General features: G+C 44.8%; 1 protein-coding gene across 1 annotated transcript; it reads right to left on the bottom strand.

The window, feature by feature from the left end:
* Positions 1–1,791: 1,791 nt before the first annotated feature.
* On the bottom strand, positions 1,792–51,701 carry LOC135878502 (USP6 N-terminal-like protein). The gene is made up of 13 exons (XM_065404188.1): positions 51,634–51,701; positions 50,746–50,831; positions 49,716–49,755; positions 47,836–47,916; positions 31,434–31,541; positions 19,265–19,374; positions 17,992–18,040; positions 15,368–15,488; positions 13,959–14,053; positions 10,442–10,507; positions 8,038–8,137; positions 5,519–5,671; positions 1,792–3,476 (listed from the first exon to the last, which is right to left on the bottom strand). Exons 1-13 carry the CDS (start codon positions 51,697–51,699, stop codon positions 1,792–1,794), a joined length of 2,760 nt encoding a protein of 919 aa, XP_065260260.1. The 5' UTR covers positions 51,700–51,701.
* Between the last annotated feature and the right edge of the window lie 70,195 nt (positions 51,702–121,896).

Raw genomic sequence — 121,896 nt, 5'->3', positions numbered from 1 at the left:
TATATAGGCCTGCTTCAAGTATGATTTCAAAGCATCCTCAGCTGTTGAAGGAGGCATCACGTATAGTTAATTCTACAGAATCAAGTGGAATCAGGTTCCCCATTACAAAGCATGGATGTAATAACCATGCCTAGAGCTCTATATGTTGTACTTACAGTAATTCAGGCTCCTGAACTAGAAAACAGGACTGGCATTTCCCCATAATTACAGAATCTTTCCCCATTAGCGGTCAGGTTGCTTTTAAAGAAATCTTCATTCTCTAAGGGCAAGACATTTGCATTTCTGGACCACAGGCTTTAAGCTTTACAGGAAAGATGACTTCTTCGGAATCTTTGTGCCAAGATTCTCTCTCTTGGCAGCTTCTTAGTCTGTTGATTTACAGCCAGACTATTTCAAGGAGGAGCTGAGCCAAGGTTTTCAGAACTTTGCCCACCTTCCTTTCTAACTCCCGTGTGGTTTCCACACTGACACTTCAATTGCTCAAAGCAGGGACCAGTGTAGGTTTTGGAATTTTGATGAGAAGCGATCAAATCCTATTACGCTCTCGTGGCTTGCTAGCTAAAGCAAAAGACCAGCCAGGGCACTGCCTCCATTGCTCAAATAAGAATACATCCTGTGTTTATTAGCATCGCTACACACTGATTGGTCATTTACCAAGGCAGTGGCCTCCTTTTCCTTTCAGTCAGTCCTAAGGCAGAGAGCCCGCTCACTGTCCTGGCTTCACGGAGAAAAGGACAAGATCAGACAGACAGGTTGGAAAACTGATCGTAGCTCTGCTTCGACCTTCCATCCCTGTCACATGAAGAACTCAAGGAATCCAAACAAACATTTAGTGGATCAGCACAAACCTTCTGGAGGCTGGTGGTGAAGCATGGCACACGCATCTTTCCCACCTTGCCTTCTGCTTGCATCAGAAGTTAACTTTGCTTTCTGATAAATCCTAGCTACAGCCCAGAACAAACCCACCGAGAACAGAAGAGCGCTTCGGCACACAACATTCAGCTTCCCTTCAGGAAACCTCCCACTGCAAATGGAAAAGAGCTAGAGAACTAAGAATGGGCATACGACACTGCCCCATTGCACTCAAGGTGAAAAGATGCACAGTCTTTCCCCCGGGACGTGAGCCGTGCTCACCGGGATTTCTGGAATAAAGCTGGATGTTGCATAGACTTTATGGAAAGCTGGCTTTCCTGGTAAGAATACTCAATAGCCTTGTTTGACGGACTGCTGGCTATTAGGACTTCGGAAAAATCTATTGCTGCAAAGGCCATTGGAAAAATGCTACTGGCCACATGGACCAAGTGCTCATTTGTAAAGAAGGCCCCTCTGTCTCCCCAAAGCTTCTCTATCTGTTTGTAAGAACGGCTCAAAACCCTCTGCATCATATCTATTCCCACTTTAATAGAAACTAAACTCTGGTTTATGAGACCAAGCTCTTGTGTTTATAAAAATGGGAGAAAAACAGTCAAAATATTTAGCACGTTAACCAGCTTTGCCTCTCTCTGCATGTGAGCAGGGGTGAAAGCACTTTGTGATTTGTCCACGGAAACCCCCCCCCCACGGACTTTTTAACTACCTCCTGGCACCAATACGTTGTCTATTGGCCACAGTACCAACTCCTGCATGCCTCCCCAAGCATTCGTACCAAACACAGCTCAGCACAGGATCATTTCCCGTCATCTCTATCCTGGGCTGTGTTGCCTTTTAGTTGCAAACCTTTATAAGGATGTCTCATGAATAGACAGGCAATGTAATTATATTGTTTGTTTCCCCTCCTTGCCCCTACCCCTGCTAAAATGTCACTGACTTGGACATTTGCATTGTGGAAGGGCAGCCTGGATAGAAACTGTTCTCTGAATGGGCTTTGGCAACCTTGGGTGGTATTTTTGGCTTTGGGGGTAGACAGGGACGTGGCTCTCTCAATGCATTTAATGACTTCTGCGCACACTGGTTGGCAGCCACAACCTCAAGTTCTGCCCCTCCGTCAGCTGCCGTCAAGGCTGCACCTACATGACGACTGCCCTCTTGCAAAGGCAATGCCATTTTTTTTTGGTTCAAGAAGTCCTGCTCGGTAGCATGAGCCACGTGAAGTGGGGTGGTGGTTTTAACTATTTTATAGGGGGTGGACTGCCCCTGTAAAGCCGGGGATGACAGGTGTCGGTCGTGCAGACCCTCTGCCAGCTGAACTGCCCCAGAGTCAAGCATAGATAAGATTGGCACACTGCCGCTGCCACCAGACAGCCTCTGACGAGGAAGTGAGTTGAAGGCTGGGTGGCCCAGTCCTACTGTCTGCTGTGCTGAGTCTATGCTCCCTTCTGAGTGCATCCCCAGATCTGCAATCTCACCCACAGATGCAGACTTGGGTACCGAGGATTTTAAATCTGGTTTGTTCTGTGGCACTGCACCGCTAAGTTTCTCGATACTGGGCACCTGCCCAGAAGAGTTATCCTCACTGTACTCCAACTCGGATATGTTGTCATACTGAGATACGTTAGAAGGCCGTCTACCATCCTGCAGAGGGAGAGAGAGAGTATCAAGGGCTTTCTCCATACACAAGACAGGCACTTGTACTTTCTCTGACAAGTCGCAAGGAGAAGCAAGGTTTTGTTCTGGTGCTGAGCGCGAGTCTGTACTGGGAGGCTGGTGCTGCTGCTCTGTCAGTAAATCCACCGGGAAGATGGTAGCACTCGTGTCTTCAGGACTCGAGACGTTTTGCACAGAAGTGTCTGAGGGTCTTTGTTCGGCAAGGGAAGGAAGAGACGGTGTTTGGTTTGGCAACTCCTGACCTGCTAATATATTATTGTGATTGACAGGCAGGTCTACTTGGGGGTTGTGGCTCTGGGTGGCAATGTCCCCTGCAGAGTTGTCCATGGCTGACCCTTCGGGTTGTGCTTGCTGAGGTGCCTGCAGCTGAGCTGTGTGGAGAATGGCCTGGTTTGTGTTGCCTACAGCAGGGGAGGGGCTATGTTCCTGCAGTTCCTCTTTACCACTTCCTGCACTGAGAGTCTGAGGACTCTCTTGTGAGACAGCCTCCCTGCTCACTGGTGGTGCATCCTGGCTCTCCGGGAGGGCCTGAACCTCATTCTCCTCTGGAGGAGACAGCTCCTGTGATGGGGTTTCACCAGCAACTTTCTTTGGTGACTCCACCTGATTTTCTTCTCCATGCTGGTTTTCCTCTTGGCATTGCTGGTGGCCTTTAAATGGATGCTGATGCACATCTGTTGCTGCTGCCGGCAAGGGAGGCCCATCCTGCAGCAGAGGAGGGAGCCTCTCGTTTATTGCCATGTTCGCGTTACCAATAGTTTCATTCAGATGAGCAGGGCTCTTGTTTGGAGAGGACAGCTTTGTAGCTCGGTCAGGGTCGAGGTCAGTGGCAGCCTTATTCTGGCCATTCGCTGCAATGCTGGGTTTCAGTGCCACGAGATTTAGAGAAAGCTCCAGCCCCAATGGTTTCTTAGGGAATTCTTCAGGTTTTGCTATAAGGAAAAAAAAAAAAAACCACATATTAAGCTCTCTTTCAAGGTGTGCTTTAACAAGGCCAGCAAGACAGGCCATTGGGAGGGATCTGAATCATGTCGAACAAACATCCGCCCTTCAAACGGAAAACAGAGGGGAACTGAGTGGCCCAAGGTCACAGAGCCGGTCAGTGGCAGAGTGGTAACAGAACACAGGTCTCCAGTGCCCTATCAGTCTGACCACCACAGTGCTTCCCCAGGAGTGAAAAGCCTGAGCGGTTGAGAGAAGAGATCTGAGCCAGAGGATTTCCACACCTCCAGGCTGATGGGTTTATTTTATTGTTATTGTTAGCACCTATTTTAACTTCAGTGATGAACCAGCTGGATAAAGGAGGCCTTTGTTAAAGATTCACATCTCCTTCCCCTTCACCTACAGTGGCAGAGCTCACAAAAGACACCCCCTGAGGTCTCCCAGAGGTCAGCCCCCAAAAGCAGGATGCACCAGACTTGACATTTCTGATACTGTTATGGTATAAACAAGCAAAGCAAAGCAGGTGGGCACTGGGAGTCAGGACTCCTGGGTTTTATTCATTGTGCAGCTCTGGGTAAGTCACTTAACCTCTTTGTCTCTGTTTAGCTGTAAAATGGACATACTTCGCTGTTCACAACTTTGTTGTGAGACTTCAGGCAAGACTGAATCTTTACACAGGGCAAGATGCATGGGTCAGCATGCATCTGCACCCGTCCAGAGGCAGCCAGGCAAAGGAATGGTGACCCATCACGGTGCCTTTCTTGGGTCTCCCTGTATTCCACAGAGAAATTCATGTGTGCTAGTTTCTTGTCAGGTGCTGCTACCTCCTCCCCCTGCCTACCTCTGTGTGTGTGTGGGGGGGGGGGGGGGGGAGGGAGAGAGAGCTCATCCCCTCCTCTATGCACACACCAGCAACCTGGGTAGCCTGTAAAGCAGAGCAGAGGGGAAGCTATCATATTCTCTTATTCCCCTGCACAAGCATGTATGGCAAGTGACAATCTCAACCTTAAGTTTTGCAATCTTTTCTCGGAGGAGCTCAAAGTTCTTTACTGATATCAATCAATGATCATGTTCAATAATTAATTCCCTCTTACCATATAAGAAAAGCATTTCCATGTGTGTTTTGTGTTGTCAGCTGATCAGGGTTTATTAGTCTGATTATACACAGTCCCAAACGGGAGTTCTGATAAAAGTTCAACTGGCTCCAAACCACCCTGATTTGAGGTTGCAGAACCTGGTTCCCCTTAGCCAATCTCTAGTTACAGCCTGACACAAGAGTTCCTCAAAACAGACTTAGAGAGAACTGCAGACTCTCAGTTCAGTGCAGTTATGCTGTATTCATGTACTTACCCAGGTGGGGTTTTGTAGGTTTCTAATGAGCGTTTCATTTATTTTTCAATAAGTGTTTCTACAGCAGGAGCCACAGCCAACTGAGGTTCCATCTCATGCATGATGAAGGATTTATGCTAAGGGGGCTCTATCTACCCACTCACCTGGAATACAATGCTACAACATAAAGAGGGCAATTACCATGGCAACGCCTGCACTATGTGAAACACAACATTGCCCCTCCCTGCCCTGTGAAGTGCCAGTGGCTGGGAAGTTCACACACCCAGAAAATCTGTGTAACCAAAACAACGCACGCAGACCACAGCTGCAACATCTGGCTCAATTCAAACGTGCAAAGACTCTGCAAATCAGAACAACAACAGAATACCCAGGAGGAGCAGAGTGATACAACTTGGGGTTAAAAAAAAAAATCACATTAATGACAAACGGCACATAGGGCCAGATTTTCAAAAGAGCTCAGCATGCCTGGTGCTGAGTTTTGCCGAAAAAATCCACGTATCTCCCTAGGAGCTGTTGGCCCAGAAGCTGTCTGGTCCCAGATTAAAATCCTGAAAAAATTGCATTGCTCTGGCCTTGAAAGATATGGTTAGTGCTGGCACCAAGGAGTTAATTTCAACTGCTTGGCCTACCCTGGGCTGCAGTAGAAAAATTGAAATTAATGCTGCTTTCATGCTCTGCCTACCTGGGGGCGGAAGGTCAAATTTCATTTTGCGCAATTCAGTCATGGACGTTTGCAATTGTTCAATAATAATATCATCTTCATAATGCAGAGAAGCAGAAATTCTCTCCTGCAGGAATTCCCGTAAGTCCTCCAGGGACATCTTCAGTAAGCGTTCTAGTGGACAGCAGAAAACACAGCAAAATGTGAGAACAACATGGTATCTCAATTAGAGAGAGAGAGAGAGAGAGAGTGTGTGTGTGCGCGCGTGTGCGAGAGAGAGAGAGAGAGATATCCAGACAGTGTTTCTACTGGATCAGCAGTTTTAACTCTATCAGTACAGGACATTTGTTTTACATTTAAGTTACAATGTGGGGCAGAAGAAACAATGCATGGCTTCCTTTTTCCATGTGTTTTTCTGCCTGGTATTTATGGTTCTCTCAAGTCGATCTCTAGTCCCAATCCTGCAAACATTTATGTTTGCATGTAACTTTACTCAGGTGAGTAGTTCTCATGGACTTCAATGGGATCACTGAATGAGTAAGATTATGCAGGTGCATAAAATGTTTCCAGGTTCAGGGCCTTGGTTCAGTGACAGAATGTGTCTGACTGTTCCTGAATGTTTCTTTTACACCTCTAGGGGGAGTAAAGCTGCATGTTACAGACACAACAGATTAATGGTGGATAGTGCAACCTGAGGTTGCTCAGCACAGACATTCAGAATTGGTGCTTCACACTCTTCCCGTATCTAATATATGATTTCACAGCCATCTGTGATGGAGAGCAGCCACTGCCATTAGCCACCTGTCCCACTGCATTGTTCATCAAGGCTTAATTTGTCCAGTCTTCCTCTCTTTTTCTTTACATACATTACTTCACATGCACAAACCAGTCCACATGGAGACTTAGTGCACAGCAAGCGGAGCTGTAAATCTACCCTGCGTGCCTGCCATGCACTAGCTGGCTGAGCGGACCCTGCTACTGCACACTAAAAAGTTCCACAGTGCACTTGGATCTACCGCTAAGATTTCTTTCTTGGTAAGACTTTTAAACAATTATAGGAAGTTTAGGATGGATGGAGATAAATAACACTCACCCACTTATAAATGCACCTATCCTGCTAATGTACTAATGGTATCCATGTGATGGATGGATGCATGGTTACCATGCACTTTTGACCATTACACCTGCACTCCGTCCACTAATCCATCTCTTCAGGCTTTATTCAAACATTCCAAACCTCAGAGCAGCTTCAAACCCCTGCATTTGTCCTGTTCCCTCTAAAAAAGATGCACTGGCCAAAGCCTTCAATGAGCAATATTCACTACTGCCCAGTGACAGGTTTAGGAGCTGACCTCTCTGTCCTGTGACTGGTATGGCTACAAAGGAGAGCCTTGTACCACTGGAAAGAGGAGATGCTGAGTTTTCCAATAAGACCAGCAGGGCCCCGAAGTCCTGAAATATCTAACTGTAAGGCAGTGACATTTTTATGTAAATAAAAGCAATTTCAGGTCATTTTTAGAAGTATTTTTACAAATACATTATTGTATTGCTCTCTCCTCTGAGCCTTGTTTAGTTGGACTAAGGAACATTACTTTGCAGAAGAAGAGATGCAAATAAAACAAAATAGTCCCACTAACATTTTTAAATGTGCTCTAAAACACTCTTAAAATAGTTTTTCTGTAAAGCATGTTATACATGTATACAATACAGTACATGGCGTCAGAAAGCGCATTTTGCAATGTTTACAGTTCTGTAGATTGGGCCCAGGATTGCAGCCTGGTGGGGGACTTTTTTTTTTTTTTTTTTTTTTAAGACTTTGGATGTTTCAGTGCAGGAACTGTGCCTTCTTTGGTGTATATACAGCACCTAACGCTAACAGAACCAAGCAATCAACCACAAAGCATTCATCTCCACTGCCAATGTGCGCTGAGCAAGGCAGGGCTCCTATAGGACATACTGCCCTGGTCCACTGAGGGGAATTTCCCAGTGGCTGATGGAAGTCCTGCAGCAGAGGATGCCCTGAGTAATCTCTCTTCTCTCCCTCAGTATACTGAGCAGGTGGGATTTGGCCCTTGGGGAGTAGATGTGAAAAGGCCAATGTGCGTTTTTTGAGGGCAAAGGCATAGTTCCCCTCTGGCGTTAAAGAGTCAAACATGGGACTGTGTGTAGTAATTTGCTTTCTCTGAAATCCGGGTGAGGCCTGAAACGGCACCAGTCTGTAATGCCCAGTAGGGGTTGCATGATATCACACATGTGTAAATGAAACGATACAGAGAAAAAAGCCAAACAGCCAACTGTGGGGCACCATCAGGCTAACTTCAGTCATGGTGTAAATGGACACAGCTTCAGGAGATGCATCCATTTTGGTCAGATCTGTATCATGGTCCAATTAAAGTAAAAGAAAAACTTTCAAACCAATGCTGGGCTTGTCTCTCCCTAAGCCCTTCCTGACTAAGGAGGTTAAATCTAAACCCCAGGCTCTAATGATAGGATCATCCCGGCTGAATGGGGAAGTCGAGCAAGTCTGCTGAGCTGCTTACTTTTGTGCAGCTTCAGGATGGTGTACGCCATAGCTGTCAGAACCCGTTCTCCTTCCAGGATGTAGATATCCCACAACCGCAAGGTGAGCGTGAAGGGAGTCTGTTTACAAAAAGAAGCAGGTTAGATGATGTGATGATTTGGGGAATCTGCCTGTAAAACGTATGGATTCTGGGTGAGATTATGAACCCTTTCCCTGTAAGTATCTATACTAATCTGCCAATTTCCTCTGAGGCTTGTTGGCTTCTCTCTGGGCTTTTGCCTTTATGCTGGATCGAAATTCTAAAGGCGGGTGACAAAAGGACTAACAAAAGAGGGTCACTGACTTAACATTACTTGACATGGAACAGCACTAAACAACAGACTGCCTCCCGACCAGGAGAAGGGATTTATCAGGGGAGAGCTCACCTAGCAACAAAGTTACTCATAACACACTGTGGTCCCCTATTGAGGCTGACCAGGGAGTCACCTGATGTAGGAGACAGGAAGGTGATAAAGGGCAGAAGCTGGTCTATTTGCTTGCTCTCTTTAGCCATTTTTCACCAGCTGAAGATGAGTGAAGTTGCTTTGGGGAGCTGGGTGAGGCAAAGCAGGGGAGATCCCACCTACATGAACACACAGTGTGAGCTAGAGCGAGAGGAAATGCATGTAGGATGTATTATTTTTGTATGGATCTGTGTATTTCTCATGCAATTTAGTAAAGAGCAACAGCACTGTAGAACTCTGTGCAGTGTGTGTTATATGCTACAACTACCATGGGGCCTGTGAGTTAAATTGTATCTCTGAAGGCTCACCCCTTCGGTGGGATTCTGGGAGCGGTTGCGTTTAAATGACAGGGGCAGTCTGAGGAGTCAGCACTGGTTCCGAGGGTTAGGCAGCGGGGCTGCCTGGTTGAAGCTCTCAGGGTTGTGTGGTGCTAGGCAGAGGGTCTGCACTCAAAGAGCATCAAGGGACCCCAAGACTGGGGCAGTGCTTGGAATCTGTTCAGACTTGAGGCTTAAAACACCAGGGGATCCAGATGCTGGATTCCCGTCCCAGCACTGTGGTGGTCTGCCAGCAAGGGGAATCGGACACGATCTGTAACAGATGGCATGGGTATTTTGCCCCAGGGCTATTCTAGCTGGATTGATCTGCTCAGGAACGAGTGTGCATAGAATGTGCCATAAACCTTCCCATTAACACCCCAACGTAGCACAGAGAGATGCTTTGTTTTCAGGACCGATTTAGGGTTATGCGTGTATTATGAGCTACAATTCTGGTTTTAAAACAATTGTTCACATGCTTGGCTGGCCAGAGAGTTGCAGTTAAGACAGATACAATGTTCCTTCTTTGGGACCGTAAGGTGAAAAAAAATCAATCTAAGCCAACTTGAAAATGGATTCCCTACCTTGAAAAAAGTCGTTACTATATTTAGTTTTGCAAGTATGTGAAAGCTTTGCTAGTTTCGAGGCTGGTCATGAGAATCAGCAGAACAGACCGTGGCCTGTTTAACTGGATGATCCTGGGCCTGTCTGTCTAGTACATTACGGCAGCTTTGCACTGCTTTGGTGGCACAAAGCTGCCCTCAAGCCAGCAGTGTGGGAATTCCACCAGTGTAGGGGAATCCTTTGTGGCACAGTCACTGAAGTGGCTCCTTTGCTGCTCCCTGCGGCTATGACCATAGAAGTGTGGTTGGAGAAAAGAAGTGGAGCAGGCTCCCTTGCACTCATTTGATTCCTGCCTGCTGGAATATCCTGTAGGGGCCATTGGCAGCTGCTCTATGCCAGCAGCCAGCCCAATTTAAACAGAAGTGGCTTGACTGTCAGAGGTGTTGAGCAACCTCATTTCCCAGTGAAGTCAGTGAGAACTGCAGGTGGCTTAACAACTTAGACAATTGGGCCATTTCTGTTGTGATATCTAATTATGGACTCATGAGCCTACATTTATTTGCTGAAGTTTAAAAATTTTGGCCACAGCAGTTAATTTAATTCAGAGTACATGAACTTTACATGACTATACTATACTGCCTTCAATCCAAAGATCTCAAAGTCCTTTACAAGTGTAATGAACTCACCCTACTGAGGTAGGTATTATCCTCTTTATAAAGCTGGGGAAACAGATGCTCAGTGAGGGTAAGTGATTTAGCAGATTTGTTGCAGAGCCAAGGAAAATAAAAATCTGACTCCCATGCCTATACTTTTGCCCTAAAACCATCTTTCCATCTATTATTCATGGTGTGACCGTCTGAGTGGCATGCAGTTATTTTAAGCCTATCTCCTGCCGGGTATATGCTTTATGAAAATATGCAAAATATCTTGGCCTCTAAAATATTCATAGAATCTTATTAGAAAAATATGTAAAAATTCCCAGATGCACTAGAGAAAATCAACTCTGGATCCAGATTGCTCTCCCAGGAACAGCCCTCACCCGGTCAATGAAGCACTGCAGGAACCACTTGGTTGTGTAAATCCCTGTTGTCATCTGCTCCTTGTCCTAGAATGAGACAGCAAGCAAAGAGATGTTTACTTCACTGGACCGGCTGCTGGAGCCTTGTGTAAATCTCATGTTTTTTTAATACTGATTTCTGGCCGAGGTCCTGGAAATGGTTTGTCAGGCTCTGGATGGGTCTATGAAGCGTCATCTCATCTGAAATGTGTCTCCTGTCCCTACTTAAATGACAGTAAGACCAACACAAACCCTTGCCTGAACCTGAGCCTCACTGTAGTTACATTTGTACCCCTGGTTTCAGCTGCTCCAGATATGCTTAGCCCCATACATGTGCCAACATGCCACAGAAAAGACATTTGTGCTAGAGGGTTTTCTGGCCCAATTTCCAGATAAGAGAGGTCTGCAAAAAAAAAGTTCAGGCAACAGAAACACAAGAGTCCGATTAATAACATTGTTTTTACACCTCTTCCATTCAAGGATCTCAAAGTGCTATGAGCAAAGGCTGAAGGAACTGGGTATGTTTAGTTTGGAAAAGAGAAGAGGGGGAACATGATAGCGGTCTTCTGATACTTGAAAGGCTGCCATTAAAAAAAAAAAAAAAATGTAGAAAAGTTGTTCTCTTTTGCCGCAGAGGGCAGGACAAGAGGCAATGGGTTCAAACTACAGCATAGCAGATTTAGATTAAATCTCCAGAAAAACTTCCTAACTGTAAGAACAGCAGGGCAATGGAACAGACGCCTTGGGAGGTTGTGGAAGCTCCTTCACTGGTGGTTTTCAAAAGGAGGCTGGATAGCCACCTGTCTTGGATGGTTTAGACACAACAAACCCTGCAGCTTGGCAGGGGGTTAGACTAGCTGACCCTTGAGGCCCCTTCTAAGCCTGTGGTTCTGTGATTCAAACAATCAAGCCTCACGATGCTCACCTGACATAGGCAAGAAGAGAAGCATCCTATAATAATTCTAGACATGCTTACAGACAAAATTGTTTGCTACACCACATTCACATAACAAGCTCCAAACAAGCCTTTACTTGCTGAGCTAAAGGAGACACTTAACTAGTTGTACTGGTGTCTGCAGGCACTAGGAGACAAGTTCCCACATGCTTGAGCAGGTTGGACACTATCTAGTAGAGGGCAATGGCACACAGACAGGTGTGTTCATGGCTATGTGAATTTTTGGATCCTTCTCTAAATGGGCCTTTTGGACATTTGCTATCACTAATTTCAAGCCTGCTCTCCTTCTGCTTCCCCCTCACTCTGGTGCTAGGTGAAAAATTGCAGTGTGCGCCTCACTGGAGGGATGATGTGCAACACATGCACCTGTATGAAAACAACAGGAGCACTGCTGTGGTATCAGAAAAGAGAAACTGAGGGAGGAGCACCAGAAACAAGGGGGGGGAGGGGGAACACCTCTAGAACTACCCCCCGTCAGCTGCACTCACCACCAGTCCAGCTGGGATTCTAGGGGTGCCAGCTACCGTCTCTTTTCCAGCAAACTCCTTTTTTGCCAAGCAAGAAACTCCCTGTATCCCTCCAGAGTCTCTTCAGCTTCCACCTCCACTCTGTTACCTTCACTTTCCAAACGGTTAGATATTATTTAACTGGACAGATCAGCCAGAAACAAGGATATAAATCTTACTACAGGGGGTACGTCTACACTTACCGGAGGGTCCGGCGGCAGGCAATCGATGTTCTGGGATCGATCCCGGAAGTGCTCGCCGTCAACGCCGGTACTCCAGCTCGGCGAGAGGAGTACGCGGCATCGACGGGGGAGCCTGCCTCCCGCGGTAAGTTCGGACTAAGGTACTTCGAATTCAGCTACGTTATTAACGTAGCTGAATTTGCGTACCTTAGTCCGAAGTGGGGGCTTAGTGGGGACCAGGCCTAAGGGTATGTCTACACTACCCGCTGGATTGATGGGTAGTGATCGATTTATTGGGGATCGATGTATCGCGTCTCGTCTAGATGCGATACATCGATCCCCGAATGCACTCCCCGTCAACTCCGGAACTCCACCAGGGCGAGAGGCGGAAGCGGAGTCGACGGGGGACCGGCGGCCGTCAATCCCACGCCGCGAGGACGCGAAGTAAGTCAATGTCAGTCGATCTAAGATACGCAACTTCAGCTACAAGAATAGCGTAGCTGAAGTTACATATCTTAGATCGATCCCCCCCCCCCCAAGTGTAGACCAGGCCTAAGTGCTCAAACATGAATTAGCTCAAGAAAGTTTATTAACAATAGCACCTGGTATGATCACATTAAGCAGGGGGGTGTATTGTCAAAGCACAGACATGGGCCCCTCTTCTAACAGCAAAGGACTGTACTTTTCCATACCCCATTTTGCAGAGGCATAGCATGCTCTCCATTCAGGAAAATATGGTTACTAGCTCGTGGAGTCACTCAAATGCAGGTATTTTTGTTCCTATTGGCTGGAATGCAGCGTTCCTTCTCCCGCCACCATCTCTCTCACAACAGCAGTAATTAAGTGAAAAACTAGCCCTACTCTGTTACATTTCTACCGCAGGGGTGGGCTCATCTGCAACACCAAGCAAAAGCTATTTCAGATGACGACAATATAAACAGCTTTTCCTGGAGATATTGCCACCATGCCCCGCTAGGAATGCAGGGGTTAAGCAAACCCAACTTATGCAAATCCGCACTTATGGAAAAAGTTAACTGTCCTCCACTGGCAGATGGAGACAGTTGTTTTTGTTTTTGGCGTAATGGTCAGGCATACTTTTCCAACTTATGCAAAATTCGAGTTACGCAAGGCGTTCCAGAACGGAACGCTTGTGTAAGTCGGGGAGCGTCTGTACCCAAAATATGAAACACATGCAGAAAAGGAGGAGTGAGTGTCACAAAATAGATGGCTAGTTGCTAGGTCTCAGTCCCATACTGCAGATGCTATTCCAGCCAACAAATGGCGTTGTACCATCTGCTGGAGACACAAACAGTTGGAGATGCTGAGCCAGCAAACTGAATAACACTGCATCAGTTCTAATGTGTCCCTTTGCTGGGAGGAAGGAAACGTCCCCATACAGCAGGACTGGCGTGGGAGAATGTTAAATGAAAACAAACGTGCAGCATGGAGCCAAACTGTAAGGGGAAAGCTCTGGGCTTTCCAGCATCTGTAATGCAAGAAGATGATAATACCCTCCAGGTTTTATGGCCAGCATGACATAGCAATGCCCGGTTAGTGCATGAAATAACTCCGTTCACACATGCCCTGGATAAATTTTCCTGCCTTTTCTAGGAAAGTCTCCAGATTTTAAAATCTCTCGCACAAATGCTGGTTGCCAGACACAAAACCTGAACTGTTCACTTCAGAAATATTTAGGAGACAAATGAGGCAGGTATTTAGCTAACTCTTCAGTGGCGGAAGCAGTTGTATGATTAGCTGTACATTAGGGTAGAGGTGTATTTAACAGAACAAGTTAACATTAAAGCAATTAATGTAAACATGACATGAGTATGGGAAGATGGTTGACAAAAAGATACCATGTGCTTCTTCAGCTTCGGAAATAGTTTGCTTAAAATCTGCTCATGATGGGCCTGAAATCTCTGCAGCTTTGGGAACCCGGGAATGAAAAACCCTTGAAAAGAAAAATACACAGAAGCAATTAGAGACAAACCTAAAAGTAATGACAGATGTAGACTGGGGGGCTGATTTTCCAAGATGCTGAACATCCACATCCCCCATTGACTTCAAGTGGAGCTGAGGATGCTCTACAAATCAGGCCTTAATGGCCTTTTGTCTTGCATGGCCTAGGTTCTACCCCTTTTATTTGGGCTGCGTCTAAAACTCTGCAACATACCCTACTCTGGCGTTCAATGCTGGTTCTTCTGAAACTGCTCCTCCACAGCAGACCAGTCAAACCTTAAGCACTCCATTACAATCTGGGCCTGATCCAGAGCCCACTGAAGCCAATGTAAAGGCTGCCATGGACTTTGGATCAGGTCCTTTATTTGCATGACAAGGTATGCTCAGCAGTACATCACCTCTCTGGGTCTAGAACAGACTTCAACAGTAGTAAACAGGTGCCATACAATGGGAGCACAACACGAGCTTATAATCACTATAATTTAGTGGCAGACACATTTTAACCCAGATGTTGAAGAAAACTATAATAAAGTTAGAGGGTAGTTCTATCTTCCGTGCATGCCCTCTGCTTCTTATATGCCAAGAACCTTTTTTTTTTTTTTAAGCAAAATATGTGGTGGTTTTATGACAGTATAAATAAAAGCAAGAAGCATCTGAGCAACACCTTTCAACGCTCCCTCACTATGATCTTCTGTAGCTATTAAATTACACAAACCACCCTTCTAATTAAAAAAAATCTCTGCACAGAGACTTAAAAAAACCCCACTTCTTCAGTTTAAAAATCAGAATAAAATGAAAGGAGCTTTACTGTGGTTGGTGTAAAATAGTACACCACATTTCCCAGAACACGTCTGGACAAATGCATTAGGGAATGTATTCTATAGTGTGTTTAAAGCAGCCCACTATGTATGGTTCCTACGGGTAAGTCTACACTAGACATTATTTTTAAACCTAGAGTTAACTGATTGTCATGAAATGTTTGTATGCTGGAACACACTAGCTTTTACAAATGTGTTAATTACCTTGCATCAAGAAAGTCCAGTGCAGATAAACCCCAAGTTTTTCAATTATAAACTAGTCAGCATGCAAGGGCCAAATCTGGCTCCATACTTCGATCATTTTATACATAATAAAGCCTTTAAACATGTTTCAGACAATCAGGGGACAAGAGCAGGAAGTGGGTGGAGTACACATCTGACTGCTGATTTCCTCTTGCTGACCAAAGAAGCAGCAGCATGAAGACTAATCAACCACCATGTGACGTCTACAGGAATGGTTGCAGTTCTGCTTTTCTGCTAAGGCTTACCATGCATTGCATGTCTCTGATTGGTCAGTAGTTGTGCCAGTGCCCAAAAGGCATCCTCTTCATTTAAATACATCAGCAGGATGGCAGCAATCTGACTCATCCCTTGGCAGTAGCTCACTTCCTGGAAGGGACAAGCAGCACATACATGTTTACATGACACTAATTCTTAAACATATTGGGCTGTGCACAGGTACACGTGACTTCCACCGTTTTCATTAGGCGAGTGCACAGCTTTGTTTAAAAACATCCAGATGTCAGTACTTTCAACAGGTAAGGATACCTGTCTCTCTAAAGATACACTCTCGGGCAGTGGTTTTCAATCTTTTTTCATTTGCAGATCCCTAAAAATTTTCAAATGGAGGTGAGGACCCCTTTGGAAATTCAACCTGTGGTTTGCAAACCCCTGCCATAGAAGTCTTAGACTGAAAACTAAGTGAACAGAATTCAACTATAAATGTTGCACATGCTTGGCACAGCATTTGATGCAGCGTGAGAAAGGGCGCTAAACTGTGGGCTTCTATGGGAACGACAACACTTCTGGGTTTTGACCTGCAGGTGGGAGTATTCACATATGTTTGTTTGACCAGACAAACGGAATGCCTTTTCTGGCATCTGAAACTTTATTTTCACAAGTCACCTTTTGCGGACTCCTTTAGACACCATATGCGGATCCCCAGGACTACAGGTTGAAAGCCACTGCTCTAGGGATAGGATTTTCAAAAGCAACCTGAGTGATCCAGGAGAACAAATCCCACTGACTTTCAATGGGGCTTGTGCACCTCAGTCACTTAGATGCTTCTGAAAATCCCACCTGTGCATTCCCTTCCCACTGTTCAAGGGCTGTTTTTACTCTGTTTATTCTCAGATTCACAGCTCCCAGAGGATACTGCATTATGCTTCTACTGTTCAACTAAGCCAGCCCCATGGACTTGAACATCAGCTGCTATTCAGTCTCTGGCTCTGTCCATACTGTGGTTAAACTCATGATTGCAGCAGCTACATCTAAGAATGACTGGGAAGAGGCCAAGGACTAACAGCCAGTGACTTTCAATAGGACTTAGATGCCTAACTGCTACTTGGGCCTTTGAAAAAATCTCTCCCTCAAGTCTATCATTTAATTGCTAGATAGCTCCTTGTGAACTTCTACGCCAGATCTCTATTAGATCAAACAGTCAATCATTTAGGACACCACTTGATATCAGTGGATTCTGCACCAAGTCCTTAGTGTCAGCTTAACATCTATGGAGACTGAAATCCCCTATTCATCCATAGCCCAGGTTCCACAGCAAGTAAAGCAGCAGCAGTTTCCCCATGCCTCCTCTAGCTTAGACCTGGAAAGTCTACCTTGAGAGGTGAGAGGGTAGATCAGGCTCCATGGTATCTTTGCTGAGAAAACTATCCAGGCTGCCAATTATGTGTGGGAGAGAGATGGACACTTGCCTTTGGGAACTGAACGGAGAGAGTGCTAAGTTCATTTCACATAGGCCTCTGCACATCATCAAATGTTACAACTTCCAGTCACTAGCTGCCTGAATTGGCACCAGTGACCTAGAGATGAAAGAAAGTTTAGTTGGGATGAATTTGATGCATTTTAGTGTCCAAGGACAATCCATGTTGTCACTACAGAAATTCCCACTACATAAGTAGGCTTATACTTGGTTTACAAAACTCTGCTTTGCTATCCCAGGGCTGGTCCCAGAAAATGAAAACCCTACTGTACTCTACTGTATCTTTATGAGCAGAGAGTGCTCTTTGTGCCAAATTGCCTGATGGGTCTGTAACACGGGGATATACCCACTAGTTCAATGCCTCGAATCTCATTTTTTATGCTGTGGGAGCTAAGGAAACGTGAACCTGAACTACAAAAATTCAGTCACAAATAATGTTACAGCTATTTCAGGAAATACTGTATAGGATGATAAACAGTGTATTGCTCAGATGCTATTTGGGGTTCCCTTCAACATGCTAGTCCTAAAAATACAAAGGGAAATTCAGCAGTCCCCTAAGTATGCTTGGGGTAGGGGAATGACATATTGTTTTTTGTCTACAAGTCCACTATGCCAATCTAGATCTTCTGGGTTAACTGTCCTCCACTGGCAGATGGAGACAGTTAATTTCTGTAGTTCATTTACACATACTGTCCTCTAAACCCGTCAGCTGAAAATGATTAACACACTGTAAGAAGTTACGGTCTTCAACCATGAGGATACCACTAAACACAGGGATAGAAATCACGAGAAAAAACAGATAGATACTCTCTTTGGACAGTAGGCCAGACTTCCAGGATAATTGTTCAGGGGAAGAAAAAAAAAAAAAGATTTCGGTAAAGGGCAGTTTATCTTCCTGTTTTAAGCTCCATCCCAAGCAAACCTTCAGGATATCACAGGCAGTTGGAATTATGCATGGGAATAAAACAGCTGTTTGAAGAACCCACGACCTACTGTATATGTGGCTTCTGAAGATAACTAACTTGGTTTTCCTCCATGTTTACTGTCAAAGATGCACCATTGGAGCTCTGTATACAATCATCTGGTCTTCCAATTAAACACTTGATGGAAGATGAACTGTGCAAGTCAAGAAAGAGGTCAACTCAGGAGTGCTCACTTTTAGCTGGATCTACTTACTGTGTTGTAAACAGAGTATGCTGAAAGGACATGGAACAACGCTTGCTGCCTAGGTAGAAAGAGAGGACATTAAGATTTGATAGTCTGAGGAGCTAATCTTGCACTTCAACAAGTATTTCACAAAAAGCAAAGGTGCATTTTACCGTAGCTTCTGCAAGTTCCTCTGCTGAAACAATGCAAAACTCAGAGAATTACACCAGGTACACATTACACCTCTTATGGTAACAGGGCTTGCCTCTCTTTCCCCAATGGAGGAATACCACCAGAACAACGAAACAGGGCTAAACTATGCCATCAAACCAACAGCTCTATTAAGAAGACATGCACAAATATATAGTCTTCAGCACCCTCCTATCCATTTTTTTAAGCAGTCCAGTTAGGCTATAAAACTCAGAAAAATACTACCATCTTGATTTATTATGAGATATTTCCTCTCACACCTTCAGTGTTGGCTAAAGAAGAACTAGGGTATAAATATACAGTGCAACTAGTAGAGGCTTAGCAATATGACTCCCATCAACACTAGTGGGTGCTCTACAGCTAAAATCCCTTCACTCCCAGCCTCACCCAAATGTGTGGAAAATGTCACTCCTTAATGTTGTCAGTGTTCCTGCATAACTGCCTCAGAAACAGCACAAATATTATTCTGTACAACCAGGCAGGAATGTGTATGTGTGTCAATAAGTAGATTATTCAGTATTGTAGCTGGGTCAGTCCCAGGATATTAGAGAGACCAGGTGGGTGAGGTAACTCACCCAGTTTAAGCTTAATAAGTAGCGGACAGATATGTAAAATGCCAGTGCATCAGTTGCTGTGTAGCAACTTCAGCGACTGCACCTACCAAAGGTTTATATTTTCCTTCCATGAATGCAGCTATTTCTTTTCCCCTTTGGGAGGCAGGGGAGCCCTGTATCCTTGCTGGAGCCCTGAAGAAGTATCCATTTCCCCCCCCCACTTTAACTCCCTGGTTTCTTTAGGTTCTGCATTGCAGCCTGGAGCCTCCTAGCTAAGGACTAGCAGTCACAGAAGAAGAGGGACTGACTGGGCATGGAGACCAAGCAGCCCTCTCACCACTAGACATGGCCCGTCCAAGTCAGAGGTGTGCTGATGGAGGGACAATGCTGCTGAACGTGTGGTACCTGTTAGGAAGCCTGCACTTCAGCCCCTGGGGCTATCAAACTGATACCTTTGTGATGGTCAGTCAAGAGATCGGACAGAGAATAAAACAGATTCCCCATTATGGACAGTTTGGAACCATGTATCCAATACTCACTTAACTCCATAGCGATCCCGGAACATGATGTGGTTTCGAAAGGTGCGGTTGACATCTAAGTCTATCTGCTTGATTTCTGATGAGAAGCTCTTGGCTTGTTCTTTCATTTTCTGGATGGAAGTAAGGGACAGAGAAAGGAAAACCATTAAACAGCCACATATATCACCTCTAGATATAGAACATTTCAAGAGAAGAGACCTCTTCATTCCAGAGAGGGAGCTCAGAACCATCAGCCAGCCTGTAACTCTTCGGTATTTAACGATAACAAAGCAACAACAGAATGAGAGAAATACATGCAGACTTGGAGAGTGAGCACAAAAATGCAGCCTGTCTATGGATTACTAGTCTCGCTTCCTCCCTAGCATTTTTATGAGGCTGGGAGAAAGGGAAAACACCCTCAGGAACATTTCCATATGTCTTTCTCAATGATACTTCACTCGTAACTGTCTGAAATGAATGAACCTGAAATGCTGCCTAAGTGAAATCAAGAAGCTGAGATTTTAACAAGGTCTGGTCCCTCCATTTCTGATTCCGTTATTATGGAAAAAGTGTGGAAGTGGGAATGTGGACCTGTCTAGCAGACATGGACGAGAGACATCTTCTGCCTGTTAGTTTGCCATTGAGAGCAATGAGTCTGAAGCCACTTAACCCTCTCAGTGCCGTCATATGTGCCAGGTACATGCAGACACTGTTCTCATTTCTGTTCAGGAGCACACCAGAAACATAGAAAATGTGCTAATTTGTGCAGAGGGACACAATCAGGTACACCCTGAAGTGTTGTTCATAGGAATTTCTATTAAATAAATCCCACCACCGAGACCTAATGTGCACAGGCAGTGCAGCGAGGCTTGTGCACTACTTTCCTTTAAAGGTTTCTTTATTATTGAATTATCCCAGAGAAAAGATTAAGCGGCACACTCATCACTGAAATCTAGAATAAAGCCCCTACCACTACCACCAATGCCAAATCTGAGCTCCTGAACATTAAAGATTTCTATTGTGAAAGTAGAATGAATTATATTGTAAAAATAGAATGGAATAAAGAAATGCTGTATGTACCTTTAAGCAGAAATAAGGAATGTTGAAATACAGGTGTCAGGAAAAGAAACATTAAGGCATAAAACAATGAGTCCACTTAAGCTAATGGTGGAACATTAAGCAGAGATCTGTAAAAGTTAGTAAGGAAATTGAATATGTATGTCTAGCCTCAGGTAAACTTGTCAGTTCTGCTTTCTTTGTCCTCTTGTTAAGTTTTCGCCCTTTTTATGTGTATAAAATAAGGTAGTGTGGGTCTTGCATGGTGCTCACTTTATCTGAGTGTATTAGCAGAGCGCTGTGCTAATAAACAGAGTGGTCTAACAAATTGTGAGTCCTGAATCTAACTTTGACACTATCAAGGGATTACGTCAGTAGGTTTTTAGAATGGATTGTTTCTACTCTGATCTCTGACGCGTACACCATGATCCAGTGGATCGATGGTTGCCTATGAAGCTCTTCAGGGCAGAGATCGTGTTATATTTTGTCTCGTAAAGCACCGAGATGGCTGTTCGTGCTTAGAAAAATAATACATATTAATACATAGCTCATAGACCAATAGCAGAAACCCCTAGGTATTCTTAGCCTAGATGCTGTGCAATGCAAATTCTTATGGTTTGATTGCTAATTACAATTTCCCTCCTCCCCAGAGAAACAAAACCATCTTAAGCCTATTAACCCCTCCTGGGGCTTTTTTTGAGTAGAGATTACACTGAGCCTTGAAGAGGGGTTCTGGCTTGTCCACTAGGGATGGGGCCAAGACTAGTAAACTGGTACAGTTAGGAATAAAAGTTAAATACATAGCAAGAGTCCCTCTATGCAAAGAGATTTGCTGGCTTATTCTCTAAGCCACATTCACTGAAAAGAAAGATGGCATTGACTAAAAGGATTGATGCCTGCTAATGCTCAGGGCCCATCGTATTTGAAGGAAATCAAACCACTACTATATGCTCACCTCACCCTAATACAGGATCCTTGCTCAAGGCAAAAACCCCTTCGGCCCTTAACAAACATGCCCCACGGAAGAATTACTTACCAGCCCCAAAGGTGGCACTCAGTTTAAGTGTGTGCATGCAAGTAAGAATCACCATGCTGTAGATAAGCATCTGAACTCATTTATATCCCTTAGATACCACTGGCAACCACATAATTGTCCTTTTGTTCTTTAAGCCCCTGAGACTATTTAGTGAATGAAATGTTCTGCCACCGAGTTTTGGAGCAGCCTGAGATGTAACTGCAGGTTAGAGTGCACACGACTGAACAATGATGCCACACTGGAGCCCAGCACGAGGCTCCTCGTTAACCTACAGGCGGGAAGCCTCGAGTATCAGTAACAGATACACAGACGGATGGTAGGGAACCACTGCTTTAAAGATGTTTGTGGATCCAATTTATAGTATCCGTAGGTTGCCATTTCCCCTAAACCTGCCACATCAATTTGAGTTTTGGCTAGAAGAGCCCATCACACCCAGAGCCGGCTTCAGATTCATAACTGACTAGCAGCCCTGATTTGCCTAACAGCAACTCAGGCACTGGCTGAATAGCATGTGGGTTTTCCATCCTCCGCAGAAAATGCTCAGAGGCGATTGTGACCTTTACATATTGGGGCTTGTAGCAGTCGCATTAACTCTGAACTTGTCACTGGGTTTGTGAAGGAGACACTGAAACTAGGGCCCATACAAAGTTATTGCCTGTACAAGCTAAGGGAGAATGAAGGGAAGGGAGCAGTAAAATGTGACGCTTAGGAGTAGTTTAGTTTTCTAGCATTAATACTACAAATATCCTTTCTTGCACCCTATGGCTTCTTACATGTTACAAGGAAGCAGGGTACATGAGGCACCCTTACTACGTACACTAGGGCACTTTGGTTCAAGTTTATTAACCTCCTGCAGGTAGCTCACTCACTAAAGGAACAAAGTAACTCCAATGTAATCAATGTTTCCTATTAGCACAAAAAAACATTTCAATCTCCACTGACTGGGGAGTCCCTTAAGAGGCCACAAAAGGAACTAAGAGCTGACTCCAGAGCCACCCTTAGCAATGATTCTGACCTGCTAAAACAAACCCTCTTTCACACCCACTCATGTATAATTACGAGCTGAATGCACTTGCCCAGAGACGGCACCTGTTCTAAGGAGCACCCTGTGCTCAGTGAACAGCGCCGCCCATGGTACAGTATTTAGTACGCGAAGCAATCCTAAAGTCAAGAACAACAAAGCCACTAGCATGTAAAAGAACAAAGTCACATCATCTTGGGATTTGAATGGCAGATACACCTCTACACTGATATAACGCTGTCCTTGGAAGCCAAAACATCTTACCGCATTATATCGAACTTGCTTTGATCCGCCGGAGTGCGCAGCCCCGTCCCCCCGGATCACTGCTTTACCGTGTTATAACTGAATTTGTGTTATATCGGGTCATAGGTGTACCTTGCATGAGGCCCTGAGCTACTGTTTCAATCATGAAGGTTGAATCATAGAATATCAGGGTTGGAAGGGACCTCAAGAGGTCATCTAGTCCAAGCCGCTGCTCAAAGCAGGACCAATCCCCAGACAGATTTTTGCCCCAAATGGCACCCTCAAGGATTGAACTCACAACCCTGGGTTTATCAGGCCAATGCTCAAACCACTGAGCTATCTTTCCCCCCAGTAGCTCTACAGACTACAAGCAATGGGACTAGATTTTCATTTTCAAGTAATTTGTGGACTTCTGAAGCTGGCTTGTTCTGCTCAGCTGCACTCTGTTGGTTGAGCCCTGCGGTTTAAGCAGACAGAAGAATAGATGCCACTAGCTAGAAGTACCGACTGTAAAACCAACTTGACTAGTCCCATTTCATAAAGCTTTTAAAAACAACTGGCAAAAGTTGACAGATCTGCACTGCTTTCCTCTGGCAAACTCCCACTTTTCCTCCCCTCCTGCAGCTTTAAAGCCATCCTATTGGGGGATAGAAACTTGATGGCAAAAGATGCATGGGAGCACAGGAGGCAGGTAGAATAGGTCAGAGGAGGCTCTGCCTCCCCTGGCACTGCCACTGCCTCCAGACACCTGGTTGCGAGTTTGGCGGGGGATGTTTTTGCTTTATTATGCCCCATGCAGGTTCCGGGGCAACTGAGGAGGCAGTTTGTGCTATTCAGCTTCCTGGGTTCATCAGTAATCTCCCTGGACTTCAGGGAGATCACTGATGAACCCAGGAAGCGGAGTAGCAAATACCGCCTCCTCAGACACCCCGGAACCCGCATGTGGCATATCAAAAGCTCAGGTTCTTCTTTGGGAAGAGACACTGTCACACTGTGGCTTTTCCTAGGCATCTTGGGGCCGGGGGAGAGAAAGGGACAGCGCAGCTGGCCTGGGGCTCTTCTGGGAAAGTAGGGAGGGGCTTGGCCGGGGATCTTCCGTACAGATGTGGGGGGCGGGGGGGGAGTCCTCGACCTCCAAAGCTTCGGCCAGCCCGGGGCTTCTCCGGCCGAGGGGGGGAAATGACACTCAGGGCTCCTCCGGTTGGGGATGGGGGCTCATTGTTTCAGCCGCAGGGATGGGGGGGAGCTTGGGGGCCAGGCAGAAGGGGTAGATCTGGGGGCTGGCCTCCCCAAAGGGAGGCTCCACCCACTTCCCATGTATGAGAGATCAAGTTCCACCTATGAGTCATATTCCTCTCGTGCTCCAACTCCCTCACTAGTGGCAAACAGAAAGAAACTTAATATAAACATCCAGGTTGGTGCAGTAGCTTCAAAGGCACTACACCCAAATCCAAGGCCATCATTACAGATGGCATTCAGCCCTGTGCCTCACGATCACAGCAGATAGTCCTGGTGCCACATTGGGAAGTGTGGTAGTGGCAACACAGGACCATGGAAAATTGGCAAGAGATATTGATGTCCCCAACAATAACCAACAAGTATTAATCTGCATGGAAGAAGATAGGGAAGGCATATCTAAAGGTGACTCAATGCTATCTTGACAAAAATCTGGGCTATTACCTCGACCATTTGGGGGCCAACGTGAACAAGGACAGTGAGGTATCAAAACTTACCAAGAAAGAGTATCTTGAAAGATAATATCTTGGCTAAAAGGAGGTTAGAGAGACTTAGCCCTTGTCTACATTATAGGGTTAGGTCGAATTTAGCCGCGTTAGGTCGATTTTAAAATGAATGCGTCTACACAACCAACCCCGTTCCGTCGACTTAAAAGGCTCTTAAAATCGACTTCTGTACTCCTCCCTGGCGAGGGGAGTAGCACTAAAATCGACCCTGCTGGGTCGAATTTGGGGTAGTCCAGACGCAATTCGACGGTATTGGCCTCCGGGAGCTATCCCAGAGTGCTCCAATGTGACCGCTCTGGACAGCACTTTGAACTCCGATGCACTAGCCAGGAACACAGGAAAAGCCCCGGGAACATTTGAATTTCATTTCCTGTTTGGTCAGAGTGGTGAGCTCAGCAGCACAGGCGACCATGCAGTCCCCCCAGAATCACAAACGAGCTCCAGCATAGACCGAATGGGAGACACTGGATTTGATTGCTGCATGGGGAGAAGAATCTGTGCAGGCCGAACTCCTATCAAAAAGAAGAAATGCTAATATATATATGCCAAAAATCGCACAGGGCATGGTGGACAGAGGCTACAACAGGGACACACAGCAGTGCCACGTGAAAGTTAAGGCGCTCAGGCAAGCCTACCAAAAGACAAAGGAGGCAAATGGTTGCTCCAGGTGAGAGCCTCATATATGCTGCTTCTATGATCAGCTGCATGACATTCGGGGCGGGGGGGAGGCACCCTACCATTAGCCCACCACTGTCCGTGGACACCTGCAAGGGGGGAGTCTCACGCAATAGGGAGGAGGATTTTGTGGATGAGGAGGAGGAGAATGCACAGCAGGCAAGCTGTGAATCCGTTCTCCCCAGCAGCCAGGACCTTTTCATCACCCTGGAGCCAATACCCTACCAAGGTGGGATCCCTGACCCTGAAGCCGGAGAAGGCACCTCTGGTGAGTGCACATTTGTAACTACAGTACAGGGTTTAAAAGCAACAGTGTTTAATGTTTGATTTGCCTGAAGACTTGGGATGCATTCACAGCCAGTACTGCTACTGGAAAAGTCTGTTAACGTGTCTGGGGATGGAGCGGGAATCCTCCAGGGACATCTCCATGAAGCTCTCCTGGAGGTACTCTGAAAGCCTTTGCAGAAGATTTCTGGGGAGGGCTGCCTTATTTCGTCCTCCACGGTAGGACACTTTACCATGCCAAGCCAGTAGCAAGTAGTCTGGAATCACTGCAGCACAAAGCATGGTAGCAAATGGTCCTGGGTTTTGGTCGCATTCAAGCAACATTCGGTCTATATCTTTCTGTGTTAGCCTCAGGAGAGTGATATCATTCATGGTCACCTGGTTGAAATAGGGGAATTTTTGTAAGGGAACATTAAAAGGACCCCATTCATGCTGGGCTGTTTGCGCTTGGCTAAAAGGGATCATACCGGAGAATAGCCACGCGGTGTGGGGAGGGGTGATGGGATCATCCCAGAGAATAGCCACGCGGTGGGGTGGGAGGCGGTGTGTGCTGCACATCCACCCAAAAACTGCAGCCCCTCCTTTTAAATGTGAAACCCAACTGGCATTGCTTGCTATGGGAAAAGAGGGCGCTGCAGTTTGAAACCATTCCCACGTTATGAAGACGTAAGAAGCCAACCCTGCATACCCATTGGCTTACCATGGCTACCTGGAAACCGAATTCTGTTGCCCAGCCATGTGTGATGTGTCACCATACCGGCAGGCGCTCAATATAAAAGGCAAAATGCGACCTTGTACCTAAAGCACATGTGCTGTCTGCTGTGAATTGCTTGCTTCACTGTGAAAGAGTCTCCCTTTTGTTCTCAGAAATGTATATCTTAAATTTTACTCTCCCTTTTTATCCCCCCACAGGTGCAAATGTTTCTATGGTCCCATCATCTCCGTCCCCGAGGTTATTGCAGATTAGAAGGCGAAAAAAACCGCACTCGCGATGACATGTTTTCTGAGCTCATGCAGTACTCCCGCACTGATAGGGCACAGCTTAATGCATGGAGGCATTCGGTGGCAGAGGCCAGGAAAGCATTAAGTGAGCGCGATAAGCAGAGGCAGGAGGTAATGCTGAGGCTAATGGGGGAGCAAATGGACATGATGAAGCGTCTGGTGGAGCTGCAGGAAAGCCAACAAGAGCACAGACACACACCCCTGCATCCACTGTATAACCGCCTGCCCTCCTCCCCAAGTTCCATATCCTCCTCACCCAGACACCCAAGAATGTGGGGGGGGAGGAAGAGGGGGAAAGGCTCCAGGCACCCAGCCACTCCACTCCAGAGGATGGCCCAAGCAACAGAAGGCAGTCATTCAAACAGTTTTGATTTATAGTGTGGCTACAATAAGCAATGTGGCCTTGTCCTTCCCTCCCTCCCCCACCCGGGCTACCTTGTCAGTTATCTCACTTTTTTTTAAAAATTAATAAAGAAAGAATGCATGGTTTCAAAACTTTATTTCTTTTGTCAGCTGTGATCAAAGGGGGGAGGGTGGTTGGCTTACAGAGAATTAAAATCAACAAAGGGGGCAGGTTTGCATCAAGGAGAAACACACAACTGTCACACCGAAGCCTGGCCAGTCATGAACTGGTTTTCAAAGCCTCTCTGATGTGCACTGCGCCTAGCTGTGCTCTTCTAATCGCCCTGGTGTCTGGCTGCTCAAAATCGGACGCCAGGCTATTTGCCTCAACCTCCCACCCCACCATAAACATCTCCCCCTTACTCTCAAAGATATTATGGAGCACACAGCAAGCAGCAATAACAATGGGAATGTTGGTTGCGCCGAGGTCTAATCTAGTCAGCAAACAGCGCCAGTGCGCTTTTAAAAGTCCAAAGACACATTCTACCACCATTCTGCACTTGCTCAGCCTATAGTTGAACTGCTCCTTACTACTGTCCAGGGTGCCTGTGTATGGCTTCATGAGCCATGGGAGCAAGGGATAGGCTGGATCTCCAAGGATAACTATTGGCATTTCAACATCCCCAACGGTAATTTTCTGGTCTAGGAAGTAAGTCCCTTCTTGCAGCTGCTCGAACAGCCCGGAGTTCCTAAAGATGCGAGCGTCATGCACCTTTCCCGGCCATCCCATGTTGATGTCGGTGAAACGTCCCTTGTGATCCACCAGTGCTTGCAGCACCATTGAGAAGTACTCCTTGCGGTTTATGTACTGGTTGGCAAGGTGGTCCGGTGCCAAGATAGGGATACGTTCTGTCTATCGCCCCACCAGAGTTAGGGAACCCCATTACAGCAAAGCCATCCAGTATGACCTGCACATTTCCCAGAGTCACTACCCTTGATAACAGAACATCAGTGATTGCATTGGCTACTTGGATCACAGCAGTCCCCACAGTAGATTTGCCCAGTCCAAATTGATTCCCAACTGACCGGTAGCAGTCAGGCATTGCAAGCTTCCACAGGGCTATCGCCACTCGCTTCTCAACTGTCAGGGCAGCTCTCATCTTGGTATTCCTCCGCTTCAGGGTGGGGGAAAGCAACTCACAAAGTTCATGGAAAGTGGCCTTACGCATGTGAAAGTTTCGCAGTCACTGTGAATCATCCCATACCTGCAACACTATGCGGTCCGACCAGCCTGTGCTTGTTTGCCGGGCCCAGAATCGGTGTTCCACTGTATCAACCAGCCCCACTGCCTCCATAATGTCCCAATTGCCACAGCCCGTGCTTTCAGGATTGTCTGTGTCCATGTCCTCCTCACAATCGTCCTCGTGCGGGCGTCTCTTAGCCAGGTTCTGCACATACTGCAGGATAATGCACGAGGTGTTTACAATGCTCACAAGAGCAACGGTGAGCTGAGCGGGCTCCATGCTTGCCGTGCTATGGTGTCTGCATGGGTAACCCAGGAAAAAAGGCATGAAACGATTGTCTGCCATTGCTTTCATGGAGGGAGGGAGGGGAGACTGACGACATGTACCCAAAACCACCCGCGACAATGTTTTTGCCCCATCAGGCATTGGGAGCTTAACCCAGAATTCCAATGGGCAGCGGAGACTGCAGGAACTGTGGGATAGCTACCCACAGTGCACCAGTCCGTGAGTCGATGCTAGCCACGGTATTGAGGACGCACTCCGCCATCTTAATGCACTTAGTGGGGCGTACACAATCAACTGTATAAAATCGATTTCAAAAGATCGACTTCTATAAAATCGACCTAATTTCGTAGTGTAGACATACCTTTAGGAACCAGGTGAAGCCATAAAACCTGCCGTTGTTGGGGATCCCAGATAAAAAACGACTGACCTGTTGAGCTCCATAGAGAAGTGTTGGTTTAATCCTGCAGGATGCTGAATGCCCTGCTGAGAGGTGCTGGGAACCCCCAGCTCCCACTGACATGAGGGTATCAACACCTCTCAAGAGCTCAGCACCTTGTATGTCCTAGCCCTGTATCCAGAAGCTCCTCCAGCTGGATATGCAAGGAGATCCTCGTTACGTATAGATCCCTATGGGTAAATGTGGGAAGAACGAGGACACTACGATGGCCCTGCCTGATGTTAGGGAGAGGGAGAATCCTGGAAACAGCATGAGCAGCTCTGTGTAAAGGAATTTCAAGACAGCTCAGTATCAGCCTTGCTCCACACCCAGGACTCCACGTTGGCCTCAGTAGGAGCAGCGAGAGGCCAATGCTGAGCACTTATGAAAATCCAACACAAAATATTTTTTCCTCCTGATGTAAACTCCCTGGCAGAGGCAAGGAGGAGAGAGAGAGAAAGCGAGACTTTGGGCCCGCTTAGAGCAAACATTATAGAGGAAAGAGTCAAGGCAGCTATTTTGTTCCCTACACAAAAATCCATGGTTTCTGAGAACTGGACTCTAAACCTCTTCTGGGTGAAATTAAAATGAGAACTAATTGCTGGCCTCAGGTGGCACTGAGGCCGAGGAAGATTAAGAAGAGCTGCTTTCAGGGATTTGTGTCATGCAAAGCCTCTTACACTGTGTGGTTCCGGTTTATTGCAGACCCCTCAGGAGTTTATCGTTAAACTACTTGTAACTTTCATTTATTCATATTGTTTTACTTACTGTGCGGCGTGGCCTGCTGGGGCTCTTCTGTACCCTCGCCAATGATGGTTGGAGAGAAAAAATGCCAGAGAAACCTCACTAACCCTGCTCATTAGGATGATCTTGGTTCCATGTTCTTGTATGTCTTACAAGATTATATATACCAGCAAGATTTTGCGATTAATATCTATGCTTGACTAACTGTAATAGGCAGAGTTATTAGACATACTTTTGTCTATTGGATGAGACACTTGACTCTCTTACCCTCGGTCTCTGAAGTGTAACCACTGGGCTATGCTGCGTTTGCTTTACAGTATTGTTCTTATTGCCAAAAATAATACAAAGAAAGTTCAAAAGACCCCTGTGTTGTGAATACCTTTTCTCTGGCATGCAGCTCCCTCCTGTGCCTGCTAGCACCACTCAGCTGGCCAGAGGAAGCTCCAAACAGCAATGGGAGGTACTCTTTCCCCCCCCACCCCTCCGGCCCTGCATGCTGCTTCTATAATGCTTCTATCCTCTGTTGGGCTTGGGGAGCAAAAGACCAAGCGATCCTTTGCCAACAGTTCCGCATGCTCTGCAGAAATGCTATTCGCCTGATGTCTGAAACCCAGGAATATTTAGGCTGATGGTAGACAACAGATCAGGAAAGAGTGGAAACCACTAATGGTTGACCAATGATGGATAGTGGGACAATCATGGAAGTGCTATGAGGGTTGTGAGGGGTGGTTAGGAAGCAAGAACAATTATTGATCTAGTGATCCCATGAACCGCATGCAGAAAAGGATGCTGGAAAGTAGCCAATAGGTTTCTTGTTAAAATATTTTTATTACAATCAAACTCAGTAAGCCCTCTTGTTCAATTTCTTGTTTAACACACACAGACATTGTTTATTTCATGCCAAAAAATCCTCAAAAGGTCTAGCTTTGTAAAGAGATTTAATGGGAGGCAACGGAAACAAGACTTTTCTCCTATTTATAAAGGAAATCCTGTAAATTGAATAATATTTAATAGACTATTTCAATAGGATGTTTCTATATAAAAGGGCCGAGGGTCGGAAAATAAAAGACACCCGTCATTTCAACCTGAGCTGTTATGATGCTGCCAGCAAAACCAAATTTCAGTGAAATGGGGAGGGGGGGGGGGGTGATGTTTTGTAATCAGAACTCTTAAATACACAAATCCTTAAATGAATTCTCAGCTATGTGATTTCCCCTGGACTTTAATTGGGTCATGCTGCTAAAATCCTTTTCCATGTTGGTTTGAAAATTCATCCATCAAACTCAGCTGTGCAATGAAAATATAACAGCAAAAACTGTAGTGAAGAGAGATTTTGGTTGTGTCAGTTTTTGGGGACTTGGGACACTTTAAAAAAAGGAGCCAGAAAATGCTGAGCACCTACTCTTTAAGTTGTCTCAAGTTCGACGCCCCACGTCCCCCCCAAAAAACCCAACACACCCAAAAACTTTTGGTCACTTTTGAAAATGTTGGCCACTATCTTCAGTGACCAGTTTCAATCAGATACAGCAACATCTAAAACTTCGGTTGGCAGAGTCTCAGTAGCACAGTTTGAAGCAACCAATATGCCAGAAAGAGCTTCTGGATTTAGGGTCCCTTTGACATAGTGGGGTGGAGGGTACAAATGGATAAAAAGAGTCAATCCTCTTTTTATTTTCAGTCTGTACTCTTACTTGTAGCAGCTGTGAATGTAGAGGAAGAAAGGCTTATGGGACAGAAACTTGACTGTCTCCCAGATCAGTGGTGATAAAGCGACACAGAACACAGTGAAAGGAGCAGTGATTCACTCCTTCACCTATTTCACTAGTGGGAACCAAAAGTTAACATCCGCTGCATGGTATTCACTACACCACTGCCTACTGGAGACAGATGGTATTCTGTCTTCCTCTCCAAAACCCCTCCATCAAGAGATCACACATCCATCCATCATTGCCCACCTTCTGATGGCTCAGGCTTCAAGAGTGCAGGTCTAACTTATGATGTACCGGAATACCAGCAGACCGGCCACAGGTTTATCCACACACACATCCCCTTGTGATCGCTGCTATGAAGGCACCATACCTCATACTTTCCTTCATTCTCAGTCTTTATCTTCTCGATATCCAGCAGGAGTGACCAGACCTGGCCTCGCACCTGCAGGGGGATCCCTTTGTAAACCCTGCGGAACATCTGCAGATTAAACGGAAAACAGGACAATGTTAATGCGACAAGCCTCCAAGACAGATGTATTTCAAGCACAGAAGGCCCCTAAGTAGAGCATCTCGAGGAGACCATAGACATGGCAGTGAATGATTTGGTAATTAAATGACCCCCCTCTTACATTCTCAGCCATTGTTAATTCCCTCTATGAGGCCAATTCAATCCAAGACAGGGCAGGAACACTCACATGCTGTAAAAGTGTGAGGATCTTCACTGGAACTCTCCTCTGCAGACAGAGATACTGTCCTTCCAGAGGCAGCATGGTATATATGGAAGGGGCCAGACCCCAACATCCATACATGCATCTTCCCCATTCTGCATGGAAGAGAGCTTGGGCACTTAGCAGCAGTACCCCATCCCTCCCTGTCAACTCCGCAGGGAGCTGTCTGCACAGGGCAGACTGGGCACAATGAACACTGGGCTCCCGCTGGGGAGCTTCTCGGAGTGCATCTGCATTGGAGCTATGCTGTCAGGGAGGAGGTGGTGCTGCAGGAGAAGGAGGAAGGTTGAGGGGCTCAGCACAAATGGCCCACAGCATGAGAGATACTCCCCAGGGATTCCCAGGGTTGTGAAGCACCTCACCACACCTGCCCCTAGCGTGAAGCAGTCTGCTCTGTGCCTGCCGTGGCTGAAACCACATTATCACTGCCTCCCAGGTCTGCACAGATGTCGCCCTCTCTTGTGCTGGCTAGCGATAGGCACACGCCAAGCCCCGAGTCCTCGGAGCACTCCCTGCAGTATCCAGCTCCTGTCGCTGGACTCTCAGGGTAGATCTACACTGGAATAAAAGAGCTGTTCGCTTGGGTCAGCTGACTCAGTCTGCGGGGCTACTGCTGCGTAGACGTTTGGGCTCAGGCTGGAACCCAGGCTCTGGGAACCTCCTCCCCTCGCAGGATCCCAGAGCTCAGGCTCCAGCCCGAGCCCAAAGGTCCACAAAGAAATTTTACCACCTTGCAGCCCACGCACCACGAGCCCAAGTCAGCTGACCCAGGCCAACCACGGGTGTTTAATTGTTGTGTAGATGTACCCTCATAGTAATCACCAAATTCACTGTTCCCAAGGGAACAGCATACACACAGCTTGACTGGCACAACTCAGGATCAGGTCCTTTATAACATCACAACACGGAGATACACTTATAACTGTTTCACTATAAATGTATGATCAAAAATTAAGATTCAAGAGATAGTGAGTAAGGATAATGGAAACAGAAATGGTTACATATAAAATAAAAAGTATAGCACACTTCTTAGAGTCTAAACTTAATTTTAACAGGCTAAAATCCTTGTCTTAAGCAGTTTCCCAACTAAAGCAATCTTCCAGCATCACCAACCTACATGAGATCCACCATTCACGGATGCAAAAAGGGCTGTCCTTTGTGTCCCTGGATGACAGCGCACCTCTAGATAAAAGCTCTTTTCCCACCACTGTTCTTCTCTTCCTGTTGACTCCCCCCCACCCCCGTTGACTCATGTAAATAAGGTAAAACAGATTTATTTGGGGTTTGGACCACATTGGGAGCTGGGCATCTGAGTGTTGGAGACAGGAACACTTCTTAAGCTGTTTTCAGTTAAGCCTGCAGCTTTTGGGTGGACGTGGTTCAGACTTGGGTCTGGGTTTGTAGTAGGCTAGCGGGTCTGGCTCAAACCAGGCAGGGCACTGAACCCACAAGCTGGCAGGGAAAGTGGGCTTGGGGTAGTCTCAGCACATCAGTTGGCAGTTCCCAAGGGGTTTTATGTGATCCAACCCATCACAGCAAGATCATATCTTTCGTATGTAAATACTGAACAAGAACTAAAAACAACAGTAGGAGCTGCACAGGTGTAGTCAGATCTCCATCCCATTTGAAATGTAGTAGGTGGCCCTGATTTTAAGCAAGATGTCATTACTTTATCCAGCTCCAGGTTTAATCATGGGCTGTTATTTTCGAGCAGGCTAATTATCTTCCACTCTGGGAAATGTTAGGGTGAAAAGGGACACCTTATGGCCTGTTGGGTGGCTAGAGGAGCATGCTGATCTCTTTTGGAGAGTGTTCCAGAGTCTCAGTCCAACTGAAGGCTCTGTTACCTGGTCTCTGGAGCAGCTGGCTGCAGAACATGGAGACCCAAACCTATTTCATGTTTGGATCTAGTTGCACTGGAATGTAACTGACTTAAAACAACATGAAAGAGAACGGAGGGGAGGGGGGCGGAAATCAGTGTGTGAGACAGGAAGAGGAAGAGAAATCAAGCCATAGAGATGTTGATGAAGAACCAATGAAAGCCTTGCTCCAGACAGGAGTCTGGATGACTTTAGCACAAAGGAGGAAATGAGAGCCAGGAACCTCATATTGAATCAGTTAAAATTCCCTCCTGATCAATTTATTTCCAAACAATTAGAGAGATCGAGGCTAGCAATGACATTTTCCTGAGGTATAATAAGCAGCTCAGCTCTGCAGGGAGGAAACATTTGGCTTTGAATTTGAATGTTCAGCAAATGTTATTGCTGAACTTTAATGAATTCACCAGTATTCAGTAAACAGCTTTCAACACCCCATTGGGAGTGTAACAGGTAGCAAGGGCGTAACAAACCAAGCTAAGATTGTATTTAACAAACTGCCTCTGGGTTATTTACTTGATGGCTCCTTTCCTCCCACCACCCCCAAAAATGAAAGTGGTAAAACCTCAAAACCCTGGGAAAAAGAGCAATTTCCCTTCATGATAAACCCCAAAAGAAAATGAAGACATTGTAGGACACAATGACAATCTAAACCAGGGGATGAGATGACTGGGCATAATGGGTGCAGTCGGTTATTCTTAACCTCTTCTAGCTGCTTCCTGTTTCAGAGGGGAAAGGATTTTTTTGTTTAAACATCTGCTATTTTGCTGTATATCTTTGCAAAGGTTAGAAGTCCAAGCCTTTGGGCAACAATAGGGAAGCAAAGAAGCAGCTGCCTCCCATACCTAATGTTAAAGGTAGAGTGACCAGATGTCCCGATTTTATAGCGACAGTCAGGGATTTTTTTCATATAGGCACTTATTACCCCCCACCCCGTCCCGATTTTTCACACTTGCTACCTGGTCACCCTAGTTAAAGGAGACCTAAAGAGTAAAGAATAAAAGGGCTCATACCTTCTTTTTAGTATCTCTAGGACACTAACACCTAAACAGTCCCAACTAAAATCAGGCCCCACTGCCGTAGGTACTATCCAGACAGACAATCCCTCCCCTGAAAAGCTTACAAGATACAAGACAAAGGGTTGGAGAAAGAAATGTCATCCCCAGCTGGGAATTGAAGTATGGCGAGATTAAGGGTTTGTCTACATGGAGCAGCAATGCATCCTAGAGGGAGTGACACTTCTAAAACACAGTAACATGTTATGCTTTAATTGGTCCGAGAAGACCCAGGTGGTGTGCACAGAAGGTTCCCTAGTGCACAATACTACATTAATGCACACTTGGGAACCTTTAGTGAACACCAGCAGCATCTACACATACTAATTAATGCACTATATACACCTCTACCTCGATATAACGCTGTCCTCGGGAGCCAAAAAATCTTACCGCGTTATAGGTGAAACCGCGTTATATTGAACTTGCTTTGATCCACCGGAGTTCGCAGCCCCGCCCTCCCGGAGCACTGCTTTACCGCGTTATATCCGAATTCATGTTATATCAGGTCGCGTTATATCAAGGTAGAGGTGTATTAGTGCACTTTAGAGTACTATAGGGCACATTACCCCATCATGTAGACAAGCCCTAAGTGACATGGTCAAGGTCACACAGGAAGAGTGTAGCAAAGCCAGGAACTGAACCCGTTTCCTGAAGTTCAGTCCAGCATTTTAACTACAGGATCATCCTTCCTTTCTAGGCTTCATGATGGATAAAGCTCTGCAACTGCTCATCACAAGTTTTTTTTCCAATCACAGAAATATCAGATCAAGCCTAAGTTCCCCACCCTTCTGCCCCTCGTTTTGCTATGGTCTCCCTTGAAAAGCACCCAGCATTATGAAGGAAGAGTGCCATCAGCCTTTATAAAAGGGTGGGGTGCTGAATCTCTAACCAAAAGGCTTTTCTTCCAGCTGTAAAGCATTTTTGTTAAACAGATGTCAACAAAAAACAAACTAAAAATCTCTTGCCCGCTCAACCAACTTTCATTTTGTCGCTATCCATCATAAACCCATTAATTTGGCAGGCAAAGACAGGGTGAATAAGACATGGATTTCTAACACCTGCAAAAATATATAATTTTTTTTCTTTTTAAAACTCCATCATTGATCATAAGTTAGCAACCACCTTTACCAGGTCAGCTCCTCTTCTCGGTACAATTAATGACCCATCTATGAAGGAAACATGCTCCCCCTCCTTTGTGATTATTTACTAACCTCGGCTCTGACAGCAGGAGCTGAGCTCCAAAGACCTTTGGGATCAGGGATGAAAAAAGCTTCCCATTACGAACCCCAGGAAAGAAAACTTGTTCAATTCCTCTTCGCACCATAAAGCTGGTTGTTTGATGATCTGACAGTCATTTAAAACCTGAACTGTCATGTGCAGTATATTTTGATGGATACAGGTTGTTTCTGAGTTGGTCTGACAGCAAGCAGACTAAGGGCCTGTCTACACTTACAGCACTGCCGCGGTGCAAGCTGCATGGGTGTAGATGTGCCGCTGTAGGTCTTAGCAAAGACGCTACTTCCCCTGATGGGAGACCTTCTCCCATCGGCATAGATTCTCCACCTCCCCGAGAGGTAGTAGCCACGTGGACGGGAGAAGCCCTCCCGTTAACATAGCGCTGTCTACACCAGGGGCTGGGTCACTACAACTGCGTCACTCAGGGGCACGGATTTTCCACACCCCTGAGCGACGTAGTTCTACTGCCATCAGGCTGTAGTGTAAACCCAGCCTAACTACTTGCAAGGAGCAATCAACGGAGGCAGTTTAAGAGCTGGAACCTGAAGAATAGTTACAATCCCAGAGGCTACAGCCTCAGATCCAGTCCAACTGCCACTCCTCTAAAGTGTCCAGGGTTAATTGAAATGAGTGGCACTGGCTCTAGAGTAGGCTTTCAGAGCACAATGCAAGTTAGCCACTCACATGAGCCCCACAGATAAAGCCCCACGTGTAGCATTAACAATTTCTCATTTGCTGCAGAGAGAGAAAAGCAGTAAAGAAAGAGTCACTTTCTTTTTTAAATGATGTACAGAGGAGGGCAGAAAGGTTTCCCCTCCACCCAAAAAAAATAAAATAAAGAAGGGGACTCTGCTGTTCACACACACACACACACACACACACACACACACACACACACACACACACACACTTCTCTGTATTGCTGGAGAACACTGTGGACAGCTGGAGAACTCGGGGGATGATGACTCATCAGTTAAGAGCTGAGAAAGGTTCCGAGCCAGTTCTCCAGTCCTGGAAAAAAAGCCCTCCAGCAAAATCAGGTATGATGAAACTTAACAGTCCTGCTATTTCAAAATCAAAGGGGAAAAAAATGAAATCACTTTCAGGCCTCCATTGTATAGTACAAAGAATAATAAACATGGTGCGATGTTTTTCTTCTGCAAGTCTTATTTAAAAACTTTGCCAGGTTTGCTATATTTGTGAAGGAGACCCCCTGCTGGAGAGGCAGTGCCTGCTACCAGTTGCTTCTTGGCAAGTGATGCAGCAGGCCTGCAGGGCAGAGGGACATGAGATAGATGTTACCACACACTAGCAGAGGTCAAAACGGTGTAAAAAAAAAACCTGCACATCGCACAAAACTCTTTTACTGTTTTATAAGGGAGATCTGGGCATAACAGGAATAGCCAGCACTGCTTCCACAGCCACCCCACTCTTCACTACATTTTATAGTGCCCACAAGCATGCTAAGTGCTACACAGAAAACATATCCCTGCCCCAAGGAGCTTACAATCCAAGTCCCCACTCCTGCCAATACCAATGCATATGCTTAGATTTATGCATATGAGTAATCTAATCAAGTGGTTATGGTGCTAGCCGGGGACTTAGGAGGCTGAGGTTCAGTTCCCTGGACTTCCTGTAACTCAGTATCAGGATGTCTCACATCTGTAAAATGGGGAGATAATGTTCTCTCCCCCACATCCTCCTGACAGGAGTCTTGTGAGGATGTTAGGTACTGAGAAACACTCCAATACTATTGTAATGAGGCTCACATAAGTACCTGAGATAGAGGACTTAAATGGCTCTGCTCACATGTGCACATTGTTTCAGGATCAAGTCCTAAATGATGAACAGACAAGTGGTAAAGTAGCATCCAGCACAGAGGGGGAAGAGCAAAAAAGGACTCAAGTTGCAGAACTAAGGGCTTGTCTACACTGGCACTTTACATCGCTGCAACTTTCTCGCTCAGGGGTGTGAAAAAACACACCCCTGAGCGCTGCAAGTTTCAGCGCTGTAAAGCGTCAGTGTAGATGGTGCCCCTGCGCTGGTAGCCACGCTCCCAGTGCTAGTAGCTACGCCCCTCGTGGAGGTGGTTTGTTTAGAGCGCTGAGAGAGCTCTTTCCCAGCGCTCTGCCGTGACTACACAAGCCATGTTAAAGCACTGCCACGGCAGCACTTCAGCGTTGCCAGTGTAGACTAGCCCTGAGACACTGGTACTCAGCCTAGGTGTGCACACTGATATGGACAGCCTGGGGGTTCACAATTATTTTTATTCAAGTTGCTACTGGTGTTGCTGCAGGAATGAGGGGGCCTGATTTCACCAACTGTCGGCAGAATAATCCTGCAACAACCGTCTCTCTGCCAGCCCTTCCCTCCCCTCTGCTCCCACCAGGATTGACAGATTATTCACTCTGGGGGGTCTCGGTCAGACACTAAAGAGCATTTGAGCATTTTGGCTGGTTCATCCTGAGCAGCTTTGTCAGCCTTCGTTTTATTAAGCAGCAGTCACTGCACAGACCCATCACCAGGATCAGAGAAACAGGGAGGCGAGGCTTTTCTTTTCTGTAATGCTGATACAGACTCTGCCTAAAAACAGACCATCTGTTGGCTGAGAATGCTTCCAAGGGAGTCCCCTCCCAGATAATCTGTGCCACACCCACAGCAGCTAGAGGGAGTTATGGAACAACCACACAGGGTGTTCTCCCTTCCCTACTCCCCCAGGGCCAAATCACAGTGGGTCAAAATTTATTCCTGGCATAACGCCATTTATTTTAATGGCCAGAAACTAATTATTCCACTAACTCTGTAGCACACGCAGGTTTGGGGCTCAGCCTTGCCTAAACTAGAAAGTTGTACTGCTTTAACTTTATTGGTATACTACAAGCCCCCTAGTGTTAGGGCGGAAACACTCTGGCGAGAGGAATGGATATTTATAATCCCTAACCAGACCCTCGTCGGCAACCCCACAATCTGCCTGCCAGTTTTTGACCTGCCCCGCCATCAACAGTCCCTGTTGAACAGGTTCCGGACTGGGCAAGGTCTCTGCGCAGCCAACCAGTATCGCCAGGGCCTTCGTGACAACCCTTTGTGCAGCTGCAGCGCAACACAGACGATGACACACACTGTTCGATGAATGCCTGCTGACTAGGTTCAGTGGTGGCCTGGAAGAACTGCATCACGCCACTGAAGATGCCATCGCTTGGCTAGATGACTATGCACATGCTAAATGAATAATAAATAGTATAGCTATTCTTATATGGCAAGGGGAATAAGCTATATTAGTATAAGTCACCTTTATATCAATCTAACAGCGTCCACACCACGGGTTATACCTGTGCAATTATTTTAGTAAAATAAAATCATACTGGGATGTTGCACTCCATATTCTTTATGGAAATATGCTTATGCTATGAATATGGCATAACTGAGATATACTTTAAGCAAGATGGCTCATGTAAGGTATCATTGGAAAGGTTATGATTTACTGAATGTGATTATCCAATTTGTATGCCCGTATCATTTCTGTAATCTGAAGCTAGGAATATTGACCATGTATAGGCATTTCAAATGTGCTACTTTGGGTGACAGCCACAACTAGCCCTTCAGGTGCAACAATGAAAAAAACAGACAGGGCTGATGACCCAACAGCAAAGATAATGGACTGTGAAAGAGCTTAGTCTTCCAGTGGACACTCCAGACAGCCTGGGAGTAATGGCTGCTACGACCCTGCCAAGACATGTGACTGAGCCACCTGGTACAGGACACCCCCACTTGGAATTTCAGTGTTTTTCCACTAGAAGACAAAGGGTTCCTGCCAGACACAAAAGCTATACAAGGCAGTGGAGTGACATCATCAGGGTTCTCCTCTGCCCAAAGAGACACTAGGAAACACCTGAAAAGAAGAACTGAACTGGAGGGAGAAGAGCTGAGCCCAGGCTGGAAGGCTGTCTAGCCTGTGAGTAATAATACCTGAAGTTTCAAGCTGCAGGCCAATGCAGCTGGCTTTCAAGACTCTCTGTAATCTGCTTGAAACAACTTTTACAGTGAGAAATTACTATTTGCAGCCAATTTCTTTAGTGAATCAAGCTTAGTTTGTGTGTTTTGTTTTATTTGCTTAGTAATCGGCTTTGTTCTGTTTGCTATCCCTTTAACCACTTAAAATCTGCCTTTTATAGTTAATACATTTGTTTGGTTTATTATTAAACACAGTTTGTGCAATTTCTAACTGGGGAGGCAAGAAGGTGTGCAGATCTCTCTTCACATTGAGAAAGAGGGTGAATTTTTTTGGGCTTGCGCTGTGCAGATTTTTCTATACGGCGCAAGATCTTTGGGTCTGCACCCCAAGGGAGGTGGGCACCTGAGTGCTGGGACAAATCCCTTAAGCAGAATCTCCCCAGAGCTGAGCTCAGTGTCTGTGTCTTTCTGCAGCTGGGTGTGGCCCTGCCTGTGTGTGTGCTAGAGGAGGCTTAAGAGAATGGTTCAGCAAGACAGGTTAAAGGGGGCCCAGGCTGGCGGAACAGGCAGGCTCAGTGGTGTCCCAGTACATCAGGTGGTACCTTGAAGGGGGCAACCTGTCACACATACCCTTACCTGTAACTGTTACAGGTACAAAATCTGTGCTTAAAGTAAGCCTGAAACTAGGTCTCATGTAGTAGTGACAATATGGAACCCCAAGGTTCTGCACTGAGCCGTTAACCTGAATGTGGCTTGCGGTTCTGTTTTGCTTTTAGTTTACGAGGATACCATACTTTTTGCCCAGGAAGAAAAGATTAAATACATTTGAATACTTTGCCTTCAAGTTCTTACAGATCAGCGTTAAATTAGGGAAGGTAAGCAAATACTCTGTTTCCTGGCCCTGCTTTGACACCACTAGAACTCGCAGATATCAAATAAAACCTTTCCCAATTTGTCCTCTCTACTAAGTGAGATAGGGTTCTTGAGAGGCTGTTATTCAGTACTAGCTAGTGCTGCTACATGATATTTCACACCACCACATTACTGAAGAAACTCATACAAAGGTGAGAATGTTGTAGGTTCCCTGATGGTGGTTGTTTGAAAGGGTAGTGCTCAAGACATCAAGATGTTTAGAAGCTTCAGTAAAGCATGCTGGCATGAGAGGAAACTTGATAATAGGAAACCTTTTACTGAGAACTTCTGGTGTTTCAGAGGAATCTACTGCTAGTTGAAGGATACTAACCTGTGCTATACTTTAAAAAGGCTTCTTTGCTTTGGTCCAGTATTAGCTTGAATGGGCTCCCATCAGAGTCTAGCGATAGATTGTTTTTAGTAATGAAGCTTTGCCTATTTCCCGTTTAGGCCGGGGCAATTCTCTAGCCTTGGAATGCACATTAATTTCCTCCCCCCTCCATTTTCACTCTTAAATTACTTCTTCTCTACAGGTTATTGCTTGTATCCCCCTCCCTTCTTTAGGCTATGGAGTAGACAGATTCTTGACTGAGTTTTGTCTGTTTCAGTAAGACAGTCTTCCCATTCTCTGGACTGAGGACCCTGTGGATAGTAGCAGCTGTCTGTTAGCTATGGCAAAGATGAAACAAAAAAATCACCGCACCCTGAAGGGAGTCTTATTTGCACACGGGCAGCTAGAAAGCCCAACAGACTATCCAGCAGAGGGATTAAATTAAAGGGTAAATACAGCCAATCCATATTTATTAAGGTACTTCCACATCTCAACTGACTACGAAAGCACTAGATTATGCATCTCTCCTCATGAAATGACATGTCCCTTAGTATTTTCAAGGTGTCGTAGTACCTAGGCATCAAGTGTTTTGGGATACACCTAAAGAATGGATGGCACTGTCAAAAACACTGCATTGTAGATCCATCTTGACATTTCCACACAGATCGATATTTACCATACAGTGATCCATGCCTTTGTCACCTCTAGAATGAACTGCAGTACACTCTACATGGAACAACACCTTAAAATACATTCCGAAGCTGACGCCGGTGCCGATTTCAACAACTGGCTTGTTAAACTGAGAATCTTGCTGGTAGAATATGAGAGCAGTACTCAGTGACCTTCCAGATGCACCACAAAGCTCATCTGGTTGAGCAGGCATCGTGGGAGAGAGGAGAGGAGGAACATGAAGGGTGGGAGATGCTTTAGGATATGTGCTGACTAGTGGTGGCTTTTTTTTTTTTCCTGAAGTGGTGTGGAATGGAGTGGAGTGGCTGAAATGTTCCTGGGGCCTCAGTTTCAGTGATGTGATTTTGGTACTATAATTTTTAGTTAGTTGATAGGATGCACCTGGAGTCCACATCCAAATAAATAACCGTATTCCATAATTCAAGTGGAACTTTTTGGTTCTTGTCAGATTTCAATATCAAGATTGTTCAGACCTGTGGAGGACTCCATTGTCTGCTTGGGGGCATTAGGCTGCCCAGGTTCAGGTTCTGTTCCCAGGACAATGGAGTTTTTAGCTGCCTCAGGTTCACAGGGCTCAGGGTTAAAAACTGCAGTGTAGATGGGGGTCTCAGAGCCCAGGTTGCAGCCCAAGCTTGAACATCTACAATGCAATTTTTAGCCCCATCGCCTGAGTCAGCAGACCTGGCTGAGACTCTGTGCCATGGGTTTTATATAGCAGTGCAGACATACCCTTAGACTGCTTGGTTAGGCTTGAAGTGAGCAGGAATTAATTATACAATTAGCAGACTGATGGATATCTCCAGCACTCAGCAGTTTATTCCCAAGGGAACTTGAATTACCCTCTACAACCCTGTCCAGCCCTAGAAATAGTTCAAGGAAATTTTATTTTGCTGTAGGAAGTTAAAAGCAGCCTGGCATTGAGCTAGGTAAACAACTAACTTATTATCCCCGATTGTGATAGCAAGAGAGCCCACTTCCTCCTGCCAGCCACAAACCGTTCTGTGCACTGGGATGAGTAGGATTGTGTGTGAAAAGCCAGAAGACACACCTCAGGACCAGAAAGGGCAACAGGGAATGGAAGCAGGTGGGTAGGGGGACTTTCAACAGCTGGCCACATATGCTGACAATGAAATCTCACAACCAGGATATTTACAACATGTTAGCAAATTCACAAGTCTCAAGCAGCTTAGCTGGATGCTAACACAAAGGTGAGTTTTGCTCTGTTAAAAATAAATTCCAAGGTATATTAGGCAAGGGATGAGAGCCTTCATAGGAAGGTGATGAATATAAAGAAAGGTAGAAAAATAATGTATACAGTAGGAAAGATTTGGAGGTAAAGTTACTTGTGGAGGATAGAGAAGTCTTCCAACGCTGCTTAAAATCAAATGGTTTATGCTACAAGGTTTTCTATTAGTTATTATAAAATCAGTCAGTCAGCATGACTGATTGATTTAGTTTAGCATTACTAATCTTATTGAAAAGAGAAGGTTGGCCTTTCCATTGGCAGTTTCCCTAACAAACTGTTCCATTCGCTGTACTACAGAGATCACTCAAGACAACAGGCTGCAGGGTGTCAGTGAAGTGAAGAGAACAAGAGAGCATTAAAAAAGCGCATACAGTATTATAACTGCAGTGGGGCTGGAGCAAAAATTATTGACTGCTTTTTACAATCAACTTAAGCAAGTGGATTTTACTTTTGTATTTTATTTATTTAGAAAAACTTTAGAGTTGATTTCATTCCAAGGCATCACATTCCCATACTGGAATAGTATTATTCAGTTTCATGGTTCTCTAAGGCCAGCAACTGAACTGCTCTCAGATATCCACCGACATCCACCGAGTCCAGCAGAGGGAATTTGTGCAACTTCTAAACTCACAATATAAATGCATGAGACCATTCAGCCCTCTGGGCCAGGCGATCTCAGCAATTTAATCTAAAAAGCAATGCAAATGTTGTACTATCAGTGAACGGAAATTACCGTGGATGAGGGAACATTCAGTTCAAAGACCCACACTGCTTCAGAAAGCAGAGCTGAGCTTTGGGTTGTATTCCCTGCAATTTTATATTTAATATCATACTGCATGACAGTGTCACTGTTCCGACATGCATATGAACTGGCAATACCGGCTGCACAGGTTTCCCCATGTATAGCATAAGGAATCTTTCCAAATCTCTGCCAATGGAAGCTTCTATTGGAATTGCTAGGGTGGAATGGGAGTGAAGTCAAAGATTCTTTATGTTTCTGTATGTCATCTGGCTTATCCTTTCCCCACCCCCTCACTGTTTAGCACTTAATGTTGCTCCTTCTCAAGTCAATGGGAGCAAAATGTCAGCTCTTTGGCACTGGGATAATGTCTTATCTGTCTGGAAGAATCACGAACCTTTGTGGTTCGTTATAAATAATAATTCCGTTCATTCTGATTACAAGAGCTCTATGCTTTTCAGTCACTGAAATAAAGGAATGAGAGCTCAATCTCTCATTAGGAGAGGGCCAGTTTGGACCCACATTTGCTCTAATCATACAGACCTGCTGTTAACCCAAGAAGTTATTGTAAATTGTTGACATCAGAAGTCATTAAACTGAGGTCACAGAAACATTTGTGTTAAGAAACTAATCAGGAACCATGTTAAGTTTCCTGCTCTATTATCATTTTGCCCTGTTGAAACATTTGGGCCCCATCCAGTTGTGAGGTACAAAAAGATACAATACCATCTTTGCATATGATAGAGATGCAGGAATAATTACTTAGGATAAAATACAGCATAAGCTAATGGTACAGTGGAGCAGCTGGCTACTGCGTCTCCATGAAGAACAGACATTCAAGTCAGATTCAGACTTGCTGGCACAGATGTGAAGGGTCTACCCACACAATCCAGTGTGACCGACAGATTGAAGCTGGATCCTATTTAGGTTTTTATATGGCCTCATTACTGTTGTTTAATTTAATTTAAGCAAGTGACCCCCTTGTATTATGCCCCAGGTTTCCTTTAACTTGACCATTTAAGTTGCTAACCTTTTTCTAGCCAGGCTGTTATTTTAAAATATAGCATTTTTCTCATTTGGATTTTTATTTACATGTAAAGGCCTATATTATCACACTTATAATTGTGGGTGCCCACCTTTAACTGCAGAAAGAGCCCGGATTATCCAAAGGTGCTCGGCATTTGAAAATCAGGCCCCATTAAGGTGTCTCAAATTGGGCATCAAAATCACTAGTGACTTTTGTAAATGTAGGCAGAAGTATATTGCATCAGCTCTTTCCCCCTTCAACTTTAAATTCACTATAAGAATTAATTTAAAACTGTATTGATAGGTTAATTAACTGATGGGTTAATTAATTTCAATTTACAAGTACAGATGTGAACTCCAATCCAGGGGTACTCAACCTTTCCTTTCTGAGGCCCCACCAACAGGCTATAAAAACTCCAGGTCCCCGCAGGGTGCTAGGGCTGGGGGCTTCAGGTTTCTGCCCCAGGCCCCAGTCAATCTAATGCTGGCCCTGCTTTGTGGATCCCCTGAAATCAGCTCACGGACCCCTGGTTGAAAACCGCTGCTCTAAACCAAACATTGCAGTCTTTACACAGGCAAAACTTCCATTTACGTCAGTAAGGTTTGCATTAAGAAGAACTAAGAGCGGAAGGACCTGGTTAAATCCTTCTAGAATAGAGGACACTTTATCCAATAAGCTACCAACCACTTAGGACTGATTTTTTAAGTTAGAGGGATTATTATGGCCACTGGAGGGCTCCCATATTTTTCCCTACTGAGGTTACCAAGTGATAGAGAATGACTAAAAGAACATTGAATTGAATACAGAAGGGCTATAAAATTCAAACAAAGTATGTCCCTGCCCCTTTCATACCCAGATTGGCATCAATGTAAAGTTTGAAAAATCTGTTTTGTTTCTTCAATAAAATTGAGAATGTTTATGTATCTTCACAACTGATTGCTCTAGAACTACAGCTCCTCTTAAAATCATGTTGAATGTGGGATCACGTGACTCTGTTCTGATGCTTGGTAATGTCAAGGTCATCATTGTCCCACAGTTCCCCATCTATTTAGATCCTGCAACTGGATTCAAGTCCCTACTAGGAGTCTCTACGAAGACTATAAAAATATACATTCTGCACGTTTCTATTGAATGAGGTCACTCAAGAGTGAACGGTTGTGTAATTTTTTGTATCTTCCACTGCAGAAATAGAAAAATATATCATTTTTATACTACCAAGTCTAGACAAGTAGGAAGCGAGACTGGTGCTGGGAATCAACTATATTCACAAAGTAACTATAAAAATACTTTATCTTGGCATTCCCTGTTAGGTCATAAACAAGGGTGTTGCCTGACCTCTGCTAATTAAAGTTGAGATCTGTGGACTACATGCCTGCCCACCTCTTCACTGGCATTGTGGCATCTCATCCTACTACTGCCTGGGAAATGCTGGAGAATTAAAACGTAAGTGCTGTTATATTTTACATTTTTTTTAAAAAATAGACAAAGCAATATGCTTTGTCTATTTCTAAACACCTTTCATCTGAAGATCTCAAAGCACGTTAGAAACATCAATGAAGCTTTCCAGGCGATCACAGAATCATAGAAATGTAGGGTGGGAAGGGACCTCAAGAGGTCATCTAGTCCAGCCTCCTGTGCTGAGGCAGGACCAAGTCTACAGGTGTACAAATACTGACAGATTGGGAAATGGAAGCACAGAGGGGTTAAATGACTCGTCCAAATTCTCAATAAATTCAGAAGCATAGCTAAACTATAGAACCCAGGAGTCCTGGCTCCCAGTCTTGTCCCCAAAATGTAGACTCTCTGCCTTGTGTTAAGTAATGTTATGTTGATACCAACTAGAATTACACACAAGCAGGAAGAATAGAACAGCTATGTCAACAGTCTGGACTTCCTGCTAGGAAGCAGCTGCAAAATGACAGCTGCCAGTGAGAACACCCACCACCATTCACACAGACGGAGACAGTGATGTGGTGACAGGTTTTTCCTTTTTTCATCTGAGAATTCAGTTAGAATACATGCATTTCTTTTAGTAAATATACTAATGACACAAAGAATCCAGAAGTGCCACATACACAGACCACCAATGAAATGCAACCATTTTTGAATTAGAGAGCAGTACAACAGTAGGGGGAGTGAAAAGGAGCAGCAGAGGGTATTTTTGCAAAGACATCTGGGAAAATTCCTACTTGTATGAGAAAAGTTATGGGATATTTAAGATCCCCACAGAGCACAAAGGACCTTGGGTTTTTGAATTCTTACCCAAGGTATGCCCACATCCTCTCAGAGTACTCTCACCAGTGCAGTTTTGGTTTCATGCTTCCCTCCTATTCCATCTACAGTCTAGAAGCTAAGTAAATGTGTTTGGATTCACACTGTGATTTTTAGATGACCTCTTAAAATAACTAGGTTTTTCATTGCTGTTCTGCATAGAGTTTATTTTAAGTCCTGTATTTTGGCATATTGGTGATGTTCGCACAATAGCCTCAGTTAGCAGCCAAATGGGTTCAGACAATCAAACCAGCATCAGGATACATAATATACAGGTAAATCCTAGGCAAATAAAAATATCCCCCATATTTATCTGTCAAGGAAACTGGCCTAGAAATCTAGGCTCTTACCCACATTTTCAAGGGGCCTCCTAAGTTGTACATGGACAGGAAGCTGCACATATGCATGCAGTGCCCAGTCAGGCTCACAAGCATGGTTGTTGTTTTTTTGCTTGCACAAATGGGCACAAGTGCCAAATTTGCAGGCAGAGTTTAGGAGGCCCTCTTAAAGTTTGGCCCTGTATGTCACAACAGTAAGCACTTCTATTCAGCCAACACACTATTAAACTTTAAAAGGCAGAATAAATAAGGCATTTTTCAAGGGTTTCCGGTTTCTTTATAAACCTTTGTAAAAAATGACAAGCACAAAGGGAACGATATCACCATCTCTCTCCCTATAGTACTACAAGTGTCTGTTTTTATCTCCTCACCTTGTCACTATTTCTGTATTTGCCCCATTTCTTCAGCATCTTCAGCCATTTGTCCACTCGTTCAATCTCCTGCAGCTTTTGCTAAAAGTGTCATTTCAAAACAAACATTATAGAAATGTTCCTTGTGAAAGCACAAAACTCATCATAAGGTTAAACTGAATGAGGATGATAATGACATTTCACATTCACCCCCCACCCTACCCTTTTGTATCTGCGACAGAGGACATAACTGAGGGAAAAGTACTTACAGGGATAGACAATTTCTACACACAGTAGTGAAAAAAAATCAGCACGATACACAGACAATTCTTTCACAGGAGAACTTCCTTGATAGGTAGCAGATACTTAGGAGTTCATCCAGCCACAAATTACCCTGTGTTGTGTCTATCTGGAAGTATACTACAGGGGAATTAAGCCCAGTCAGAGTCCTGATCTCAAAACTAGACATTCATGTTACCACAACCCAGAGTCAAATCAGCTCCCTTGAGGTCAAACGGCTGCAACTTTACCAGCTGAGCTCAGTCACCCCTTATCATTCGCAATCCAAGCATGTTATAGGGATTTCTGTTTTGAGGTGAACTTTAGTTTATTTCCAGTGGCAGTGTAGTTGATAAGAGGACGCCACTTAGAACCTTTAAGCTTTGTGATCTCAAAATAAAAAGTGTATTCATCTATTTTTTTTTATTTGGGGCTTTTGAACTTGTAGAGAAATATCCTCTAACTGCATAGGTCTAGCCCCTCCTAAAGTGACGGAATGGGATCTAGCATCTAGTCTCAGCTGAATCAGATGTTTAGAAATACTGCATCTCAGTCGAGCCCTCCTAAGCTTCATTAATGTTTCTAAACGTGGGTTCCCAACACTTCCTTGTGGAAGCTGATCCTGACCTCCCCCACTGCAGCACTCATTTCATCTACACAGAGTAACTAGCCATGCCTGCAGATATGCAACTAACAATTAGCTAGGTGGTTTAGCACTCATCACAGGAGGAACAGAAACAGAAAAACTTTAAGGAGACATGAACGGGGAGCAGGATACCCAAAGACTTTTCCATTTTTCATCCAGTGAGGATCAAGCATTTAGGCTGAGATTTTCAGAGTCACTAATGCATCTGGATGCCCATTTGACTTTAAGCTGCAGCCTGTTGATCTCTGCCACCATGCTTATAGAGAGCAAGTGGTACAAGAGATGAGACCACTCTCTCAGCAGGGGCTATCAACCTCTTTCCTGCCTATAAGTCTTAATTAAAGTTTTATGATTTCACTGGAGCAAGACCAATAAATTATCCAAAGTCTGGACCAATGAAATAAAAAGCTCTAATAATAATGAAACTGAAAGGGAAAGGAAACAAGATTTGAAAGAAAAAAAGTGCAACCATTAACTGGAAGGTCTATTCACAACAGGCCTGATCAGATCACTTCTGTTTTATGCTCTCACACTGCTTCTCGTGAAGATCTATCCTGCAACTTCATGGCATTTTCCTATCTTCCACTCCTCTCCATGTCAGAACTGCTGCACAGGACTAAAGAAATTCCGCAGCTTCCCCCCTCCCTACTCCAAGCTCAGCTGCAGTATTGAGAGTTCCACTGCCTTCTCAGGTGCCATCTAGGCTCTCCTACCGAGCTCACACCTGTACCACAGCATTATGAAACTACTCCTCACTGAGCACTTCCTGTAACTTTGTGCTAAGGTGCCGCTCCATTAACTTCAGAGCATCAGCTTAAGAGATGCTGGTTTTTATATTTTTGGAGAAAATCTGATTAGTGGGCCATGCTGCAAAGTCTGTATTTGCTGTTTAAAAGGCAGACCTAAGCACCTTCCCAGTTAGCACCATATTTTGCAAGGTGTGATCCACATAGGTAGTAAAGCTGACAGCTCTTACCTTCTCTTCCACTGCACTGCGGGATGGCAGTTCATGCTCACTGAAAGATTAAGGATTGGATTGAATCGACAAGCAACAGGGGTATGGATCACAATATACAGTACAATGCAAACAAGCAGTCTTAAATTGACCACACCTGAGGGACCAAGGAAAAATTAGTTGCCTTATAGAGATGGTCTATCAGAGGACAATCAATCACGCAAACCTTAGAGCTGTTTTAAAGAGACTGCTTAGTAGAGCTGACCAGCAATTTTCTGTCAATGGTTTTTCAACAGAAAAATACAGTTTCCCCAGGAAACTTTTGATTTTGTAAAAATTTTGATTTTCTGTTGGGAAAATAGAAACAAAGTATTTAGTTTCAGGTCAGGTCGACAATTCAAAGCTTTTGGTTGTCAAACCAAATTGAAACTTTTCATTTCAAGTCAGTTTGTCATTGCACTACATCTGCCTGAGCTGTCATGGTGCCTTCATGGGAGTTGTAGTTCAGGTGCCTCATGGTCCCATTCTCTTCTACGAGGGGGGGCTCCCTAGCTGGATTATGTCTCTCATGATCCACTGCTCTCTCCTCTGGTGGAACTGCTGCAGTGCATCATGGGCGTCCCATGACCACATCCTGGGAGATTCAGTGCAACTGGGGATCCCAGCCCATAGAGAACTGGGACATGAGGCTCCTGAACTACAGTTCCCATGATGCACTGCGCCACCTTAGACAAATGCAGTACTACATTGAAATAACCTGAATGTTTCGACTTGGTTCAATAAGCCAAAATGTTTCAAGCTGGGAATGTTGTAAAGTTTACTATTGATCAAAAATGTCTAAGACATTTCGACATCAGAAGGTTTCCACACGCTTGGATGGAAGATACACTGCCATTCCTTTCTAGACATTTGGGTTTGATCAAATAAATTCATACAGCAGCCTGCACTGAGGTTGCTGGAGCTGTTACAGGACATCCTCCTGCATGGAGTGTATGACGGCACCACATCTATTTCATTGAAGGGTGCCTGGGAGGAGAAACGAGTAACTTACTGCAGAAATCCAAATCTGTCTGTGACTTTATACAGGGTGAAGTCAGCATCTTCCCATGGGTCAATATGAGCTCCTTCCTGCCTTCCCTACAAAGCAAAAGGAGACACAAGAGTCATGACTGGAGGAAACACAAGTGTGTGGCCATCAGCATGTGCACATGTTTGTCCTGAGCACTCAGAAGCTGGTACTGGACTGAGAGCCCTGGTGATTAAAATCCACTCAGTCTACAGATTTGATGAGGCACAGGCCTCACCCATGCAGACTTCCCTCCATACTGTTCTGCTGCTATGTGTCAACCCTGAACTAGGAAGACCATCTTTGGGTGGTATGGGGCTTATTCCATTCCTGTCTGTAAGGTGATACAGAAGGCGAGAGGAATATATTAGTTTTAATTCAGTCTTCAAGACCATTCACTCTCTGTGCCGAGACTGTCACTTTCTTGGTCACAGGATTTGTGGCGTGTGCCAAATGATGAGGTCTGAATGAGAAAAAACTGGGAGCCCGGAGTGAAAGGGAAAAATGGACTGGTGATGAAAGCTCTCCACTTTGGTTCCATAGCCTGAGTATTTACCATAGGCCAAATATTTTGACCTTGTTCAGGTAGAATAGGCAGAACCTGTATTCGTATACCTGACATAGGCCCCTGCCTGAGCCTATCTGCCGAAAACCCATCACGGACGACTAAATACACACTGTCACGTCACCTGTACCCTTAAAAAGTTCTGCAGGCAGAAAAAAAGATTGTGTTTGTGTAGTTTGTTACTGGCATGAGGTCTGAATGAAGACATCACGCCCTGTATGACACGTTCCTGCTTTCCCCAGACAGCTTAGCTACCAGGAGTCCCATGCCTGGTGAGCAGATTAATGGAGGAAAAATGAGGTCGGTACCTTTTCATACTTGGCGATGATCTCTGCTCTTTCCTCTGCTATTAAGGTCTCTATATCTTTCTTCATGTCAGAAGCTGTAAGGTATAAAGGGAAAAGAGAAAAGGCGATAATAAGCAAATATGTATGCAGCCAAAGGAATATTTTGGGAAAGCGCTAATAGAAAAAGCTGCGCTCACAACTTCAACTTCCAGCTTTATCCCAGGGCTAAAATTAGACTGAGAATGAAAAGCTGAAAGTACAAAGTGTGTGTGTGGTACTCACACACATAGAGCATATCTGCCAATTCTACAGTCTTTGCCTGGGCAAACAGTTGTATTTAAGTAAGTGAAAGTTTTGTCTACATGAAGGACTGCAGGAGCAGACACTGTATATGCACATGCCTGTACTAAAATCAAGTTTTTAATGGGGATACTTTAAAATTATTAAGCAGTCCTGCTACAGCACAGCTCTTACATTATACCAAACTACATGCCAGCTGGATTGCTAAATGGCTGAGCATTTAGTCTGATAAAAATGAAATGCCAAATTCTTCCCTCAGATACGTACACAGAAGTCATGGAGAGCTCCACATGTATATCTGAAGGCAGTCTGTAGGTCAAAGAAAAATTAGAAAAAAACTTTAATAAGTAAAGTACACATACGTAATAAAAACAGCTAAATGGGTGTCTAGTTGGTCAGCATATGCAACAGATCTGTAAACAAATCAGGATGCAGCAAGTCAGTAACTGTACAGTGAACTACTGTATTGGACTCCCATCTTCCATATAAAATGATTAAATAGTTCAGCCGAAGTAACAGAACATGGTTATGCCACACATGTATGTACATACTAGCAAGACAACTTCCAATTTCACATATATCATTTCAATTTTTAATCCCCTCCCCCATACAAACCCTCGCTGATGCAAATGGCCTTCCAATCAAACCACAGCATATTTCCAAACTAGCACTAGCAGTCTCCTAGATACCTGTGCTCTACAGTCCATGCTGGATCAATGTCAACATTTGGTGCAGTCTGAAGAAACCTGAACGTCAAGGATAGGCATTGACAATATGATCTACTGTGGAAAAGAAGGCTAGGGAAAGAAAATGGCAGAGAAAAATTGTGGGTTTTACCGTCTATTGCAGAGAATAGAATTGAGAGAGGACCCATTAAATCATCTTCCTCCCTCATCACACTAATACAAAATTGCTCCCTTCAGTATACAGTAACTACTCATTTAATGTCCTCCCGCTTAACGTTGTTTCGAAGTTACGTCGCTGCTCCATTAGGGAACATACTCGTTTAAAGTTGTGCAATGCGCCCTTATAACGTCATTTGGCTGACTTTACAAGGAAGCACTGCACAAGTTCCTCTTCTCTGCCTCCTCCCCCTCCCTTCTTCCCTCCCTCCCAGCACTTCCCACAGCTGTTTGGTGGCGCTTAGGGCTTTCTGGGAGGGAGGTAGGGAGGGAGCGAGCAAGCGGGGAAGCTGCCCGCCACCCCGGCAGGCAGGGCCAGCCGGCCGGAGAGAAGGGGAAAGCGCTGCTTCTCTCCGGCCGCTGGCTGCGCGGCTGCCCCTGTTCCTCCTGAGTCCTCTGGCCTGTGCTCGCAGGGCCGCATTCTGAAAGGGGCTTTAGAGCTGCAGGCCAGGGCCCCGGGGCCCCCTTAGCCCAGGGCCCTGCAGCCCCTAAAGGAATATTTAGGGGCGGTGTCGCACTGCACAGAGCCACCTGCACACCCTCTGCACCAAACAGGAGCTGCCCCAGGTAAGTGCTCTGCACCTCCTGCCTGCCCCAGCCCTGAGCCTCCTCCCGCACCCCCACCCTGAGCGTCATCCCGCACCCTAACTCCCTCCCAGACGCTGCACCCCCAGCCCTGAGCCCCAGGGGTAAGCCAGGGGCACCTCCCCACCACAGTACAGTACTGTACAGTATATAATGCCTTTTGTCTGCCCCCCCAAAATTTTCTTGGAACCTAACCCCCCGCATTTACATTAAATCTTATGGGGAAATTGGATTAGTTTAACATCGTTTCACTTAAAGTTGCATTTTTCAGGAACATAACTACAACGTTAAGTGAGGAGTTACTGTACTCTCCAGATTTGTCTAGTCTAGCATAAATGACACATGCTTTACACTCTAGCTGATGTAATATTTACCTAACACCTAAGATAGGAAAGTTGGAAAACTAACACCTTTGTACAGTTTTACCAGAGTGTTTCATTGCAACAAAGCAACACCTCTGTGGGTTGCCATAGACCACAAACCGTTCCAATTCTCAGCTACAGGGCTGCAAAGCATAGATGCAGTCGCTGCAGGGGATACGTTCCCTCACAATTTCCCCAGCTGCAGTGAGGGGGCACAAGTCTACTGCATTCTCACTCTCGACCCCTCCAAGCTTTTTTCATGTCATTTCACCTCTGCTGCAAAGTCGATAAGAAAGTGAACCGTTGTTAACCAGGCAACCAAACTATAAAGGGCATCTTTAGGATAAGTTACAAATATGAGGCCGGATCCTGTAGCCAATAGTCAATAGGTAAAATTATCCAATAGGCTTCAGTTACTTAGGCTTCTAAGTTCCATTGCAAAGCAATAGGACTTAATCACTTTTGAAAATTTTACTCAGTGGGACTACTCATGGGAAGAAGGATGGCAGTATTAGGCCCAAAATTGGAAGAGACCAATGGTTGCAATGGAATAATTTACGAGGAGGTACCTCATCTGTTGAAGCTATCTATGTGCACAATTACTGGGTTAAATGCAACTGACTTGCTGACCATTCCACAGTGATTTGTAAGGAAATAAAATCTTCAGTCCACTCCAGAGTTAAGCATCCTTTTTTACTTATGAGTTAGGTTGACATAAGCTGCCTTACGTCGATCTGTCGGTGTCTATACTACAACGTTGCTCCCGCCGATGTAAGTTGCTCACTACACTGACCTAAAAAGAACAGGAGTACTTGTGGCACCTTAGAGACTAACAAATTTATTAGAGCATAAACTTTCGTGGGCTACAGCCCACTTCTTCGGATGCATATAGAGTGAAACATATATCGAGGAGATATATATACACACATACAGAGAGCATGAACAGGTGGGAGTTGTCTTACCAACTCTGAGAGGCCAATTAAGTAAGAGAAAAAATCTTTTGAAGTGATAATCAAGATAGCTCAGTACAGACAGTTTGATAAGAAGTGTGAGAATACTTACAAGGGGAGATAGATTCAATGTTTGTAATGGCTCAGCCATTCCCAGTCCTTATTCAATCCTGAGTTGATCGTATCTAGTTTGCATATCAATGCCAGCTCAGCAGTCTCTCGTTGGAGTCTGTTTTTGAAGTTTTTCTGTTGTAAGATAGCCACCCGCAGGTCTGTCATTGAATGGCTAATAACTAAGGCTAAGATATTTTTCACGGATATTTTTAGTAAAAGTCACGGGCAATAAAGAAAAATGCACGGAAGCCCGTGACCTGTCCAACTTTTACGAAAAATATCCATCACAAAATGGGGAGCTGCTAGGCATCTGCAGGAGCCTGACTGGGAGCTCTGGGGGCCCCCACCACCCATAGGGGCTCAGAGCTCCAGGATCCCCCTCAGCTCTGAGCTGTGGGGTCCCCCACCACCAGAGGCTGGAAGCTGCAGGGGCCAGCCAGGAGCTGCAGGGTCCCCCTCACTGTCAGCTACTAGGAGCCCTCCCCCCACCGCATGCAGCAGTTGGGAGCTGCGGGGGTCCCCCACCGCCTGTGGCAGCCAGGAGGTGTGGGGTACCCCCACCACCTCGGAGCTTGGAGGCCCCACTGCCTTGGGTGGCAGGGGTACCCTGCAGCTCCTGGCTGCCCTGGGACCCTGCAGCTCCGAGCCACCTGTGGGCTAAATTCACTGAGGTCTTCGGAAGTCATGGTTTCAGTGACTTCCGCAGCCTCTGTGATAAAATCGAAGCCTTACTAATAACTTCACCTCCATGAGAGGTGTACCGCTTAGGTCAACGTAGTTAAGGCAACACAGTGTCTGTGTAGACTATGGGTGGACAAACTTTTTGGCCCGAGGGCCACATCTGGATATGGAAATTGTATGGCGGGCCATGAATGCTCACAAAATTGGGGTTGGGGTGCAGGAGGGGGTGAGGGCTCCGGCTGGGGGTGTGGGCTCTGGGATGGAGCTGGGGATGAGGGGCTTGGGGTATAGGAGGGTGCTCAAGATTGGGACCGATGGGTTCGGCTGGCGGGAGGGGGATCAGGGCTGGAGCAGTGGGTTGGGGCACGGGAGGGGCTATGGGATGCAGGCTCCAGGCGGCGCTTACCACAAGCAGCTCCCGGAAGCAGCGGCATGCCCCCCCTCCGGCTCCTACACGGAGGCAAGGCCAGGAGGCTCTGCACGCTGCCCCTCCACAGGCGCCGACCCTGCAGCTCCCATTGACCACAGTTCCCAGCCAATGGGAGCTGTGGGGGCAGCTCTTGGGGCAGAGGCAGCATGCCAAGCCCCCTGGCTGTTCCTACGCATAGGTGCCGGAGGGAGGACATGCTGCTGCTTCCAGGAGCCGCGCAGAGCCGATGCACGCACACACGGAGCTGTCCCCGACCCCGCTCCCCAGTGGGAGCTCGAGGGCCAGATTAAATCAGCTGGCGAGCCAGATGTGGCCCGCGGGCCGTAGTTTGCCCACCCCTGGTGTTGCCACTGTGTTACTTACATCGCCTGTTGGCTGTCTACCCCACCTCGGGACTCACAGCTAGAACCCAGCCACCACAGGGCTTATAGCCCAAGCTGTCAGCCCCTGGCGGTTGTGAGGGGGCCTCTGGCTGTCAATGCCCCACACAGTTAAGTTGGTGGAAGTGCTCCTGGTGAGGACACGCATCACCAACAGAGGAGGTGTAGCGTGGACATGAACCACCGCGGTAATTGCTGCAGTGGCTGTATGTTGACTTAGATTGACTTCATTTTGTAATGCAGACAAGGCCTTAGTATTAGGATCTATAATTCATACCAACTACAGATACTGCTCAAACTGGAAAGCATATTGCACTAACACCTATGACTAGGTATTTCAGATTTAACCAGACAAGTAGATTTCTCCAGACCAATATATACAGCTAAAACTGGTGGCATTTCAAGAGCAGAAATCCACTGTGGTCTGAGTGCAATTATTTCACAGGTGGCTTAACGTGAGAAAATTAAAAAACCAAAGCGTCACAAAACCTTTCAATAGTTTGTTTAAGGGGGGGGGGGTCTGTTCTCTGTGCTCTAAATGGATTCAGCAGAGTCAGGAAAAATATAAAAGCTACGGAAGTCAAACAACAATTCTCTCCCACTGCTACACATTGAATTGTGACCTATCACTTAAAGCTCTAACCAGTATATCCATAAACTAAACAACACTAATAGTCCCTATTAATGCAGAAGCCTTAAAAGCAAACTGCTCTCAGCTCTTTCTTGTAGGATTTTAAAAGGGATTCTCTGGAGCATGTGAAAAGCCCTAATGGAATTGACTTGGAAAAGCCTCTTGGAAGAGGGTTCGAAAGTAACAACTTAGTAACAAACATCTGTTCCTACATGAGGAAAGCTAAAATGTGACCTCCTCCATTTAACAGATACATACACATGCTATACCATTCTCCATCTGCATATGAAACTATTATTAAAGTTAATGGGAGCCACACACACCGATTAAGGAGACTAGACCCTTAAGAGCAATTTCCCAAAGCGCATATACTAACTTGAACAGGAATTAACAAACAATCACTGGCATCACTAACATGCTAAGGAATGGGGAGAGCTGCTAAAGAAAACTGGTACTTGCAAAAATGAGATGGAGTAGTGCAGTTTTATTCCTCTGTCCAGTAGCTGGGAAAGCTCCTTGTGGAACCCTCCTGTGCACGGCAGACACAGGGTTAATATGGGATGTCTCCATTTTACATCCGAGCCCCTCTGAAGTGCAACACTGGACGCCGTTCTATTCTCTCCTTAAAGAAAGTGGCTAAAGCAGAGGGTTCTATTCTCCCACTGAAAGAAAATACAACAGCAACCCAAAGAGCACCTTTCAATCCACATAGAAATTAGTCTCTCTTCAGAAAAAGCAACAGAGGGTCCTGTGGCACCTTTAAGACTAACAGATGTATTGGAGCATAAGCTTTCGTGCACGGCTACCCCCTCATACTCTCTCTTCATAGGTTTCCACTGGAAAGGTTGTATTTCCCCCTCTCCTAGTCTCCCTGCAGGGAGTTTTTCCCTCCCCGGATGCTGCAGGAGGTACTCTGTTATGGCCCCTGCTATGCAAACACCATAAGCAGCCTCAACACAGCATGCTACTGAAGTTATCAGAACCCAGCGGTGCCTGCTCAGCCCAGAGTTGTTGCACTGGGATATTTTGAAGAACCTGACTTTCCTTGCATAACCTCACAGCGGGAGGAGATGTGGTGAGCAAAGCCTTAACCACATTCTGATATTCAGCCTGTTTACTCTCCTTTGGGCCTTCAAGCATCATTAAGAGAGAATGTCTCAGGTTACTGAACCATACTTAATTACAAACTGCTCATTGCCAATACAACGTCAGTTCCAGACCAAGGCCTTAAAAAGGTCCATCCTTCACATCAGACTCCGCATTTTGAAAGCTGCTCGCAAACACAAATGATTGCAAGTGATGCTAAGTGCATGAACGTTAACCATCCATTAGGCCCAGTATTCACATTTTAAAAGACATTACAAAGTTTATTCAGTAGTTCAGCTTTAGTTTATGAAGAAAATAAAACCTTAAAATGTTTGAGGCAGCAACAAAATATTGATTGTAAATGTCTGAATACTGAAGGGATTTAACTTTTGTATTACAGCTGCTTAGCAAAATTGCAAAGCGTTAGTTTTTTTCCCCTTTTTGTTTCAATGAGCTACAATTACAAAGTAAATATACAAACATATTAAACAATCCTCCTGGTGTGCATGTTTTTTTGCCAGCACAACATGGGGATTACACTGCTTAAAATACATGTACACAGACTCCTAAAAAGGTAAATATAAAGGCCAATGGAAGAATCTTGTTAATTCCCACTAATGATGGGGGGGAGGTGCATTACTGAAGTGGTAAACAGACACAATAAAACAAGAATTCTCCATTGGAAAATGTATTTTGTTCATATATTTTCCCAGTTACAGCAGATACTGTAGTAAGAGTAGCCTTGGAAGAATTAGCTTTTTATCTGTAAATGTTAACAAACATCAATATCACTGTACACAGACAAACCAATGAAAAAGTATTTCCAGCAATAACAGAAATTTACAGATAGGTAAAGAAAGAAAAATGCTGCATGAGAACTTACTAGAGTCAAAATTCAGGGATTTAGATCTTTGAATTAGACTTCTTACAAACTGACTGGCAAATGAGTAGTAAAAACATGTATGATTTGTGGATTTAAGGATATTTATTTTGTATATTTTGATGTTATATTGACAATGTATTTTAATAACGTATAAAGCTTTTCTCAATGTCTACTGTCATTAAATAATTATGTCTCCCCCATAATTTCCCATAGCTGTGAAAATTTAAAATCAAGAAAACTGAAAAAATGCTTAAAAATAAACATTGATATTATCCATCAAAGTTACAAAAAACAAATTGAGTTCTGTCAAGCCCAAGTATAAGCAAAATCTGAGCAATAAACCTTACTACATCACCTGCTACTAAATCTTTACTAGAGGTGTTCACTGTCATCTCCTCCCTACAGCCCCCATTTTCTGCGCCAACTGAAACTTCTCATAAGTTTAGCTCTTTGAGGCAGGGGCTCTCTTTTTATTATATAGGTACACTGGACCACAATGGGATCCTGGTCCCAGACTGGGACCTCTAGTTGTCTCCTGCAATAGAATTATATCTTCTACGCTGATTTAAATGCATAGGTTAGCAACATGCATAAGAATCAGAAACTGTTCTGAATGCCTCTGACCACACATTAACAGAGAGCAAGAGGAAGATCTACTGAGTAAATTGAAGTTATTTACCTGTAACTGGAGGATCTTCGAGATGTGAGGTCCCTGTGTATTCCACACATGCGTGCACCTGAGTCTGGAAATTTTTAGTAAGCAGTGTGCATTGGTCTGCTCACACACAGTTCTCCTCATGCTCTGATCTGAGGATACAAAGGGCAGTGCAGACGGATGCCACTCCAGTTCCTTTTCTTACTACAATTCTCGTCATGATGTGCAATAGCGGGGACAGAGGGCGGGTAATGGCATACAGAGAGGGACCACACATCTCGAAGAAACTCCAGTTGCAGTTAAGTAACCTCCATTTCTTATTCAAGTGATGGTCTTTATGTGCATTCAACACATGGGAGATTTGTAAGTAGTAGTCGAACAGGATATGGGTGCAACCAAAGTGTAATTTTTTGTAAAGATATGTATGGAGCTCCAGGTAGCCACCTTACATCTATCTAGTAAGGGTACATCTCACAGATATGCTGCAGGGGTTGCTTGCTCTCTGATGGAATGGGATCTCACCCCTTCTGGGATAGGGGTGAGGGCGGGAATTTGAGCTAGTTGGTAACAAAAGGATGATGCAACCCAAGATCCACTGAAAGTCTCTGTGCAGATAGAGCTTGACCTCTTGATCGCTCTGCTAGAGTGATAAAAAGTCTAGGTATTTTCCTAGTTGCTTTGTAGGTAAAATGCCAGAGCCCATCAAACATCTAGAAAGTGAACCCTTCTCTCCTGATCAAAGGCATGAGGTTTCAGAAAAAATACCAGTAAGTGGATGGTTTGATTCATGTGAAACTCTGAAATTACTATAGGGATGAATTTTGAGTCGAGACAAATAGAAACCTTCTCTTTATGAGAAATGGTATGGGGCAGATCTGCCACGAGTGGCCCTGGCTGATATGATGGCGATTAGGAAGGCGACTTTTATTGAGAAATGAGATATAGAATAGGTGGCTAATGGTTAGAAGGGAGTTTTGGTGAGAACAAAGGATGAGACTGAGATCCCTTTGTGGTGTGGACTTCACCACTGTTGGGGAAGTTCTAAGTAATCCCTTCAGGAATCTAGTCGTCGCAGGATGTGTAAAGATAGTCTGGTCATCAACTGGAAAATGAAAGGTGCTGATTGCTGCAAGATGGTCCCAGAGAAGCTTAATGTCTTAAGGGCTAGTAGGTATTAATAACAGGATTCCCAGCGGATTCTGGGGGTAACAAGAGGAGAAATGCTTCCAGAAATGCTTCGCCTAGTAGACTCCTTCCTGCTTTGGTTGAGAACAGATTGAACTGCCATTGAACATGTGCACTCTGTCAGGGTAGCCGTATCCCAAAGGAGCTGGATGGTTCCAATACTTTCCACGCGTTCTGTCTGGGTTTGTTTCCCTTCAGAGGGAGAAAAGGTATACACATCTGAAGCATCATATTGGCTCGATGAAATAGACTCCCACTCTATTGGTGGTACAATCAATACCGGTGGGAGAATGCTCCAAGTTGTGGATGCAATAGGTGAGGATCCCCTTCTCCTCAAGGTGGTTTCTTCAGGAGTAGTGATGTCTCCAAGGAGGACCAGGCCCAAGAGGAGACTTTGGGTTGGAGAAAGCCAAAATATCCTCTGATGAAGTAAAGTTTTCGGTCCTTCCCGACGATCCCCTTGAGGAGGGGACAGCAGATCTGGGCTGTCAAATGGTCTAGTATTTGGAGGATCCCACAAGGAGTGTGTCAGAACTGTCAAAGGGGGTCCAGTTTGGAACTCCCAAATGGGACCGGTGGGTACTGATCTTTTGGTTTGTGGGACGGAGCTGGTACCACTGGATCCTTCTTCCTTCATGCCTTACCCTCTTGAAAAGGAAGTTTATGCAAACGTCACTCCTTAGGGCCCATATGCGAGAACTTACCCAACTTGGACTGAGATGAGGAGGGATCCTTTGTCTTAGAGGCAGTTCTGGATGGGGATCTGTACTTATGCCTGTGGTCATATCCTCTTACTCTCATGAAAGGGTTTCTTAGGTTTAAGTGTTTTGGCCTTTACTCCAGAGGGGTGCTGATCACGGTCTGAGGACACTGTACAGGGGGGTTACCCCAGACTGGATCCAAATGGGGCCTCATAGCCTGCTCCATGAGTTGCTTCTGCAAGTGGAGTTCTCATCCTTCACGAGTTCAGGGAGAGAAAGACTGGCAGACACTGCAATTGGTGGCAATAAAGGCAGAACTAGTGTTTGTCACTGACAGAGAAGGAACAGGGCAGGAGACAGCTCCTAGCATAGTCCCTCTTGCAATAGTCTCTAATCACAGGGAGAAACTCCCTGAGGCAGAGAGAACTAAGCTAACTAACGGGAGAGGCACAGGGGGTCTCGGGGCTCCAGCTGCAGGGGGGAGGGGGCCTCGGGGCTCCAACACTGGGGGCGGGTGCGTGGGGAGAAGGGGCGGAGCCGGGGGCTAGCCTCCCCGAAGTGGGGCTCCACCCGCCACTCATGCACATAGGGACCATCACTCAAAGAACAAGTGGATATAAAGACAGCAGCAGAAAGTGGACTGGGCGAATACAAAACATACCTGATCATCTGTGAAAGCAATCTAGTTCTCTCCGCAGCCATGCTATTGACTATGTCAAACCACAAACTCCTCAGTGGTGGCGATGGTGGTGAGACAGACTTCTGCCTTCTTGTCACACAGGCCTGGAACATGCCTAACAGCTTATTCCTTCAATTATCCACAGATGCTAGCTCAAATATGTGCCATAAGCTCCTAATACAGGCTACAAGTGAAGCCACAGAAGAGCATTACAAGCCTCAAATGATGAACATGTGAGTAGGACCAAATACAAAGAAATTTAAATGCAGCTAATAAAACCAGGGGCACAAACAGGTTTGTTTGCAAGAAGGTGGTACTGTTGGTACAATATGAAAAGCCTTGTAACTTGTTACCTTTCTGATCCATCAGCATCAAGAACATAAGAGCGGCCATACTGGGTCAGACCAGAGGTCCATCTAGCCCAGTATCCTGTCTTCCGACAGTGGCCAGTGCCAGGTGCCCCAAAGGGAATGAACAGAACAGGTAATCATCAAGTGATTCATCCTGTCGCCCATTCCCAGCTTCTGGCAAACAGAGGCTAGGGACACCATCCCTGCCCATCCTGGCTAATAGCCATTGATGAATCTATCCTCCATGAATTTATCTAGTTCTGTTTTGAACCCTGTTATAGTCTTGGCCTTCACAACATCCTCTGGCAGAGTTCCACAGACTGACTGTGCATTGTGTGAAAAAAAGACTTCCTTTTGTTTGTTTTAAACCTGCTGCCTATTAATTTCATTGGGTTACCCCTAGTTCTTGTGTTATGAGAAGGAATAAATAACACTTCCTTATTTACTTTCTCCACACCAGTCATGATTTTATAGACCTCAATCATGTCATTCCTTAGTCATCTCTTTTCCAAGCTGAAAAGTCCCAGTCTTATTAATCTCTCCTCCTACAGAAGCTGTTCCATACCCCTAATCATTTTTATTGCCCTTTTCTGAACCTTTTCAAATTCCAATATATCTTTTTTGAGATGGGGCGACCACATCTGCATGCAATATTCAAGATGTGGGCGTACCATGGATTTATATAGGAGCAACATGATATTTTCTGTCCTAACATCTATCCCTTTCTTAATGATTCTCAACATTCTGTTCGCTTTTTTGACTGCTGCTGCACATTGAGTGGATGTTTTCAGAGAACTACCCACAATGACTCCAAGATCTCTTTCTTGAGTGGTAACAGCTAATTTAGACCCCATCATTTTACATGTATAGTTGGGATTATGTTTTCCAATGTGCGTTACTTTGGATTTATCAACATTAGATTGTTGGGGGAATCAAATAATTCATTTTGCTGTAAACATTGCCTAATACAACACTAAGCGTGATGGGAAATCCTGATTTATTGCTCAATACGTTAGTTTTCTCCTAGCAAAATATTCAAGAGAGGGACACAATACAACCTGGTGACTGCGCGCCATCATCATCATCATACAAATTCTAACCTTCGCTCTGATGATTCATCCTAAGGCCTTGAGTGGGTTACTTAATCTCTCCATCTCAGTTTCCCCATATGTACAATGGGAACAATACTACTTGCCTACCGCGTAAGAGTGCTGTGAGGCTTAGATGGTTAATAACTGAAGCACTTTGTAGATGGAAAGTGCTTCTGTGCTTTATTATAGCATTTCTGTTAGTGGACTATTGTCATTGCTCGATCCTGAGCAATATCAGGCTGCAAAACAGTTTGAGATATAAACACACAAAACTGACATGCTGAATGGTCAAAATATTCACTTTTGAGACAAACTTTCCATATTTCATTTGGATGTTCAATTTTTACTTGGAAACTCTGAGGAAAAATTCCGTCCCTAGTCTGAGTAATGACAGAAAAAAAAAATTACACTTTTTCCATTGTAAAAAAAAAAAAAAAAAAAAAAACAACCAAAAATTCTAACCTCACTTTTTGTTGTTGTTGTAAGTCACTACTTTTTTAAATTGAAAACAAACTGGCTTTGGATTTGATTTAAGCAGTCATTTGAAAATTGAATACTGAACATGTGCAGTGGAAAATGTCTTCAAATATACAAGCATGCCTTCAAACGAGTGGCTCTGTGCCCCCACCTCGGTAAGTGTTCACTGGCTTGTTCAAAGAGCTTGCAAGTTCTGTTGGTGATGTGAGGAGCTTGTAAACTCTGCAAACTAAATAGCACCATTCAGTTTGTACTCCACCTCTGAAAAAGTCTAGAAAATAAAAAGCAAACAAATACCTATGTCAATTTTAAGACCCAATATTTTTGCTTACCTCAAAGGTTGGTTCCCATATCTCCTCTCTCATTTTCTTACTTTTCCCCCAAGGGTGGGGATTTCCTTATTTATAAAGAGTGCAATGTATTGTAGGTCCCAAAGCAGCTATGAATGTGCTCAGTGAAAGCAGAGAATGCATCAGAGCTAATGGCAGAAAGATTGCCATCATTAATAGCAGGTAAAGCTGTGCACAGGACTTTGGTTAGGAAATAACCAAGTTATGCACTTGTTTCTTTTTAAAATTTCTCATGAATTGAAAGGAGATAAAAAAGGACCTAATAGGATTATAGAGGCCAAACTTCAGGCTCCCAAAATCAGGAGTTAAGGAATTAAAGGATTAAGCTGTAACTGACCCCAGCAGAAGATCAATAGAGGCTTGAATAGAAAGTATGTTACTGCTTATCTGCACTGAACACTATCCAGCAATCAATATGTAGCTTGAACTCTTCACACTTCTACAAACGACTTTCCTAGATGACCTGGAAAATTTCCAGGCTGCTAATTCAGCTGAGCTGGGATTTCAAATAATGTTGCCCACAATTCTGTTGCCCTAAAAGAATATCCAAGGCAATTTCACATAAAAACATATAGATTAGGCAGGGCCTAAGAGTATTCTTTTGTTCGCCTACAAGTCACAATTTGCTATTATGAGCCCAAAATAACTGTCTGTATTTTATATTTTAAGAGAATTCCCCCTTGTATGTTTTTTATTGCAAACTACATGTACGCACCTAGGTAACAATGATTGCTTAAACAGAATCTGTGTTCCATGTACCTTCCTTTTCAGTTTATTTTCCCCAAAGATCAAATTGCCCTTTTCTGGTTATTTTTCATTTATGTACAATTGGATCACTAAAAATATGTTTAACAAGAAAACCGAAGCTCCTGAGGGAATATCATCTACTTCTCTCCTTTTATCTGGTGTAGCAAGCTAAAAAAAACGGTACTCACCTTCTTGTAACTGTTGTTCTTCGAGATGTGGTGTTCATGTCCATTCCAATCAGGTGTGCTTGCACCATGTGCACGACAGACGGAAGATTTTCCCCCTAGCAATATCTTTAGGGTCAGCCTGGACGCCCCCTGGAGTTGTGCCCAACATAGGGCCCTGCCAACCCGATCCCCCCGCCCAGTTCCTTCTTGTTGGAGACTCCGGCAAAGGGGTAAGAGGGAGGGTATTGGAATGGACATGAACACCACATCTCGAAGAGCAACAGTTACGAGAAGATGAGTAAATGTTTCATCTTCTTCGAGTGCTTGTTCATGTCCATTCCAATCAGATGACTCACAAGCCCAAGTTCAGGAGGTGGGGTTGAAGTTGTCCACCGATTGTAGTGCCGCTCTACCAAAGGCTGCGTCGTCTCTGGCCTGCTGGGTGATTGCATGATGTGCGGTGAAACGGTGTATGGAGGACTATACCGCTGCCCTGCATATTTCCTGGGTAGGAACCTGAGCCAGGAAAGCGGCTGAAGGGGCCTGCGCCCTGGTGGAGTGTGCAGTGATCGGAGGGGCAGGCACCCCTGCCAGGTTGTAGCACTCTCGGATGCAGGACGTGATTCACGATGAAATTCGTTGAGAGGAGACTGGAAGACTTTTCATCTTGTCTGCCATGGCCACAAACAGTTGAATGGACTTCCGGAACAGTTTCGTTCTCTCAATGTAAAAGGCTAGTGCTCGACGGATGTCCAATGAGTGAAGTCTTTGCTCCCTGCCGCTCAAGTGCAGCTTAGGATAGAACACGGGGAGGAAGATATCCTGGTTGATATGAAACTGGGAGACAACCTTCGGGAGGAAAGCAGGATGTGGCCAGAGCTGAACCTTGTCCTTATAGAACACGGTGTAAGGGGGCTCTAATGTTAGGGCCTTGAGCTCAGAATCCCTCCAGGCTGAGGATATCGCTATCAGAAACACCACCTGGTACGACAAGTAAAGCAGGGAACAAGTCGCCAGTGGTTCGAAGGGCGACCCCATCAATTTGGAAAGGGACGGATTGAGGTCCCAGGCTGGGACTGGCTGCCTGACTTGCGGGTATAGCCTGTCGAGACCTTTCAGGAAACGGCTGACCATAGGGTTAGCAAAGACCGAGCAGCCCTCTGCGCCTGGGTGGAAGGCAGAGATGGCGGCTAAGTGAACCCTTATTCACAACATGGACAGCCCCTGCTGCTTGAGATGGAGGAGATAGTCTAATATAAGTGGCACAGAGACGAGCGTCAGGGATGAATGGTGCTGTGCGGACCAGATTGAAAATCTCTTCCACTTGGCCAGGTAGGTAGCCCTGGTGGAAGGCTTCCTACTGCCAAGGAAGACTTGTCTAACCTGGTCTGAGCAAGAGAGCTCCATCGGGTTCAGCCATGGAGCTTCCATGCCATGAGGTGCAGTGACTCAAGGTTCGGATGTTGGAGGCGGCCGTGGTACTGAGTCAGTAAATCCAGGAAGAGCGGCAAATTGACTGGAGCTTCCACGCACATTTCCAAGAGTAATGTGTACCAGTGCTGGCGGGGCCAGGCTGGAGCTATCAATATTACCGAAACTCGTTCCCTCCGAATCTTGGAGTTCCTTGTGAACGAGCAGAATGGGCGGAAATCCGTAAAGGAGATGGTCTCCCCCATGGGAGGAGGAACGCGTCCGTGATGGAACCCAGACTGTGATTCAGGAAAGAGCAAAACTGCTGACACTTCCTGTTGTATCGCGTGGCGAACAGGTCTATCTGGGGAAAGCCCCACTGATGGAAGATTGAGTTCGCAATGTCCGGGCGAAGGGACCACTCGTGGCCGTGGAACTACCTGCTGAGATGGTCCTGTACTGCAGGGAGGTATGATGCCTGCAGATGTATCGAAGCTCTACACAGAAGTCCCACAGCATGAGGGCTTCCTGGCACAGGGGAGAAGAGCGTGCACCCCTCTGTTTGTTGATACAAAACATCGCCATGGTGTTGTCTGTCATAACTGATACACATCTCCCTGTTAAGTGGGCTCGGAAAGTCTGGCACGCCAGGCGTACCACTCTCAGTTCTCTGACATTGATGTGGAGAGTGAGTTCTACCTGAGACTAGAGGCCTTGTGTCCTGAGGTCTCCCAAATGTGCTCCCCAGCCCAAAGCCGCCGCATCCATCACTAGAGAGAGAGATGCCTGAGGGCTGGTGAAGGGGACTCCCGCACATACTACCTGTGTGTCAAGCCACCACTGGAGGGCGTCGAGGACCGGGCAAGGCAGAGTCACAACCCTATCCAAACTGTCCCGAGCTGACCGATACACCAAGGCTAGCCACGATTGGACAGGCCAGAGTCTGAGCCTGGCGTGTTGCACCACATAGGTACAAGTGGCCATGTGTCCTAGAAGTTTCAGGCAATTCCTTCCTGTGGTGGTGGGAAACTGCCTGAGACCTCGTATGATGACACCGAGGGACCAAAACCTAGCTTCCGGGAAGTATGCCCTGGCTTGTGTCGAGTCCTGAACTGCCCCTATGAACTCTATCCTCTGAACCAGGGACAGCGTTGATTTTTCCTCGTTCAGAAGGAGGCCCAGTTCATCCAACGTCGTTCATATGCAGTCGACTTGTGCCTCTTGAGATCTGAAGCAGCCCTCGATGAGCCAGTCGTCGAGGTATGGGAACACCTGTACCTGCCGCTTGCGCAGGAACACGGCTACGACTGCCATGCACTTGGTGAACACTTGAGGTGCCGCCGACAGGCCGAATGGGAGGACTGTGAACTGGTAGTGGGTGCCTTTCACCACATACCTGAGGTATTTTCTGTGGGACAGAGTTATTGCTATGTGAAAGTACGCATCCTTCAAGTCAAGGGCGGCATGCCAGTCTCCTGGATCCAATGACGGGATGATGTAAGCCAAGGAGACCAGGCGGAACTTGAGCTTCTTCACAAACTTGTTGAGTTCACACAGGTCTAGGATGGGCCTTAGCCCACCTTTGGCTTTCGGTATTAGGAAATACCAGGAATAGAAGCCCTTGCCCTTCTCCTCTTGAGGAACCTCTTCCACTGTCCCTAGCGAAAGGAGCGAGTGCACCTCCTGTATAAGGAGATGCTCATGAGAAAGGTCCCTGAAGAGGGATAAGGAAGGGGGGGTGGAAGGGTGGGAGGGCACAGAACTGGATGGAGTATCCCCTCTCTACCGTGTGGGGCACCCAGCAGTCCGAAGTGATACAGGACCATGCATGGTAGAAAGGGGACAGTCGGGACGAAAAGGTAAGGCGGGGTAGATCCAGTTCTTGTCCTAGTGCGCCGTCCTCGACCACATCTTCAAAAGTCCGGTTTGGGGCCTGAAGGTGGCTTGGGATGGCCAGAGCCCTGGCCTGAGGATGGGTGCAGCCTTTTTCTGCCACCCCTATTCCTCCTTCGGGAACCGTCCTGTTGGTTTTGTTGGTAAAACTGCTGAGGAGGCTGCGGCCTGAAGTGCCTGCGCTGTGTAGCGTGGGTGTGTATGCCCAGGGACTTGAGGGTGGTCCTTGAGTCTTTTAAACTGTGCAGTCTCCTGTCTGTCTGATTTTTCAGAGAAACGGGCCTGACCTTAAAAGGGTAGGTCTTGGATGGTCTGTTGGACTTCATAAGGAAGCCCACGGGACCTTCTCATGGCCACCCCCGTAGCCATGGTTCACGCGGCCGCGTCGGCACCATCAAGAGCCGCCTGCAAGAAGGCACTAGAAATGAGTTTGCCTTCCTCCATAAAGGCATTAAATTCGGCGTGGGAGTCCGGTGGTAATAGCATGGCAAAATTGGCCATCGCTCCGCAGGTACTAAAGGAGTACCTACTAATGATGGCCTGCTGGCTTGAAATGCGGAGCTGCAGACTACCAGTGGAGTAGACATTTCTCCCGAACAAGTCCACCTTTTTCGCCTCCCAATTTTTGGGGGAGGGTCCCTGAAACCCCTGACGCTCCATTTGGTTTGCAGCATCCACCACCAAAGAGTCGGGTGGAGGGTGAGAATAGAGATGCTCATATCCCATTGAGGGGATGAAAGAGTGTCTCATTTATCTTCGGTGTAGGGGGCAAAGAGGCCGGTGTCTGCCACAAAGTTTTTGTGGCCTCCGTTACAGTTTTGATGAGTGGCAGCGCCATTGCAAGGGCCCTGAGGGGATAAGGATGTCCACCATGGAATCAGCATCCTCTGCCTGGATCCCCAGGTTCTGGGCCACCCTGCGCAACAACTGTTGCAGGACCCTGCTATCCTCCAAGGCCGGGGCCGTTGAAGTGCCCGCAACGGCCTCATCTGGGGAGGACAACAACAAGAGCACCGGCACATGGCCTTGGTCACTGCCCTTGGCCCCAAGAAGGTCACGTTGTTGGTTGGGCTGCTGTAACACCGGTGCCGCAGTCGCCAGGGTAGGCGCCGGTGCCGGAGTGGTCGCCGGTACAGAGGCCGGAGCGGCAGACAGAGGTATCAGCATCTCCGGTGCCAGCTGCTGCGCGGGTTGGAAGGATGCCGACACGAACGACGCCAACCTGGATCTCAATGGCTGGTTCTGACTCTGGGCTTGATGATAGGCCCAGGGAGTCCAAAAGCGCCACTGAGCTGGTGGTTGTCATTGAGGTGGCCATGGCGCCAAAGGAGGCTGGCAGTTTGTCGCCAAGATCTAGATCTCCTGCTGCTGGACCTATCTGACCAATAGGACTCCACCTCAGACTCCAAGGTCTCAGAAAAGGAAGACCACAGAGGAGTAGTACTGGGTGGTGCCAATGAGCAGTGCCAGGCTTTTGGAGATTGGTGCGGTCCCCCACGTGGGCGGCTGGCACCGGGGAGTGGTGCCACAGAGATGGGGAGCGGCCTGACATTATCGTCAGCTTGCCCCAGATGGGATGGGTGGCTGGGTTATCACCAGTGCCTCGTCCCTCCTTGGAGAAGGCGGTGCCGTCAGGTGAATACGGTCCTGTGCCGCCTCAAAAGTCTCTGGAGTGGAGGGGAGTTGAATATCCTGGCCATGATGGTCCGGAGAACGGTAGTGGGCCAGTCTTGACTGGACCCCTTGCAAGGCAGGAGTCGATGAGCCCCCGGGAGGTGCCGGGCCCAACGTATGCTGGATGTGCTGAGGCCTCCCTGTCGCTGGCTCCTTAGGCTTAGGAGGGGGAGAGCGCCCTCTCTCCTGCCTCTTTTTCTTCTGGAGCACCGGGGATGAAGACCAGTGCCTACCAGAAGTCTTATGCTCGACGTCGTGTCAGTGCCGGGAGTCCTTAGCCTCCTTCCTTGGCGCCGGAGGAGGCACTCGGCCTGGGGTCGGACTATGGGCGGAGGGCTGCCTCCATGAGGAATTCTGAGTCTCTGCTCGCGATCCTTAAGGGTCCTCAGCCGAAACCCTTTGCAAATGCGGCACTTGTCCTTTTGGTGACTCTTGCCAAAGCACTTCAGACAAGAAGTGTGCGGATCGCTCTCTGGCATCAATTTACTGCAGACTTCACATGGTTTGAACCCTGGTGACCGAGGCATGCCCCAGTGTTGGGGGACGAAATGGGGGGAGGAACCCACGCAACGGAAACTTAGGGTACGTCTATACTTACCTCCGGGTTCGGCGGTAAGCAATCGATCTTCTGGGATCGATTTATCGCGTCTTGTCTAGACGCGATAAATCGATCCCGGAAGTGCTCGCCGTCGACACCGGTACTCCTGCTCCGTGAGAGGAGTACGCGGAGTCGACGGGGGAGCCTGCCTGCCGCGTGTGGACCCACGGTAAGTACCTTGTAGTTCGAACTAAGATACTTCGACTTCAGCTACGTTATTCACGTAGCTGAAGTTGCGTATCTTAGTTCGAACTGGGGGGTTAGTGTGGACCAGCCCTTAGAGAAACTACTAACACTGCTAAGACTAACTATATACAAATGACAGTAGGACACTGCTAGAGGCGCTTGCAGAAGCAAGAGCGAGGGAAGTTCCAACTAGCCATCACCGGCAAGAAGAAGGAACTGAGGGGTGGAGGGTCGGGTTAGCAGGGCCCTATATTGGGCACCATGAAGGCGTGACTCCAGGGGGCGCCAAAGCCAATCCTACGGATACTACTAGAGGAAAAATCTTCTGGCTGTTGTGCACGCGGCACGCACACACCTGATTGGAATTCACATGAACAAGCACTCGAAGAAGAACATTACCATGCTGTTTCCTATGTATGCTCTCACTGACATGCAGCTCAAATGTGATCAGTTTACAACTCAAAAGCTGATTTTTCTACTTGCCAGCCCTGAAAACTCCACTTGGGATCTGAACATCTGAACTGGGATCATCCTGCCTTATATACGCTGTACACTAGTGACTAAGATTCTGCAAATAGCATTTAGCTAGCAGTGTTGTTTGTGAGTCAAAGTAGAACCCAGCTCACTCTTCCATCAGTGGGTTGGTTCTGCAGTTAACGGGAGGGAGATTTCGTCAGGGAGGTAAGCAGATGTGGTTCAAGACACAAGCAGGAAAGTTGAGCAAGAAGTGGTTTCTTTGACTGTTGGTGTTCTGTCTAAAATAAATAAATAATCATTTCAATGCTAAAGGGAGATGCAGGAGTTCATAAAAATGCCTGGGATATAGCAGCTGGCACAGCCAAGTTCAGCTGCTAATTGGCAGGTGTTTGGAACATTGGAAGTCCATGACACAGTTACACTCTGACAGTTATTTCTGCTGCACAGAGATTCGGGCATTCGTTCCAGAAATACCTTCAATACAAGCATCTGTCAAATCTGTGAAGCAGAGAGAGTCTTCTGGCTTCCAACAACAGGTGTTGGGGTTAGAAGGGTGCTTTTATCACAGCTTAGTATATCCACCTATGGACATAACAATGAGTTTCTCACTCTGTTTTCTCTTCATCAGCTGCTTTAGGACAAGCTTGCTAGTTGTTTGCAACCACAGCTGTAAGCAACATCTGTCTGCTTCAGCAATGTGTAGTTATTTCCCCATGGCCCTTCATCAGTTTACACATTCTTTGCCCCCAGGTTAGACTACAAGTGAACTGAAAATGGGAACTATTTATTGGGGACCGAATCAGATTGGAGTACCGTTGTGCTATGTGCGGTACAGACATTGCAGCAAAAGACATTCTGTCCCAAAGGATATTAAACTGATAAGAACAGATAGTAGATAATGTTTTCACCCCTCAGCCAAAAGGCCGAGATACTACCTTAGTTCAAGATAAAATGCACCAGGTGGAAGAGCAAACAAGGGATGTGGAGGAAGAAGGATGAGAAATCAAAAGAAATTCTTTTGCATATGCTAGCGGTATGAAAAATTTGTAAAGAGAGATCATGGTGGAGTAAAGGGGGTAGTTAATAGGATAATTCAAGGTTTAATTGTGGATTGCCTTAAAGATAAGGATAAGGGTAGGCAACGGAGAGACTCAAAGTGGATGATGTGTCAGAAAGACTGGCCAGAAGATGTGTGACACTGGCAGACAAGGTGCCAAGCTCATACCAAAGCTCCCGTGTCTCAATTGGACACTGACACATACCTGGCATCAGTCTGGCTCACCTGTGTGTTAATATCGTTAAAATAGGTATTCAAATTATAAGAATGTGATTAGTGTTTAGACTTTATTGAATGTTTGTGAGTTGCTGCAGGCATTAGTCTCACTCAGGGCTAGTCTACACTGGCAGCGCTTTAACATGCCTTGTGTGGTCGCGGCGCAGTGCTGGGAGAGAGCTCTCTCAGCGCTCTTAAAAATAAATAAATAAATAAATAAATTTAAAAAAAAAAAACCCCACACACCACCTCAACAAGGGGCGCAGCTCCCAGCGCTGGGGCACTGTTTACACTGATGCTTTACAGCACTGCAATTTGATGCGCTCAGGGGGGTGTTTTTTCACACCCTTGAGCAAGAAAGTTGCAGCATTGTTAATTGCCAGTGTAGACAAGCCCTTAAACCAGGGGTTCTCAAGCTTTTGTACTGGTGACCCCTTTCACACACCAAGCCTCTGAGTGCAACCCCCCCCCTTATACATTAAAAACACTTTTTTATATATTTAATACCATTATAAATGCTGGAGGCAAAGCGGGGTTTGGGGTGGAGGCTGACAGCTCACGACCCCCCATGTAATAACCTCGCAACCCCCTGAGGTGTCCCGACCCCCAGTTTGAGAACCCCTGACTTAAATCCTCTGTATACCATATTGTAAGGTTGTATTGTGAGCCTCTGTGACTATGTGTCACCAGACGGGACAGAGACATTAACTATCGTAAAGGTCCATCAGACAGACAGACTATTCTGGGATGTTAAAGAGGACAAAAGATGTTGTTTGTTCTGCTCTCCTCCCCATGAAGATGACTCATGCAAGTGGATTCCTCCCATCAGCTGAGTTTGCAGCTCAGAGCACATGGCAGGCATGGGATAAAAATCCCAAACAGAAGGAACTGATTATCTCTCTGATGCCAGGACTCCTTAAGCACAAGCAAGAGATCCCCAGCTACTTAGCCTGGGTTAGCCCCAAAGGACACGTAAAGCTTGCTGACTACAGAAGCTTCTTAACAACTTTGGAAATTTAAGATTATAACATATTTGTATATATGTTTACCTGCCTTGACTTTGTAAATAACTCTTATTTCCATTTCCTACTTAATACATTTTATATAGTTTAATATAGGGTTGGCTAGAAGCGTTGTCTTTGATGTAAGATCTAAGGTGCTACTGACCCGGGGTAAGTGGCTGTTCTTCGGGTCTGGAAGTAACCTAAATACTTGGTATAACAGATCATCTATCACAAAGGTATGCTCACCTGGGTGGCAAGATGGATCGGAATATCCAAGGATACTGTCTGTGACTCCATGTTTAGGCTGTTAGTGCCTGAGGAGTTTACACTTGATAACTGGTTGGTGAAATCTGAGGCTGGTACTCACACTCTTGAGTCACTGAAGGCAGCTTTACAAGATGATCTAAGGCCTGGTCTACACTACGAGTTTAGGTCGACTTTAGCCGCGTTAAATCGAATTAAGCCTGGACACGTTCACACGACGAAGCCCTTTCTTTCGACTTAAAGGGCCCTTTAAACCGGTTTCTTTACTCCACCTCCGACGAGGGGATTAGCGATAAAATCGGCCTTAGGAGGTCGGAATTGGGGTAGTGTGGACGGAATTCGACGTTATTGGCCTCCGGGAGCTATCCCACAGTGCTTCATTGTGACCGCTCTGGACAGCACTCTCAACTCAGATGCACTGGCCAGGTAGACAGGAAAAGCCCCACGAATGTTTGAATTTCATTTCCTGTTTGCCCAGCGTGGAGAGCACAGGTGACCACGCAGAGCTCATCAGCACAGGTAACCGTGATGGAGTCTCAAGATCGCAAAAGAGCTCCAGCATGGACAGAACGGGAGGTACGGGATCTGCTCGCCATATGGGGAGATGAATCAGTGCTGGCTGAACTCCGAAGCAGTAAACGAAATGGCAAAATATTAGAAAAGGTCTCCAAGGCCATGAAGGACAGAGGCCATAACAGGGACGCACAGCAGTGCCGCGTGAAAATTAAGGAGCTAAGGCAAGCCTACCACAAAGCCAGAGAAGCAAACGGAAGGTCCGAGGCTGAGCCGCAAACATGCCGCTTCTACGCGGAGCTGCATGCCATTCTAGGGGGTGCAGCCACCACTACCCCAACCGTGTGCTATGAGTCCCTCACTGGAGAAACACACAGGGAAGCGGGTTCGGGGTATGAGGAAGATGAGGATGAAGATAATGTAAATAGCTCACAGCAGCAAGGAAGCGGAGAAACCGGTTTCCCCAACAGCCAGGATATGTTTATCACCCTGGACCTGGAACCAGTAACCCCCGAACTCACCCAAGACCCTGTGGGCACACAGGGGACCTCTGGTGAGTGTACCTTTGTAAATATTACACATGGTTTAAAAGCAAGCGTGTTTAATGATTAATGATTAATTTGCCCTGGCAATCGGGGCCAGTACAGCTACTGGAAAAGTCTGTTAACGTGTATGGGGATGGAGCGGAAATCCTCCAGGGACATCTCCAGAAAGCTCTCCTTCATGTACTCCCAAAGCCTTTGCAAAAGGTTTCTGGGGAGGGCTGCCTTATCCCGTCCGCCATGGTAGGACACTTTACCACGCCAGGCCAGTAGCACGTAGTCTGGAATCATTGCATAACAAAGCATGGCAGCGTATGGTCCCGGTGTTTGCTGGCATGCAGACAACATCCATTCCTTATCGCTCTTTGTTATCCTCAGGAGAGTGATATCATTCACGGTCACCTGGTTGAAATGGGGCAATTTTATTAAGGGGACATTCAGAGGTGCCCCTTCCTGCTCTGCTGAACAGAAATGTTCCCCGCTGTTAGCCACGCGGTGGGGGGGGAGGGGTGAAGTGATCATCCCAGAGAATTGGGTGTGTGGGGGAGGGGAATTAGTTGGGTTTGTGCTGCACGTTAACCCTGAAACCACAGCCCCTCCTTTTACATTGCAAACCCATTTTAAATGGCCAACCCAACGGGTGCTTGGTATGGTTAATGAGAGCAGTACTGTTTGAAACCATCCCCACATGTTAAGAAGGTTAAAAAAGCCAAAAGACTGTGTCTTACCATGGATGCCTGCAAGCTGAAATCTGTGGCCTGGCACTGCGTGAGTGATCTCTCACACCAAACCAGCAGGCCCTCAATATAAGAGGAAAAATGCGACCTTGTAACGAAAGCACATGTGCTGTGTGATGTGAACAGCAAAATTTAACGTGAAAGAGTGTACCCATTGTTCTCTAAAATGTATCTTTTTTAACCACCTCTTCCTTCTCCTCCACCAGCTGCAAATCTTTCTCCTTCACAGAGGCTAGTGAATATTCGAAAGCGGAAGCGAAGGACGCGTGATGAAATGTTTACAGAACTACAGACTGCCTCCCACGCTGACAGAGCACAGCAGAATGCGTGGAGGCAGTCAATGACTGATTATAGAAAAGCCCAATATGAGCGAGAGGAGAGGTGGCGTGCTGAATCGCGGGCTGAAGAGCAGAGGTGGCGTCAGCTTGCACACAGAAGGCAAGAGTCGATGCTCCGGCTGCTGGAGCATCAAACTGATATGCTCCAGCGTATGGTTGAGCTGCAGGAAAGGCAGCAGGAGCACAGACCGCCGCTACAGCCCCTGTGTAACCAACAGCCCTCCTCCCCAAGTCCCATTGCCTCCTCACCCAGACGCCCAAGAACACGGTGGGGGGGCCTCCGGCCACCCAGTCACTCCACCCTAGATGATTTCCCGAGCAATAAGTGTTAAAGTTTTAAAGTTTTAAACTGCAGTGTGTCCTTTTCCTTCCCTCCTCCCCCACCCATCCCAGGCTATCTTTGCAATTATCCCCCTAGTTGTGTGATGAATTAATAAAAAATGCATGAATGTGAAGTAACAATGACTTTATTGCCTCTGCAAGTGGTGCTCGAAGGGGGGAGGGTAGGGGCGGGTGGGGTGGTTGGTTTACAGGGAAGTAGAGTTAACCGGGGGGAGGGGAGGGGAGGAGGGTTCATCAAGGAGAAACAAACAGAAGTTTCACACCGTAGCCTGGCCAGTCACAAAACTGGTTTTCAAAGCTTCTCTGATGCGCACCACGCCCTGCTGTGCTCCTCTAACCGTCCTGGTGTCTGGCTGGGCGTAATCAGCGGCCAGGCGATTTGCCTCAACCTCCCACCCCGCCATAAATGTCTCCCCATTACTCTCACAGATATTGTGGAGCGCACAGCAAGCAGCAATAACAATGGGGATATTCTTTTCGCTAAGGTCTGAGCGAGTCAGTAAGCTGCGCCAGCGCGCTTTTAAACGCCCAAATGCACATTCCACCACCATTCGGCACTTGCTCAGCCTGTAGTTGAACAGGTCCTGACTCCTGTCCAGGCTGCCTGTGTACGGCTTCATGAGCCATGGCATTAAGGGGTAGGCTGGGTCCCCAAGGATCATGATAGGCATTTCAACATCCCCAACGGTTATTTTCTGGTCCGGGAAGAAAGTCCCTTCCTCCAGCTTTCGAAACAGAACAGAGTGCCTGAAGACGCGAGCATCATGTACCCTTCCCGGCCAGCCCACGTTGATGTTGGTGAAACGTCCCTTGTGATCCACCAGGGCTTGCAGCAGCATTGAGAAGTACCCCTTGCGGTTTATGTACTCGGTGGCTTGGTGCTCCGGTGCCAAGATAGGGATATGGGTTCCCTCTATCGCCCCACCACAGTTTGGGAATCCCATTGCAGCAAAGCCATCCACTATGGCCTGCACGTTTCCCAGAGTCACTACCCTTGATATCACCAGGTCTTTCATTGCCCTGGCAACTTGGATCACAGCAGCCCCCACAGTAGATTTGCCCACTCCAAATTGATTCCCGACTGACCGGTAGCTGTCTGGCGTTGCAAGCTTCCACAGGGCTATCGCCACTCGCTTCTCAACTGTGAGGGCTGCTCTCATCCTGGTATTCTGGCGCTTCAGGGCAGGGGAAAGCAAGTCACAAAGTTCCATGAAAGTGCCCTTACGCATGCGAAAGTTTCGCAGCCACTGGGAATCGTCCCACACCTGCAGCACGATGCGGTCCCACCAGTCTGTGCTTGTTTCCCGGGCCCAGAATCGGCGTTCCACGGCATGAACCTGCCCCAGTAACACCATGATTTCCACATTGCTGGGGCCTGTGCCTTATGAGAGGTCTATGTCCATGTCCATTTCCTCATCACTCTCGTCACCGCGCTGCAATCGCCTCCTCCTCGCCTGGTCCTGGTTTTGCTTTGGCATGTCCTGGCTCTGCATATACTCCAGGACAATGCGCGTGGTGTTCATAGTGCTCATAATTGCCGCGGTGATCTGAGCGGGCTCCATGATCCCAGTGCTAGCTATGGCGTCTAGTCTGAAAAAAGGCGCGAAACTAGTATCTGACGGACCAGGGGAAGGAGGGAGGGAGGAAGGGAGGGAGGGGCGAGTGACGACATGGCGTACAGGTACAGGGAATTAAAATCAAGAAAGGTGGCTTTGCATCAGGGAGAAACACAAACAACTGTCACACAGAATGGCCCCCCCCCAGAGATTTAACTCAAAAGCCTGGGTTTAGCAGGCCGTTGATTTGACGGAGGGAGGGGGGAAGGAAATGAATACAGAACAAATCTATTTTTTACATCTTAAGACGACGGTGCAGCATGACTGATAGCCCTCGGCATTTTCTGGGTGCTTGGCAGCAAATACTGGGCGCTTGGCAGTTAGCCTTCAGGCCTATTGCACGATCTGCTGCTCAGGGAAGACTCAGCTAACGTGCGATGAGCCAACAGGGAGCGTGGCAGAAAATGGCATACTACGACTGATAACCATCATCATCAAGACAGTTCCATAGGACTGAGCATGTCTGCCCAGGTGCCCATGATTGACAGCCACTGCTGTACGACGAGGACGGTTACCAGTCGTAATAAACCATCTACTGCCAAAAGGCAAAAGGCAAGGGGCTGGTGCAATGCAGCCCCACGGCTGCCAGCCCCACGGCTGCCGGCACCTAGATCGCCAATGAAGGCTACCAGTCATGCTGCACCGTCTACCGCCAAAAGGCAGTTAGCTGCTGCTGCTGTGTAGCAATGCAGTCCCACGTCTGCCGGCACCCAGATGACATATGGTGACGGTGAGCTGAGCTGAGCGGGCTCTATTGTCTGCCGTTGCTGTGACGGAGGGGGAGGGGCCTGACGACATGTACCCAGAACCCCCCGCGACACTGTTTTGCATCATTCGGGCATTGGGATCTCAACCCAGAATTCCAATGGGCAGCAGAGACTGCGGGAACTGTGGGATAGCTACCCATAGCGCAATGCTCCGGAAGTCGACGCTAGCCTCGGTACTGTGGACGCGGTCCGCCGACTAGAGCACTTAGAGCATTTTATGTGGGGACACACACAATCGGCTGTATACAACCGATTTCTATAAAACCGGCTTCTATTAATTCGATCTAATTTCGTAGTGTAGACATACCCTTAGAAGTGTTTTAAAAGGACCTAATGAGGCTAAGGTTATAGCACTCAAGGCTGGAAAGGCAGAGGATTCAACAATCACAGTGCAAGATAAAGAACTGGATTAGTATTAGCATGGTGGATAAAGAGGAAGGGCCAAATCTGTGAAATGTGGTATAGGAAGAAGTAGCAGGATTTAGACACACACAGCCTAATATTTAGCTCAAAATGCTGCTTGCATGCTTCTCACTGCCAGACTTCTCCTGCACACAGTCAGATTTTTCTTGCATGTGGTACATGCACTGCCATTGACATTAGTGGGACTTCAGTGTAAAGAACAAGAATGTACAGCAGCTCCCTGCCACATGGATTGGAGAGGAACACTTTGCTCTTAGGTTCACTTCTATTCTCATTTAGTATTTACAGAATCATAGAAATTAGAAATAAAGGAGGTGTGGGAAGGGTGGGACAAATACTATTAGATCATCATTTGTCCATCCTCTGGGAGCCAAGACAGGACTGTTCTCTACATTCTATCTTCTAGTGCTTTTGTCTAAACCAGCGTTAGCATAAAATCCAGTCAATGGAGCCTCTACAGGTTTGAGTACTACAACTTCTAGATTGTTTTAGAAATCTTTCCCTTTCCCCAAGCCACTGTAAACTGTTAAAAATGGGAAAATTAGTTGCTTTCAGTAGGTTCAGAATGAAATTCAAAATGGATAGGAGACGGTGTGATGACTGCATCTGTGTCAGATGAATTACTCAAGCTCTGCTTTTCACCTCTGACAGTACTACACCATGCAAGGCTGATTACTTTTAAAACAATTTTTTAAAGTGACTGATAATTGGGAGAGTAACTAGATTCACTCTCCTTGTGCTCACAAGAATGTTGAGTCATACTCCCATAATCCTTTCATACATCTCCCCTCTCTGAAAGCGCGGGCGGCTAATAGACTCTCAGCTCAAGCTGTACAGGCTGGATGATGATATCTTGGAATTAAGATGGGGCCACTACGTTTCTACAAGCAACATGGACCTCTTGTTCTGTTCCTTTACCATTTCTTTTGTGAGAGAGAGAGAGAGAGAGAGAGAGGGTCCTGTTTTCTACCTCATTTAGCCATTACCATGTTACACTCTCCTTGCACTCTTACGGTACACTTCTATGAAAAGTCTCTGATTTTATACTGACCCTGTTCACTTTTAATGGGGACAGAAATGGCTATATTCTATCCCTTCAGTGGGAAGGAACCTGGCAATCCACAATGAGTCTAATCCTGGCAGGGTATCTACATTTGGATATAGGCCACCATTGCTCCTTAAGTTAACAGGTGACCAGCCTTTGCTGCGACTACCCCTCGGGTATTTCAACTCACTTCCTACGGAGCATTCATTTCAGCCCTTTCCACCCCATTTAAAAGAAAATGTAGCAATACTGTATATTCCACACACCTTTTCTGGTTTAAATGCTGTCAGGAAACTCATAACCTTTATTTTTATTAAATAATGCTCATTTGTTTGAATTTTTACTATTTATTTTGTTTTCAGATTACCTGTTTTGTGATTTTTTTAAAATATATTATGTTTTAACTGTTTGTACAAAGTCCCAAACACTTGGGCAGGTGAGGGGTGTTCTAAATGAAGGTAGTACCTGATATAGCATTGCCTTAATTACACTATAGTCTACCTTTGAATGAGACTTGATTTTGGACCAACAATTAGCACATACCAATCATTTATTTTTTTAATATTTTACAGTGTTTATACACACAATCTGACACCAGGGGTAATTTTAGGGTCATCGGTAGAAAAGCCATATTCAACAATTACAGCCAATGAAATTGATCAAATGTTTGTAATTCCTTAAAGGCAAGCTGCAACACACAGCATTATAGAAGATATTCTAATTATTACATCTATTTACAAAGAACAAGTCACTGAAAGAATCTGTGTTGCATATAAGAAAACAGTTGTGACTTTATAGTACTAAAAATATTAAATTAAAAATACTGTTACAAACCCTTATCAACCAAAAATCAAGAAGTAACTTCTTACAATAACTTTGACAAATCGGGCTTTTAATTGACATCCTGGTTTATATCAGAGAAACTCCTGCTAGGAAGCAAGAGTAAAAATTTAATTTATTCAGACACAGCATCCACCATCATGAGATACTAAAACAGGAACAGGGATTTCTAGAAACTATTTTAAAAACACAATCCAACATATAATTTGTAAATGTTTAACTGTCTAAGGTATAAATTAATCCCTACAATTTTCCTTTGAAGAACATGCCTAATAAAGCTGGCCTCTACCATTTAATAAGGTATACCATTTAATAATAATGGAAGGTCTTCTAGATCATTTATTTTTGCGGAGAAAAGAAAGAGATCCATAGCGAACAAGGCAGATCTGTATTCTTCAGCTGTCTCACACAATTGCTACCCTTCTCCAGTAAAACAATACCTTTCACTTGTAAAGCTGCTATTAGCTATAACTGAGTGATTATCACATTTGCGTGCCATGGAATAAACACAGCCATGTAAAGCATCAGTACAGTGCACGATATGCTAACTATGGCAATTAAAAACTAGCTAACTGAGCATAATGCTGTTATAAACATACAGCTACGGGTAGCATAAAATCCCTTTACCTGTAAAGAGTTCAAAAACTTAAATAACCTGGTTGGCACCTAGGGACAAAGAGGGACCAGGGCAGAAAAAAAACGTCTCCTAAAACCCTGCCTAAAATAAGCATCCAAGATTACAAAAATTGTAAGTAATAGCAAGAAAATGCATTAGCTTATCTTTTGTTTTAGCTTGTAAATTTTCCCTATGCTAAGAGAAAGGTTTATTCCTGTTTTTTGTAACTTTAAAGTTTTGTCTAAAGGGAAATCCTCTGGGTTTTAAATCTTATTACCCTATAAAATTACCTTCCATCCTGATTTTACGGAGGTGCTTCTTTTACTTTTTTTCTTTATAATAAAGTTCTGCTTTTAAGAACCTGATGGGTTTTTAGTGTCCTAAAAACCTAAGGGTCTGGTCTGTGCTCATCTTGTTTACCTATTTGGTTGGTATATTATGCTCAAGCCTCCACGGGAAAGGGGGTAAAGGAGTTTGCGGGGATATTTTGGGAAACAAACTCCAAGTGGTCCTTTTCCTAAATCTTTGTCTAACTCACTTGGTGGTGGCAGCGATACCGTCCAAGAACAAGAAAAAATTTGTGCCTTGGAAAAGTTTTTAACCTAAACTGGTAAAAATAAGCTTAGGGGGTCTTTCATGCAGGTCCCCACATCTGTACCCCAAAGTTCAGAGTGGGGAGGGAACCCTGACAAGGGCTAATAGAGGCTAAAATGCCCAGATGTGGTTTTATCAAAGTACATAAAACAGACCTTCATATGCTTCAGGTCACCATAGACATTAATTCACAACAACAAGAGCAAACAATAAAAGTTGGTGAGATTCTCTCGGACTGACAAGTGTACTCTCTTTAAGGCAAGCTTACTACCAAACTGGTGTTCCTACAGGAGCTCTAGACTTGTAACGGAATAGCCTCAGATTAAGAAAATCCTTCAAACCAGTAATGGAACAGTTGAACTATGAAATATACACACACAGTATATATTTATATATATAAATAAATAAATAAATAAATAAATAAATAAATAAATAAAAAAGGGACAAAGCTCAAAATCTGTTGAGACTCCAAATGCAACCATGTTTGGGTACCTAGTTACAACTCCATTATCACTGACATTTTTATAGTGCAGTGATACTCAGACCTCAGTTGTTCAGGAGTCAAATTAGTGATCAACATTACCTAAAAGAGCCACAGAAGTGTGAATTCATTGTTTCATTTACTATAGTACTATTCATGTTTAAACAATATTATGGGAAATATTTAATATATATACAATAAAATTCTCACAGGAAATAAATTAATAACTTAGTGCAAGTTGACAACTTAATTGGTTAACAACATAAAAGCATCCTGATTGGTTAATAATTCAATCATAGTGTTTTAATATGTGCTGAAAAGAGCCACAGGAGACATTAAAGAGCCACTTGCAGCTCGCAAGCCGCAGTCTAAGTATCACTGTTCTAGTGTATAGCCTAGAATAGATCTTATCCGTGTTTCAGAATGAGATTAAAGCCTTGGCAATCTCCTAGTGCATTTGAGGGGGTGGAGAGGACAGTGCACTAGGTGCACCGTGGATCTGAACCAGGATGGCAATTCCTCCAACTAAGAATATAGCCATGTCTCACCAGAATGGCACTCCCCACCTGGTGTGTTGCTTGCATAGTCTGGGAAAGGTTATGAACAGAGTAGCAGAAAATACGGGTTGTGGCTGCCTGTGAGAAACATGAAAGTATTCAACTACATGGCGAGCTTCTGCTTCTCCTGAGACCACTAGCTTTATAGCAAGCATCAGAAACATTTCCTCTACACAGATTTGTAAGACACACTTTCTCTTCAGTTTTGTTATGGGCCTACCCATTAGCACTGCTCTATTTTTATTAGAAAACCTGGATGAGATTTTCAAAAGCCAATGAGGGGACTTAACCACAGAACTCTCAGGGCAGATCTACACGAGAAGCACGACATCAGCGCGGCTTCACCGGTGCAACTGCACCTCTGTAATATGTCTGGTGAAGAAGCTGTATGCCGGCAGGAGGGCGCTCTCCCATCGGCACAATTACTCCACCTCCGTGAGAGGCAGAAGCTATGTTGATGGAAAAGCATCTCCTGCCAACATAGTGCCGGTATGGACAGTGCTTAGGTCTCTGTAACTTGCATCGCTCGAGGAGGGTCTTTTTCACATCCCTGAGCAACATAAATTAGATTGACTTAAGCGGTGGTGTAGACCTGCCCTTATTGTGGTTAAGTCCCCTAGGTAAATCTGAAAGTCTCAACCCCTACTTTTAAAATGTTTCCACATCTGGACATTAAAGTTTTGGTTGGAGCTGAAACTCCAACATCCCCAATGGCACCAGGACTTTTGGGTCACATGCCCCAGCAGCCCCCCAACCCCATCCACCACAACTGGGCGTGGAGCTATAATATTGATTGAGTGTGTGGGTGCTTCAGCCCCATAAATCATCCACATCACAACAGCATGCCACACCTGAGAAACCTGTTTTAACCAAATTCTGGCAATTGTTAAGTTACAGGGGAGCAAAAAAAAGGAAGATACTGGTTTCAAATACTCTCTTAAGGATGGTTATCACTTTAGGGAAGGAAGTAGTATCTAGAGGGATGAACTCCTAAGAAAAAGATCCTGTTTTCATGCAAATGTCGCTGACCACCACCATCACCACACAAACGCAACGAGAAAGGCACAAGAATTTCAAAAAGCACTTAAGGAGCACAAGTCCAATTGACTTTTCTTGACACTTGCACTCCTAAGTTCTCTCAGGCACTTTTGAAACTCTCACCCACAGACTATGAAAAATACCTTTACACACACACACACACACACACACACACACACACACACACACACACACTATCTATATGTGGCTCATTAAAGCACCTGTTCCAATAATGTCACTGATGATGCAAGTTAAGAGGTGTAGGGAATTAGTGGTTTCTGGAGATAAGTTTAAATCCTGTCTAAGGTTACACGTAAAAGTTCGCATAGTGGTCTCATTTAGTACCCATTTATCCACATCACAAGGCAACACAGTTGGCACACCTAGCAGTGCTTTGCAAGGCCCAAAACCAGAATAGCAAGGGATTTTATAGGAAAAGACCAAGATATCTGAGAAGAATCATGCACTACGAGTGACTTCAGCTAATTCGTTTAGTTCTTTCAGAAGCACCAGTTTCACACTCGATTTTAAAATTTAGAAAAAGATGGCACAGAAATGCAATGCCAACTTGGCTTAAGTTTGTCTTACCTGAGCTGGATATTAGGCTCCGTGCTACATCAGTTCAGGCTAAGTTGCCCTCTCCCCATCTGGTAGAAAATATTTCCAGTTCCAAAATGTTCACCTTCATGACTCTTAGAATTTTCTGTCCTTAGCTGAAACCTCCAGACTATCCAAGCTCTGCTCACTCTCAGTCTCACTCACACACTCCCAAATCAATACAGCGTCATCTCTCTCCGGTGTGTCTCCACACAAGCGTTCACTGCAGGGGAGAAATGCAGCCTCGGAAGCTGTCACTATACAGACTCTCTTCCCTCTCCCAGACTCACTGCAAAGAAAACAAGAAGAGGTCCATCAGCTTTCTGTTTCTTGCACCACGCATATATTTTTGTCACAAAATCAGGATCTATTTGCAAACCAAAAAAAAGTGTTCAACATTCTGTTTATGTGAACAACCAAGTAAATACACTCAGGGTTTGGCTGTACTATGGGGTTACAATGGATGTAACCCTGTAGTGCCAATGCTATGGGGAAGTTACTACAGCAACAGAAGGAGTTCTTCTATCCCGGTAGTAACTCCACCTCCCAGAGGTCTGTCTACATTGCAATTAAACACCCGCAGCTAGCCCATGTCAGCTGACTCAGGCTCATGGAGCTGTAAAATTGCAGTGCACACATTTGGGTGGGAGCCCAAGCTCTGGGATCCTTCCCGCCTTACGGTGTCCAAGAGCTCAGGCTCCAGCCTGAGCCCAAACGTCCACACTGCAATTTTATAGCCCGGCAGCCCGAGTCAGCTGTCAAGGGCCAGCCACAGATGTTTTATTGCAGTGCAGAAATAGCAATGGTAGCTAGGTTGACCAAAAAAACGCTGCTGTTGACCTAGCTACGTCTACTCTGGAAGGTTAGGTTAGCAAAGCTGCGGCACTCTGCATCATAGCTATGTCGTCCAGGCATCATGACCACTTTGTACAACATTTCAAGGGTGTAACCCACCAAAGAGGAAAGGAAGCACTTAGGGTGGTACAACGGACGGTAAAAATAGTGGTGCTGAAACTGAGCAAATGAGGATTAAAGCTGAGTTGTCATGAACATTTCCTAAGCCGCATTATCTGAGTCACTGTGGAGTAGTCTCCCAAAGGAAACGTAGGGAGCTGCATGGCTCAGGTTATTGAAGAACATGGGCTGGACTAAGTAATGGAAAAAATACCAAAGGGAGAATCCTGAACTGACCAAGGGGAATGGATTACATGCCTCACTAGCTCTTTTCCATTTCCAGTGTTTGCTTCTTTGTGGATGCACAGGACCTAGATATGTTTGCGTATCCAAACAGCTGTTAAAGCCAGTGGGCAGTGATGCAGTCGCTCAGCCAGAAATTTCACAAAGCAAGGGGCACACAATTGACCGTACATTTAGATCTTAGGGGCAACAAACACAAACAATTTAAAACAGTCATGACCTCATTTTGCTCAGTTTGGTTTCATTTTATTCATAAACATATTCTATGGTCATTTTTGAGCCTCTCAGTTTTCAAATTCTCCCTTCTGGTTTGAGATGCCAGTCATGTCCTGATTTCAGTGCTGCTGCATAGAAAAAAATGCCCAACACTGCTTTACAGTAATGGAGAGATTGGCTTGTTGAACTGCATTTTGTTTAGGATTAGGATGGAATTTTGTGATCTGACCAGACATTCTGGGTGAACTAAAATGCAGTCAATGGGCCTACAGCCACATGATGTCATTTGTCTGTAATTTACTTATGCAGAGAAGCTCAGTTCAAACACAACATCTCGTTTTCAGTGGGGTCCTGTGTTTTACCCCATTTTCTAACTTGGTTGACAGATTTACGAGGTCAAGTGGATTCCCTGGAAGTCTCAAAGCGAGTTAACCCATGAAGACCGTAGGCACGTACTATACAACGTCATCCTCAGCTTTCCTACAGGAGAACACAAGACCCTCCAAAGCCCTTTGCTGCTCTAATTCATTATCCCACACTGTTAACGAGGGAACAGTGCTAATGGAAAAACTGAACTGATTTCCCAGCACAAGCAGCTGCTACCAGCTATATTTTAGATGGAATAATCTTGGCCATTTGCTGACAGATAAACACAACAAAGCCCAATGGTACACAGGGATTGTCTGTCATCCAAACATTATAGGAAACTGTTAGTCCTTCATCCTGCAATATTCTCTCAAGACATCAAAAAAAAGTTATGAAAGCTGTTAGATTGCAACCTGTGATATGCACAGTGCACACAACTTTGAAGGCCGCTTAGAATTTTCCAGCTGAGAATCTCGAAAGTATTTTCCAATCAGTAACTAGGCTTTGAAAGTGATTTAAAAAAAAAAAAATGTACATTGAATTAAACCATGTAGTCCTGAGCAGTAGAATGCAGTACCTTCACTTGACTTGGATTTTGTAAAATGGCTACTGCAGCAAACTGTTTCTCAGGGCAGCTCAAGGCATTTCTTCCATTAGAAAAAACAAAATACTCTCAGCGGTGACAGAGACAGCAGCAGTAGAAGGGGGCTTGGAAAGGGGAATAACTTTAATAGTTCCTAGAAAATTTACAGTTTTGTAGTTCTGATCTCAAATAATTCAGAAGAAAAAGCTGTTTTTGCAGCATAAAACTGCCAGTTTGTCACAGGGTGTGAAGTTTCTACATGAAATTGACAAGCCACCTCAAGGGGAAAATTTATGATTCTGCCTAGGAGGGGATGTAAAGTCCACTTTCAGTACAAAAAGGCTGTATTAATGGTGTGACTCCACTTTTGATCTCACTCACAAGTACTTGTGAACACACTTCAAAGCATTTAAAACCCCAACATTCACAAGTCTCTTTGTAATACCTCCCCCTTTCATGTCTCTCCAACCACGCTACAGCCCAAGATGCAATGACCAAAATAAAAAAGAGTCTAGAACAGTTTATACATTCCTCCTCAGAGTTGGTTGCATTTATTTGTGAGTAGTCCTTTATGTTTTTTATACCTGTCTACACTCACCATACAGTGAGCATAGAAAGCACTTCAGAAAATTTTAATCACAACAATAATCTTTTTCTGTAAGATGGCAATCATAACAGTAGGTGAGAACCTACAACCAATAAGCTACCAGGAAACAAATTTCAAATCTGCCTCCCTCTCAAACATTTCCCATGCTTATAATTCACTCCAATTTTCCATTGCAGGGGGGAGAGAGGAAGAGGAGGAGGAGGAGGAAGAGGAACTTTGCCATGTGCACTGAAGATCATCAGATTCAGGCCATCTCAAAACGAGGATTGCGGAAGAGGGAGGGAAGAAAAATACAATTCAAAAATGATGAGGTTCATGCAGAGAACACCCAGTAGCAGCCTCCTCTTGTTTATATCGTCGAGGCTCCAGCTTGAGTGCCTCTGCTGATCTTAGCTGTGGTAGTGTGGCACAGGGAAAGAGATGGCTTTAAATGAAAGCTAGTCTCTTCAAGTAGAACTGCTAGCTTCTTGTTGAGTCTCCAACAATTCTTCTGCAGCTTCTATTTTTAGACCTCGTAGAGAATAAACAAATACCCAAAAAAACATTGTTTTGTTTTTTGCCCGGAACTTGTCCGTCAGTTGATGAGAGTTTCAGATATGTAGCCTCATTATAGGAAATGATTTCTGCTTGACCCCATTAAAATATAAGAGTCAGACTGGAAAAAGTAGAAGACTACAAATTTTTGGGAAATACTCAAGAGACTAATTTTTTTCCTCTGATGTCTGCAAAAAAAAAGACAGTGAAACCAAAAAGAATTCCCCTCTCCCCATGCACACCCTTTTTCGGAATGAAAAATGCATATTGTACTTGAGTGGGAAGGAACTGTATAAATATGGCCTTTAGAAGTCAGATGCTTCTTGCTTAAGACAGGATGAGAAGTAAATCAAAATTTCTCTAATTGCAAACTTAAGCCAGCTATAATATTGTCCATTCTTCATTAGGTACGAGACCATGTGCCCGAGGAATGCAAATATGTCAGACAAATACAAAGTGAGACTGACGACTGATTTACTAGAACATCCATCAAGCGTTTTAAGTGTTTGTTATACAAACAAGCAAAGTGAATTAGACATAGCTGCTTCACATTTTCAGTGCCAATTGCAAATTTGTAAGGATCAAGTCATAACCTCCCTGGCCTTTTGTCTGCCAGCTCAGACACACCCAACTATTTCATCTCATCTAACACAGGGGAATAATGAGAGGCAAGTAAATTGGCAGAGTCTCTGCCAAAACACCACACACTTCCCAGAATGCATTCCTCCACTAGATCTACTTCTCCACGCTCCACACCAAATGGGTCATATTACTTCCCCCCAAATCCCAACTCATGTCATTTGCATGTGACTGCACAGAGCAGCATCTAGTAATGTAGAAACTTCCACTGTAGTTCCTTTTCCTACACAGTCCACCTGCTTTTTCCCTCCATAACTGAACACACAATTAGATATATCTGGCTTCGGCCACTTACAGGCTGCTCAACTAGAACGAATCACTAAATGATGTGACAGACATCATCTGGCTAACACCTGTGATTAAAATTGGGTCCTCCAGAACTAAAAGTGTGAATCTACACAGCTTGCGCTAAAGAGCCAGGCTCTCTGGTTGAGCGCTGTAACAGACTCTCATCCTCTGTGGATCAGGCTACTAAAGGGGACATTTACACACTGAAGAGGGTGGTACAGGCATTCCCAAGATACCCAACTCCTGCAGCGATCGATCTAACGGGGGTCGATTAGATGCGATAAATTGACCACCGAGCGCTCTCCTGTCGACTCCAGTACTCCACCAGGGCAAGAGGCACAGGCAGAGTCAACGGGAGAGCGTCAGCAGTCAACTTACCGCAGTGAAGACACCCCGGTAAGCAGATCTAAGTACATCGACTTCAGCTATGTTATTCACGTAGCTGAAGTTGCATAACTTAGATCGATCCTCCCCTCCCCACCACTAGTGTAGACCAAGCCTCAGATACTTTGGTCTCTTGTGGTTAAGTAGGGGACATCCAGCAGCTGGGAAGAAAAGCCCAACAGAAATTTTTTTTAATATGTACCCAAAACATGCCATCTCCTATACTCAAGAGAGGACTTTCACTACAGAAAGCAAAAATAAATTAATGTCACCAGAATCTTAAGCCCCCTTTATGACTAGTGGGTCTGTTTACCTTTAGAAAGGAGGCCTATAAGAGGGGACATGATACAAGTATATAAAATAATTAGTGGTACAGACAAAGTAGATTGGGAGCATCGGTTTCCCTGATCTCAGAATACAAGAAATTGGCTAACAGTCAACGGGAAATTCAAAAACTGGTAAGAGGAAATAGTTTAATCACATCTAGAGTGAAAAAGTGTCAAACTTGTTGTCATGGGATATTATGGAGGCCAAGAATTTAGTAAGGTTCAAAAAAGGATTAGATTTTTAGATGGATATCAAGAATTTAGAGTTATAATAATTAATGACAATAAAAGTTTTGGGAGGGCTATTAAACTTTGTGCTTCAGAGTTTAAGCCACTCTGCTTAACAGAGATCAGAAAGAGATCAATCCACAGGTACCGGGTTTGCTTAAGACAGGATGAGAAGTAAATCAAAATTTACTGCCAGGTTTACACACCATCTTTTGTGGCATGTGGTTTTGCCCCCAGTCAGCAACAGGGCACTGGACTACATGGACCACTGCTCTGGATCCAGTCTGGCAATTATATTCCTATGAAAATATATATTTTAAATGAACTTTTCCCCTAAAAGCCATCCTCATTCTTCAAACAAGACCTTAAAGGGATTAATAATCAGTGATGTATGCCAAGAACGGATCCCACATACTCAAAGTATCATACTCATTTTCTAGTCCAAAAAGTATATTTTTCATATTTGGCTGCCTCTACTGAAGACATTTTTTTTTTTTTTTTTTGCTGGCAATACCTTGGATTTCCATTGCCTTTATATTACTACTCTGGCTACCAATATGCTGATTCTGGTTAACTTTCTTCTTTTTAAACCCCAACTAATCATATCAAGTAACAGAAAATTTAAGGGAAACCTGAAGTGTTAAATCCAAGATTTTAATTGTGCTGAGAAATGAGCTTCCAAAATTCTGCAATCTTAGTATAGCTCTGAAATATATAGCATCAGCATATGAGAATCTTCAGAATTCTTAAAAGGGGCATGAACTTAAAACTACTGTTTCAACAATTTTTGGCCTGCTATAAATCCTAAAATTGCTAGAACTGAAAGATCAGAAAAAAATTATTTTTGGGGGTGTATTTTGTGCAAATGAAGCCCTTTTGGACTATGCAGGGGAAACAGTTAAATGAATTAAATACAATAAATCAATTTCCCTTGTTTTTTGTGTGGCTCTTTCAGAGAGCAAAAGGAGAGACATCACTGTCTAAAAATATAGGAAAATGTGGTTGTAAAATGACAAAATCTGGCAGGGGAACTGAAGGACAGATATAGTACTGACCTAATTTATTTTTTTAACTGACAAAATGTCAGTGGCGTATTTGCCAAGCAGAGAATTCTGTTAAGCACAATGCACAAACCTAAACTCTACGTTATTTTGGTTTTTTTTAAACGTAACAAAACCTTGGCCAAGAGTACCGTACAATTAATGCCTGGTATTGGCCAGCATTTTAAAGCAATGGCAGCTAAAGCTGTTAGCAATCCTCAGCTAGGGCAGATCTGGTAATTTCATTGTTTCTGAAAAATATGAAGACTAACTACATCTACCTTTCCCAGAGAAGGAAAAGGGCTTAACATGAACTTTTAGATTCTGCTGAACAGAACATATTGAAGTTTTGAGGCATGTGATGATATCACAAAACTGAACATATCTTTTAAACAAACATGCAAAGGTACTGCATGGCTCAGATAGGTGGAACTACAAAGGCTTGAAGGTTGATGGTTTAACATCCAAGGAGCTGAAAGTCACTACCATCTGATGGCAGCTGAGGTGACCTTTGTGAAATGAGTAAGCATCTCAGTCCCATATCACAAATTGGTACCCTAAGTGGGATTGAATTTCTGAAGATGGAATTCTCCCTCTGACCCCTAATATCAGAGAGCAGGTACATTAATGTGGCAGACAGGGTTAGGGGTTAAGGCAATTTGTACTCAAGCTACCTGTGCTGTATCTGTTCAGGATATAAAGACAACTTGTAGCGAGTCTGATGAAAACACGGTAAGTCGATGGGTGAGCACTCACCCATCAACTTAATTAATCCACCTCAATGAGAGACGGAAACTATGTCGATGGGAGAGCGTCTCCCATCAACATAGCGCGGTGTAGACACCGCTTTAAGTCGATGCAAGTTACACTGAATCAAGTTATGCAGTTTATGTAACTTCACTAGTGTAACTTGCATCAGCTTTCAGCGTTTGTGTAGGTAGACAAGGCCTAAGGCAGTAAATTCAGCACCATTTGCCAGCAGCAAACACTTTATTTTTAATTTAAAAAACATGTATTTGGCATTTTGTGCATTTCTTAATTAAACATCACCTCTGAGGCTCCATGCAAGGTTTATTCATATCATACGCTGCTATCTCCCCACCTCCCACAAACTTCATAAGGATCTCGCCACTGCGGTGTTAGCACTTTTTTTCTGTTGGCAAGTACCAGTTTGTGCATTTGTAAATACACAGTGAAGTCAGAGGTGGTGAGAGGTGAAGGAGAAGGTGCCCCCTCTTTTCACAACACCTTGAGAGGGGGGGTGCAACAGGGACATTGAAGCAGGCTTTACAGATCATAGGATCCCCTCTCACCCTGCTAACAGATGGTTCTTTTTCCATATTCTAGAGAACTGTCAGCCCTGGAAATTTCCCAGCTCCTCAAGGCAAACGGCCCTTTGGCTGTCTTAATAAAACATCTCTGTTGCTAGGTCTGCGGGAGTAGAAATAGATTACAGAACACAACACAAAAACAGATCTGTACTGTTACTGCCTGAGGCTGTTAACCCTCCTCTGAAGCACTGTGTGCAGGCCTAGTCTTTGTGCCCCAGGAAAGCTATTATTGCCTGGGACAGTGGGTAGCATGGGGCTGGTACTAGTTTTAAACACTGGGAGAGAGGAGACAACTATGAAGTGCCCTGATGAGGCGTTTAAAACATTAACAGATTAACAAAGATGATAGATTAAATGACCATTTTAGAGATGTTTATATCTGTGAGAGGTTCACACACGTAAGAAACTAGGAGTAAAATAGAGAACTCTAGCAAAACAAAACCACCTCACATAAACAGAAATAAAACAGAGTAATTTACCATGGAAGGCCACTGAAGCCAAGTGTATCAGTTTAATCATGATATTGGGGGGGAAAGGGGGAGGAAGAGGCTACTGAGGAGTCAGAGAGAAAGAAAAACAATGGCTAAATATTTATTTGCTTTATGTTTAGAATAAGTCGGAAGCACCCATGCACTAAGTCCGAGTGCTTTGCCAATCACAAGAACAAAATGCAATAGAATCAGCTTGTCCCTTTTAGTAACCAGCAACATGTAATCCAGTACTAACAAATCCTATGCCCCTACCTCTCTTCACAGGCCATTCAAAATTAACATGAACCAGAAACTCAGGTTTGCTAGGTCAGATATTCCCCACCCCTTGTTTTGAAGAATGTATTCTGATCACAGACTTGTAGACTAGACAGAACAAAATAATAATAATAATAAATCCATCTTCACATGTGGCCTAAAACAGGATTTGAACTCTGGACTTTAGACTTAAGATCAGTACACTAGCCCCCTAGACTCCTCATCATACAGAACAAAAACGGCCCATATCTCTCGGCAAGCATCTGTGCTGCTCACTGTGCCTGAATTCCTGCTAGGAGCTGGATGACTGCAATGAATTCTGCTTATAACTGCAGCTCTCGGGAGGCAGGCAGCCGTGCCACTTGAGCAGAGAACAGTTCCAAAAGCTCCATGACAAGATTCTTGCTACTTACTGCCAATGGACCATTAACAAATATTTCCCAATGGAAAGTTCTCTGATTTTCATAAGCAGTGTGCACAAACAGCAAGCATCCCAATTCAACCACAAGCAGCTAAACTGCTAATGGAAAAGATGTTTCTTTTTCCTTCCTGAAGACAGTCACAGGGTAATATGTGCTTGAAGAAACACCATCCACCGACTCACATGACATCAATTATTCAATAACTGAATTAAAGCAAGAGACTGAAGAGCAATGCGGTTTGGGACTATGACAGCAAGCTCTGAGGAACAATAGCTCAAGTGAGTCCTTGGGTTGTTATTCACAGTAGGGATCACTGGGATCGCTGTCAGCTGGTCACTGCTCCCCAAAGACCTCCTACCCAACTCCCACTGTAAGAAAAGAACAGAATCTTCAGACACATAGATGAACGCAATACATTGACAAAGAATCAACATGGCTTTTGTAAGGGGAAATCGTGATCCACCAATCTGTTAAAATTCTCGGAGGGTGTCAACAAACATGTGGACAAGGTTGATCCACTGGATAGCGTGTACTTGGACTTTCAGAAAGCCTTTGACAAAGTCCCTCACCACAGGCTCTTAAGCAAAGTAAGGAGTCATGGGATAAGAGGGGAGGTCCTCTCACAGAGCAGTAAATGGTTAAAAGATCAGAGACAAAGGTAGGAATAAACTGTCGGTTTTCCCAGTGCTGCTAGAAGCTGGATGATAGGGGGTGGATCACTGGATAATTGCCCTGTTCTTTTCACTCCCTCTGAAGCATCTGGCACTGGCCACTGTCAGAGACATGGTACAGGGCTAGATGGACCATTGGTCTGACCCAGCCACCTGACCTGTCTGCGAGTTACTCGGGGGGAGGCAAATCTAAGGCTGTCTAGCATGTGACTTGTTTAGTCTGGAAAGTGCTAGGTAAAGCTATCAGGACTAGCTGAGCACCTCAACACTTAGGGTATGTCTACACTACAGGATTAATCCGAATTTATATAATTCGAATTTAGGAAACCGATTTTATAAATTCGAATGTATTCGGCCACACTAGGCACCATTAATTCGGTGGTGTGCGTCCAAGCTACCGTAGTAGCATCGATTTCCAGAGCGTTGCATTGTGGGTAGCCAATAACATCTAATTGCCAATAACATCGAATTGCGGCCACACTAACCTTAATTCGGATTAACAATACCGATTTTGACGCTACTCCTCTCGTCGAGGAGGAGTACAGAAATCGAATTAAAGGGCTCTTTAATTCGAATTAAATGGCTTCGTTGTGTGGACGGGTCAAGCGTTAATTCGAATTAAAGCAGCTAAATCCGAATTAAAGTCGTAGTGTAGACCAGGCCTTAGAGGTAAAAAGGAAAGAGTTCTGCTCTTCTCAAAAAAAAAAAAAAAAAAAAAAACACACACTTTCCCCAAAGGATCCCTGTGGTATGTAAAGCTAAGAGAAGGCAACTTCACTTATTTCCACAGGGAAACCAAAGAACACAGGAGCTGCAGGGAACTAGTGAGATCCTATAGAGACTCTCAGTATCTCATAATGTCTTTTTTCCTCAGAATAAACCTGAAGTTATCTGGAGAGTTGGGATGGACACATTGGAGAAAATCCAAACGACAGTAACAAAAGTGATAAAAGGTATAGAAAACCTGACCTATGAGGAAGGGTTAAAAAAAGTGGTCATGTTTAGTCTCGAGAGAAGACTGAAGAGGGGGGAGGGGGACCTGATAACAGTCTTCAATTATGTTAAGGGCTGCTATAAAGAAGACTGTGATGAACTGTTCTCCATCTCCACTGAAGATAGGACAAGAAGTAATGGGCTTAATCTGCAGCAAGGGAATTAGTTTGGTTTAACTACACCATCCAGAGGACATGAAAAATCCACACACCTGAACAAGGCAATTAAACCGACCTAACCCCTGTTGTAGACAGCGTTAGGTTGATCGGAGAATTCTCCCATCAGCCTAGCTCCCACCTCTCAGGGCGGTGGATTACCTACACGAGAATCCCTCCCGTCAGCATAGGTAGTGTCTTCACTGAAACATAGCAGCACCAGTGCAGCATTTTAAGGGTAGACAAGCCCTTAGGTTAGATATTAGAAAACACTTTCTAACAATAAAGGTAGTTAAGCTCTGCAGAAGACTTTCAAGGGAAGTTGTGGAATCCCCATCATTGGAGGTTTTTAAAGAGCAGGTTACCCAGCACCTATCAGGGATGGTCTAGGTCAGGGGTCGGCAACCTTTCAGAAGTGGTGTGCCGAGTCTTCATTTATTAACTCTAATTTAAGGTTTCGCGTGCCAGTAATACATTTTAATGATTTTATAAGGTCTGCAAAAATAACAGGAGTACTTGTGGCACCTTAGAGACTAACAAATTTATTAGAGCATAAGCTTTCGTGGGCTACAACCCACTTCTTCGGATGCATCCGAAGAAGTGGGTTGTAGCCCACGAAAGCTTATGCTCTAATAAATTTGTTAGTCTCTAAGGTGCCACAAGTACTCCTGTTATTTTTGCGGATACAGACTAACACGGCTGCTACTCTGAAACCTGTCTTTATAAGGTCTCTTTCTAGAAGTCTATAATATATAACTAAACTATTGTCATATGTAAAGTAAATAAGGTTTTTAAAATGTTTATGAAGCTTCATTTAAAATTAAATTAAAATGCAGAGCCCCCCCGGACCTGTGGCCAAGACCCAGGCAGTGTGAGTGCCACTGAAAATCAGCTTGCGTGCTGCCTTCGGCACACGTGCCATAGGTTGCCTACCCCTGGTCTAGGTTTACTTGGACCTGCCACAGCACAGGAGGCTGGATTTGATGACTTCTCAAGGTCCCTTCCAGCCCTACATTTCTCTGGGTCGTCTGTCATGGCAACTATGTCTCCAGCACCCCCATGTCTCTCCTTTTCCTCCCTCTAAAGAAAAGGCTGGGGAAGGAGATAAGAGTCTGGGCACATTCAGACCTCTACACGTTGTCTATGCAGAACATTCACCACTTCCACCAGTATTTGGAGTAAAAATAATTAAGAGACCCAAAGCACCTTCATAACCACTGAAATGACTGAGTGCAAATAAGAATTTAACTGAACTGCTCCTTAGGACAGAATTTCAAACTTGCACAAAACTTTGCCCCCTCAAACCTATTCAGTGACAAACACACCCAACCAATAGAACACCACGTTAGAAGTGTAACACAAATGTTAGTTTGTAAAGCTCAGTATTATCGTCACAACTCAAACTGGTTGAAGGAATGAGAGTTTACAGAAGCTGCTTTCTCCAAATAACCCTTGGGCAGTGCAATGCAGAAACTACTGAACTTCTGTACCTTTCGGTGATTGCAGCCCCTCAATTCTGCAATACAAAACTCATCTCTCCCCTTCTTAGATAATCCTCTTTGTAATTCACAGGTCTCCAGATTTGACTCTCTTGTGGGTAGCTTCTGTTTTACAGCCAATCAAGTGACATCTGTTTTTACCAAGACGATAAAAAGGAACTTCTTAGTTCAGCCAGGAAGCATGAAGGGTTTTAGTATTACTTAGCGTTCTGTTTCCTGACTGAAAAGGTCCACAACAGGCTTCAGTGGAGACTAGATTACAAGGGGCTCAACTGCTTCTCAGCAGTGAGGCAATGTGTGACGGGTTGGATCACAGAAACCCCCTTGGGAGCTGCCACCCGATGTGCCAAGACTACCCCTGCTTCTGTTTTCCCTGCCAGCTCAGGACTCCAGCACCCTGTCTTGCTGAGTGAGACACTCCAGTCTGGCTCCAGACACAGACCCAGGGTCTGAATCACTTGTCCCAATGCTGCAAGTTTACCTGAAAACAGCTCATAGAAGTGTGCTTGTCTTTAGCACTCAGATGCCCAACTCCCAATGGGGTCTAAACCCAAATAAATCCGTTTTACCCTGCATAAAGCTTATGCAGGGCAAACTCATAAATTGTTCGCCCTCTATAACACTGATAGAGAGATATGCACAGTTGTTTGCTCCCCCAGGTATTAATACATACTCTGAGTAAATTATTAAATAAAAAGTGATTTTATTAAATACAGGCAGTAGGATTTAAGTGGTTCAAAGTAGTAACAGACAGAACAAAGTAAGTCACCAAGCAAAATAAAATAAAATGCGCAAATCTATGTCTAATCAAACTAAATACAGATAATCTCACCCTCAGAGATGCTTCAGTAAGTTTTTCTCAGACTGGACACCTTCCAGGCCTGGGCACAATTCTTTCCCCTGGTACAGCTCTTGTTCCAGCTTAGGTGTTATCTAGGGGATTCTCCATGATGGCTCCTCTCCCTCTCTCTTCTGTTCCACCCCTTTATATATCTTTTGCATAAGGCGGGAACCCTTTGTCCCTCTGGGTTTCCACCCCCCCTCACTGGAAAAGCACCAGGTTAAAGATGGATTCCAGTTCAGGTGACATGATCACATGTCACTGCAAGACTTCATTACTCACTTGCCAGCACACACATATACAGGGAGACTCACAGGTAAACAGCCATCTGCAGACAATGGGAGTCATCAAGATTCCAAACCATCATTAATGGCCCACACTTTACATAATTACAATAGGCCCTCAGAGTTACATTTTATATTTTTAGTTTTAGATACAAGAGTGGTACATTTATACAAATCTGATGATCATACTCAGTAGATTATAAGCTTTGTAATGATACCTTACAAGAGACCTTTTGCATGAAGCATATCCCAGTTACGTTACATTCACTTATTACCGTATTTTCTCTAAAACTATCCCAGTTACATTATATTGACTTATTATCAAGTTTTTATAAAACCATATAGACTGCACAATGTCACACAATGAATCTTTAATTCTGCCATATGATTACAAATGAAGGGAAGACGGGAACATGGCAGTGGTATGTTCACTCTCCCTGGACATCAGTTTAAAAAAAAATTAAGATGACTGACCTCAGCCATAGTATTGGAACTTCTTACACTCTTTAGAAAAGTTACTAAATACAAAAATATATATATTTGAAGAGTGGAGACATGATCATGAAAATCCTTAACTGCGTGAATAATGTTATTTTACAATCAAGTGGTAAGTAAAGGAACAAAGAATTGAAGATTGTAAGGTGGTCTGACTAGAGGGGCAGAGTAGAGATTGTTTTGGGGGGGCATTTGCTTTTGAGGGCAATGCATGCATTTTAAATGGGGCATATGAAGATATAGAAAACACTAAGTATAAAAATCAAATTATCCCAAGCCTAATTTAGATGGATATCTAAATCTTTATTTTAGACTTATTTTAAAGCCTTTTTAAAATTTTAATCAATTTAAATTTTCACTGTTGCAGGAAATTAGGGGGTCACACAATTATTTAATGACAGTAGACATTGAGATTCAAAAAGTTAAAGTTTTATAACCATTAAAACGCAAATTGTCAATGTCACATATGTTAAAATATACGAAGTAAATATCCTTAAATCAAACTAACAAGTTGTCAAGCAGTTTTTTGGTTACTTTGCTGATCTATAAAGTTCAATCATTATCTATGGAAATATTTTTGGGGCAGTTTGTGGGTGTACAGTGAAATTTATATTTACCAATAAAAATCTAATCCTTCCAAGCCTCCTATAAACTGTTGCTTTGTTGCTTTGTGAGGTGTTGGACACAATTTAGATGTGCTAGCCAGGAGGTAAGAGACAGCTGAGTAGTGTGGGAGCAGAGCTGGGCTGGAAAAGCAGTAAGAAAGGGGAAGGCAGAAAGGAAACTGGATTGGAAGTGCAGTCTAGTGTCTAGAGGTAGTTTTGCCAGCTGCGGAGTACAGAAGGTTCCATCCAGGGAGACAGGAGGTTTGGGAGGAAGTTGAGAAGGTCTCCAAGACCTGTTGAGCTAAGGGAGAACTCGGGGAAGCAGGATCAACTGAGCAGTGGCAATGGCCAGGACTTGACACGTAGGGCAAGTGACACAGGAGAGTAAAGTGGATGTGGGAGAAGAGAACACAGAATCACAGTGGCATGCTGGAACCAACATGTTACAAAAATTATAGACAATCATACAGTAAAAGCAAACTACCTTCTAAATCATATTTTTCAGAAGTCCCACCAAGCAGCATCTTCAGAACAAACATATTTGAAAACCCAAAATGAGGAACATAGAAGAGTAGGGTTGCCGGGCGTCCGGTTTTAGACTGGAATGCCCGGTCCAAAAGGGATCCTGTCAGCTCCTGTCGGCACTGCTGACCAGGCCGTTAAAAGTCCGGTCGGTGGTGCAGCCAGGGCCCAGGGCTAAGACAGGCTCCCTACCTGCCCTGGCTCCACGCTGCTCCCGGGAGTGTCCGCCAGGTCCCTGCAGCTCCTAGGCAATGGGGCGGCAAGGGATTGGGAGGCTGTGTGTGCTGCCCCCGCCCCAAATGCTGGCTCCGCAGCTCCCATTGGCCAGGAACCGTGACCAATGAGAGCTGTGGGAGGTAGCGCCTGCAGGCTCGAAGGCATCGCACACAGCCACCTGGCCACCCAGTGCCTAGAGGCTGCAGGGACCTGATAGCCACTTCCTCAGAGCCGCAGTAAGCGCCGCTGGGATGCCGCACCCTCACACCCACCCCAATCTCCTGGCCCAGCCCGCAGCCCCCTCCTCTACCCCAAACCCCTCATCCCTGGCCCAACCGCAGCCGGAGCCCTCACCCCCCCCCCCCCCCCGCACCCTAACCCCCTGCCCCAGCCCGGAGTCCCCTCCCGTGCCCCAAACCCTTCATCCCCAACCCCAACTGGAGCCCTCGCCCCCTCCTGCACCCCAAACCCCTCATCACCAGCCCACCCCAGCGCCCACACCTACAGCCGGAGCCCTCACCACCCCGCACCTGAACTCCTGCCCCAGACCGGAGCCCCCTCATCCCCAGCCCCAACCAAAAGCCTGCACCCCCAGCCCAGAGACCATACCCCATCCTGTAGCCCAACCCCCTACCCCAGCCCGGTGAAAGTGAGTGAAGGTGGGGAAGAGTGAGCAATGGAGGGAGGGGGAGGATGGAGCGAGCGGGGGCAGGGCCTCAAAGAAGGGGTGGGGCAGGGGTGTTCAGTTTTGTGTGATTAGAAAGTTAGCAACCCTACAGAAGAGAGCTTGAGACTGCAGAGGATCCATTTCTCTCACATAATTATAGTTTTCCATGTCCTCAGCATTTCTGACGACTGTGTACAGTAATAAATGCGGGATAAAGCAATTCAGCGGGGACCAGATGTGCACTCCCCTACAGTAGGGTTGTTTTCAATTTAAGTTTTCAACTTAAATAAAGCTGTCTAGGGGTGGGTGGAAATGTGTAAGGAAGGGTTAGATGGGGATGAGGAATTGTTCTCAGATGACTAAAAATTTCTCCCTTAGCTTTTACAGAAGATGAGTCACTGTGTAGTACCTACAAGACACAGACAAAGACAGGCACTTGGTAAGTAAAATGACAAAGACAGGCACACTGAGTGACGCTTCACCTACGGCTAGAGATCTAGATATATATCCTGAAGATGAATCTTCTGTTCCTTTAGCCCAATGTAAACAGAGTCTAACAAACTCTTCCCCTGCTTGACTAATGGAACACTGCCTGTAAGAGTAAGTGGCAGTGTTTTACATACACCACTCTCTCCGACAGGGTAAAGAAGGGTAAAGAAAGTTAGTCCAGGTACATTTTTATTTATTGTTTTTATATAATAGGTTGTTTGTTCACACCCACATCCGTTGTGTTGGCCCAAAGTAAGCAGAAACCCTAGCGTCATTGCTATCTCATAGCTCATTTTACACAGGCCTTCAAACCACTCAGTCGCATGAACGGGAATCTTAGTCTCATAGCCTAGAAGGAGGATCTCAAACCCATTGCCACCACGTTGGCAATCTCAGAAGAGAGTCTGAGAACTGAGAAAGAATGGCGACACCTTCCTAGAAGCAATTCAATCATTGTGGGAGGGCAACACATGAAAGGCAATACGCTTAGATAGCCTACTGGGCTGCTACCATCACACTGGTCAGCAGTAACATTAAGATCTATGAAGATGTCAGTCTATTTCAAGTAGATAAACCAAAAAGTTGTAGTTTCAGTTCAGATTTATTTCTCTTTCCCACTTCCTAAGCACCACAGGATAACAAGCATCAAATTGTGGACTCTTATCCAAGAACGGTGTTCACTTTCCTCAAGGCAGGGATATCAGGATCATGGCTGGTCGAAGCAGGAATTGTGGAAATTGACTCTTTGCCTTTGCATTTTAGGGTATTCCCCCCCTTAGTCCTCCTTTAGACTCCCACTGCACATGTCATAATGGGTTAGTGGTCTCTGGATTTGCACCTAAAATAGTCTACTTCTCCAAGACTGCAAAATTACTAATCCAGCAGGTGGGCTGAGGGATGAACCATGCAGCATTCTACAGAGTCTAAGAATGATGTGTCCAGTGAGGATAGTAATCAGTCTCCTCTGCAGCACCACAGCATGTAATGCACCATAAACCACTGAGGTCATTCCCATTTCTTTCCATTAAAAAACAAAGGATTGTGCTGCTGCTCCCCGTTATCACAAAAAACACTTGCCTTTCAGGGTATTTGTCTCACCTCCCTCCTTATAAAGTGTTTTTTCGGGGGAGATACCAATTGCAGTAAAATCGTGTATTACGCCTTCAAACCAGCAGCATACAACTCGGTTCAAGCATTTTACCATTACAGTAACTGACAAAATAATATCCCTTGACAACAAGCAATCCAGCCATGGCAGAACAATGCACCAGATTCAAATTTCTCTTCCTGCCTACTTTCCTGGTAAGGAATTTGACTGCAATCTTACATGTACTGCAGAGGAAGAGTTCTTTTCAGTACCCACACTGTCTTATGAGCAGCTCTACACTGAACAATGCCACAGATGTGCCTGGGGTCCTTGTTTTGTAGAGCGCACAGTCTTGGGTATGATAATCTCCCTAACCTTGCACACCCACGCTTTTTTTCCAGTAGTTCTCAACATACTACTTACCCTTAGCACATCTCCTTCCTTCCTCCCAGCCCCACACCACCACATTTCTTTACTTACGTCATCTGAAACCCATCAGCCTTGCTCCTGTCTCAATATAGGGCAGGGGTGGGCAAACTTTGTGGCCCGAGGGCCACATTGGGGTTGCAAAACTGTATGGAGGGTCCCTTTCCGCCCACTCCCACTTCCCGCCCCCTGACTGCCCACCTCAGAACCACCGACCCATCCAACCCCCCCTGCTCCTTGTCCCCTAACGGCCCCCTCCCGTGACCCCCCCACCCCTAACCATCCCCGGGACCCCACCCCCTATCCAACTCCTGCTCCCTGTCCCCTGACTGCCCCGACCCCTATCCACAGCCCTGCCCCCTGACAGGCCCCCCCAGGAGTCCCACGTCTATCCAGCCCCCCCGCTCCCTGTCCCCTGACTGCCCTCCAGGACCCCCTGCCCCCCTTACCATGCCGCTCAGAGCGGCATGCCTGGAAGCCGCACTGCCTGGCCGGAGCCAGATACGCTGCCGCACTACTCTGCAGGAGTGCACAACCTCGCCGCCCAGAGCGCTGCCCTACTGCGGCGTGGCTGCAGGGGAGAGGGGGGGACAGCGGTGGAGGGGCCGGGGGCTAGCCTCCCCGGTCGGGAGTTAAGGGGCCAGGCAGGATGGTCCCGGGGGCCGTAGTTTGCCCACCTCTGGTATAGGGGCATGTGCTCTCATACCAAGGGGGCTGAGTACACTAGACCCACAGCGCTCCAGCCTGAGCAGCCATACAAAGGTCAGGCCCTAGAAATTAAACCCAAGTCTCAAGTTGATAAAGTCACTACAGGTCCGTGGAAAGTTGCAGCAGGTGCATTTTCATCTGAGCGAGAGATTTTGCTTGGGCTCAGACTACTGGAAAATTTGTCGTTTTTCTTTACTTAAGAAGAAAAACACTCCACAAGATGACATGCCAAAATACACAGCTAAGCTGAGTCTAGGAAGTATTTCATATGATGATTAAAATAGAATGGGCAGCGTGCACAAGTGACAGCTTGCTAACAGTGTCAGGAATGGGAACAGTGTTCCCTATTAACCCCCACTCCCCAACAAACACATTTGGATTTTTTGCTCTGTACTAGGTTAAATGCCCACCACCACAGAGGGATTGGTTCTGCGTCCAGTTCTGTTCAATATCTCCTCTATGCCATTAGCTAAATCATTGATGAGTACACTTATAAAGTTTGTGGATGATACCAAGCTTGGAGGGGTTGCCAGTGCTTTGGACGATAGGATTAAAATTCAAAATGATTTGCACAAAGTGGAAAAAATGGTCTGAAGTAAATAGGATGAAATTCAATAAGGACAAATGCGAAGTACTTCATTTAGGATCAGTTGCACACATACAAAATGGGAAATCACTGCCTAGGAAAGAGTACTGCGGAAAGGGATCTGGGGGTCATAGTGGATCACAAGCTAAATATGAGTCATCAGTGTAATACTGTTGCAAAAAAAGCAAACATAATTCCGGGATGTATTAGCAGGAGTGTTGTAAGCAAGACACAAGAAGTAATTTTTCCTCTCTTCTCTGCGCTGATTAGGCCTCAACAGGAGTATTGTGTCCAGTTCTAGGTGCCACATTTCAGGAAAGATGTGGACAAATTGGAGAAAGTCTATAGAAGAGCAACAAAAATGATTAAAGGTCTGGAAAACATGATGTATGCGGGAAAATTGAAAAAATTGGGTTTGTTTAGTCTGGAGAAGAGAAGATTGAGAGGGGACATGATAAGTGTTCAAGTGCATAAATGGTTGTTACAAGGAGGGGGGCAAAAAATTGTTCTCGTTAACCTGTGAGGATAGGACAAGAAGCAATGGGCTTAAATTGCAGCAAAGGGAAGTTTAAGTTGGACATTAGGAAAAACTTCCTAACTGTCAGAGTGGTTAAGCACTGGAATAAATTGCCTAGGGAGGGTGTGGAATCTCCATCATTGGGGATTTTTAAGAGCAGGTTAGACAAACACCTGTCAGGGATGGTCTAGATAATACTTAGTCCTGCCCTAAGTGCAGGGGACTGGACTAGAAGACCTCTCGAGGTCCCTTCCAGGTTCCTACACTTCTATGATTATTGTAAGGCTTCTTTAGATTTCCTGCAACCATACCACCTTGTGCTGCAATTATGCTAAGGGCTAGTCTACACTACCCACCCGGATTGGCAGGTAGAAATCGATCTCTCGGGGATCGATTTATCGCATCTCATCTAGACGGATAAATTGATCCCCGAATCGACGCGCATACTCCCACCTCGTCAGGAGGAGTAAGTGCTGTCGACGGGGCAGCCGCGGCGGTCGATTTGCCGCCGTCCTCACAGCGGGGTAAGTCGAATAGGATACGTCGAATTCAGCTACGCTATTCGCGTAGCTGAATTTGCGTATCTTAAATCGATCCCCCCCCCCAGTGTAGACCTAGCCTCAATCTCAAACTGTGACAGGACAGCAGTTGCATGCAAAACATCTAAAGCGTTGCAGGAAGTGGTGTTGATGATTCAGTAGGTGATATTCTTCTGGCTGACTCAGAACTGGACCTGTAACCAAGTGTGGTATTAGAAGGGTGTTCTGCTGACTGTGTCATCTTTTTTAATAGAAGCAGAATCAAGAACCTGAGCACTTGTGGTCACTAAAGATACCATGACACCTTTTTAAGTGTTGGGATGTAACCCTCAGCCTCCTGGTCAAATTTTGACTGCAATAATTACATTCTACCTCTCTGAATTCCTCTTATTTCAGCTGGTTTTCATATTCACTTGCTGCCTTAAACAGTCATAATAAATTATGCTAAATATCTGACACCTTCACCTGAGTGCAGTAGTGGAGGAAAGCGATGTGATTGGAACGTGTATGAATGTTTGCTCAGATTCTTCAAGATGAAAGGCACAATTATAAATTTAAGTTCACCATCAATGGACCTGAAGTATTTGACTCCCGTGGGTAGCAGCCTAATAGAAGTGGCAAGAATACAGGATACGGTTATGCTAAAAGAACCCTAAATGTCTTTCTTTGATTAAAAAGGGCATGAGTTTCATATTTGTCTGGAAGACAGTGTCAGACTTTGAATAAAAATACTCCAATTAGGAAAACCATGCTTGCAAAGAACTCTACATTCAGTGCACACTCAAATCACTAAAGAGTTATCCAGAAGGCTGCCCATTTTCACCAAACTTATTTATATTGCACAGTAAATATATGGGGCTCTTCATAGAAGACCTGGAAGGCAAGGGACCAACTCCTGAACTGAAGCTTATGTCACTCTCCTTTTTATCATCTTCTAACCACCCTACACAGAAACTGGATCATGATCTATAAATTCCCCACACTCTGACTCCATCGGCCCCAATCTCTTACCCTAAAAGTTAAATTTAAAATGTTTTTAGAGGAAAGGGTTTTTTTTTATTTTATTTTCTACAATTCCAGTAAGCAGCAGAAGTGACATTAACCTGTGACTTTAAGATAGATCGAATAAGGAACCTATAATCATTCTAGACCTACTTTTTATTTTTAAAGGGAACTGAAAGCTCTCTGAAATAACTTCTCAGACAATTACTTTATCCCAGACGGGGGAAAGAATGTTAAGACAATCCGCTAATAGTCAACTAATCCACTTCTATTTTATGCCATTCTCTGACGGAGATCTCTTAGCTGAACTGTGGTTCTACTGTATTCAGTGAAATGGAAACATGTAATGCCCTTCTATTTTTTACATTCACTTTCATAGGACTTATCACACAGTACTAATCAAATGCAAGCAAAATGAAGCTACTCAACATACTACATTTGCAGTTTACTTTTAAAAGCCCAACTATTTCCGGTTAGATAACCACAAAGTTAGTATCAGCAGCCTAAACTCCAAGAGCACTTTTCTCACTGATCAAGTGAAGTCTCTTTAAAAAGCCTTTCTAATGCCACCTCCATATTCACTAAGAAAAGGAATTTTCAGTGTTCTCACCTGCTCCCAATGATCTACGCTTGCAATTCAAGTTGCAGATGTAAGGAGAGAAACATAGCAGCTTTAGGACTGATGGAGAAGGCCTTGAGGTTTTATACAGGAACATGGCTACTATCTGTATCAGCTCAGCAAAACATTTGCATGAAAACTCTGTCTCTCTACACACAGCTGGTTACAGGCAAAGCCACCACACAGAGACTGAAGAAATTTAAATGGGACTTTTCTCTGTGCTAGTTCTAGCTACAGGAGATGCAATTTAAAGAAGCTAAGCCAAACTATCATTATTATTATTCAGTATTAGAAATGAGAGATCACAGCAGGGCAAAGACAAGAGGGCAGTTACTGCCTGAAATGTCTGAAACTGACACCCACTCTTCAGGGATGAAGTTAATCAGACACTCACTTTTCACTATTAATAGAAGCTTTGTTAAAAATGTTTAAGTCAAGTCATTTTCTTTTCAGGTGCTAGGTTCAGGCTGCTCTTTATTGCCAGTGTTTGAACACTAAACCCCTTCCTTTCAATCAACAGACATGAAAAGAGAGGTTTCAAGAAACAGCAGTAGTAGCAGTTATGAGGAGACCTGTTGGCTGGCTGCTGCCTGGAAGATCCAGTTTTCAAGACTGTCTGAATCGAGCATCTGCAAAGCATAAAAGAAAATTATTTAAATGATCTAATAACTTTGCAAGCTGCAACTTATTGGGATACCAGGATATTTTGTCTGCATATGGTACAAACAAGTCACTACTAAGTTGCAGAGGCAGTCTTTGTAAAGTGGATTTTTTAATACAGAGCATACCAGAGCGGAGAAAATAGGGACAATACCAATGACTAGGTTAGTAAGAGTGGAGTAGGCAACATGAACAAGTAAACAAATAATGGCAAAGGAAACTGGTGAATGACTGTGCTGGAAACCTCAACTTGTCTTATTTAAAACCTAGGCTAGACAAAGGACTGGAAGACATTGTATTGTGGATGAACTAGATAACTCATCAGCTCTTTTCCACTTCTAATTTTATTATTCAGACTGTGATAAAGATGATACTTGAGAACACCATGAGAAAACAACACTGTACTGTCCCACAGGGACTTCACAGGACACTAGCACTAGCAGGTCATAGGGCCTATTACTCAATATTCTTTTTTTCAGCTGCATCCTGGAAGGGCGTGGGTTATATAAATATTGGCACAGGCATGGAAACATGATGAGCCGCAGCCTGTCATTAGGTGTGAAATTGCACAGCAAATCTATTCATTTAACAGATTTACTCTTTAGCAGGCATTTGTTTTTCAAAGGAATACATATGGCCTAACTTTATAAATTAATACCCAAGGTGCCTTGTTCATTTCCTAGGATTCTCTGCCTTAACAAGTCCTGTAGCAGTTCTGCATGATTAACTAACTTACATATGGCTGACAGTTAAATTGTCTGCTTTACCCCCTCCCTCTAGGAACTCAAGTATTCAGTGTTAATATCTGCACTGCAGTAGCACCTAGAAGCCCCAGCAGGAACTCTATCCCCCATTGTGCTAGGCACTGTACACACACATAATGAAAAGCTAGTCCCTGCCCAGTTTAATGATGAGTGCTAATGCCAAAACTCCATCCTTAACTTTCCTGAGTTACTCCAAGAAGTCAGTAGTTACAGAAAGCCATCGCCTGTAATAGTAGGGCACATCAGGGCAACTAAGAATCATGCTGCACCTTGATTAATTCTTGTAGTTTTAAGTCAGACCTTTAAGAGTTTAAGTTGTGCTGCCAGAATGGCTAATTATGCACACACATGCCCAGTTTGCAAATTCAAGTTTTAACAACAGTTTAGGCTGGCGAAGGTCTGACTTAACACCACAAAAGTCAAGAAACTCTAAAGGCTCCATCCAAAATGACCCCAATGAGTGAACATGCCAGATAATACATTATTTAATTATCTGGAAAAAGGGGTGAATGTTGAGGTGGTAAAGCTTGCGGCTAATACAAAATTTAGGCTAGTCAAAACTAGAGAAGACAGAGGAACTTCAGAGTGACCTACCAAACATAGGTGAATGGACAGCATAATGGCAGATTAAATTCAATGCTCCCAAATGCAAGGCATATTTTGAATCACTCCGATACATACAGTAACTCCTCACTTAACGTTGTAGTTAGTTCCTGAAAAATGCGACTTTAAGTGAAACGATGTTAAGCGAATCCAATTTCCCCATAAGAATTAATGTAAATAAGGGGGTTAGGTTCCAGGGAAAAAATTTTTTGCCAGACAAAAGGCATTATATACATTTTAAACAAGCAATTTAATACAGGTATAAGTTTTAAACAATTTTAAAGAAACAATTTAATGCTACAATCATCACTGCTGAGTATGAAGCTTGGTTGAGGTGGTGGAGTCAGAGTGGAAGAGGTTGGATTGTCCGGCTGCTCCCCTTGCTGTTCTTGCAAGCACAGGCACTGACTTTGACAGGGGCAGGGGTCTCAACCCTCAGCACATCCACTCCACCCCTTCCCCCAAGCCCCCACCCTTGACCTGCCTCTTCTCCCCCCCACCTCCTCCCCCTTTACTTCGCACGCTGTGTCCTCGCTCCTCCCCCCTCCCTCCTAAATGCTACAGGCCAGCTGATTGCCGCGGGCAGGAGGCGGGGGAAGGAGGGGGGAAGGCGCTGATCCACGGGGGTCTGCCAGTGGGGGGTGCATAGGGAGGCTGCCAGCTGTGGAGAAAGCAGGCAGCCAAACAACATAATAGTGGAGCACTGCACAACTTTAAATTAGCATGTTCCCTAATTGATCAGCAATGTAACAATGAAACAACGTTAACCAGGACGACTTTAAGTGAGGAGTTACTGTAGCTAGGTTCTAAGTTCACTAACTACTCAGTTAGTGAACTTATAATAGACAGCTCAATCAAAACCTCTGTTCAACTCATAGCAGCAGTCAAACAAACAAAAGCATTTTTATATATAAAGAGTAAGTCAGAAAACGTGCTACAAATATTAAATGTGACATTATACAAATTAATGGTATTTCATCAGCTGAAATACTGTGTTCAGTTCTGAGCATACTCCTGCCAAATAAAAGGGGTGCAAAGAAGGCTGATGAAAATGATTAGATAGTCATAGAAAGACTTCCTTATGGGGAAGAGATTAAAAAGGTTAGGACTGTTTACTTTACAAAAAAGATAAATAAGGGGGGACATAATAGAGGATACAAAGAAAAGAACGGAACGGAGAAGACAGGTTGTCTTCAACTTTTGACCTTAACAAATGCAATCTTGTCCCATTTATATCCATTCAAAACAATGCTGAAAAGATCATTTTCTTGTTCATCACTTTGACCTTATCAGCCCTCTGAATCCCTCCAACTGGCTTCTCCTTCTCCATTGCAACAAACACAAAAGGCTGTCTTCACTTTCAGGGTTTTTCATGGCCCATCACCACACTACCTACCAGTTCATACTATCAAGATGTCAACTCCTGCCTCTGCTCCACCAACGATACCATTGCCTATTTGTTAAATTTTCAAACAAGCACCTTTGTGTTTTCTCCCTCAGGCATGGGAAAAGCTCCCATAAACATCCATCAAGCCACCTCATTTTCCTCTGTCATATCTCTCCCTACAACTCTCCTTTGCCATGATCCCTGCAAAAAAAACAAAACAAAAAACTTAACAATGGTCAGGTCCCCAATGTCCCAAGACCATTATCCAACCAGTAATGTTGTTTCATTGTGATCTTTGTGTCCGCATTCACCTATTGTCGCTTGTCTTAGACTGTAAGCTCTTTTGGCTTGCATCATCTTTTCGTTTTATGTTTGTACAATGGGGTCCTGGTCCATGACCAGGGCTCCTACGTCCTGTTAGTGCTACCACAATAATGAAGAATGATGAATAGGTTGGGCATTCCTATACCCTGCCGCAAAACACAAGAACAAATGGACAATTAAACTGGAAGTGCAATGAATTTAGAACCGATAAAAGGAAATTGTGCTTCATTTAAAAAAAACGTAACTCATGGAAGTAAGTGGCGCTCAGAGCAAGGTCGGATGAAGAAAAGGATTAGACATTTACGTGGATAAGAACATCCAGTTACCTAGGATAGGATTTAGAAATTTAAGGAAGGTCTATGTACCCTCAGGTTTCTGGGCACGCAACCACCACTAACTGACAGCATAAGAAAGGTTGCTCAAAAGGTATAGTATTCCATACTTGTCCACTACGAGGTTTCTCGCACCTTTGTTTGACGCACCTAGTACTGGTTACACTTAAAGACCAGATACTGAACTGGGCCACTGATGCGATCTGGAATGGACAATGCTATGTTCCTGTATACATGCATACAAGACTACCAATTTTATGTGTACTAATTCCTCTTTGTGGGATCCGTTTGGACGATAACCTTTGAAATTTGGCCCACAACAACCCATTTCATGATTAGACGGCTTTTTAAATAAAGGACGTTTCTATAGAATTTCCCTTTAACAAGTTAAAACACTCAACTTATGATGACCAAAAATTTGTTGAGGGGAAGGAAAAAAAAATAAGCTCATCATTGTTGAGGGTGGGAAAATAACTCTTTAAAAAAATAAAATTCTTTTTTTAAACATCCTGAGTTCAGAGTGTACCTTTCAGTGCCTGCATTTTGGATGCAAGATTAAGTTAAGGGCAAACCTAACCAGAAGAGGTTTCTATTTTTAACTGCTCTGTCAAAAAAAGAGGCCCCACCTATTTCTACACTGTGAAAAAAACTTGGGACTGGGAGGTATTTGAATTACTGCTGAAAGCGACAAGCACACAGTGGTTTCGCCTCAGAGGGGATTTCATAGTCAAGTGGCAACAACTGTATTTTCTAAAACAAACTTGGATATGTTTTATATCCAGAGAGCAAAGAAGAAGATTCAATGTAAATTCTTGCATCGTGGTGATTAGTGCATATTGTCACTGGGAGCTTTTAGGAAACATAAGTAAGAGTTCTGCAAAAAGAACAAACCCCTTCAGCAGTTTAGTCAGGTTTTGTGGGCTTCATCCGCTCCATTATGGGCAGGTTTACACTTAAAACGCTGCAGCAGTGTGGCGCTTAAGTGAAGACGCTCCTACGCTGACGGGAGACCTTCTCCCATCGGCGTAGATAATCCGCCGCCCCGAGAGGCAGGAGTTATGTAGGTGAGAGAAGCTCTCCCGCCGACGTAGTGCTGTGTACACCAGGGGTTAGGTTGGTATAACGACATCACTCAGGGGTGCGGATTTTTCACGCCCCTGACTGATGCAGTTATACCAATATAAATCTGTAGTGTAGATCTGACCTATGTCACTCATTTCTTCAGCACTACAGAGTAGTTCCCTGTCTCCCCTCCATAGCTAGTGCTCAGACTGTTTCTTATGGAACTGGTCAATCAAACAGCCACATGTAGAGGAACAGCTGCAGTAGCCAAGTGACTCATGCTGCAGTAATGTGGGTGGGAAATACTCCAATGCCCGTCTTCTAAGGACAGACTGCCTTTTATGGTATTTTTAGAGTGGAAGCTGATAAAGTAGCTTGTAGCATTTTGTCTTTTGTCCTACACGGGCTTTAAAGAAAGCAGAACATGTTTTTCAGGATACAGTGCATCACTGGAGAGTCTGCATAGGCCATGAGAAAGCAAACAGCATATTCCAGTTCCACCACTGCATGTAGGGTGACCAGACAGCAAATGTGAAAAATCGGGACCGGGGGTGGGGGGTAATAGGAGCCTATATAAGAAAAAGACCCAAAAATCGGGACTGTCCCTATAAAATCGGGACATCTGGTCACCCTAACTGCAGGAGCCTGATGGATTGTAAATACTACTGTAAGATCATGATGTAACAGTAGTGCAAAGGCAGCCCATGAGAAGTCACCACTTGACACTACCAGAATCAAATTCAAGCCTCTAGCTTAGCTAAGTTTTTGGCTTGTTTAAAGTCTCCAAGATCAAATTTTTACATCTTTGCTTTTAGGTTTCATAAGCTTCCATCCTTCCACAAACTCCTAGCTCCGTGCCTGATGGGGGAGAAAATGAGCACAAGAAAAATATTTAACAGAACAGAGGAAACTATTTCACATAGCTCTCCAGTGACTGAAAGAGCCGACAGTGACAAGGAGCTCTGGGAATTACCTGGATCCAGCGCTCCTCAGAGGAGGAAAGGGGCCCAAACACGAAGGTGGAGGAGGAAGACAGAATACTGGGCTAGACGGACCATTGGTCTGACCCAATATTGCCACTCTTCTGTTAGTGAAATGGAAGAAAGCAGCGGATCACATGAGAGCCCTTACTCCTCAAGGTTTATGGCCAACAGAATCCATTGCCCTCAAACCATTTCCTGGTAAGCTGCCACTTTCTGACATGGCAAAGCCACCATTTTGAACGACTCTACAGTGTCAGGTTACATACAAACTGAAGTGCACATGTGTGTGATTTAAAAGGCATCTCAAAACTTTACTGCATGTAGACACCAGATGAAAAAATAAATCCAGGTTTTACTGCTCACACTGCAGTGCATGGAGCTACTGTGCAACACATAGTGCTTTCTGGGGAGACCATCTCTTCCTTCCATCATGGGAACAATATGCCTCTGTTGGACGGGATATGAGCGCTTCTTGATTTCTCATGACTCCTCAGTCATAACTCCAAGTAATAACTGAATTTGGTACTTTTAAAGCTACACAAAGTAAAGAGAAATACTGCAGAGAACACACTGCAGATGCACAACATTTCCAGAAGCATACCTCAAGGAAGTATTTTGTTTACAGCCGCCTTTTTTACTTAAAAGTAACCAAGAGGGATCAAGGGACGAAATGGTTCTCTGCAATTTTTAACAGTTGTGGCGTGATGACTAATAAATGCACAGAGAAGTCACAGACTTCTAAAGACCAAAGCATTGCCATTAATTTTAAAAAGCACTTTTTCTTTTAAATTCCCCAGGGGACAGCCCAAGGAGTCAACTTATCTCTGGGAACAGCTGAGTGGTGGCCTATGCTTTAGGTAAGCCACTCCACAGGTTTCAACACTCTCTGCCTACAAGTCCCGCTGCAAAGGACACAAGACAGAGCTGCCCAACTTGTGGAACTCCTTGCCAGAGGATGTTGTGAAGGCCAAGACTATAACAAGGTTCAAAAAAGAACTAGATAAATTCATGGAGGATAGGTCCATCAATGTGTATTAGCCAGGATGGGCACAGATGATGTCCCTAGCCTCTGTTTGCCAGAAGCTGGGAATGGATGACAGGGGATGGATCACTTGATGATTACCTGTTCTGTTCATTCCCTCTGGGGCACCTGGCATTGGCCACTGTCAGAAGACAGGACTAGATGGACCTTTGGTCTGACTCAGTATGGCCATTCTTATGTTCTTATGCCCAGCAGTCTCAGTTCATGTCTAGTGTGGGTGAAAATCAAGCCGAGTTTTGTAGGAGTTATGTTTTAGCTAGCACTACACAACTGACTGAATAGCTTGGAGGTTTGCCAGAGAGACAAAGCTTCTGAACAAAAGCAGACCTTTCAAAAAAGTGTAAAGCTAATGAAAGTTAAAAAAATCCTTGATGGTGATCCAACATATTACTCTTGGCACAGGAATCTATAACATCTGCTAAACACAGTAATCCCCAAAAGATGCCCCGTGGAGGGTTTCCAAAGGCATTGTACAGCATGACTTTGTATGTACAGTCTATGGTTTCCCTGAAAGATTCCAAATGAAAATTTCTTCCTCTGATACTGAAGTCCAAGACAGCTTTTAAACCAGCACGTGGCTGGCGCATGTTAAAATTCCTAATGCTTCACGCTATGGATGATTTTTCTCCATGTAATCTCAAGCAAGCCATCTGATAGTTGCTGCTTTTAACCCCCTCGAGGTGATAAGCAGAACTTTCCTATTTCCAATATAACTACGATGATGGGACGACTTTCTCTCTCCAGGGTGCTACAGGAAAGCTCATGTCCCTCTTTGGTGTTCAATTCCCCAGCCATGTCCAAAGGCTACTTACCAATCCCCCCTTGGACTTTTTTGTTACTCTTGTCTTAGGTTGACAGCAACGTCCTTAGACTGCAAGATTCCTTGGGCAGGGACCTTCTTTCCTTGCTGTCTAAAGAGGTGAACAAACTTCAGGGTGTTATAAAAATTAATACCACCTAACTGGTCTGGGATGAAGTAGAGAAAGACTGAATTTCAAACTTATACATCAACATCCTCTCTGGTGAGGTGGCTGATTGAATTTACAGTGTTATGGTCAGGAAAAATGACTGCAAAAAAGACACCTTCTTACTCAATGCATAGAGCGTGCTCTCTGCAGGCCAAATTCTCCCCTTTCCATTCAATGGGAGCAATGTGGACATGTGAAGGCAAAATCTGGCCATATGTGCCACTGGTTCATATCCAATTACTAATTTATGGTTAAGCCTAAAGAGCCAAGCCGGTCATAGAAGAGCAAGGTGGATTCTATTCAGCCTCTTGCATTGTGAAGAACACTGTCAATTAAGTGCCAGTTACAGAATCTCTCTAACTAGTGATGGTCTAAGACATAGAACAAACTGATTTTTTTTAAACCCTGCTTGAGCAGGACTAGCAAATTTGATCTAGAAGTCATTCAGGGACCATATGCAACACTCAAGATGTCTTTTTAACTACCAGTTTTATGACAAACTATATCCAATAAAATACAATCCATTGAAAGCTCATGCACAATATAGGCCCTTAACAGAGCACCCCAAGTCTCAGAGTACAGAATTGTACAACAACAAGGAATCACCTGTATTCCATTTTTCTCCTCAGGAATGTGTCACTGGTTTTGTTCAGTCTTTCCTTGAGGACAATATGAAATTAGGAAGTGGTTGACTTGTCCAGATACCCATAAAATAATAATGCAGCTATGACCGTTCAATACTAGAATTCTGGTTTGCTATGAGGCCACATGAAACAAGCCTACACGATTGAACGTTATAGGATTATTCTCTAACACTTGAGTTGTGCTGCTCAGACAGTCAAATAACATGAACATTTGATGTTAAAATATGATACAAGTGGGAAGCTTTTTCAATCCTGGGCAACAGTAAGTGGATTTCTTGGTAAGTTCAGGAGTTTCAGCCACCAATTTCTGTACAATACAAGCTCTTAATTGTTTTAAAAATAGTAAATTTCTAGCCTTTGTGACTGCAAAGAAAGCCTTCAAATGCAAAACAATACAGCGCACTGCAGCCACAGATCCAGCCTCCTCGCTGCGGCTCTGAATGAAGTTAGCAAGAGGCAAGAAGCTGTCTACACTAGCGCTTTTGTTGGTACAACTTTTGTTGGTCAGGAGTGTGGGGGGAAAAAACAAACACCCCTGACTGACATAAATTACACCAACAGAAGTGCCAGTCTCCCGCCAACATAGCTACTGCTGCTCATTGGGAGTAGTTTAATTATGTCAACGAGAGAGCTCTCTCCCATCAGCATAGAGCTATTTAGCATGCTTTGGGCAACAGTAAAAGTTAATTTCATGCTACTCCTTGGAAAATGCAAAAAGCAGTAACAGACATGGTAATGGAATGATGGGGAAAGGCCTCCCCAGAAAAAGTAACTGGGAGAGGCAAAGGAGACCTGCCCCCACACAACAGCCATGAGGCTCTGAGTATAAGCTTCAATCCATCAGGTATTTACTAGCCAGCTGACAGCATAGAGACAGAGGGTGAAATCCTGGTTCCATTGAAATGAAAGAGCTTTGCCATAGACTTCACTGGAGCCGGGATGTCACCCACCGCTTTCAAAGAGGACCCAGAAACAGCACTTCAGTAGAAATCACAGGAGAGCTAGGTAAGGGCGTCTGTGCGTTTGTCTGGCTAGGGAGCTGAGCATCTCACGAGGGTGTTGCCCCTGGACCTTCCTGCTCACCTTTTCATAATTTCTCCTCCTCCATATTTACTACCTCTGATTTATAGCTTTAGATTTGTAGCTAGTTTCTGGTAATGTTCTTGAAGACCTATTTACACCATTGGGGGTCCAATGATCGTCGGGCTCAACGGGTAGTGATCAACGGCTCCATGTCTAATTGGCAGCCGGTTTCAAGTGGAGTGCCCCAAGGGTCGGTCCTGGGGCCGGTTTTGTTCAATATCTTCATTAATGATCTGGAGGATGGCGTGGACTGCACTCTCAGCAAGTTTGCAGATGACATGAAACTGGGAGGAGTGGTAGATACGCTGGAGGGTAGGGATAGGATACAGAGGGACCTAGACAAATTAGAGGATTGGGCCAAAAGAAACCTGACGAGGTTCAACAAGGACAAGTGCAGAGTCCTGCACTTAGGACGGAAGAATCCCATTCACTGTTACAGACTAGGGACCAAATGGCTAGGAAGCAGTTCTGCAGAAAAGGTCCTAGGGGTTACAGTGGACGAGAATCTGGATATGAGTCAACGGTGTGCCCTTATTGCCAAGAAGGCTAACGGCATTTTGGGCTGTATAAGTAGGGGCATTGCCAGCAGATCAAGGGATGTGATCATTCCCCTCTATTCGACATTGGTGAGGCCTCATCTGGAGTAATGTGTGCAGTTTTGGGCCCCACACTACAAGGAGGATGTGGAAAAATTGGAAAGAGTCCAGCGGAGGGCAACAAAAATGATTAGGGGGCTGGAGCACATGACTTATGAGGAGAGGCTGAGGGAACTGGGATTGTTTAGTCTGCAGAAGAGAAGAATGAGGGGGGATTTGATAGCTGCTTTCAACTACCTGAAAGGGGGTTCCAAAGAGAATGGATCTAGACTGTTCTCAGTGGTACCTGATGACAGAACAAGGAGTAATGGTCTCAAGTTGCAGTGGGGGAGGTTTAGGTTGGATATTAGGAAAAACTTTTTCACTAGGAGGGTGGTGAAGCACTGGAATGGGTTACCTAGGGAGGTGGTGGAATCTCCTTCCTTAGAGGTTTTTAAGGTCAGGCTTGACAAAGCCCTGGCTGGGATGATTTAGTTGGGAATTGGTCCTGCTTTGAGCAGGGGGTTGGACTAGATGACCTCCTGAGATCCCTTCCAACCCTGATATTCTATGATGGAAAATACTGATCCTCTAGCCACTAAAAAGCTAGGGATTAGACCTAGTGTCTATGAAAAATATAATCCAATAAACTGTATTTCAAACCATCTGCAGACAATGTATTACTCATCATGAAACAACACTGGTTTAAAAGTGACAAGAGCCTGCAAGCAAAACAGACACACCATACGGAGACAGTGGGCCATTTACATCAACTCACAAAATCCTTAAAGATAACAAGAATGTTAATCTATCATTTTGGCTATGGGAAATGAAGGAAGGGGCAGAAGAACATGACACTGGGAGGTGGGTAAACAAACTGCCTGTCATCTTTTATAAAAAAAAAACTAGGAGAAATGCCCTCCTGTGGTCAGAGTTAATGAGCTGTTACCTTCATCATTCCTCCACGAGACTGCAGCTTTAGGCTAATGAAGCAGCTTGCTCTTGGCACGCTGGCAGACCCCCTCACGTTGGCATCTGAGGAGAGCAGCTCTGGCCCCGGAAGTAAAGTATTCCTATAATTAATTACTAAACTGGGTTTGTGTACAGTAGATTGCCAATAGACAGATTATGGCAGTCACCGAATGCAGATTGCTCATTTGAGGCATTAGTGCATTGTTGGTATTCCACAGGAAGAATTTATTTTGCTTGTCATTGACTGCGCCTAACACGATCTAACCTAATTTAAGTGTCTTTATAGTCAGATCTTCTTAAAATGAAGCAGTCAGCAAATTATATTTCATTTTGAGATTTAAAAAAAAACTTCCTACCGCACTGACTTGTTGATTGGTTCTCTCGCAGTAATTAATTTTTTTTAATATAATGCAGCCAGCTATACAGCACAAAGAAACGAAACAGGAATTGACTAGATCTTCTACAGCTGAAGACTGCAACTGTCACTGCACTGATACACTCTGGAATCCTTTAGCCAGCAGCAGTCAACGTAAATCAATGCACCCCTAGCTTTTAAGGGCATGGAGCCGTAAGAAAATTTTGGGCCAGAAGATTATCAGAAAAGGTCTCCTGTCACAGTGCTACTGGTTTGGTTTTTTTGTTTTCATTTTGCTCCTCTGATACAAGTATCAACCTAATCCACATTCTTCAACTTTCCATGTACTATGAGTGCTAAAGATGCTTTTGCACCATCCTCTGAAATAGCCCATATAAAAAGCATGGTAACTATGACACTAGACTCCGTTGCACTTGAAAGACACTATTCCCATTTCTCTCAACAGGCTCTGTCTCAAGACCCAAGAAAATAACTCTTTGGAAATATAAATAGAAAAATTACCCACTTCAATGCCACAACTTCCACAAGAGCTGTAATTGGCCAACTCATATACAAGCGTTGGGGTATGACTATACAGAGTGAAGAGTTGGCACGGGTCAGAGACAGACACTAAGACGAGAACAAAGCCTAATCACCTGCCGAGGAGTCCCTTTAACTTTGTATTCTGAATAACACAAGCAATTTTAGGGGATATGAAAAAATACTACCATAGGCCCTAGATAGATCCTACAATTCAGGAATACGCAAAACTCCTGTTAAAATAAGTGATAGCTGAGTGCATAACAATTGCAGCACTGTGTCCAGAGAATTTACACTACATTTTATATCCTCTGACATGATTTGAAACTCAGCCTTGGCTCCTATTATGAATCACCCAGTTATTTTATTACAAGTTACTCAGATAGTGTTCAGAAGTAGAGAGGAGTGAGAGTTTAAAGACAATACCCTTAAAGTCACAATGCAGGTTTATTTGGGGGTTAATGAGTGCTGGTGGTTTGTTTGGATTTGTTTTTTGGGGTTTGGTTTTGTTAAGTCTTAAAGATTTTTGGCATCATTTCTTCACATCTGGATTTGGGAAGTGTGTCTGCTGCACCTATGCACCCTTTCTCCTTGTGACTGCAAAGATTCAGATGTGTATGCATAGAAGCTGGATAGGAATAGTCTTGTTCATACAAATGCCATTCTTTGAAAGAAAATGCAGTGGAAAGACCTATTTAAAAGGGAAACCGTCCAGGCTGAGAAGCCCATAACTTGTTCTTTAAAAGGAGAAGTTGGGAGTTCAGTATTTATTAAAAGTCCAAAAGCAATCAATTGTGCAACCACAGAAAAACACTAAGTACTTAAACATTACCCAATGCATATAACACCCCTATTATAGTCTATCCAAAGTCCAATGTTTTCCACTATACCACCAAAGAAATTAACCACTGCTGCAGAATTGCATTTCAGAATCTCAATGTTGATCTTTTAAAATTAACTTTTTAGCCTTGTTGAATGCAAAGAAAACCTGTAAAATGTACAAATGTAAAAAACTTTTAAACCAAGCCCTATCTTTAAAGGGTTTTCCTACACTGCAATTTTTTGTACCCATGTAGCTACACCAATGTTGTACTAGTGCGAACACATTACACTGGTGTAAAAAGTGACTGGAACCAGTGGTGTGCATCGACAGTAGTGGCCGGCATCAATACAGCTACACTGGTGCAAAAAACAGGGGGGGAAACAACCACAAAAAACACACCAGCTTAGACAAGCCCTAGATCTGCAACAAGACAGCCTGAAGTGATAGCTCTGATGTGTGAAGTGTCCCAACTCATCTCTTGCACCATCTTCTGAAGCATCTACAGTGAAGCACTTTTAGTGTATGTCTCCACTGCAAAGTGAAGGTGTGTTTGTAGGGCAGGTGGGCATACCCATGCTTGCTTTTAATTTAGCTCGCAGAGGTAACAATAGCAGTGAAGATGTGGCAGCACATATCCTTACTCACAAGACAGATGAATCACTAGTCCTGTCTAACATGACAATTCCTATGCTCCTGCAAACACTTAAGACCACTTAAAATGGTGGGTATGCTGTAGAAGCTACAGAGAGGATCAAAATCTCCATTCCAATGCACTTGACACTGGCAGCAAAGGCAACTTCATTTCAGGTTTGTTTATACAAAGCTGCATCCGTTTAAATTAGGGTGTGATGTGTAACTGGTGCAAACAGCTGTGTGGGTACATTTCCATTCAAACAAGGCTTATTTTGGTTTGTCTTAAATAGATTAGGAACGGGTTTAAACTAAACCAAAATAAGCCTTGTTCAAAATGGGAATGTACCCACACAGCCTTTTGAATCATAGAATCATAGAATATCAGGGTTGGAAGGGACCTCAGGAGGTCATCTAGTCCAACCCCCTGCTCAAAGCAGGACCAATTCCCAACTAAATCATCCCAGCCAGGGCTTTGTCAAGCCGGGCCTTAAAAACCTCTAAGGAAGGAGACTCCACCACCTCCCTAGGTAACGCATTCCAGTGCTTCACCACCCTCCTAGTGAAATAGTGTTTCCTAAAATCCAACCTAGACCTCCCCCACTGCAACTTGAGACCATTGCTCCTTGTTCTGTCATCTGCCACCATTGAGAACAGCCGAGTTCCATCCTCTTTGGAACCCCCCTTCAGGTAGTTGAAGGCTGCTATCAAATCCCCCCTCATTCTTCTCTTCTGGAGACTAAACAATCCCAGTTCCCTCAGCCTCTCCTCATAAGTCATGTGCTCCAGACCCCTAATCATTTTTGTTGCCCTCCGCTGGACTCTTTCCAATTTTTCCACATCCTTCTTGTAGTGTGGGGCCCAAAACTGGACACAGTACTCCAGATGTCGAATAAAGGGAAACTATCACATCCCTCGATCTGCTGGCAATGCCCCTACTTATACAGCCCAAAATGCCGTTAGCCTTCTTGGCAACAAGAGCACACTGTTGACTCATATCCAGCTTCTCGTCCATTGTGACCCCTAGGTCCTTTTCTGCAGAACTGCTACCTAGCCACTCGGTCCCTAGTCTGTAGCAGTGCATAGGATTCTTCCGTCCTAGGTGCAGGACTCTGCACTTGTCCTTGTTGAACCTCATCAGGTTTCTTTTGGCTCAATCCTCTAATTTGTCTAGGTCC

This window comes from Emys orbicularis, chromosome 4 (genome assembly GCF_028017835.1).
Source record: "Emys orbicularis isolate rEmyOrb1 chromosome 4, rEmyOrb1.hap1, whole genome shotgun sequence".
Lineage (NCBI taxonomy): Eukaryota > Metazoa > Chordata > Testudines > Emydidae > Emys > Emys orbicularis.
Note: the sequence above shows the minus strand (reverse complement) of the source record. Positions and strands in the feature narration are given on the sequence as shown.

Coding starts and splice junctions, on each gene's coding strand:
- LOC135878502 (XM_065404188.1), bottom strand. CDS start 51,699: ATGAAGAAAGATATAGAGACCTTAATAGCAGAGGAAAGAGCAGAGATC. Junction 8,138..10,441: donor TGCAGTGCTTCATTGACCGG/GTGAGGGCTGTT, acceptor TTTTGTAAACAG/ACTCCCTTCACGCTCACCTT. Junction 3,477..5,518: donor ATTTGACCTTCCGCCCCCAG/GTAGGCAGAGCA, acceptor TTTTCCTTATAG/CAAAACCTGAAGAATTCCCT.